The following is a 121896-nucleotide window of genomic DNA, read 5'->3' on the forward strand; positions in this document are numbered from 1 at the left end:
TTTCACCAATGGACAGATCATCCAAAATGAAAATAAATAAGGAAACACAAGCTTTAAATGACACATTAAACAGGATGGACTTAATTGATATTTATAGGACATTCCATCCAAAAACAACAGAATACACTTTCTTCTCAAGTGCTCATGGAACATTCTCCAGGATAGATCATATCTTGGGTCACAAATCAAGCCTTGGTAAATTTAAGAAAATTGAAATTGTATCAAGTATCTTTTCCAACCACAACGCTCTGAGACTAGATATCAACTGACGGAAAAAAACTGTAAAAAATACAAACACATGGAGCCTAAACAATACACGACTAAATAACCAAGAGATCACTGAAGAAAACAAAGAGGAAATCAAAAAATACCTAGAAACAAATGACAATGAAAACACAACGACCCAAAACCTATGGGATGCAGCGAAAGCAGTTCTAAGAGGGAAGTTTATAGCAGTACAATCCTACCTCAAGAAACTAGAAAAATCTCAAATAAACAACCTAACCTTACAACTAAAGCGATTAGAGAAAGAACAAAATGAAAAACCCAAAGTTAGCAGAAGGAAAGAAATCAAAGATCAGATCAGAAATAAATGAAAAAGAAATGAAGGAAATGATAGCAAAGATCAATAAAACTAAAAGCTGGTTCTTTGAGAAGATAAACAAGATTGATAAACCATTAGACAGACTCATCAAGAAAAAAGGGAGAAGACTCAAATCAATAGAATTAGAAATGCAAAACAAGAAGTAACAACTGACATTGCAGAAATACAAAGGATCACGAGAGATTACTACAAGCAACTATAATGCCAATAAAATGGACAACCTGTTAGAAATGGGCAAATTCTTAGAAAAGCACAACGTTCCGAGACTGAACCAGGAAGAAACAGAAAATATAAACAGACCAATCACAAGCACTGTAATTGAAACTGTGATTAAAAATCTTCCAGGGCTTCCCTGGTGGCGCAGTGGTTGAGAATCTGCCTGCCAATGCAGGGGACATGGGTTCGAGCCCTGGTCTGGGAAGATCCCACATGCCGCGGAGCAACTGGGCCCGTGAGCCACAATTACTGAGCCTGCGCGTCTGGAGCCTGTGCTCCACAACAAGAGAGGCCGCGATGGTGAGAGGCCCGCGCACTGCGATGAACAGTGGTCCCCACTTGCCGCAACTAGAGAAAGCCCTCGCACAGAAACGAAGACTCAACACAGTCATAAATAAATAAATAAATAAATAAATAAAAGAACGTGAATTTCTAAAAAAAAAAAATCTTCCAACAAACAAAAGTCCAGGACCAGATGGCTTCACAGGCGAATTCTATCAAACATTTAGAGAAGAGCTAACACCTATCCTTCTCATACTCTTCCAAAATATAGCAGAGGGAGGAACACTCCCAAACTCACTCTATGAGGCCACCATCACCCTGATACCAAAACCAGACAAAGATGTCATACACAAAAAAAAACTACAGGGCAATATCACTGATGAACATAGATGCACAAATCCTCAAAAAAATGCTAGCAAACAGAATCCAACAACACATTAAAAGGTTCATACACCATGATCAAGTGGGGTTTATCCCAGGAATGCAAGGATTCATCAGTATATGCAAATCAATCAATGTGATACACCATATTAACAAATTGAAGGATAAAAACAATATGATAACCTCAATAGATGCAGAAAAAGCGTTCGACAAAATTCAACACCCATTTATGATGAAAACTCTCCAGAAAGTAGGCATAGAGGGAACCTACCTCAACATAATAAAGGCCACATAGGACAAACCCATAGCCAACATCGTTCTCAATGGTGAAAAACTGAAACCATTTCCTCTAAGACCAGGAACAAGACAAGGCTGCCCACTCTCAACACTATTATTCAACATAGCTTTGGAAGTGTTAGCCACAGCAATGAGAGAAGAAAAAGAAATAAAAAGAATACAAATCAGAAGAGAAGAAGTAAAACTGTCACTGCTTGCAGATGACATTATACTATATAGAGAGAATCCTAAAGATGCTACCCGAAAACTACTAGAGATAATAAATTAATTTGGTAAAGTAGCAGGATACAAAATTAATGCACAGAAATCTCTTGCATTCCTATACACTAATGATGAAAAATCTGAAAGAGAAATTAAGGAAACACTCCCCTTTACCACTACAACAAAAAGAATAAAATACCTAGGAATAAACCTACCTAAGGAGACAAAAGACCTGTATGCAGAAAACTATAAGACACTGATGAAAGACATTAAAGTTGATACAAACAGATGGAGAAATATACCATGTTCAACATTGTGAAAATGACTATACTACCCAAAGCAATCTACAGATTCAATGCAACCCCTATCAAACTACCACCGGCATTTTTAATAGAACTAGAACAAAAAATTTCACAGTTTGTATGGAAACACAAAAGACTCCGAATAGCCAAAGCAATCTTGAGAAAGAAAAACGGAGTTAGAGGAATCAGGCTCCCTGACTTCAGACTATACTACAAAGCTACAGTAATCAAGACAGTATGGCACTGGCACAAAAACAGAAATATAGATCAATGGAACAGGATAGAAAGCCCAGAGATAAACCCACGCACATATGGTCATCTTATCTTTGATAAAGGAGGCAAGAATATACAGTGGAGAAAAGACAGCCTCTTCAATAAGTGGTGCTGGGAAAACTGGAGAGCTACATGTAAAAGAATGAAATTAGAACACTCCCAAACACCATACACAAAAATAAACTCAAAATGGATTAAAGACCTAAATGTAAGGCCAGACACTATACAACTCTTAGAGGAAAACTCTATGACATAAATCATCGCAAGATCCTTTTTGACCCACCTCCTAGAGAAATGGAATTAAAAACAAAAACAAACAAATGGGACCTAATGAAACTCAAAAGCTTTTGCACAGCAAAGGAAACCATAAACAAGACGAAAAGACAACCCTCAGAATGGGAGAAAATATTTGCAAACAAAACAACTGACAAAGGATTAATCTCCAAAATATACAAGCAGCTCAATATCAAAAAAACAAACAACCCAATACAAAAATGGGCAGAAGATCTAAATAGACATTTCTCCAAAGAAGATATATACAGATTGCCAACAAACACATGAAAGGAGGCTCAACATCACTAATCATTAGAGAAATGCAAATCAAAACTACAATGAGGCATCCCCTCACACCAATCAGAATGGCCATCATCACAAAATCTACAAACAATAAATGCTGGAGAGGGTGTGGAGAAAAGGGAACCCTCTTGCACTGTTGGTGGGAATGTAAACTGATACAGCCACTATGGAGAACAGTATGGAGGTTCCTTAAAAAAGTAAAAATAGAACTACCATACGACACAGCAATCCCACTACTGGGCATATACCCTGAGAAAACTATAATTCAAAAAGAGTCATGTACCACAATGTTCAATGCAGCTCTATTTACAACAGCCAGGACATGGAAGCAACCTAAGTGTCCACTGACAGATGAATGGATAAAGAAGATGTGGCACATATATACAGTGGAATATTACTCAGCCATAAAAAGAAACTAAACTGAGTTATTTGTAGTGAGATGGATGGAGTCTAGAGTCTGTCATACAGAGTGAAGTAAGTCAGAAAAAGAAAAACAAATACTGTATGCTAACACATATATATGGAATCTAGAAAAAAATGGTTATGAAGAACCTAGGGGCAGGACAGGAATAAAGACGCAGACGTAGAGAATGGACTTGAGGACACGGGGAGGGGGAAGGGTAAGCTGGGACGAAGTGAGAGAGTGGCATGGACATATATACACTACCAAATGTAAAAGAGATAGCTAGTGGGAAGCAGCTGCACAGCACAGGGAGATCAGCTCGGTGCTTTGTGATCACCTAGAGGGATGGGATAGGGAGGGTGGGAGGGAGATGCAAGAGGGAGGAGATATGGGGATATATGTATACGTATAGCTGATTCACTTTGTTATACAGCAGAAACTAACACACCATTGTAAAGCAATGATACTCCAATAAAGATGTTTAAATAAATAAATAAATAAATAAATAAATAAATAAATAAATAAATAAATGTTCCCCCTCAAAGCTGGCATGTAATGCAGTGGATGCAGAATTAAGAAAAGTTAATTTTGAATGTCAGTGTAATTCTTGTGGGAGAACACGCTTCTATAACTTACCTTCCCCATCTAATAGTGCTTTGACGGTTTCAGGAATTTAATATTTTAGTCATACCCCACATCTTGCAAACCAATCTGCACGTATTTGCTAATAAAAAGGCTATCTTGACTCAACTATATCAAAGTGCAAGCCAGCTAACTCCCCCCCCCCCACGCTCATATACAAAATACAAAAATGATGTTAGCTAAGCCCTTGATTAAAAATGGCCTCATCTGGAGGGGACTTTTCATAAAGTCATAGCTTGTTAAATAAGGGCTAATTGGAAAAATGAGCTGACAGGGATGAGGGTGGGGAAGCCAGGGGCAATAGAAAGACAGAGAGACACCGTGGCAGTCCAGTGGTTAGGACACGGTGCTTTCACTGCTGGGGTCCTGGGTTCAATCCCTGGTTGGAGAACTATGATCCTGCAGGCTGTGTGGCTCAGCCAAAAAAAAAAAGAGAGAATTTAGTGTAAAGTTCAGAGAGAAATGGAGAGAAAAGCAGAGAGAGACAGACAAACGAGTGAGACACAGGCAGACAAAGAGAGATATATGAAGACAAAGAGAGAAAAATGGAGATTGAGAGGCAGAGACAGAAAGACAAAGAACTGACAGAAATAGAGTAAGAGGGGAAGAGAGAGGTGGGTGCTGGCTTCCCTTCAACTTTAAAGCCCACACCACATCATCATCATCATCAGAGTAACAAACCATGAACACCCTGTCACCTGGGTTCAGGGTGTCCACCAAGGTCGGAAGCAAGGTCAAAATGAAGTGGGTTGTTAGGATCCCAGGCAAGACAGGGAGAGAATGACCAACACAGCTCTCTGGCAGAAGGTTAGACTCCCAGGATTCTGAGCCTTGGAGGTGGAGGCAGAGTCTTCTGGTGCTTTCTAGGCAAGCTGGTCCCCAAAGCATCCATCTTCTGCCTCCTGCCCAGACAGTGCTAACAGGGAATAAGAGTGAAGTTTCACACAGCTCTGAAGCCTTCATTTTATAATGAAACCAAAGCTTTTTTGTCCCCCAGACTTCATTGGTCTTCACAACAATGGAATTTGGCCTAGATTTGCTCTATCAGCTGATAATTTATACAGTAAAGAAAAAAAGGATAATGATAATATCAGCAAGCATTTTTTAATATTTATTTATTTATTTTGGCTGCACCAGGTTTTAGTTGCGGCACACGGGATCTTCGTTGCAGCATGCGGACTCTTAGTTGAGGCATGCGGGCTTCCTAGTTGCAGCATGCAGACTCAGTTGTGGCATGCACGTGGGATCTAGTTCCCCGACCAGGGATCGAACCCAGGCCCCCTGCATTGGGAGTGCAGAGTTTTACCTACTGGACCACCGGGGAAGTCCCAGCAAGCATTTTTTGACCACTGATTGTGTGGCAGGCATTGGGCAAAACTTTACAAGAATTATGTCATTTCATGCTCACCACAAAACTCTTTGCATTTTAGTAACAGTATTTTTTAGGTAAGATAATTGTAGCTCAGAGAAGTTGTGTTTTGTCTAAGAGCACACTGCTAATGGTTCAGAGAGACAAGATTTGGACCCATTTCCCAGCTCTTCACCACAGTGCCTCTCTTCCAGGTCTCTGCTGTGAAGGTTCATTTAGTTAAAGAATGTAGTTCCAAGTGGCCAAAGAAATGGTTTCTGAAATCCCCCATGCTCCCTTCCTCAGCAGGGCTTTGCATATGCTGTTCCCTCTACCCAAATGCTTTTCCTTTTCCTCTGTCCCCTCTTCTAAGTCTGCTCACTTTTTAGATATCAGTTCAATTGTCTTTTTTTTCAGGGGAACCTTCTCTCATTTCCTTGACCAGGTCAAATTCCTCTATTATGCTCTCTTGGAGTATGATGTACCTTTCCTGGGTTCACTAACTGCAGTTGCAATTTCACATATTTTTGTGTGATTGTTTGATTAATCACAAAACCTCTGCTAGTGAAAAATTCCATAAAGGAGGGATTGCATCTGTTCTTTGCTCATCCCTCCATCCCCAGCACCCAGCAGAGCCCTTGGCCCATAGTAGGCATTCTTCTGTACATATATTTAATTAATAAATTACTTAATTACTGAGTGAGAGAGTGAACGAAATAACTAGAAACATACGTTAAAATCAAGATTAGAGGGTTTCCCTCATGGCGCAGTGGTTAAGAATCCACCTGCCAATGCAGGGGACACAGGTTTGAGCCCTGGTCTGGGAAGATCCCACATGCTGTGGAGCAACTAAGCCCATGCTCCACAACTACTGAGCCTGCGCTCTAGAGCCTGTGAGCCACAACTACTGAGCCCGCGTGCCACAGCTACTGAAGTCCGTGTGCCTAGAGCCCATGCTCCGCAACAAGAGAAGCCACAGCAATAAGCCCGCTCACCACAACTAGAGAAAAGCCCCCATGCAGCAACAAAGACCCAATGCAGCCAAAAATAAATTAAATAAAATTAATTAATTAATTTTTTAAAAAATCAAGATTAGAACTATGAAGATGGGAAAATGCTGTAAGAAACAGCTGGGGGGAGCTTCCCTGGTGGCGCAGTGGTTGAGAGTCTGCCTGCCAATGCGGGGGACGCGGGTTCGAGCCCTGGTCTGGGAAGATCCCACATGCCGCGGAGCGGCTAGGCCCGTGAGCCACAACTACTGAGCCTGCGCGTCTGGAGCCTGTGCTCCGCAACGGGAGAGGCCGTGACGGTGACAGGCCCGCGCACCGCGATGAGGAGTGGCCCCCGCTCGCCGCAACTGTAGAGAGCCCTCGCACAGAAACGAAGACCCAACACAGCCAAAGTAAATAAATAAATAAATAAATAAATAAATAAATAAAAAAAGAAACAGCTGGGGGTTGGATACCTAGTAGGAAAAGATTATTTTCAATTGTTTAGAAAAGGAAAACAAGAACGCAAAGTCTTAAAGCAAAACTGAGGGATAAATTGTATTGGTTCCCATTTATGGTGAAGTTTTAGTTTTAGCTTTTAAAAAGAAAAATAACATCTTAAAAATATAAAAAAGAAACAGCTAGGGGAGTTGAAAATAGTTGCCTCAAGGGATGGACTAGGAGAGAAGTAGGAAACTAATATTTTGTTATAAATATGTTATAATCTGACTTTTAAACTATGTATATGTATTATGTCAATACAATTAAATCATAAAAACTAAAAGTAATGACTTTACTGGAATTTTTTTAAATATAAGAAGAAAGATGAAAGGGAAGGAGAGGAGTTTTTCAAAGGGGAAGAAAATGGAGTTGGGAGGGTGAGGGGAGGATGTCAGTGAGGAGGCATCCCGGAGAGCAATCCATGCAGTTCAAAGGATCTGGGTACCCACAGTCTAATGCTGAGAATTAGGAGTCAGTGCTGACCTTGAACTACACAGTGTAATAGAAAGAGACCCTCTATGAAACTGTATACAAAATAAAGTATGTGTGAATTTCCCAGGTTCTATGGCTTTGGTCAGATCATCAAAGGAAGCTATGATGAAAGGTTAGAAACTAGTAAATAAACAAGGTAAATTTTTTTATATTTTTAAAAATTGAAAGATTTCATGAAAAAATCTAGATTTCCAACTTCTGTCCCCCAAAATACAGTAACACTAACGCTGTAATGCCTCGTGGTAATGATTGCCCAGAGCTGAGTTGCAGCTGCTCCCTGTGCAATACAGAAGACCAAATCTGACTCAATACTGGATCTATTTCTTTTACTTTAACCTTTGTATTCTATTGCTTTTGCTACTAATTAAGAATGCTGCCTAGAGCCTGAAATACAGGATAGGCCATTCTCAAGGCTCTGACCTTTAAAGGTGTAACAAATTTTCCTTCAAATGGAGATAAAAAGTTGCACAACAGAGAATAACATTGGTCTTGTTGGAGGTTTACAGGAATATGGTGACCTGATCTAATCGGACAGCTGGAAGAACAAAGGATTCCCACACCAAGAAGTTTGCAGCAACCAGCCACACCCTCTTTTAGCATAAAAGAAGCCTGAATTCTAACTCAGGAAAGATGGGTTTTGTTTTTTGGTTTTTGGTTTTTTCCCTAGGAAAAATTTTATTGTCAAGTAATTCCCTTAGGGAACAAAGTCTTCTGAGAACTCTGAAGTACACTCTCTCTCCCCTTTCCTTCTGTGATTTAAGATGGTTCTTTGGGACACTAGACCACCATCTTCTCGGTCTGCTGGCTTTCCGAATAAAGTCTCTATTCCTTGCCCCAACAACTCATCTCTCGATTTATTGGCCTATCGTGCAGGGAGCAGTATGAGCTTGGACTCGGTAACACCTACAGATGGAGCATATGTTCTCCAACTCACCACATCCTACCACTCTTGTATTTTCCTGGCCCAGCCTGCTTCAATTGTTGACATTTCATGCCTGAACCCTGTAAGCAGTCGAGTGTGCAACTCCTGTCAGAAAGTGGCTAGTTCAGACTAAAATGTGAGTGGCTGATATGTTTTCATGCTTTTGTGTTTTTTTGTTTTTTTTTTTAATAGGAGCTTATTGAACCCATCAAAATCCCTAATGATGGAATTTATAGGAGACATATTTCTGAGTCCCACTCAGACAATGTTTATACTCCTCACTCTCTCTCCCATTCAGGCTGGACCAAAAGAACAGAAATCCAGTTCCAAGCATTCTCCCTCTAAAAGACTTCTGTAGACCTTCCCAGATTTCTCTGCATTCTATTTTTGTTGTTAATTTAGTTTGCATTGGCTGGTTTTTGTTTGTTTGATTTTGGAGTCTTTTGTTTTATTTTTGGATTGGTGGGTTGTTTTTTGTTTTTTGTGGAGGTTTTTTGGTTTGGTTTTTGCTTTTCTAAGACAAACTGTTAGCTGCTGGCAATCATAATTTTGCCTGTCAAAAGAATCTTGGCCTCCAAGAAAACGGGGAATCAGTAGCTCCCTTTGATTGACACATACATTTGAAAGCTTTTGTTTTCCTCCCTAGCTCTGAGGTAACAATCACAGACAACCACTATTGCTGGGGTCACGCTGAGAAAAACCCTGTTACCTTTCCATAATAAAATGCTGTGCAGTTTGAAATCATCTCATGCTGGGCCCATTTTCCTAACTGCTTGGCACCTGCAAAGGGACAAAATGACTTTGAATTGAGGGGTGGCAGTGAGAAAAACAAAGGCGACCAAGCCAGAGTCTGTGATGTTCTTTATACTACAAGCTTGAGAACAGTGACTTCCACTGCAACCGAAAGGGAGAGAGCGATTCCTTGCCTGAGGCTGGTGCCTAAGAGACTGAATCTCTACTTTACTTGAGTCAATTACATTTGATTCAGTACTTCCGGAGCATCATTATGTGAAATGCAGTATGCCTGACTTGTGGAGATGCAAAGATGAGGAAGACACAGCCACAGTTCTCAAGGAACTTGAAGTCTAGTAGGAGAGATCAGACAAAAACCCAGAGACTGATAACAAATATGGTTTCCAACTACATAATCTTTCTGATCTTTCCTGACAAATGTTTATTCCCACTTTTTTTGGTAAACACCACTATGTTCCCAATCTCAAGCTATCTGGCCCAGGTTAGACCCTCACCCCCCCCCCCACTTCCCTATTGCTTCCTGAGAGAGAGATCAAGTTCCAATTACACTGCTTGAGCCCCTAGATCAAGTCATACCGAAAATCTTCCCCCTTAGTATTTTCTGAGCCTTCAAGCTGTAAAGTCCCTGTTTGTTTTGCCTAAGCAGGTTTAAGTTATCTTTTTTAACTGAAAAAGTCCTGACTAATAAAAATATATGCAAATACTCTTACTTATATTACCTCATTTCATCTTCAAAACAATTCTGTAAGATTTACAAGAAGGAATTGCTCAGGGACCTGAAGAGGGTAAGACCGGTGTGAACACTGCCAGTTCTATTATGTAATGTAACCAAACCTTCCTAAAGAAAATGCTTCCTCCACTGAATTATCTGGGGCCAGACCTGAGCTTTAGGGTGTTAAAGGCAAGAAATGCAACTATAACATCAAAAGAAGATTGTGAACCTGGAGACAAGAAGACCTATCAGGAAGGAGGCTAATATAACTTGTCCAGGCAAAAAGGCCTAGACAGAGCAGTGCGCTTCTCAAACTTTAGTATGTATATGGATCAGCTAGGGATCTCATTAAAATCCAGAGTCTAATTCAGTAGGTCTGGGGTGGCGCCTGGGATTCAGCATTTATAACCAGCTCCCAAGAGATGCTGATGCTAATGCTCCTAGACCAGGACCACACTTTGAATAGACAGGGTTCAAATCAGAGCAGTGAACAGCTGGAAGTGTTTAGGACAGAAGTGGCCATTGAACATGTTTTATTTGGCTCATACAGTATTTTTAAAAATTAAAAAATGTTACTATACCAGTTTATTTTTGTGTATGTTTGAAATTTTTCATTATAAAAAGTGTTTTTAAGTTTAAATTAATTGTCAAAATATAAAGGTGATTTTACATAACTGTCCCAAGTTCTAGCTTCTCAAGAAATCAGATGATCTGGCCACTCTGGGCCCATAATCCTGCCTGGCAACGTGAGGCTCTCTGGTGGGGCTCCAGTTGGCCCCACAGTCCATTGGCTCAGCACAGCACAGTGGTTAAGAGCCTGGAATCTGGACCCATCCTGCCCATCCGGTCCTGACTTGGTACTTCCTACCCATGTGATTGTGGTCAAGTGACTTTCAGCAGTTTTCCTATCTGTGAAATGGGAGTGACATACAGTGAGAATTAAGTAAATGAATATGTGTAAAGCTCTCCAGACAGTGCCTGGTTCCCAGCTGGGACCAAGTAAGGGTTGGTATCATTATTTATCTCCTGGTCCTTGTATGCACCCAAGTTTGCAATCCCTGGTTTATAAGGTGAAATTAAAAGAACACTGTCAATGGGCAAGGCCAGGAAGCACCCCTCTTACTATGAAAACCACCATCCCTGGGGTAAGAAGTGAAGATGGGGGTAAAAATCTGATACACACGGGCAGATGCCCACTGTCTCTTAAGCGTCCAGATATCAGCACTTTCTGCATCTCCCCTCTTCCTATCCCTTAGAAAGACCCTTGACCAAGGCCTAAGGAGGGAGAGGTATCCCAGCTGATGCCAGGCAACCCCTAGGACCGCTGAAGAAGGCTCACATCCAACACGCGTGGCTACCCGGACCAGGTGTTAACCCCCTGCCCATCTGGGAAAGAATGACACCACTGGAGGCACCGCCGCTGCGCCCCAGGCACCGCTCGCGCTGGCGACCACCTGTTTTCCGCGCCTGGGCGCTGCCACTAGCACACCCTTTCAGGGACCCGCCCCCCAAATTCCGGTCGGGTCCCGCCAGTCCTGAGCCTTCTCCCCGCCGTCCAACTCCGTCGTCGCCCCAACCCTCAGTTTTAGCGCATCCTCCAGCTACAGCAGCCCCATACCCCGGGACATCGTCCTGCGTCCCCCCGCTTCCCGCCCCCAGATAACGCCACCACGACCTCCGACCCAGCGCGGGCTGCAGCTCCGGGAGGCAGGGCCTGCGGTGGCCCGCCCCCCTTCCCGCAGCCCCCGCCCTGCCCACCTTACCCGCCCGCAGCGACTGTGGGCCCGCCGTCCCTCGTCCTCCGCCTCCAGCCTTGTCGCCTCTGCGACCGCCGCCACCACCACCGCGGCAGAGCCACCTGCGCGTGACCCTCGATCATCAACTCCCTCCCCCGCCCCCCCCCACACGTACACACCCGCGTGCGTGCTCTGACCATAGATGTGGGAGCAGTGGACGAGGGGAAGCTCATAAAGGGTAAGCTCAAAGATCGAGACCACCTCCCTCCCCCTCCACCACCGCCTGTGCAAGAAAAGTTGTCTCTGCAGTTGGGTTTCTCGGCTGGCAGAACCCATTCACCTACTCCTCCCTCTTCCACTCAGTCATTCACTCATTTTCCTGATCCCCAAATACACAGTGGTCTTCGGCCCCTGGCAGAAGGGGGGGATCGCCACTTGCTGTCCCTCTACTAGGAGCACTTTCCTCCCCTCCTAAGGGTCCTCAAAGGGAAAATCAGGAAAGGTGGGGTTGGACAGAGGTGAGGGGGGGGTTCAACTGTCATCTCTAGTCTCAAAAGGAACTGCTGGCTGGAATGAGCAAGATTTTTAATCAGTGACTTACACAGTACCTAAAGTGGACTTTCAGCCAGTTTATTTAACCTCTTTGACCAAATGAAATAGAGTTGATGTTGGAAGTATTAAATGCATTGTTTTATGTAACAGGCTTAGAAAAGTGTCTGGCACACAGTAGGCACTCAATCATGGCAGCTATTATTATTGCCCGCTTGCATTCAGCAAGACACCCATCCCCAAAGGTGGAATGGAAAAGAACATCTTGCCAGTGTGGAAATCATCTCATTCTCTTCCTGTTTAAGGCAAGTGATGTAAACCAGAAGACTGTGGCCAAGGGTGGCCTGCAGAATATGTTCTGTTTGGTTTAGTCAGTGTTTTAAGTGAATTAATTGCCAACACTTAAAACTGAGAGAGCACATAAATATGGGGATTTTCAGTACCTCTTTGATAAACAGAAAGTTTAGGCCCTACTAAGCCCACTTTCCTGGAGGCAGGAAGCTCAGGAGCTGTGGGTCCTTTAAACAGGTGTTTCTTCTGACTGGTCAGTTTCCACTAGGCCCACTTCGCTCGTTTACAAGGTCTTCTTGGAGCCTGTGGATCTTTTGAGTTCCGCCTAAGGTCTAATGCTGAGTTTTCTCCAGTTTCCCCAAGAAGTAATTTTCACTATCCCAGGAAAGTGAGGATCAGAAAGGTCTAGTGAATCGTCCAAGGTCACACAGCTAATAAACAGAAAAACTGAAATTAGAACCCAGTTTTCATATCCCAGATGCCTGAGGGGTAAGGGGAAGCATAAAGGGGAAAAAGTGCTTTAAACCAAACCATCTTTTTGAAAGGAGCATTTTTATTGACAGCCTGCTTGAACGCCAGTTTGGGGGGATTGTTTAATAAGAATTTAAATTTTTACCTTCATCTGAATTGGCAGTGCCCTTTCCCACACTCACTCCACCTCCTTTTTCTTTCCCATTTAGGCACTTTGGAAAATTTCTAAAGGTTTAACTAAGAACGAAAATATTTCTTATTTCATCCATCCCTAATTACTGGCAACCATAAGTGTTCTTTCCTTTTTTTTTTTTTTTTGGTTTCTTTATTTATATTTTACTCTGTAGTTTATAAATTTTCAAAATCAGAGTGTCTTTCCTGTTAAGTTTTCAATTAGGGTTGTGCGGTCTTTTAGCTCAATAAACACACATATAAGAAAAAATGTGTGCTGTGCACATACCAGCCTATCTATATACACTCCCATTCCTCCTAGCAGGCTCTTGGTGTCTCTCCAGGTATCACTGCCTGCCCCCAAATATATTTATAGCTCTTAAAATTAAACACCAAAGTCACTAAGAGTTTTTTTAATAAGCATAATTTTATCTTTCACATGAAAGTTTTAGAGTTTGGTTGCAACCATTGGCCCTAAAAAAATGATCCTATGGGCTTCCCTGGTGGCGCAGTGGTTAGGAATCCGCCTGCCAATGCAGGGGACACAGGTTTGTGCCCCGGTCCGGGAAGATCCCACATGCCGCGGAGCAGCTACGCCCGTGAGCCACAACTACTGAGCCTGCGCGTCTGGAGCCTGTGCTCCGCAACAAGAGAGGCCGAGACAGTGAAAGGCCCGCGCACCGCGATGAAGAGTGGCCCCCGCTCACCGCAACTGGAGAAAGCCCTTGCACAGAAACGAAGACCCAACACAGCCAAAAATAAATAAATAAATAAATAAATTTATTTTAAAAAAAAATGATCCTATATTTACTGTCATTTGTGCATGTTGATAACTAATTCAGAAGAATCTTAAACACAGTGGAGGCAACCCCCTTCCCCCAAAAAAGAGACACATATCCAGGCCAGATTCAGCTGGTTTATGCCTTCTGTTCTTGACTTTTAGGGCACTCCTTAAGGTGTGTCTACCCCTATGAGGTCAGTTGGAAAGCTCTTCTCCTTAGGCCTTGGACCACTTTGATCCTCTATAGGTTGACAATGTGGGCTGTCAATCATTCCATTCTGTCCAATTACTCCGCAGCGTGGGATGGGTGGTTGGACAGAGGAGGAGGGAAGGGCTTCAGAGACTACAAATTGGAAAAAAGGGAGGAGTAAGAGGTCCTCACTGTGGTCTACCTTCACCCTCAAGCATCTTTAAGGTGTAACTGAAAGTGTGGTCCCCAGACCAGCAGCATCAGCATCACATGGGAGCTTGTTAGAAATGCAGATTCCTGGGCTCTTCCCTAGAGCTACTGAGTCAAACACTCGGGGTGAGGCTCCCAGGGAATCTATGGTTAACATGTCCTCCAGGTGATTCTCATGAATACTAAAGTTTGAGGTTAACCTCGTCCTGAGACCCTGCACTGGGTCTCCATTGCTGCGCGTGGGCTTTCTCTAGTTGTGGCCAGCAGGGGCTACTCTTTGTTGCAGTGCATGGGCTTCTCATTGCGGTGGCTTCTCTTGTTGCAGAGCACAGGCTCTAGGTGTGCAGGCCTCAGTAGTTGTGGCACACGGGCTCGGTAGTTGTGGCTCGCGGGCTCTAGAGCGCAGGCTCAGTAGTTGTGGCACACAGGCTTCTTCTCGGACCAGGGCTCAAATCCGTGTCCCCTGCATTGGCAGGCGGATTCTTTACCACTGCGCCACCAGGGAAGTCCCAAGAGTGATTAATCTGAAGTGCCCGTCTGGCCCCGCTGTGCCCAGGAGGGAATGGCTAACACCAAGAGAAACAGAGGGGTGTCTCTGGTTGGCTTCCAGTCCATCTTAGTGCGGAGCCTGTGCTCTCTCTGTTCCCACTGCAGCTTAGAGGCAGTTCAGCAGTGCAGACACTTTTCCCACATCAAATAAATTCAAATGCCCAGTAACTGGGAAGCAAGCTCCCTGGCTCAATGCAATTACCAAGCACTCCTCACTCTGCCCTTTGAACCAGCCCGACAACCCTGGGATAGAGATTCTGTAGGGAGCGAAGCCGCCATCCTTCCGGGGTTGCCTGGGGACTCTCACCAGCCACATACAGGCACCTGTGCTGCAGTCTCTAACGCGGCTTTCCTAATTGGAGTCAGGATCATCAGAGCTGTGTTCCTGAGCCTTTTGGCCAGAGAAGAAAGCCACAGGCTTGGGGACTCCAGCACATCAGATCCATTTCTGACCGCAAAAGCGGAGCTGCCACGTCTCACAACTCTAAGGGGTGCCACTCGTGTAGAATAAATACCATGTAAATGGCGTCCCCGGAACTGGGCAACACAGCGGCCCCTCATGAGACATGGAACTAGGCACCAGCAGCAAAGGTCTCTGGCATTAGCTGGAATAATCCCCATGAGGGATCATTCTTCTCTTCACAGGCCTTTTTTCTTTTTTTAATAAAATTCATCTAGCATAAAATTAACCATTTTAAAGGGTTCAAGTCAATGACGTTCACAATGTTATGCAACCATCTCCACTATCTAGTTCCAAAACTCTTTCATCACCCCAAAAGGAAACCTCTACCCAGTGAGCAGTCACTCTCCATTCCTTTTTCTCCTCCTAGCCCCTAGCAACCACTCATCTACTTTCTGTCTTGATGGATTTGCCTATTCTGGACATCTCATATAAATGGGATCATACAATATGTGGTCTTTCATGACTGACTTCTTTCACTTAGCATGTTTTCAAGATGCATCCATGTTGTAGCACAAATCAATATTTCATTCCTTGTTATGGCTGAATAATATTCCATTGTATAGATAGATAACACTTTCTCTTGATCCAGTCGTAAGTTAGTGAACAACTGGGTGTTTGCAGGTCTTTTTACAGCCCTTATCTTAGTCCTTGGAGGTGAATAGGACTGTGAGTTCCTTGGAGGACAAATCCATGCCTTTTGAATTCCTGCTCTAACAGAATACCATAGACTAGGCTGCTTAAACAACAAACGCTTATTTCTCACAGTGCTGGAGGCTGGAAGTCTGAGTTCAGGGTGCCAGCATGGTGGAGTTCTTGATGAGGACCCTCTCCCTGCTTCTGTCCTCCCATGGCCTTTCCTGGGTGTGTGCACAGAGAGAGACCTCTTATCTCTCCCTCTCCTTATAAGGACACTAATCCTGTCACGAGGGCCCCACTAACCTAATCACCTCCCAAAGGCCCCACCTCCAAATACCGTCACATCTTGGATTAGGATTTCAACATACAAATTTTGGGAGGACACAGCATTCAGGCTGGTAGGTGGCAGTTTTAACAAGCAAGGGAACTTACTTCCGAGGGCATGTCTTGGGGAAGATCTCCACACCTGCCTGCCAGAGTCTGAAACGTTTATATAGAGGCCACAACTGGGCTCAGTTATATATACTGTCCAGACCGGTCTCAATCACACCTACTCTCTCAAGGCTGGGCTGTCCTTGAGAATGGCTCTCACTGCAGGAACAGTGGGCAGAATGTACACTGCAAGGTCGGGGAAGGGGGTGAGGAGCCTCTGATTGCCTGGGACCACCAACCAGTGGTCACGTCCTCTCAATGACCTCCTCCAACAGCTGACCCTGACACAAAAACGTGAGTGCAAATAAATTACTTGGGGAGGTGGCACTGGGAGAAGCACTGGGAGAGGAGAGGGGAAGGCAATGGAAGGAAGCAAATAAAAGTGCATCACTGAGCAGACTGCCATTGGGGTAACAGAGCTCAAATCCCCACTCAATGTATCCTCAACCAAGGAGCAAGGGATCTGGGATCTTATTGTTATCCCCCAACTATCACCAGTTGTGGGTTGATACATGCTCCAGGAGAAGGGAGGGGTGCTAACTCCTGGCACTTCTAGCCTGCCCTGTAAATAGCCACAAGAAGCCCTCACCTACGAATCTTAGGTGCGGCTGTTGGAAGCTCTCAGGTCTGCATGCCCAAAAATGGAGTGTGCCAAGCGGATATGAGCAGGGCACCCACAACATCTGCTACAGGGACTCACTGAAGGATTTTAAGCAGAGTGAGTTTCAAAGCTCACTCTGGTCTTTGGGAGGAGAAGAGGCTGTAGGCGATGGGAGTGGAAGCACAAGTGCAGCTCGGATCCTGCTGGCAGTGGTTCCAGCAGGAGATGGCCATAGTTTGGACCAGGATGGTGGCAATGGGGGTGGAGAGAGTGGAAGGTTTGAGATATATTCAGAAGTAGGAACTGCAGGGTTTGGTGATGGATTGGATATGGGGAAGAGAGAGAGAGGGCCATCAAGGATAGCTCCTAAGTTTCTGGCTTTGTCAACTAGGTGAATGAAGATGCTATTCTCTGAGAGGGAACTGGAGAAGAGAATGTTGGTATTATTGTGGAATTGGATTAAATTAAGGAGACTGCATCTAACCTGGGGCTTTCCCTATGCTAGGCACTCGGTATGGTTCTGTGTTTTTCCTCCCACTCCCATGTTCTTTGAAGACAAGATCAAAGCCTGCTGTGGCCCACAATGAGTGAAACATTTAATCTCTGGGAAATAACAGATAATAGAAACAAACCTCACAGCTCACCTTGGCAGGTTACTGGAATTCCATGTGACATCCCAACCCCATTCTGGAAGCAGATTCCAGAAATTACCTTTGGTCCTACTATACCAGGGGCAGATCTTTTTCCTGATTGGCAGCAATTATGGCATAATCTGAGTGTCAGAGCAATGCGGTCATTTTCAGCTGGCAATGTGCTTTTAATTCAGTATTTTCAAATGGCTCAGAGTTTTCTTCTTAACACATGGTCCAAAAATAACCATGGGAGAGCAAACATTTGGGATTTGTTCCAGAAGATTTGAATCAGTCACTCACATATTCAACAAACATTAGCATCGATTTCAAGGGAACTGGGAGAGAAAGAAGAGCTTTCTCAAGAGCTAAATCATATGGGCGGAGATGAAACTGTTCAAAACAAAGAAAGAAACTGCACTGAGGGGGTCAGAAAAAGCGGTGATTATGTCCACAAGTGGCTTTACAGGGAATACAGGGCCATGGAATGATGCAATAGACTTAGAGATGGAGAGACATGCAGAGTTACCTGAACAGGAGTGCAAACTGGTACAACCAGTTTGGAAAACTGTTTGGCAATATCTATTAGGACTAAACATACATATACACTGTAATCTAGCAGTTCCATTCCTAGGCATATTCCAAAGAGAAACGCATCCATTTGTTCACTAAAAGACATGTGCTAGAGTGTTCAAGGTTGTGCTATTCATAATAACAAAAAATCAAAACAAAGAAACTGGAAACAACCCAAACGCCCACCAATAGCAGTATGAATGAACAAACTGTGGTATATTTACACAATGGAATATCGTACTGTACAGCAATGTAAATGAATAGTTTACAACAACATGCAATAACATGGATGCTTCCCATACAGTCATGATTCTAATAATAATACTTTGCATTTGGACATACTGTTAAATAATTTCAAGAAATACTGAGTAGTATTCCCAGAACAGACACTGTCCTAGGTACTGGAGATACAGACAGTAAACAGGACCTTGAAAAACCCTTGCCTTCATGGATCTTACATTCTAGTGGGGGGAAGAGACAGCAAATAAGTAGTATATCCGAAATCTCCAAACATGTTTTAGTTTGCGTTTGGCTTTTTAATGGAATTAAATAACTTAATGGCCAGGATTGATCTAAATGAACATGATGCTCTAAACGGGGAGGTGACGGACCTTGGTGTTGGGGGGTGACCCTTGATGGACATCAAGGGACCAACGAGTCTCCTAGAATTATATGTAAAATGTTGTGTGTCTGGGGATTTTTCTGGGGAGATGGTCCAAGGCATACTCAGTTTCTTAAAAAGGTCGCTGACACAAAGGGAGTTCAGAATCTCCAAATTCTCCCCAGTGTTGTTTAGGGAGCATACAAACATTCTCAGAGCACTTGCCTATAATCATGGGATCAACTGTATTTTGCTCCATTTGCTCAACATTATTTCTCTGAACCAGCAAATGTACATACAGCCACAGCCTATGTGTCATTCGTAAATGCTACAAAAGATCACGCTGCTTTACACTCTGATTGCTTAGCGGAACCACTCCCCGAACATCAGGCATGGGGTTGTTTCTCCTTTCTTACCATTCCATAAAGGCTGCTGTGAGAGCTTTGGAAAGATTGTTTGTTCCTTCTAAAGTGTTGTCTTGGAGTGTTTTTGAAAACTGCAAGAAGTGGGTCAAATGGTATCAATGGTTTAATACTCCAGGATGGCTATTGACCACGTTTTCAATATAGCAAGAACAGCTATTAAAAATCACCTACAGGATATGACAAAGGGATCGTTTTAGCTTTAATTCATCACTGATCTTCCTCTCCCCTGCACAATAGCAGTCATTTATCCGTGATGAAATAGGAGAATGAAACATACTTATTACAATAATGGAAAAATACCTATTTTCTGGCAAGATATTTCACGCTTCTATGCCCTTGGAAGTGAAGTTCCTCTCAAATTTTTTTCCTATCATTCACCATAACCAATGTGTCAGTTTCAGGGTAAACAGGCAAGATGGGGGTGGGGCGGGGGGTGGGGTTAAAGGGTGGAATGTTGCCATGGTAACAAAGGATTTCAGTGATGAGTATCCATGGTGATTGTTGCTAAATTCTGAGAGGTTTTAAATGCTTTATTTAAAATACATAACAACTGTGCAGCTGCTGAGGATGTTATGAGGGGAAGAGAAGAATGGGCTGTTTATGCATTTATGGATACATGCTTGGTGTGGTTCAGAAGGAAAAAGATAAGGCAGTTCAAGGACAGACGTGCTCCCTGTGTGATGCCTTTTAGCAGCTATCAAGGACTGCTATCCCTCTAACACAGAATGCTCTCACACCCCCGGGTCCCAATTTTACCTCGATCGCCTACTCAACAGGGTGACATCTAAGATAGACTCAGGCAGGAACCAGTCCCCACCCTGCTCCTTCCCTGGGTACCCTGCCCACATCACTGCCTCAGAATAGAAATACCCGGCACTTCTGAGCAGAACTGAGAGTTCCCAAGGGGTGAAGCCCATTGGAAGCTTAAAATGAAAGCTGAGGATTGTAAAGTAGAGCCTATTTTTTCACCCCCAAATTTGCATGGAATACGAATTGGAGAAATTGGGACTAGAATCCAGGTCGTCTAGTTAGTAATCCAGAGTTCACTCGTTCTCCTTTTGTATTAGAATGAACTTTGACTATGAACAGCAAAGACCCAACGTAACAGGAACTTTAACAAGATGGAAGCTCATTTCTCTTTTACAAATCAATCAATTAATCAAGCACTAAATCCAGAGGCTCAAGAGGCCAGGCTCACCTTGTTGCTCCACTAGACTCCACTCTCATGGTCACTTCATTGTCCATTATGGCTGCCTAATTCCAGCCATCACAACCAAATTCCAACCAACGGGAAAAAGGAAAAGATGAAGAAATAAAAGCAAAGGGTCCAAATGGTTGTCTTTTTAAGAAGGTTCCTGAAAGCTTCTACCTGATGCTTCCCCTTATACCTCATCTACTGTTACCGAACGCAAGTTAGTGTGCCTGACAACCAGTGAGGCCAAACAATACCAAAACGTTGGAGTTTAGAGCAGAGAAATGTTTATTTCAGGGCCATGCAAGGAGATGGGTGGCTCATGCCTTAAAAACCCCGAACTCCCTGAAAGCTTTAAGCAAAGCCCTTTTATAGGAAAGGTAAGGGAGGGGCGTGGTTAGTTGCTACAAACTTTTTGGTGTCAGACCCTTTGTTCTTGAGATCAGGGCATGGTCAGGTCACGATCTTCCTGTAAACCCCCACCAAAACAAAAGTTATTCTCTGTTCTGACAAGAGAGGGCAAGGTCCCGAGGCTCAACTTTTGCCCTCTGAGGTCCAGGCCCTGGCTAAGAGGAGGGGGTCCCTGCACCAGCCGGTTACCCTGCCGGGGAGCATTATTAGTCCAGCACCCAGTCTCAGTCTTCCTGCCAGTGCCCAGGCTCAGCTGAAGAGACAGATCTCAGCTGCTGGCGCCCTCAGGGGCAGGTCCCCAGATCCTGCCCAGCCGTTATCACTGAGGGAGCCAGGCGCCCAGGACCCAGCTGGCCCTCAGGCTTTTCATTTAAACTGAATAGAGTCATTTGTATAGGATCAATAGGAATACATGTTGTAGCAAATACCAGCTGGGTTATTTCCCAGCTCACCCCAATTGCCCTTCTCTGAGAATAGCCCCAACTGTTAGAGGAACCACTGACCAAAACTGCCCACCCTGGCCAGTCCTGATAGTAACCACTTGCATGAGTTATCTTACAACAGGGGGTCCCGGTGAGGAACATGGAACCAACAAGCTACCACCAAGTGGAAGAATTCGGGAAAGGTCAAAAGGAAGGAGGAGACGCCAGTCCATATGTCCTACCAACCTCCCAGAATCCTTCTCGCTGGAATCCATACTGGCTGAGCGATGTGCGCACCACCAGGAAGGACCCTGAGTCAGAATGATTGGCCAGAGACGACCCGGAAACTAACCCCATCACCATTAAACCCGAGACTGCGAGCCACGTGGCAGAGCAGTTCTCCTGGGTTCCCTCACCCTGCTGCTCTGTGCCTGGGCGCCTCTTCCCAATAAAGTCTCTTGCTTTGTCAGCACACGTGTCTCCTCAGACAATTCATTTCCGAGTGTTAGACAAGAGCCCACTCTCCGGCCCTGCAAGGGGTCCCCCTTCCTGCAACACAACCACAGAGGAGGACCTGAAGTAATGATGTGCAATGTCCTTGCAACTTAACCCTGACCTCTGGCCACCTCCTAGGGGTAGACAACTGATCTAAGCTGGACCAGTTTTTGAAATTTGAACGGAGAGACTGAAGCTGGTTGAAGCTGTTACCTTAATGGCAGTGTCCGTATACTCCGGTTCCTGAGGCCTCCACAGACTGCGCCCCATGGAGACCGCTGCCGCCGCCATTAGGTTGCAGAGGCGGGGATGGCGGAGAGGTCCACTGCTGCCTCAAGGCCTGAGCCCAGCCAAAGGGCGGCCGTGGCGAGGGCTCTGAAGCTCTGCTGGACACAGCCCTCAGCCTTTCCCGGGGTCCCCAGCTCACCCGCCAGCCCTGAGGCCGGAGAGCCTGAAGGACCCTGGGGAGAAGGCCGCCATCTGCCTCTTACCGCACTCTACCGCGCGAGAACCACCACCGGCCAGGACGACCGTTGGCGGAGGGAGACCTCTAACCGCTACTCTGCGGCTCTCGTGCCAGAGGTCTCGCGGTAATAGTCATGGTCTCGCGGTAATGGTCATGGTCTCGCGGTAACCGTGGCAAGCTAACGGCTGAGTGCCCACCTTGTCCCTATTACAACATCTGCTACTGGGCCTCATCTCAATGCAAAGCGGGGAGAGAAAGAAGGAAAGAGAGAGAAGCTCTCACATCCAGATTCATCTAAAGTGAGAACTGTGGTGGTGCTTGAGATGATTTTACATGGTACATAATCACCTTGGCAGAAATTCATCCCTTTTCCATTCCCTTCCAATCCTGAGCCTGACAAGGAGGAAGTCTCGGGTTGGTACCACAGGTTCTGTACGCCACTCTCACACTTGCTATTGCCTCTTTTTAACAAAGAGAGGGGGAGTCTCAGCCCAGAGTTCTCAGGAGCCCCAAACATCCCTAAATACTAAACCTGATGGGCAGAGCAGATGCCGACTTTTGTTTTACATGAGTTGCTGTCGTATCAATCACAGTTGCCTTACTAGAGCTTTATAACATGATTTTGCTTGTCTTGTTTTAATTGTCATTTATTTTCTATTTTTTTGAGTAATAAGATTTTCCATTTACACTTGCGCAGTGATTTCCTTTTAAATAAACACCTTTACATTTTTTAAAGTGAATTGATTTAAAGGGAAAAACATTAAGTGAAAATAGTATAGAGAGTACATGGATATGTTAAAAATGTGACTGAAGTGTGGAACACACAATCTTAGTGGAAAATACAACTACTGAGGCTGGAAGGGGCTTGCATTCTAATCCCATTTCTGCCACTGATTTGCTGTGTGGCCTTTGACAAGTCCCTTCACCTCTCTGAGCCTCCATTTCCTTACATGTAAAATGAAGAAAACTGGACTCAGCGGTTGCTAAGATCCGTGCTCTGGGGTCTACAGAGGACCCCAAAATATAACTTCCGGGGCCCCCAGACATCATTCCTCTAGCGATACCAGCTTTGCCTCGGTGAGCATTTGAGAGTACATAAAGCAGCAAACGCTTAGCTTAGCGCTGGAGATTAAACTATATTCAGAACATTGCAAATAAATAAAGATTTTTAAGCCAGTGGAGAGCCATCTCCCAAACATGCAAAATTAGACTTAATTATTTTTAAAACAATACATCTCTTAATTTGCAAATGAGCAGAACGGCATGCTAAGTATGGTCTTATGTTGGATGCTAACTACAGTAGCTTTTTCAATTGAAGATTTACATACTCTCTCTTCACACTTCCCCTCAACTGTTATTAATAACTCTGCCTTTTCCTTGGGTTTAAATTATCCCTAAATATTAAAGCCGGTGTGCAGAGCAGATGCTAACTTTTGTTTTACATAAGTCACTTGTCTTATTATAACCCAAAACAAAGACCCATTTCCCATTTTATCAAGAAATCCCGGGAACAGTTCTCAGAGATTTCTGAGATGCTCTTCCCAGGTTATGATCCTCTAATTTGGCTTAAATAAGATTTTCCATTTCTTTCTTAAAAAAAAAAAAAGAAATCCCGAGAGATGGTCTACTTTGGAGGTCTGGACTTGACCGAGGTGGGGGACACAGCTCCATTGTTCCTCAGACATGTTGACACCTGAGTTCACAGGCATATCAAGAAATGCACAGGGAAACCACAGTGAGATACTATTTTATACCCAAGCATTGGAGAAAACTGAAATGTCTGACTATAGCAAGTATTGGCAAGGATGTGGAATTCTTACAGACAGGAAGCCAGTCTAGGGAAGCAGTATGTGTGGTGGACAGAATGATAGCTTTGGAGTCGTTCATTCAACAAATATTTATTGAGCACCTACTGTGTGACAGACACTGTTCTTGACGCTGGGGAGGCAGCAGAGAGCATGACGGACAAAACACCTTGCTTTCATGGAGCTGACGTTTTAGAGGGGAAGGGTGAACAACAGACAAAAATAAGTAAGAGATAGAGTGTGTTAGATAATGAGAACTGCCAGGAAGAAAAATAAGGAAAGAGGGAGAAATCAGGGGTAGTGGGGAAAAAATTGCAATTTTTAAAGGGTTGTCAGAGAAAGGTCAGTGAGGTGACTTTTGAGCACAGACTTGAAATGAGCCTAGGTGGCTCTTTGAGGAAGAGTATTCTAGGCAGAGGGAACAGCCTGTGCAAAGGCTCTGAGGTAGGAGTGTGCCTGGTATGATTAAGGAAGAGCAAGGGGGCCTGTGTGATTGAAGTACAATGAACAAAGGGATAAAGAGCAGGAGATGAGGACAAAGAAGGAACGTAGGGGGCTTGTCAGCCAGGGTGAGGCTTTGGGCTTTTACTGTGGTAAGATGGGAGCCATAGAAGAGTTTTGAGCAGAGGAGGACTTAGTGTCCCTGGGGCTGCTGTGATGAGAACAGACTGGAGGGTAGAAGGTGGTGGGGAGGACATAATCAGGAAGACCAGGGCAGAGGCTACTGAGATGTAATAGTGGCTGGACCAGGTGACAGCAGTGGGGTTGGGGAAAAGTGTGCAGGTATTTATTTTGAAAGTAGAGCCAACAGATTATGCTGAATCCAGATAGAGCTGAGTTCAAATCCCAGCTCACCCACTCTCTTAGGCATATCACTTATCCTCTCTGAGCCTCAGTTTCCGCATCTGTAAAATGGGGATAATCATTCCCATGGGGGGCTGTGGTGGGAAGTCAGTGAGGGAGCTGGTGCACAGTAACTCAAAGCTATTATTATCATCTACTCCAGCCAGTGTCCATCTCCTCGTGACTACACTGACCGCCCCAGAAAGACTTAGAGACCCCTGGGGTGAGGGGGTGGGGTCACAGAGCCATGTTCTGATATGGAAAAGGGAAATGGGTCTGACCAGAATGGACCCTAAGAAGCTGATGTCACCGGCAGCCTAGAAACATGGGTCACAAGCATAGGAGGGAGGGGACTGACCAGCACATGACCCATCTGTCCTCAGCGAGAGGCCAGGAAATACTTTTTCTGGGCTCCACCTCTCTCTCTGCCCCTGCCAATCTCCTCTCCTCCCTCCATTAACTGCAGCCTCTTATTCTCGATGGAGAAGTTTCTGGCTGCCTCTGATGGCCTTTCTGCACACTGAAGATGTGGGGAAAACAAAATAATTAAGCCCTGCCTTTCTTGGTATCTTTCAGCTGGGAACCCAAAGTGCTTTTCCAACATTAATGAGACTGTCGAGGCTCCCAGCAGCTGAGCATGGAGGGCAGGTCACAGACAGAGCATGGACCGGGCTGTCAGGGTCTCTCTTTCTGCTGCTTTAAGAGCCCTCCAGGAGGAATATGAGCTAATTCAGAGAAATGTCCATGCCATTCTAAAAGGATGGATGAATCTGCCCTTTGGGTCACTTCTTTAAAAAATGGTAAAATTCAGCACAGAAAAAGGAAGCCAAAAAACCGTAAAATGTTTATGGAAGAAATCTTATGTAATTCTCACAGATTACCAACAATCAGTTTATCGGGCTTCCCTGGTGGCTCAGTGGTTAAGAATCCGTCTGCCAATGCAGGGGACACGGGTTTGAGCCCTGGTCCGGGAAGATCCCACATGCCGCGGAGCAACTAAGCCCGTGCGCCACAACTACTGAGCCTGCGCTCTAGAGACCACAAGCCACAACTACTGAAGCCCACGTGCCTAGAGTCCGTGCTCTGCAACAAGAGAAGCCACCACAATGAGAAGCCCACCCACCACAACAAAGAGAAGCCCCCGGTCTCCGCAACTAGAGAAAGCCTGCACGCAGCAACGAAGACCCAATGCAGCCAAAAATAAATAAATAAATTAAAAAAGAAAAAAACCAATCAGCTTATCTACTTCTGCCATAATCAAGCTGGAAATCAGCATAATGTCATTAAGTCAATCAACAAACATTCTGTCATTTCACATGTCGCTCAGACATGTTTTTTTCTGATCTCTGTATTTAAAATAGCATCCCGCTGCCCCCCCCCACTGTTTCCTTTATTTTTTGTTCCTTTATCCTATTTTATTTGTCTTCTTGCTCCTATTACTATATGAAATTATGATTATCTATTTCCTTATTTACTATTTTCTCCTCCACCTGCAAATAAACCTCATGTCTGCCTTATTTGTTGCTCTGTCCCAGCACCTATCACAGTGACTGGCACATAATAGGCCCTCAATAAATACTGAATGAGTGGGTGAATGAATGAATGAGGGAACAACCCTTCGAGGTAGGTGGGACTGGTGTATCTTTGCCATTTAACAGATGAAGAAACTGAGGCTTATCCAGATTAAAGCTAATAGCTCAAGAAGGGGAAGGGAAAGGGACCAACATGGGTGCCTACTATGTTCCAAGGAATGGGCTAGGTGTGCTCTCATCTGAACCCTTTCGCAGCCCATGAAGGAGGCAAAATTATCCCCATTTTACAGATGACCAGCAAAGTGCAGATACCACCTTGTGATATGCAGAAAAATAGACCCCCTAAAATGTCCACATCCTAATCCCTGGAACCTGTGAATATGTTACTTCACATGACAAGGGAATTAAAGTTACAGACGGAATTAAGTTTGCAAACCAGCTGACCTTAAAATAAAGAGATTCTCCTCGATTATCTGGGGGCACCCAATGTAATCACAAGGGTCCTTTACATGTGGAAGAAGAGGGCAGGAGAGTCAGTGTCAGTGATGTGACATGAGAAAGACTCAACCAGCCACCACTGGCTTTGAAGCCAGAGGAAGGAGCCATGAGCCAGGGAATGCAGTTGTCCTCCAAAAAGCTGGAAAAGGCAAGGAAATGGATTGAGCTCCAGAAAGGAACACAGCCCTGCTGACACTTTGATTGTAGCCCATTTTGGACTTTTGGCCTCCAGCACTGTGAAATAATAAATCTGTGTTTTTTAAGCCACTAAGTTTCTGATCATTTGTTACAGCTGCAAAAAGAAACTAATACATACCTCCTGATCATTCAGGAGTAAATCCTTGCAATAGATCCACAAATCATTACTGCCCTCAAGGGAACTTGCCCAGCTCTCAGACAGACTCTTCTGTCCCTAGCTGAGTGGGCAGTGGGGACATGACCCCTCCCCAGCTGTGGCTGATTGGACCAAGCAAGGGACAACTGAACCAAAATAGGTCAAATAGAGTCTCTCCCTCCTAGGGATTGGACTGGAGACAAAAGCCCCAAATTAGTTTCTGTTTAGAGCAGCTTCAGGCCAAATCTGGTTTGTGAATGGGATTTATTGGGCCTGCACTGTGCTTTATTTATTTATTTTTAAAACATCTTTATTGGAGTATAATTGCTTTACAATGGTGTGTTAGTTTCTGCTTTATAACAAAGTGAATCAGCTATACATGTACATATATCCCCATATCTCCTGCACTATGCTTTAAAATCTTTTTTAAAATTAGTTGCCAATGCATTTAAATCTTTAAATGTCATATCTTCAAAATCTGGATTACCTGCTGCTGTCAAAACTCAGAGCACCTGGCAATACTAGCCCACACCCTTGAGGGTGATAATTGGCCAGAGCTGGGTTGCAGCTCCCATCTTCAAAAGGGGTCTGCACACTCCCCTTTGCCCCACATCCCACCCCCCCCCATTGTTTCCCAGCACTAAGAGCACGAAGCCATCAACATCCACCATCATGTCTAGGTTACTGTTTGTACTCACATGTGTCACACTCCAGAGGCTGAGCCTGTGGGTGGCACCAATGGGCTCCTGTGCCCTCTGGATTTCAGTTGGGTGTGGCCAATGGGAGGTGCCAACAGGAGATCAGAAGGCAGAAAGAGCATGTGATTGTATTATTTATTTTACTGGCTCTCTCCCTGTGGGGTCACTAGGACTGACTGTAACCCTCCTCTGAAGGCCACAACTCCTGCCCATGTGGTCCTCTCCATCCCGGATTCCAGAACCACTCCCTCCCCAGTCTTTTGGATGCAGGAGTGGTTACAGCTCTGCTATACTAGCCCTGATGTTCTGTGCTATCCATCCTGGCTTCCTACAGCCTGCCCGAACCTTTATAAATAGTCCCTTTATTAAACCCTTATCCTGATGAGGGTCTGCCAGCTGTTTCCTGATGGGACCCTGACTGGTCAAGAGTGAGGACACGAAAGGTGGACCAAGAAGGCCATTGCTTCCACTGACATCACCTGCCTGGGCCAAGGGAAAGCTGTGTGTTGGGGGTAGAAAACAGAGCTTGGATGCATGGACTGGGCATCTACCCGAGGCCCCTTGGGGTATGGGACAGAGCCAAAGTTTAGTAGAGAAGGGAGAGTGGGCAATGAGCTCTTCCTGAGTCATCACGTTCTGGCGCATGACTCTCAGGAATCCAAGATTCTAAATTCAAACCCATATATGTGCCAAGGTATAAAGATAGCTCATATTTTATTAAGTTTATTTGCCTGATGTATAATTTTCAAATACAAATAAATGATATATGGGCCACCCTTTGCACTCTTGCCTTGGGGCCTGCAAATGTTAGGGATGCCTCCATCACCCCAAGCCAAGAAGTGAGCATGGAACCCATGCTGAGCTGACTGGATGTCCCTGCTCCCACAGTCTACATCCTGAGCTTTCTGATTAATGCCTTTGACTTAATTGAGCCCGAGTTGGTTTCTGTTGTTTACAACCAAAGAACCTGGACAGATATACACCAGCTATGCCCAACCCCAAATTCATTGTTCCTTCCATTAGAATAGGAGGTAAATACTCACCAGGTCTGCATCCACAGAAGACATAGAAGATACAGAGAGGGAAGAAGGGGAGGGTAGGAGGGAACCCTCAGGTACATCTCACAAGAGGTATCCAGAGACTGAGATGGATCCTCCAACCCCAATTTCCCCACTCCCCACCAACTGACTCAGGGCAAATAGTGCGTTAAGATCCACTGAGTCTCATACAAAGGTTATGCCTTCTGCTGCAGCCTCCACCCTCAAATGTATCAAACAAAACAAAGCAAAACCATTTTTTTTTCATTTTTTGCTAGAAATCATCAAAGCTTCCACACTTGATTCTCTGTCTTTTGTAAATATTTCTATCACATCCCTAAAAAGTGATCTCACTGAATGGATGAATAATAATCTAGACAGAGGACAGGAGGAAATTTACATCATTTAAATGAGAGCCTCTATTATGCAAAATTATTATTCAAATCATGTAAATATCATCCTCTCAACTGGATGAACTTGCTGGGGGGGCAGGGGCAGGCCACTCTGTGGAGCAGCAGGAGCGAGGAAGCAAGATAATCAGGACCCTAGAAGAGCAGCTAGAGGGAACTAAAGCTTGGAATGGTCCACAGTGGGATGGGCCTTTGTACATTAGGTTTGCTTGTGCATTACTCTCTCCTAAAAATATGCAAAAATCTGAGTCATTCCCCTGCAAATCACAGGAAATGCACCCCTCAGATGTGGGATTTCCCTCCCAGCAGGGTGCCTTGTAAAAATGAGACAACCTGAAAAAAAGTTAGCTTTCAGGATAAATGGGGAAAGGACAAAATGTTTGATACAACAGAGACCAAGCTCCATTATTATTACTGTGGATGCCAATACCCTTAATAAGAACCCCATTCCTTTGCCTGAGAGGCAAAGGGTCTCCTTTCCTTCTTTCTTTCCTCCTTTCTTCCTTCCTTTCTTTCTTCCTTTCTTTCTTTCCTCCTTCCTTCCTTTTCTTTCTTTCTTTCCTCCTTTCTTTCTTTTTCTTTCTTTCTTTCTTTCTTTCTTTCTTTCTTTCTTTCTTTCTTCCTTCCTTCCTTTCTCTCTCTCTCTCTTTCTCTTTCTTTCTTTCTTTCTTTCTTTCTTTCTTTCTTTCTTTCTTTCTTTCTTTCCTTCTTTCTTTCTTTCTTTCTTTCTCTCTATTTCTTTCCCTCCCTCCCTCCCTTCCTTCCTTCCTTCCTTTCTTGATGATGTTCAAAGTTGGGTCTAGATGGCCAGGCCTTCATATTCCACCTTGAGCTGTGGGCTGGACCGGGAAGGGAAAAGAGCAAGGTGGCTCTGCAGCTGAGGGATCCTTGAAGGGATTAACAGCTAAGGGCCATCGGCTGTCAGCACCCCCCAGCAGTGAGGGCAACAAGCCCTCCATTGAATGGGGATCTGGGTGGCACATGGAACTGAGGCTTGATGAGGTTATGGAACCTGTCCAACGTCTCATAGGTAAAACACAGACAAATAGCAGAGCCAAGATTTGAACCCAGATCTGTCTGATGCCAACATTTCCCCACTGCCATGCACTTTTTTTTTTAAAACTGCTAGTCTATACTGCTCAGTAAAAAGCAAAAAGCAAAGGAGTTCATAATGACTTGGATAAAGGGAATAAAAGAGAAAAGATTAAAAGACCAGTCTGAGGTTTGACAGCCTGGGAGCCTGAGTATACGATGGCATCCCTCACAAATGGGAAAGTTGGGGTGTGGCACCAAAGGAGGGAGGCGAGGTGACAGGTTCTGATCTGACCAAGCTGCCTGTGGCAGAGGCAGCTAGAATGAAAAATTTTCATTCAGGGATAGATGACAAAATCACCATTTTTTGAACTCTCTGAGTTGGCAAAGGGCCAAGAAGATAAGCCAGCGTTTGTTTGGAGCATTGCATCATGGGAAATGCCGTTAACACTTGGAAAAGATGAAATGCAGCTGAAGAGATTAAATAACAACACTGCACTTTCTTCCAGGGACTGTGAGGACTTGGGCTTGTCCCCAGAGAGAGGCAGCAAATGAAGACAGTTTCACAGATGATGACAAAATGGAACAAGCACACCATGAGGAAGCAGGAGACCTGAGGTTCAGCTCCAGAATTGCGTTGACAAACATACTGTGTGTCCTTGAGCAAGCTGCTTGCCCTCTCTGAGCCTCGATGTGAGTTACAGTGAGTACAGTGAGTGAGTTCTGCCTTACGGACATAATATAGAACAAAATCAGATAGGTTTGTTTCCTAACGATGTCTTAGATAGTATTCTTTTGCCACAGTCACACATCGTTTGCACATTAAAGCTTTAAGAAGAGCATTATTTCCACAAAGAAAAATGTTCATTCTTCATCTGCTTCTAAGACAAGGACCTCTCGATCTGCCTTTTGTTCTTCCCCTCTCGAAGGGGCATTAGGTAAAAGAAATATTTTAGTTTCCTCTTTACTGTAACAGCATATATGTGCTGATACATGGCAATTAATGACACTCCATCTGCAAGTTTGAGAGGCAATAGGAAGTGATCTAGGATGTGCCAGGAAGGCAGGAGGAGGAAGAGATCCGGGTGCTTCCTTCTGGCCCCTCCCTGCTCTGACAACCACCCCCACCCCTACCTCCTGCTTCTATCAGCGACCCCTCCTCCACAGCGCCACCTGTCGCTGGGTCCTCCCAACTGCACTCCCTCCCTTTGCCTGAGAGGTGGTAACACTCCTCTCTCTGCCAGCCCTTCAGTGCCTCAATATGCCCTTTAATTCCCTTGACCACACCCACATCATTGTACAGTCTTTTTACCAGACTCTGCTCAATTACCCAGTTAAAGTGTGCCTTCTCTTTCCTGCTGAAACCCTAGCTGATATAGTAGGTGCTCAATAAATACAGGAGAAAAAAATAAATGAACGAGTAAGTGAATAAATGAGTGGATGAAAATGGTAACTGTGTGAGGTGATGAATGCATTAATTAACTTGATTTTGGTCATCATTTCATAATGTATATGTATATCAAGTCATCACGGTGTAGACCTTAAATATATGCAACTTCTATTTGTCAATTATACCTGAGTAAATCTGGAAAGGGAATGAGCCGATAAACGAGCAGATACAGGGGAGAAGCGGAGGATTCAGGTTGAGGTTAGTTAGAGTAAGGTCAGTGTTAGGGTTTGTTTGCAAAACAGACGGAGATGGGACTTCCCCGGTGGCGCAGTGGTTAAAAATCCGCCTGCAAATGCAGGGAACACGGGTTCGATCCCTGGTCCGGGAAGATCTCACATGCCACAGAGCAATTAAGGCCCGGGCACCACAACTACTGAGCCTGTGCTCTAGAGCCCGTGAGCCACAGCTACTGAGCCCACGTGCTGCAACTACTGAAGTCAGCGCGCCTAGAGCCGGTGCTCCACAATAAGAGAAGCCACCGCAATGAGAAGCCCGCGCACGAAGAGCAGCCCCCGCTCGCTGCAGCTAAAGCCCGCGCAGCAATGAAAGACCCAATCAGCCAAATAAATAAATAACTAAATGTCTTTAAAAAAACAAACAAACAAAAAAAACAGAGGGAGATGGGATGACATAGAAGGTGAGGAGCGCTGCCCACAGCTGTCTCTGGTGCTGTGTGCAGACCCCTCCATCCCATCTCTGCCACCCAAGAGGACGTGAGATGACTGTACTGTGCAAAAAAACCCATTAATTACTTTGGCCGAAGGTCAGCCGGCACACCCCACACTCATTCCACAGACAGTACATTGAACCAGCTGCCACATGATGGTCCTTCCAGAGGCGGCCGGCACCTCCACGAAAGGACGCTAGATCTCAGCCTCGAGCAAGGTCGCATTGAAGGAGTCCGGCACGCCTGACGCCCTTAGTGGATGCCACCAGGCTCCGTGGCTATGAAAGGAAGACATTTCTCATTTTCTACAAGCAATTTTGTGAGCTACCACTGCTGTGGCTTAGAATATACTCAGGAGGCCCCATCTGGCTTCTTCCCTGATGCAGGCATTTTCCTCGTTTACAGAATTCTAGGTTTCTAGAGTGTTCAGCGTTTCCCAAGTTTCAGTTATGCAAAGCCACGGTCACAATTTTACTGTGTCCTTGTCATGCTTGCTTTATTATCTATTTTATATAATTGACTCTCACCTCCCCCCCCCCTTTTTTTTTTGGTACATACGTTTTAAAAGGAAACATTATGTCATGCATCAGCAAAGTAGAATGGTTAAGAGCACAGGCTCCGGAGGCGGAGTTCCTGGGTTCAAATTCCCCCTCTGATATGTACTAGCTGTGTGACCTTGGGCAAGTGCTTCAACCTCTCTGTGATTTGATTTTCTCTTTTCTAAAGTGGGGAATACTAATAATAACTTATCTCTTAAGAGAATTGAATGAGTTATGCATGTAAAATCTATAGAAAAGTTCCTGGAATTAGTAGGCACTATGTTAGTGGTGGTGGTTGCTAGTGTTATAAATAAATGGAAAACTAGTTCTCACTGGCTACATAGACAAAGGGAAAAGGAAAACACAAATACTATATATATATATATATTATATATATATATAATATATATATATTATATATATATAATATATATATATATTCACACAATGGAATACTACTCAGCCATAAAAAAGAATGAAATTTTGCCATTTGTGACAACAGGGATAGTCTCGAAGGGTATTGTGCTCAGTAAAATAAGTCAGACAGAGAAAAACAAATATTGTATGATATCACTTATATGTGGAATCTAAAAAATACAACAAATTAGTGAATATGACAAAAAAGAAACAGACTCAGAGATATAGAGAACAAACTAGTGGTCACCAGTGGGGAGAGGGAAGGGGGGAAGGGCAATATAGGGGTAGGGGATTAAGAGGTACAAACTACTATGTATAAAATATGTATAAAATAAATAAGCTACAGGGGTATGTTATAAAGCACTGGGAAGATAGCCAATGTTTTATAATAATTATAAATGGAGTACAGCCTTTAAAAATTGTGAATCACTATTTTTTTTTTTATAAATTTATTTCATTTATTTATTTATTTTTGGCTGCATTGCGTCTTCGTTGCTGTACATGGGCTTTCTCTAGTTGCGGCGAGCAGAGGCAACTCTTTGTTGCAGTGCACGGGCTTCTCATTGAGGTGGCTTCTCTTTGTTGTGGAGCATGGGCTCTAGGCACGCAGGCCTCAGTAGTTGTGGCACGTGGGCTCAGTAGTTGTGGCTCACGGGGTCTAGAGCACAGGCTTAGTAGTTGTGGCTCATGGGCTTAGTTGCTCCGAGGCGTGTGGGATCTTCCCGGACCAGGGATCAAACCTGTGTCTCCTGCATTGGCAGGGGGGTATTTTGTACACCTGAAACTTATATAATATTGTAAATCAACTATACCTCAATTTAAAAAGATAAAATTTTTAAAAAGAAAAAAACAGCAATGTTATTAAATTTTATTTTTTTGAAAGAGAGACTAGCCAATGCCAGGCATTAAAACTATATTAGCACCAAGCTGGATGTTTCTTCATGGAAAAGACTGAAATAGAATTGAACAAGGAAGGGAATTCCCTGGCGATCCAGTGGTTAGGACTCCACGCTTCCACTGATCGAATTCCACGGGTTCAAGCCCTGGTCAGGGAACTAAGATCCTGTAAGCCCTGGGGCACAGCCCAAAATGAAAAAAAAAAAATCGAACAAGGTAGAACACCTTAACCAGGTGATCCGGTGATATTTAAAGCTCCAAACTTGTATCATCTAAAATTATCCTTCGTATCATACCCACTATTCCAATGACAGGGGAGAACAGAGGTCATGAGGATGGCCTGCCCAAGGGCACAGGCAAATTAATACAGATGTCATTCCCAGCCAAGCTGGAGGTTCTTTGGACATAAGGATGACTGGAATCTCTCCTAGACGTGCAGAACCAAGAGCCCCAGTTCAGCTCTGTTAAGTGGGTTCATATCTTCAGGCGCTGGACATGGAAAGCCCTGAAATGTAAAAGAAGGCTTTTATAAAATTTCATAAAAACTTGAGAAGCAGTCAATGGCCGTTACACAAAATGATTTGCAGTAGCTTCAACTATTTTCATTTTCTCCAAACTGCCCTTATGAAAAAGACAGCCATAAACGTGAAGATTTTAGCAACCCTCTCAGGGCTTCTGAACACTGGTAGATTGCAATCAGTGTCGCAGTTAGCCTCAGGAAATGCAACTCTTTTCGCCACTGAAAATGCCTGCAATGTTCTCCTTTGGTTTTCAAAATAAATTCAAATGAGCATCCCTCAAGACAAAGGGAAAGTAACAAATAAAATAAAAATAAAAACATCAGGCTTGGGGGAGTGAAACCAGGAGACAGAGTTTGTTGCTGTGGGAGGTGAACCAATTATTTTCTGTCTTACAGGGTCTGTGCTCCTCACCTGAAAAAACAGGGAACTGAAACTAATGGTCTCTACATAGAGAACAGACTTGTGGTTGCCAAGGGCCGGGGACGGGGCAGAGGGAGAGGGATGGACTGAGAATTTGGGGTTAATAGATGCAAACTATCACATTTAGAATGGATAAACAGCAAGGTCCTACCATATAGTGCAGGGAACTATATCCAATCTTCTGGGATAAACAGTAAAGGAAAAGAATTTTTAAAAAGAATGTCTATATGTATATAACTGAATCACTTTGCTGTCCCGCAGAAATTAGCACAACCTTGTAAATCAACTATACTTCAATTAAAAAAGAAAACTAATGGCCTCTAATGACTGCCACTTACACCTCACACACACACACACACACACACACACACGTGCGCACGCACACGCGCACGAGCTCTAACAGGGCAAACTAGCTGCTCCTCCTACCACCCAGCCCTTCCCCACATTGTTCTTACTTGAAGGTTGTCCATCCTCCCAGGAACCCAGACTCCAGACTCGAGGCCTCCAAGTACCTTATCTCCACCCCATCCATCCACATAGCACACCAAATCTTGCTGACTCTCATTTTGTTATTTCTTTTTGCTTTTATTTATACAATGCTTATTACCTTCCAGAAAAATGGGCTAGGGGTGCTTCAAATATGATCTCTTTAAATCCTTACAACAATCAGTAATGAGCACTGTTTTTTTGCTGCCCAGCACCCACACCCTTTCTTCTGGTAATGGCACCCCGTTTTCTTTTGAGGACCACCCCCACTCTCAGTCCATGAGGCTTAGGAAAGGCCAACACACACCCCCTTCCAATGACCCAGGTCTGACCAGTGAGTGTGTGTATTCCATCCGCCTGGCCATAAGGATTCACTCAGGAATGGGTATCTGAGCTGTGGTGATCCAATTAAAGTCAACCTCATAATTTTTATAAGAACTATTAGGAAAGAGGTACTCTCTTTTCATAGGATTTGCTGAGGGAGTATGATGTAGGCTTGGAAATATTGGCAGCTATCTTGCCACCATGAGGAAAGAAACAGCCTGAATAGAGCCAACAATGAGTCAAGAGATAAATCTCCAGTGACTTTACTAGAGCCTCTGGATCCAGCCATACCAGAAATTAAGCCAGTCTCTAGTGAGCATACAACACAAGTAGTTACCTTAGTGGGAGAATGAAAGCAGAATATCTCAGGTAGAACAGTGACGCATATGCAACGGCCCTGAGGCAGAAGTACTTTTGTGAAACAGAAAGAAAACCATTGTGGCTGGGGTGCAGAGACCAGGGACAGGCAAGAGTGGAATAAAATAAGTTCTGAGTGAAAGGTAAGGACCAGACCATCCAGCGTAGGCCAGAGTAAGTATTTAGATATTTATTCTAAAGACAATAGGCAAAGTTTAAAGAAGGAGAGGGTTAATAATCTGATTTGAATTTTGAGAAGTTCACTGGGGCTGCTTGAAGGAGAATGGACTGGGGTAAGGAAGAGAGCAGGGCAGATGTTGGAGGGACCATTTGGGGACCACTGTAATCATCAGGGGAGAGAAAGGGTGGCCTGGAACACGGTGGCACGTGTCCAAACAGCTGCCCTTAGAAAGGCCATAGAGAGGAAGGGTGGCCGGCCACGTGCTCTATCTTTCTAGCTACATGAAGTGAAAACGAATGCAACGGCCAAGGCAAGATTTGCCGCCCCCAGCAGCCCTCCTGAATTGTGTAAAGCTAACACAGTCAATAAATCCCCAGCTGCTGGGCGAGGGTGCTGCTGTGCATGTAGTCACGAAGCAAGGAGCCGGGAGCTCTGCACCAGTTACATTCAGTTACGCCTGAGCCTGCAAGAACTTGGAAGCTGGGCAAACTGTCTGCCAGACAGGACCCCTTGTACCTGTTTGTCTTTTCCTGTTTACACTCTTCAGTGATTTCTTCTACTGAATGATATTTCCCTTGAGTTAAAAAATGGCAGATGTTCATTATGAAGGGGAAAGATTCCTTTTCAGGGGAGAAATTAGACAATATCACCTTGGCCAAGTGATCAAGGTTAACATCATCAATAACAGGACAAATGACACCATGTGCCTCTTAATGGGACACACCGAGAAGGACACAACGTTGCCCACGTCGTTTTTGCCAGAAATCTTTAACCCCAATCTAATCACAAGAAACAATCAAACAAATCCAAATCGACAGACTTTGTACAAGACAAATGGCTTGTGCTTTTCAAATACCAATGTTGTGAAAGACAGAAAGAGGGAAGGGAACTGTTCTAAATTCCGGGAGACTGAATCAAAAGGACTGCTAAATGCCATGCGTGACCTTTCATTGCATCCTGCTTCCCAAAAAAGCAAGACATTTGGGGGACAATTGAGGAAATTAAAATACTGACTGTATGTTAGACAATGGTGTTGTGTCAATGTTAAATTTCCTGAGGGTGAACACGGTACTGTAATTACGAAGAAAGTTGAGGATGTTTTTAGGACGTGGGCGCCGCAGCGCCGAAGGATGAAGTGTCATGATGTCTGCACCTGATTCTTAGGAAAAATAATGATAGAGATAGACATAAAGATAGGTAGGTAAATAGGTAGATAGATATAGGTGGGTAGGTAGATAGATAAGATAGGTAGGTAGGTACGTAGGTAGGTAGGTGACAGATAGATGGCATAAATGTGGCACCATGTCAAAAATGGCTCTATCAGGGTGACAATTATGTGAGTGTTCATTGTACTAATGTATCATTCTTGCATTTCTTTTGCACGCTTGAAATCTTCAAATTAGAAATTGTGGGAAAAATCAGTAGCACTCACACATATAGGACATGGCCGGTGTCCTGCTGTCACTGTGATAGTCATCTCCCTGATGGGGAACGCTGGGATCACCATGCACCCTGGTTTGCCCAGGACAGACATCATTATTAACAGCACCCCCTGAAAAAATGCTCACCCTAGTTATGTCCAAGATGGTTGCCCAAAGTGGAGAGAAAACATTGCCATCATCTGACTTTTGAGATATCAGTGTGTATCACTCATTCATCCACCAAATGTGTACTGAGCACTTGACGGTGTGCTGAGTACAATGCTGAATAAAGTCAGGAAGTTTCCTGCCCTCATGAAACTGATGGTCTACAGCCGAGTTTGGCAAATTACAGCCCACGAGCCACATCCAGCCTGCTGCCTGTTTTTTAATAACTCGTGAGTGAAGAAAAATTTTACATTCTAAAATGGTTGGAGAAAGTCAAAAGGAAAAGGAAATTTTATGACACATGGAAATTAAATGAAATTCAAACTTCGGTGTCTACCAATAAAATTTTATTGACACATAGCCCCAGTCATTCATTTACACATTATCTCTGGCTGCTGTCGTACACCAGCTGCAGAGTCGTGACAGAGATGGCATGGCCCACAAAGCATAAAATATTTACTCTCTGGCCCTTTGCAGAAGAAGTTTGCCGACCCCTGGTCAAAGTTGTGTTTTCAGTGGAGTTCCCAGGGTTGCCAAAAGATGAAGTAAGATAACGCAAGTGTAACAGTACAGGACCTGGCACTTAATAAGTTCTCAGTCGATGTGTGTTGGCTAACTGCCTCGATTTACTCATCTGTCAAATGAAGATAATAACTGCACCTATGGGGTGTGGTGGTGTGTGGATGTAGTCAGAGAATGCAGGTCAAGTCATTGGCACGGTGCCTGCATCTGGCAATCACTCAACAAACAGCAGCTACTGGCTGTTACACATGCTGACTTGAGCAATGCTCTATTCACAAGGTGCTTGTCACATTTATTAGCATAATCTTTTTAATGTTTCATCCTGAAATATTTCAAATGTTCAAAAGAATATATGGGACATATAATATAAACATATTATAAAATGTTATAAAATCCATAAAAAATGTGGAACATATAATCTTATAGTGTAAATACATTATAAAATGTCATAAAATCCGAAAGTATACGGAACATATGCTCTTATAATGTAAACAGGTTATATAATAAGACATACAAATTAATAACATGAAAAAACAGCTCAAATAAGCATCTTGGAAGCCATTGGAACCCCACTTGCCCCTCTCTGTTCTCATCCAGCCTCATCCCTTTCCAACGCCAAAGCAACAACTATCCAGAGAGTGGGGGGTTATCGTTCCCATATTTTCCTTCAGAGTTTGACTACAAATGATTTTCTTCTCCACACATTGTATTATTTGTTTTTGCATGTGGCTGAGCATGCAAAATAAATGATCTCATCCCGTTCATCTTCTCCCACGATTTGCTTGTCCCTTTGTTACGATTCGTCCATGTTGACATGATCCACTCCTTTCCTCTTCTTTCCCTACACATCAATCAGTGCATGGAAAACACCACAATCGATCCCATCCATTCTTCTGTAGAGGGGCATTTGAGGGTCTTCCATTGTTTTGCTCCTACAAACAATCATTCTTGTATATGTCTGTTAGCTCATTTTATCTGCACAGGCAGTATATTATGATTGTCACCCCATTCTCAGTGAGGTTCTGAAAGCTTAAGTTACTTGCCAAAGTCACGTGTGCAAAACGCATGACCTGGTCTTTACTGTCAGCCAGTCCCCATTCTCAGCTCTTTCAGATCAACCTCCTTCCCAAACTGAAGCAATTTCCCACTTACTGACTAATAAAAGTAAAAGGTTTTTGCTCAACCATTACCTCTTGGAAGGGCTGTGTGAACTCTAATGCAACCCATGAATTTCGTTCACATCATCCCTGCTACGTGCCATCAGCTGGTAAATTCATATAACACAGGAACAGGCTATGTCAAGGGCCTGCAAGACATTCCCAAGCCCTATAGGAAGAACATAGATGTTTATTGAGCACCTACTATGTGCCAGGTCACCCACTGCCATTAAACTCCTCAACAACCCTTCACAACAAGGTAGATTTCCTAAAGAGGAATCTATGGATCAAAGGCTTGAACTGACTTGTCTTAAGATCCTATAGCCAGGAGGTGACAAAAAACCAGGAAACAAACTCAAGACTGTGGGATTCCAAAGCCCTGATTTTTCCCACTAAATCAACATGCCTGGAATAGAATGTTCCATCTCCTCCTGGAGCCTAAAACTCAAACATAATTAACACCTTGTATCAAAACATATATTTTAACTTACCCTTAGCAGAAACTTGATGGTTTATTCTTATATCTAAAGAGAGGAATTAGGACTTCTATGATGGTCCAGTGGTTAAGAATCCGTGCCTCCACTGCAGAGGGCATGGGTTTGATCCCTGGTCAGGGAACTAAGATCCCACAGGCCGTGTAGTGCGGCCAAAAAAATAAATAAATAAAAAATAAAGAGAGGAATTATGTGGTCCCAAACAAGGATCTTAGTCCATTCTCAAAAGTGGAAAAGGTACTAAACGCAGTAAATCAATTCACAATAGGCCACTGCTAGAGGCTCATTTGTATGGCCGAAGCTCAGGAGTCTTTTCTGTCCATAACTCAAACCTTTGTTAGATATTTTCTAAAGCCTTCATACAAACTAACATTTGAGAGAATCCACCTTTAGAAAGAAGGAAATTGATTTTCGTATGAGAAAAAAAAAAAAAAATAACGGTAATAGGGGAAGCAACCATCAAACATGTATGAATGAAGATGAAAACAACTACTTTTTACAAGTCGAGAAATCTGGACCCAGACATCTGTCACCTCCCAAACAGACTTTAATTTTAGAGTTTGCTTCCTTTACATTTTTTTTCCCCTTCTCTTCCCATAGTTAGATGGATTTAACATATGCTTGGGATTTCACAGACTCGGTTTTGGTAGGTGCGATGTCTAAGAATATCTGAAGCTGTTTTCAAGACCTTATGGGATGACGTTTGTCTTGTTCTTTGAGAGCCAGTCTTTGGATTTTTCTTACTCTTCATGGCTACTCTTGTGATATCAAGTGATTCCCAAATCTCTGTCTGCAGACGTGAACTGACCCAAGCACGGGTATAATTTCCAACGACCTTTCTCTCCACATGGAAATCCTCCAGCGCAGCTCATCTCAAACATGCCCACGTGTCCCCTGCTGATCTTGTAAAAAAAAATACAGGTTCTGAGTCAGTAGGGCTGAAGGGGAACCTGAGACTCTGCATTTCCAGCAGTTCCAGGAATACTGTTGCCCTGTCTCCTTGACCTTCAGAAACAGCAGTGGCTTGACTAGGATGGCAGTAGTAAAGGTAGGGAGATGCAACAGGCCAGGCATAGATATGCTTTAGGAGAGTGGCCAGAACTGTCTGCTGGGTTGGACACGCAGTGGGGGAGGGGTCAGGGACGATCCCTAGGTTTCTGGCCAAAATAACAGGGTGGTGGCCACGCCAGGTCCTGCACCAGTGGAGTAGATGCTGAGACTGCCCGCCCAGATCTTAAAGCGGCAGGTGCAGCCTTCCCCTGGTGCCAGGCGTGACTGCTCAGAGCTCACAGCTGCCCCCAGGGAATCAGAGTGAAGCTACCCCCACCTGCGACCAAGTCCTGCTTTCCCCACCCTCCCCTGCCTCCCTCTCTCCCCTTCTCCGGAGGGCGTTCCTTCTGCAAATCGCTTGCCCAGGGGTTCCTGTTGCAGGCTCCACTTCTCGAGAACATGACCTAAGACAGATGGGGAAGGTCTCCCTGAAATCTTATGATTTAACCCAAAATTTTTGATTAAAAAGGCTTTGGGGGGTTTTTGCCTAGGTATAAGAGGGCTGGGGGCGCTGGGGAGTGACAGCTGAAGGGAACAGGGTTTCTTTTGGGGGTGATGCAAATGTTCTAAAATTGACTGTGGGGCTGGTTGTATATACCTGTGAATATACTAAAAACTGTTGAATGGTACAGTTTACACAGGTGAACTGTATGGAATGTGAATTACATCTCAATTTTTAAAAAGCAGTTTTAAAAAAATAGTTGTCCATCTTCTGCCCAAAACAAAAAACAAAAAAGGCCACCCTTCTTGGTCGAGGCCCCAGGTTGCCTTTCCAACCTTACCTCCCATTCCCGCCTCCAGGTATGGGCTCCAGCCAAGTTGAGCCCTCCCCCTCCCCCACCCCCAACCATGTGCTCTTCTGTTCTGTGGCTTTGCCTGCCCGCCATACCTCCAGGAATGCTCCACTGGGTCCCACCTCCAGCTAAGTGTGAAGCCCTCAGTCTCTCCCGGGATTCCTCAAGGGCCAGTGTGGTGAAAAGGAGGGGGCATGGACTTTGGAGTCAGACCCACCTGGGCTCAACAAATCCTAGCTCCCCACTTACTGAGTGGGACCTCAGATAAGTCAATTCGTGTCCCTGAACCTCAGTTTACTCATCTGTAAAATAGGGATCAGCCATTCATCCTACAAATACTGAGCTACCCAGGCACCATGCTAGGCACTGGGAACATGGCTGCGAGCAAAACAGATGGGGGAGGGTACCTGCCTTGCAGGTTTTGAAATCATCTCTGGTAGTGTTTGGCACATTTAACTGTCATTTAGTAAATGAAGGGTATTATCATCATTTCCTTTTACTCTTTTAGTCTTGATCCAGGGCTCATCCATAGCTGTTTTATTTTCCATCTTGTATTCAGCCTGTGTGTGTCTCCTTTCCCTAAATGGGCCATCAAGTCCTTTAAGACAGGGATCAAGACAGATACTTGTTTTTTATTCCTCACAGCACCTAGTCAATGGCTCACTGTACTCATTAAAAAGTGGTTGAGGGGCCTTCCCTGGTGGTGCAGTGGTTAAGAATCCACCTGTCAATGCAGGGGTCACGGGTTTGAGCCCTGGTCCAGGAAGATCACACATGCCGTGGAGCAACTAAGCCCATGCGCCACAACTACTGAGCCCGTGTGCCACGACTACTGAAGCCCGCGCGCCTAGAGCCCATGCTCCACAAGAGAAGCCACTGCAATAAGACGCCCGCGCACTGCAACGAAGAGTAGCCCCCACTCGCCACAACTAGAGAAAGCCCGTGTGCAGCAACAAAGACCCAACGCACCCAAAAATTAAAAAAAAAAAAAGTGGTTGAATGGATGCACGCATGCATTATTGTTTGGCACTTTTGAATCTGAAAGAAAACCTGAAGTAATTCTCAACTCACTGGCCCAGATAATTAAGACCAGTCTCACATGGTAGCTGGTATAGAGCTTTAGCATCCTGGTGATGGCAAGAATGCTTTCGCTCATCCCCACTGAGAATGACAATCACAGCAAGGCCCAAACCAAAATGCACAGACAGGTGTATCCCATATGCACCTAAGGAACGTTTTATAGAAATTGATCCTGGTGACTCAGTAATTTCAGTCGTCAGTCAGTCATAGAGAATTAAGTAACTTTATTCCTAAACACAAAACAAGACAGACCCAGAACTCGAAAGAAAAAAAAAAGGCAAGTGACCTAAAGAGTTCACAGAAAAGCATACACAAAGCATTTGAAAAGATGCTTGGCCTCCTTCTTAAGAGAGATGCAAATTTAGTTACACTGAACTATCTTTGTTCACCTATCAGACAGATGAGGGCTAAAGTCTGAAAGGTAGTTTGATAAAGGTGTGAGGAAAGAAGCTGGTAGGGCTATAACTAGGGTCAGCCTCACTGGGGGACAATTCAACATTCTACATCCAAGTAACAAATGTAAACCCTGGGAACCAGCACTTACAGTGGGGCATATGTTCAAAGTTGCTCTCGGTCCTTGGGGATAATGAGAAAGACTGTTCACGGGAGACAGGTGTGGAGGAGATTTCCCACTGTATGCTCTTCTGAACCTTTTACACTTTGTTCTAAGTGAACATATTACCTACTCAAAGAAAATACACACAATTTTTAAGTTCAGAAGAGCTTTAAGCCTAAGGGGGGGGAAATTTTTTTAAGCAGACATATTGGTTAATGGGTACAGAATTTCAGTTGTGATGATGAAAACAGTTCTGGCAACGGATCGTGGTTTAATGTTGCACAATAATGTGAATTCCCTGCACTGTATACTTAAAAGTGGTTTAAATGGCCAATTTTGTGTTACCCATATTTTACAATTAAAAAAATTTTTTAAACAAAGTAAAGACAAACACACGAGACCTCATGAATCATGAGGCCACATTCAAATACCATCACCGGGAATTCCCTGGCGGTCCAGTGGTTAGGACTTTGCGCTTTCACTGCCGAGGGCCCAGGTTCGATCCCTGGTCCGGGAACTAAGATCCTTCAAGCCACGTGGTGTGGGAAAAAAAAAAAAAAAATACCATCACTTGGAAGACCTAGATCACCTGAGTTATCTAGGGTAATCCTGAATGAACAGATGTTATCTTTCTTAATAAAGGATGATTCATTAATTGTAAAACTAAATTACAATGTAACTTTATTGACTTTGTAAATTTATATGAAAACATTTACAATGCAGGAAAAAAAATCCTTTGCCTTATGACATGAACTTGATATTTCCCTTGAAAAATGTTATCTCAATAATGATTACATTCAGAACGAAATGGCTCATTCCAAACCATAATTTATACTCTATACTAGGAAGTCCTAGCAAAACTGGCCTAGATTATCCAAAACAGTGAATTTATATTTCATCAAGAACTGAATGGTTAAAAATGCAGTAAATAGGTGCATGGACAGAGAATAAAGACACTCATAAAATATGTACTATATTTTGTTGCAAAATGTGTCCAAAAGAGTGCTAGAACTGCCATTGGTATAGCTCATGACAGAGAGAGTTATTCTTTGTTCAGAGATGAATGGAGAAGCAAGAGCTGAACAGAGAAATAGCTATTTGCCTTGCATGTTCATTTCTAAAAAGAGATCCAAAGAAACTGGCCTTGACTGAACCCATAAGAAAATGAAAGGACAGTTTCCCTCTTTCTCTGTACACACACACACACACACACACACACACACACACACACAAGGTTCCCCACTGGTCAAGAATAAGCTTAAGTGACCCTCACCATTGAATCCTAACTCCCTGTAATTCACTCCTCTATGTAACCATCAATTTCAGTTAATACCCTTATTGTTTACTCTAATCAAATTATAACTACCTGTATAACTGTTTTATTCATCCATTTCCCAGTCCCTAGCCTCTAGTGGGGATTTAATCTTTGCTGAATGGAAGAGAATTTGTACCCAAAACGGTCTATGGCCTTACCAGGTAGAGACGCGACATCAAGTCTGAGCAACACATGAATTTCTTTGTCCATAAACCACCCACAGATTCTTTTTTTATATATAATATTTATTTATTTATTTACTTATTTGGCTACGGGTCTTGGTTGTGGCATGTGGGATCTTTAATTGCGGCATGCTGGCTCTTAGTTGTGGCATGCGGGATCTAGTTCCCTGACCAGGGATCGAACGTGAGCCCCCTGCATTGGGAGCGTGGAGTCTTAACCACTGGACCATCAGGGAAGTCTAATCGTGTCCTGTATACGTTATACAGACATACTTTTTACTCGCTATTTACTCATAAGTTCTTCCAAATAAAATTCCCTGTCTCCCAAAGCTACTCATAAAATAGGCACTCAATAAATGCTTGAGGAACTGATTCATTCATTCTGAATTCCAGGTTCCCTTCTAGATAAGAGCTGCAAAATGTCAGCATTTGGCTAGTGTAAGAGGTTGAGGGACCTGTAATCCCAGTTTTTCCTGGACATTTCAGATGAAGTAAATGACAAATACCATAATATAAGAAAATGGTTTTATTCCTAATTTTTAGTTCCCATACAGTTTACAAATACACTTTTACTCTGATAATACTGCTTTGCAACTAGCAAAGCAGTTGAACTAACACCCATAAATACAGGTGGGGAGACAATTAACATCCACTAATGTTTCTCTACATAAACTATTCTTTTAATGTCACTTTTTTTTAAAACAATTGCAAATAGACTACATAATATACGTGGGCAAAAAGGCAATTAAGTGAATCTCTTGAAACACTAATGTATAATAAACAGTGCATATTATCAACATTTACATGATTCACATCAAAATGATGACATCCTAAAACGTATTCCTTTTAAAGGAGAGATTTATCAATAAAATATTACATATCTTTTAATACTCTGGTACAATACTTCATATACTGCAGGAAAATTAACTGTAGATCTAGTCATCGACTTAATAAAGGATCCTTTTCCATTAGCTTTTATTAATAAAAGAATCACAATTAGGTCATAAATAAACAGGCAAATTATTAATTACATAATTTGAGGTTTAGGATGAAAACTTGTAAAAATTAGTTTGATATACAGCAAAGTTATACAACACACTAAAACCAACTGTTTAATATTTTTGCCTTATGTGAACTGCCCATAGTAAAAAAGGAACAAACTTTTTAAGGATGGAAGATATAATAAACTATATTTTGGAACTTATTTTTCAAGAGGAAGAGGAAAAAAGATTTTAACGAAATTAAGGGCTAATACAGATCCTAATAAAGGCATATTGAAATCAGGGAGGCCATGTGCTTACGACGTAAAACTTTATTCCCCCAACAACATAAAAAAACAAAAACTGCACTGGGTTTGTACTTACGTCTACAGTCTAAGTTTCCCTTACGGATTAACAAGCTACAACAGAACACTTCACAATTGCATACCTTTTTCCACATTCCTCTGAACTAGAAATAACCCAGGACATTATATTAGTTCTTAAAAACCCTAGTAACCCCTTAATAACCCCTAAAAATAATCTTGATGATTTTCTTGGCTGTTCCAAAGCAACTGGGCTCCGTAAAGAATGCACGAACACCAAGAAAGTAGTACATGTATTTTCTCATCCTCATTTAGCTACATTTGTAAAGTTACCGATTTCAAAGGGAGAGATGATCAGAATTTTCAGGAGGGCCACACACTGGATACAAGGTGTCTTTTTGTCTTGTTTTGCTTTTTTTAAAAAAAAAAAACAGGCTATTAAGACTCTGAAATTTGGCTTTTTAAAAAAAACCCCAATACCACATGCCAGATAATTTCTTCACCCCAAATATAAAATCCTATGCTTGTAATTTTAAAATACTTAGCCAGCTATGGAAATATTGTGCAAATTTAATGTCTACCAGCAACCCAGAAGCAGACTGCAGACATGTAGCTATCACACCTATTTTCCAGGTAACCTGATTCAACTATTACTGACTGCTGTGGTCCCAGGCCCTCTGACTTCCTCAGAAACCACCTCTTTGGAACTTCCATTTCCACTGTTTTTTCACACCCGCACCTCGAGCTCACCTCCCCCTCCCCCATCTTCACAGCCCCTCCACCTGAATCCATCCTGTGTAATCTTACCGGAGAACCTGCAATCACCTTTACCAAACACACGACAAACCTTAGCAACCTAGGGACTATTAATCTTGTCTTGGCATCAGTTTACACCACATAATAGTTGCCGACTTCGTGGAGGGAAATCTAAATGAAATCAATGTCCTATTACAAACGAAGCTGGCCAAGATCAGGTGTTTCCAAGTGCAAAAACAACTGATCTTAAGCTACAGGCAGAGACGTTAATGCAGCAGATATATTGTACGATCAAACCCTTGTATGCTGGTGAAAGACCTTGCCCCCAAAGTCCAGAGTCAAAACATTATCGCAAAAAGGAGAACCATTCAATGTGACAATGCAATACAAATAACAGGATTCAAGATCCTTGTTGCAAGTACTGAACTGGAATCTCTTTACAGGCTTGACAAGAAGACAGCAGTCATTTACATTCCTCTTAGAAGGTAATTACCTTCAACAATTCTAAGTTCAATGGATGGATGGGGGGAGCGGTGGGGGGGGGAAGTCATGTAATTTTGTCTGTGAAAATGGCAGCCAGGCTCTCCCCAAACAACCTCAGGGTTTCAAAGGAGGTAAAGACCTCAGAAAGGAGCTACTAACAGGGTTGGATCTAGTCCTTCCTTTTCTGGAGACAAAGCAAGAAGAATCCAATTAAGAAGATCATGACTTAATGGCAAAGCTGCCATGGCATTTTATTATCTTTACAAAGTCCACCAATGATGCTTTAATTGAAATACACTCATTGAATGATGATTCAACACACAGGGCAAAGAGGGATGTCTTTGGAGAAGGCACTTCAGGTAGAACATTAGCAAATCCTACTGCTTGGTTAAAACAAAAATGAGCTACTGCTAATTCAGTCTGATGAGTGGCCTCACGAGGACTGCTCCTCCTCACTGCAGCCTTGGCTGCGTGCATGGGTGCGGGGCCCAACCGAAACCAGGGGCGTGAAGAAAGCACCCCATTCACCTTCCTCTGCAGCGGCCAGGGCAATGAGGTGGTTCTGCTTTCAAATGCTCTGCCCTTCCGAACACACCCATCCTTAAGAGACCAGTTTCCCAAAGCGGTGGTTCAGAGCATACGCTAAGAGCCAGCAGAACTGGTTCAGGAAGCTCGCTGAAGGCCCTCTGTTTCTGCCTGACTTCCAGCTTACACCAGCTATCATAACCAGCTTCAGCTTCCCAAGGTCACTAGCAGCTTCTACTTTTGCTAACCTCTTTTTTTAGCTGTTTTTCCATGGCACTGGTTCTGACAGTCTGTTACACTGGGGGCCTCCAAGGAACCTCACCTCCACTTCATGCCCTCGTGCGGTCCCCTCTTCCCAAATCGGGGCTGGGCCTGGGACTGACTTTAATCAATAGAAGGCAGTAGAAGTGATGCTGTGATACTTCTGGGTTTAAGTCTTAAACCTGGCCACTACTGCTTTATACCCTTGGGACCTCTGAGCTGTCATAAATGTGGTCCAGCTACTCTGCGGGCGAGGCCACATGGAGAAGGTGAGACCTGAGGACCGCATGCAGACGGAGAGGCCCAGCCATCCTGCCAACCACGAGTGACACCAGCAAGACAAGGAGAGGAACCGCTCAGCTGAGTCCAGCCCAGTTTGAAGAGATGGGGAAAAGCAAGTTGTTGTTTTAAGCCACTCAGTTTTCAGGTGGTTTGTCAGCAACAAGTGATAACCCAAAACTGGTTATCCATAGATGCATTTTTTTCCTAAATACAAGACAATTACTCAAATGAAAAGAAAAGATGACAAACGTTTTCCCACCACGAGTTTCTCAGTCAACAGGCTGAATGGTAATTGGTCAACTGCTAAGAAGAAACCATGCCTTTTATCCTAAGTTCCCATGATTCCCGCCCCCATGATTTTTTAATGGCAATGCAAGGGGAGACAGTCTGGGGCACTGGCTTAATTATTATTTAGCCAAAATAAGAGGCCATCAAAATGAATTATCCACTACTGGATAAGTGATGATAAATGAAATTGTTCTCACTTCTATAGGGTGCTGTTACTTAATTATCCCCAATCATGTTTCCTCTTACAAGTGCCCTATCATCCCCCACAAAGCAGGGGGGAAACTAAATTTGTTGAGGTTATCAAAAGAAAAAAAGGCCAATAACTAGAATTTGAATCACCATCATCTGGAAAATATAGAGCACAATTTAACTGCTTCCTCAATTTAAAATAAAATTCCATAAAATATAACACTGTCTACATCATAGAGATGATTTCTTCTTATCTGAGGACACGAGTAATTGGAAATCAGGTATTGTTGAGTTAGAATACAGTGGTCTTTAAATGGTTTCAAATTTTGCTTATCAGAAGGTAGTCAACCACAATGCAAGCCTTCCAAATTCAAATTCATTCTTCATGTAAACTTTCTTGCATCATTCTTGATCTTTTCAGGGAGAGGGTGAAAGTCCACATCTGGCAAAGAAATAAGTTAGAATTCTTAAGGAGCATACATCTAAAAGTTTGGCAAGGCAGTAAACCATTTTAAAGTAGATTTAGAGCTTTTAAATATACTATTCATTGAAATGGGAATTTCGACTTGAAACGCTAAAAACTTACCTTTTAAACATACATCACACAATTGGGTCCCTGTCTAAAAAGGTGATTGGAAGGAAGGAGACATACAAGGGAGTCGAATTCCCAGCATCAGAGCTGGAAGGGATGTGGAGCTGAGCCAGTCAGAGGCCCAGGAAGTCCAGTGCCCTGTGTCATACAGCCAGCCAGTCAGAGGCCCACTGGGGTGAAAACTCAGGCATCCTGACTCTGACCATCCAGTGCCATGTCCCCACAGTCCCTAGATCCCTAAAGATCATCTCCCAGCACAGCGTGGGTTAACCTACTTTAATAAAAATTGCAGGAATGATGATACCTGCTCTTCATCACCAGTATCACCATTTTTCTGTAAGTGCTAACCCTGCCCTTCACAGAATTAATTCTGTATTTGATTTCAATGTTTAATGAATCCAGCCTGGAAAAAGAAATACAGGCAGAAGAAAAAAGAGGCTGGTTTTTAAAATTCAATTATGGTTCACTTTGTTAAAACAGTCACAAATTATTTGCCTGCTTCACAGTGCCACAAATGATATAAACAATTAACCAGTAGAGCACTTCTGTTGAAATACCTATTTCTGTGCTTGAAGTCTTGGCGGGTCTTCTCATCTGAAACTTTTCTGCTGCTGCATCAGACCCACATTTTCATAGACTCTAGCATTATCTTCTCTCATTCTGAAAAGAATAAAAAGAAGACGACACTAATAAAAACGCAGACATACTGTTGAACCTTACATGATAGTTATAATGCACATACTCTATTCTCTGGGGACCGTATGCGGCACAGACATAGCTCCTGCCCCCGGGAGCTGACATTACAGGAGAGGATATTGTACAGAAACACACAGCAAAATAATTCTGAAGTAAGAGCCTCGAGTCCCTGTGCTCCCGGGGTTTGGCGGAAGGAGAGTTGTTTTCCAGGAGGGTGGAGCGAGGCAGGCCTGTACGATGAGGCATTGGGTTAGACCTTGAAGGAAGGTGGGACATGTGCATAGAGAAAGGAATGGTATTCACTGTGGGCAGAAGGATCTGAATCGGCCAGAGCAATGTAAAGGCAAAGCGTAGGAACGGTCAGGCAGGGACTACAGATCCATTCAGCCCCCAATCGGTGACATGAAGGTGAACATGAAGCTGACCGGCAGTTTAGGGCCCCAGGGTGGAGGGTCAATGCATCGGAGCCCAGACTCTGTTTTGCTGAGCAGAGTGGAGACCAGAACAGTCCAGGGGGACGAGGAACCTAGCAGCTCTGGGCTGGTCAGAGAGGAACAAGCTGAAACAAGCAGCAGGGGCCAGGGTCTCCTGGGTCTGCACCCTACAAGGGGGACAACGGGAACAGAGAGGCAGAGAACCTATTAGTTAGTCACAGGCAGGCCACTGGTAAAAAGGGAGTCGTCAGAGCTAATTCTGTTGAGCCAACATGTGGGGAAAGCTTTCTGGCAAGGACTCGGAGCCCTGACATGCTGGTTCCACTGCAAATCACTGCAGATAGCAATTTAAAATCAACTTTCCCCATCGGTCCACTGGGAAAGAAAAAAGCAGGCAGAAGGAAGAGGCAGCTTGGTGGAGAGCATACTTTTGCTATATAATTTCATTTCAACGTTAAATAGAAAGCAAATGTAAATACGAGCCTCATATATGTTATCAAAAATGTTTATATAGAGTATTAAGGCCAACAGGGGTTTAAAAATCCACATCAGAAGCAAACAGGGATAAGACTCTTAGGGGAAAATAAAAAGTAAATGTTATACCAGAGAGTGACTTTAGGATATACAGAAAAATAATAACTTACAATTGTTATTCACATAATCGATTTAACAAATATTTTCTTATCACATGTTTTAGTTTAAACATGGAGTTGGCAAAGTTTTTCTGTACAGGACCAGACCGAAAATAATGTAGTCTCTGTGGGCCATACACAGTCTCTGTCATGTATTATTCTTTGTGTGTGTGTTTTTTTAATAACCCTTTAAGAACCATCCATGAGCTGTACAAAAGCAGGCCATGGCCCAGATTTGGCCTGGGGGCTGTAGTTTGCTAACCTGGTTTAAATACCCACAGTAGATTTCTGCTGACTGTGGAAAATTAGACCATGATTGTGTTGACACATTGATGGTCAATTTACTTACTTTTACATAGCAAAGAGTCTTGACTCGTCAAAAAGGGTGTTACCTACCTCTGCAACAATCCACACCCCATCAAAAGAAAAATTAGATTCTTGGGACTTCCCTGGTGGCGCAGTGGTTAAGACTCCACGCTCCCAATGCAGGGGTCCAGGGTTCGATCCCTGGTCAGGGAACTAGATCCCACATGCCGCAACTAAGAGTTTGCATGCCACAACCGAGGAGCCGGCAAGCTGCAACTAAGGAGCCCGCCTGCCGCAACTAAGACCCAGAGCAACCAAATAAATAAATAAATAAAATATTTTTAAAAAATTAGATTCTCCTTGGAGAACCAGCACTTGATATACGTACAGTCCCGTAGACTCCTAGCCAGTGTGGCAAGCAGCCTTCAGTTTAGGTCAACTAAAATTTAGTTTAGCTAGCCACTGGCACACTCAAGAACCAGTTAGGCAACAACAATGTGCACCAAGGAAAGGCATGTGCTGCAAAGACGTATCATTTTTTTAAGCTTTTCTATAGGATTATGTTCACGTAAAAAGATTTTCCTTCATTTCTACTTACTCTGCACAGGACGGCGTTGGGGTACAAGGCGGGAGGGGACTCTGATCTCCACTTGCCTGGTCCGTCAGGGAATACTTAATATTTGTGTATTCGTGCCCTTTCCTCTTGCTTTTCTGAAAAGTGAAGATTGCATATATGAAGAACTGTGACTTTTTTGAGGGAATGAAGAAGTCAAAAAGGCATTTCATTAAAAAGAAAAAAAGAGAGAGAGAGAGAGAGTTTGACAGACAGACAAGTTGGACCCTGAATACTGGTATGTTGACCAAATGTCAGGGAATTCATCTCCTTCATGTAAATACATCATATGGGTGAAAAGGACCTTTGAACCATACAATTCAAAAGCAGAGAGTCATGCATTAACAACTTACTGTATTAAACGAAATGTACCTGTTTCTGAACTAAGAGAGAATTCACACGTTCTTTGCCACATTAGCATCTAATCATTTCATAGTTCACTTGCAACACATTTAATGATTTTCAAGTAAACAGGTGGGAAAAGAGTTTCAGAAATAAATGCACTCCAAGTAAAAACTGCACACAGGTACAAAAGATGGCAGCACTCTTAGCAGAATAATACACTTTATCATATCGTCCCCACCCCACGCCCACTCCAGAAAAAACCCTAGCACATTTAAAACTTTATTTTCAGCCCATTGATACTCTGGGGGAAAAAAGGCAGAGAAAACCAGTAAAATGTAATCTCATCTCAGATACAGAATGAACTGCATTAGGTAGGACTCTTAGTTAGATGATTTATCACTCTTTCCTCCTAAATTCACCCAGAAACAACCAATTCCGAAAATCTAATCCATCAAGTTATCTTCATTATATAATGCTTATAATGCTGCCTTCATTACAGGATTATTCAAGAAACGGTAAATGTTAGAAAAAGTATCCATATCAAATACTGACATACAGCAGTGACTTTCATTCACTGTTGTTGAGAGGGTGAACTGGTGCCATCACTTTGGTACACAATTAGTCAGAACTGATAGTACTAACTAGTTAGTATCTGGTAATGATGAAAAGGCACATATATTTTACAACCTTGAACGTTTATTTCTTGAGAAACTCACGCACCCAAGCCTAGAAAGAGCTGACAAGGATGTCCAGTGACGTGCTATTCCTAACAATGTTCGCCAAGAGAACACTGAATACCTCATAATGAATACCTCACATTCGTATCACGAAATAACATGCAACAGTGAAGAGGAAAAGTGTGTGTGTGTGTGTGTGTGTGTGTGTGTATGTGTGTATAAAACAGATTACATACACAATGTTAGGTGGAAAAACACAAATTGCAAAACAATGAAACAGTATATCATCTTGCTAAACATTCTAAACATAAAAACAATGTCATATATTGTATACAGATATTTGTATTAAAAAATTTTTAAATACAAAAAGAGACTGCAAGGCTAGTTACTGCCTTGGGGTTCCGAGGGTGAAGATGAGGGATGGTCCTGGGGGTGGGTGTCAAACGGAATCTCAGCCATATAGCTGTTACACTTGATTGCTTTTAAAAAGAAAAAAGATTTGAAAGAAATGTGACAAAAGGAAATGGTCTATTATTGGTGTGGTACTGAATGTTTTAAATTTTTCAAAATAAAATGTAAAGCATAAAAGAAATTTAAATCCACCAGGGGAATTTCTTTTTCCTCAAACTTTTTGCTCAAAACTCACCAAAAACAACAGTTAAATAAAAAATGGGAAATCTTACTACACATAAAACAAGGGAATGCTACAACTCCAATCTACAAACTATAAAGTGTCTCTGATATAGTACTGTGAAAAGTGGACCAAAATAAGAAGGAAGCTGAGAAGCAACACATACCCCTCAGGTGGTAGCAGGAAAAAGAAACCCCTGAATGTCGCTATCCCAGGAGTGAAAGGCCTGGGGCTGAGCCATGGCAGGCCACAGGAGAAGTGGGGGAAGCCTTGTCAAGAGCCAGTTCAACACAGTAGAAAGGCCCACAGTCTGAAGAGCCCTTTCTGCCGTCCACTGCCACCCTCCCAGCTGAGGTGGCCTAGAGGAGAGGCAGGGTAGGAGGAAGCATTATTAACCCCTCTGACTCTACAGGCATTGCAAAGAGTCAGAATGACCCCCTGAACACCAACACATGGATGTGCTCCCAGGGCAAAGGTAACAGGGCACTGAGACAACAAACCCAAGCAAAGCTGTGGACCTCCTCAGCCACCTTGCCTCCCCTCACTATGGACTATCCGAAAATGAAGGGGTCAGCACAGAACCTATATAAAGAAGGGGGGAAGGTACAAAAAGGAAAAAAGGGAGCAAAGAGCAAAAGGCAGATGGAGAAAACACATCAAAAAAGAACCTAAACAAAGAAAGAAGAAAAGATGAACACAAATAGTTCTGCCTTAATATCATAGACTTTAGAGACATGAGCTTTCTTAAAAAAGAGCGTAAATAAGAGATTATATTACAACAGAGGAGATGAAAAGCAAGCGGGCGAAGCAACGAAAGGAAATAAAAGAAGAAAGACATGAAATACAGTAAGTTCAAGTCTAATTAGAGGTAGCAAAAAATTAAATAACTAAAAACATAGAAAGGGACATTGTAAACAGTCTAGAGGAAAACATATTTTTTAAACTATTAATTAAATACATAAAAGTGATGGAGAAAGCTATTAAGAGATTTGATATATATTATGGAATTCCTGAAGATGGGAACAAATAAAACAGAAAAAAGTATTCTAGAACATAATGCAAGTAAATATTCCTGAAATCTCAAAGGAAAAAAAAAAAATCTGAATCTGCATTTTAAAAGGAAAAACTTCACAATCAATCTCCCAAACATCAACGATAAAGAATATGCCTGGATTGGATCTCCAGGCAGAAAAAGTCAGTCACATATAAGGGGGGATAATCAAATTGACTTTAGACTCCAACACAGCCACGTAATTCCAAAAAATCCTGTGGGGAAAAAAACCCCCAAGAATCTTATACCCTGCTAAGTTACCCTTTAGATATAAAACCAATGTTTGGACATTTTTAAGCATGCAAAAACTTAGAATGCAATTATCTTAAAAAAAAAAAAAACAGCTAGTAATGAAATCTAGCCAACAGAGATAAATCAAAATCAAAACAAAGAATTCAGAGAAACAGAAACCATGATAAAAGGACTTGAGTTTTGATCTAAATACAGCACTAACACTGAACAACTGTCATAATTATGATATAAATGTCATAAACAATGACAAAAATCAGGAGACAAAAGAAAAATATGCTAATTCTCTTTCACAGAGTTAAATATCAATTATTATTACAGTAAAAACAGTTAAAATTTTCTAAGCACTGGCTTTGTGTCAGGCACTATTTGAATATATTACTCATTTTAATCCTCATAACAACCTTTTGAAACAGATACTATTATTAGCCCTATTTATTATTTATGTTATTTATTTATTTTTTTTGGCCACGCCACACGGCACGGCAGATCTTGGTTCCCCTACCAGGGATCGAACCCACGCCCCCTGCAGCGGAAGCGTGGAGTCTTGACCACTGGACCGCCAGGGAAGGCCCAGCCCTTTTTAACAGATGAGGAAGTGGTGTGCAATTTCTAGTCATAACCTTAAAACAGGGGTTGGCAAACTAATGGCCTACGGGACAAATCTAGCCCAGACCTTTGGCAAGGCTTGTAAGAATAGTTACTTCATCACAAGTTTAATAGTTTTTAAAGGGTTGTAAAAAAAGAGAGAGAGTATGCAACAGAGACCATATGCAACTGGGAAGCCTAAGAGACTCACCGTCTGACCCTCGACAGAGAAAGTCTGACTCCTACGTTAACAGGCAGCTGCTTGCCCTCCACTTCCTCCTACTCTCTGCAACCAGGTGGAAAAGGAAACGTCCTAAAGGACAGTAGAGGGACAAGACCGAATGTACCTGGGTCCCTGGATGAACCTAGGTCCCCACCCTATACCCTCTGATCCCCAAATTGCCTGCCAGCTTGGACTTTTCTATAGAGAAATAAGCTTCTCTCTTGTTTAAGGCACTATTATTTAGCCTCTGTTAAAGCAGCCAAACCAATTTATTATAAATTGCAGTCATTACAGAACTTATAGTCTAGGGAAGAAGTTGCAAAAAAGAAATCCGAGGAGAAAATGTTTCACTGAGTCTATATAGTATTTGAATTTTTTGAACTGGTTTTAAAAATTTAAAGCCCTTGTGAATAATCACCTCTGAATAGCTGTCACACACTTTTTAGCACTGAAATGCTGACTTACATAAGAAATAATTTTTTTAAAGATACAATATAATTTAAAATTAAATATTAGCTGGAAGAATTGACAGAGAACATCACTTATTTAAAAGTTTTAAAATCCTAACTCATTTTTTTAAATAAAAAATTGTAATATACAATAAATAAACTGAAGCATAAAGATGCTTTCTACTCAACACTTTTTTTAAAATTGTGGTTTAAAATAAAACACATGAGAGATATCCTCTTAACAAAACGTTATGTGTACAGTATAATATTGTTAACCACCTGCTATTGGTGTACAGCAGATCTCTAGAACCTCTTCATCTTGCATGACTGAAACTCCATCCCCCCATTTCTTTCTCCCTACTACACACTTTCTTGAAAATCAAAATCAATATTTCTACATGAAGTGATGACAAAAGAATTTTCCAATGAGGAATAATAAATGCAAATGGAACAGGAATTATTTTTAAAAATCATAGCAGCTTGAGGAATAACATAAAAATGCTGGAGCTTTTTAGCTTATTTTGGAAAAACAAGAAATAAAACTGATTCACAAGTCAGATGGGTTTGTTTCTTGGAACCATGACAGCCCAGGCTGTCTTATAGATCAAGAAAAATTCTCAGGGGGTAGGGGCTGTTTTGTTTCATTTTGTTTTGTTTTGCTTTGGGGAGTGGAGGGAAATTTATTTCAGAGGAGGTCTAAAAAATGATCTGAAATTGATCTATCCTCCACTGGAATTCAATGACATAGCATGGTTACCAAGTCTCTTGCAATGTTTATAACAAATCTTACGGTCTTGTCAACTGACACACAGCCAAGGTTGAAAGGAGGAACCAACCATGAGGCTCTAAAATCATCTGGTATTAACTATCTTTCCACGTGAGTAACCCCAGTTACATTCTTAAACCTTAAATTACAAAAAAGCCCAAAAGCCAAGAGCAGGGAGAGAGTAAAATGAAAACGCTCTTGTCTAAGTTATGGAGCAACACGATGATGCATCCAGGGTGCTCTGGGCTCAAATGTCAGGATTACAAACACCCTGGCTCCTTCCACATCTAATCACAGAATCTTACTGGTTCTACTCTCCCTGGGCTCACTATCAGCCCCTGCTATCCCGTCCAAACCACCATCGGTTCTCACTGACGCTGGTCCCCCTGCAGCTGCTCAAGCCTCGTGCCCACCCAGTCTTCCCTCTCAAGCCAGGGCCCTCTTTTTAAAATGACGATCTCTTTTTTTCATAAATGTATTTATTTTTTATTTATTTATTTTTGGCTGCGTTGGGTCTTCGTTGCTGCACACGAGCTTTCTCTAGTTGTGGCGAGCGGGGGCTACTCTTCGTTGCGCTGCACAGGCTTCTCATTGCGGCGGCTTCTCTTGTTGCGGAGCACGGACTCTAGGTGCGTGGGTTTCAGTAACTGCGGCACGCGGGCTCAGTAGTTGTGGCTCGAGGTCTCTAGAGTGCAGCGTCAGTAGTTGTGGCACACGGGCTTAGCTGCTCCGCAGCATGTGGGATCTTCCCGGAGCAGGGATCGAACCTATGTCCCCTGCACTGGCAGGGGGATTCTTAACCACTGTGCCACCAGGGAAGACCCGAGGATCTTTTTATGTCACTCCCCTGCTTCAAAATCCTCAGTGATTTCCCATTTTCCTTAGGATAAAGTTTTAAATCCTCAATATGGCCTGCAAGACCCGCCCCCTCGAAATCTGGCCTCTGCTGACTTTTCTAATCTCACCCAACACGCCCCATGCTCTCCCTCTAACTCCTTCTACTCCATCATACGGATTTATTTCCATTTCAGGAACATGACTACTTATATTTCCGGGATCTGGCACAGTGCCTGGCACATAATACAACTGACTTTAATTAATGCAGGAATGAATAAACAAATGAACAAATGTGAAAACACCTTTTTATTCAACCAAGGAGATTATGGAAGATATGTGAAGAAGCACAAGGCTAGGGAAACAAATAAAACAGTCAGGACAAATGGAGACATGGCCTCATGCATATATGTATGTATACACACACACACACACACACACACACACACATATGTGTGAGAGAGAGAGAGAGAGGGATTATATAGAGAGAGCTGGACAAGAGGAGTAATTAATTTGCTAATTAGCAATTCAAAGAATATTATACCAGTACAAACAAACATACCCAGTATCCACATCTTGGCTTTGAAATACCACTCTTCAATAAGAAGAATCAGGGCTCCTTAGAAAAATGGCTGGGAAAGTACAAGATGAACCTAGATCATCTTGTGGTGTCAAAAAGAGTAAGGAAGTAATCAAAAATGGGAACATATCAAAAAAACACAGGAACCAACTCGAAAAGGTTCCCACTAGGCAAATTTGGGACAGTTTAAGCAACAGAATAAGTAACAGTAATGGACTATCACCCCCTCTGGCATAAATAAATAAATAAATAAATAAATGAGTAAATAAATAAGGGAGATGGGAAAGCTATTCCTTATAGGAGGCTTCCAACTAATAAATGAAAAGGGAATGGTGGAAAGAGAAAATCACCATTGGGCAAACGTCACAGTGGTAATTTTTCCTGGCAAGAATCGTGAATGAATGTAAAACTGGTAGGCAAAAAGTATGATGAAAAATTGTTCATTTATATAGTTTCTTGTATCTACCTACAAGATATTACCTAAAAAGGGAAAGACAGCAACTTAACAGTGGAGAAATCAGACAGACAACACCTTAATCAAGTGATCAAAGTTAACACCGCCAGGAGCGAAACAAACCAAGAGGGAGCTCATGATGTGATGCACCAGGAAGGACACAGCATCACTTCTGCGACCGTCCTGTCAAAAATGCATGACCTGAATCTCATCAAGAGAACACATCATACAAATCCAAACTGAGGAGCATTCTACCAAGTAACTGGTCTGAACTCTTCAAAAATGTCAAGGTCATGAAAGATAAAGATTGAATACTGCTCCAGATTAAAGGAGACTAAAAATACATGACAACTAAATGCACCATGTGACCCTGAACCACACGAAGGATATTAGTAGGACAAACTGGCAAAATCTGAACATGGTCTATAGATTTGAAAATAGCTACTATATCAGTGCTGATTTCCTGATTTTGATAATTTTACTATACTTATGTAAGAGAATGTCCTTATTTCTAGGAAATACACATCAGAGTATTTGGAGGCAAAGGGACATTAATGTTTGCAACCTACAAACATTTCATTTAAAAAATTATATAGGTATATATAAAGTTATTTATATATGTGTGTGTGTATATATACATATGGAGAGAGAGAATATGAATCAGTGATAAAGTAAATGTGTTAAAATGTTAACAGTCAGGAAAGGTGGGTGAAGGGAATTCCATTATATTGTTTCTGCAAATAAAAAAAAAAATTGTTTTAATTCTGAAATGGAAGTTAACAAAAGAAATCTACTTCCAAGTAAACAGCAGAGTGTGAGAAGATCCATTTATAAAGAGCTGAGAATTTTCTCAGTCTTGCTCATTTGCATTTCCTCTAGATTCCCACCTCTGTTTCTGCATTTCCTCCTTCCAATGCTGTCTGTTTCTCTACTGCCTTTTCTTTTTTTCATTTATCCCTCTGTAGCAATTCTTCCACTCCCAAAGGTCCTTAATGCTTCATAATTTTGGAAATGACTGTATTTCAAAATAATTAATTATCCTAAATGAGTTTTGTTCTTTTGCTTAATTTAAAAATCAGGTGGTTTTAATGTTAAGTCTGCCACTTAAACCTTCTGCTAAAATAAAGTACTTCTTACTTTACCACTAAATCAAGTAGCAAATTCCTACACTGAATCAAACAATACAATGCAGAAAACAACATATCACGGGATCTAATTTTTAAAAATAAATATAATCTAAGCCTACATATATTTAGGCTACATAAATCCAAAGGCTCATATACCAAATAGTAGTTCATGTGCTGACACATATTGGCACCAAAAAAGTATTGGCTGAGTGGATGAATGCATGCATGCATTCTAGTACTCTTGGGATGGGATTACCAGGGACATTCAGTTTCTATAGTCTACATTCTGTAGACTATATTCTGTCTACATTCTACCTCTCCTACCCCTCACCTCCAATAAAAGAGCAGCAACAAAGGTTTTTTTTTTTTTTTTTAAGTAGTTCCTAAATCCAAATTACAACTTCAAATTCAGGGTCAGAGGGACCACATATGGTAATGGGAAGATCTGAAGTGCCAGAAAAGCTGGGAGGGAAAGTCCCTAAATTCTCCAAAACAAGAAGAAAAACCAAAGCTTCTGAGTGAAATAGAGAGCTTTCCCCCCAGCTTTTCTGAACAAGACTACATTATGTTCTTCAAGATATTCCCGAATAACTTCCCATTTGTACCAACTGTACTATACTCTCTTGTATTTATTAGGAGTCCTTCTCTTTGGGCAACTTTATGCTTTAAGTATTCCTGGCCCAAATTAATATAACTGGAAGACAAATATAAAATAGCCTACAGTAACCATCTAAACAGTTCATAGCACTTAAAATCACACAAAGTCAGACTTAAAGCAGTAAAGTTCAAAACCAGTAGCTTGTTAACTATTTGACGGTACCTTTCTATACACACACTGCTTCTGAAGATGTTTTTGTACAAGGAAACAATCTAGTGAGTATTTCTTTGTGGACTGAGAACCTACTAAACTAACTAACTAACTTTGGCTAACCACGCTTTGGTAACGCGGCTGCTATGCTGCTAGGCTAGAAATCTTTCAATCAGGTGGCAGGTCCAATTTTGAGAAGCTGAGTTTTCTGGAAGGTAATAAACAGGGTAAAGCAGGCAAATACTGTTGGTGTTTAGACACTATGCAGTCTGCAGCACAGCGACGGGGCTGGGGCTGGGGATGGGGCTGGGGCTGGGGCTGGGGAGGGAGATAAGCCTACGCTCCCAAAAGAGCAGCCTCCTCAATCCTCTTTAACTCAGCTTTGTGTCTGTTACGAAGAGCTTCCAATGGAAAGGCACCAATGCCACATTGTTCTTCATTATGCATGGCTTATTAAAATTGAAATTTTACTGTTTCCAACTCGACCAAATTGGTGGTTCAAACCCCCATGTGCTATTAAGAGTGAGGCGTTCATTTAAGAGATGGAATCAGGATGAATATCGCCTGGACCAAAAGTGGAACAGGCTGGAAACTTTGAGGCTTTGCGTTCTAAGCTTGCCACGTGAGCCTGGGAAAATCCCAATTTTTCTGTGGCTGTTTCCCCAATCTGTCAGGCCTGGTGCCCCTTCCTGAGCTACTCCATACTGAAAAATCAGAGCTGTGAAGTAGGGAATAATTCGTTTCCAGAGAGGCCCTTCCTGGTTGGGAACTTGTTTCTCCCTTTCAAAGAAAGACAGTTATCTATCAGAGCCTGTCCTTTTGCATGGAAGGAGAGTATAACCAAGCTGCGCAGAAAAAACCACTGAAAATACACACGCCAGCCTTCTAGGCTTGGTACCTGCTCTTCTTCAATCCTGCGCTGTAGTGTTTCAATATAATGCTGGACGGCCATATAGATGAATCGGTACTGTGCTTCTGTCTGGACCATCCCTGACCTCTGAGACCGCACCATCTGAATGGTTTTGGGAACGTCAATGTCACAGTCGACACCTACAAAGCAAACACCATGGAGTATCAGGATAAACTGCAGAGACAATGTGAAGTGGTTTAATGCACAACTGTTAGCAGACTCAGAGATAAAGCAAATTTAGTCTTTAATGTTCTAACCGAACATGTTCCAAGGGCTACAGCACTGGCCTTCTGACCAATACCAAGGATCCTAGAAATTTACAGGGTAAAGGGTCAGCAGTGAGGGGGTCCCTCACGTTCCAACAGCACCGTCCCATACCATCAGCAAGGATTAGGCAGCTGCATGTTCAACAAAAGACCAGAGCAGTGGCACTCACAGCTCCTAGGCTTTGTTTTATGCCAAAAGCTCAAACAGCATCACTTCTGTTCTCTGGCAAACATACTGAAAGCTGAAGTCTCCGGCCTAGATTTTTGTGAAAATATTTTAACATTCAATTCTCTTCTACAGGCTATTTTCACTAGCACTTTCCTTCCATAAACTGAAAACAGGAACCATAGCTTCTTGTCCTCCAGATGACCTACCTTTCTCTCTGATGATGTCAATAAGAATATCAATCACAATGAACGTCCCTGTTCGGCCAATTCCAGCACTGTGGGCAGAAGGATGAAGAGCGAGGACAACTGAGTCATTCATGAGGGTTTTATAACCAAAACCAAGCTATTAATATTAACAGAAACAATGTCTGCTCTTGGGAGTGTTTATAAGATTGTCTATTTATATTTGCAAATATATTAGCAAAGAGCACAGGGCTTTGGACTCAGTCCATCCTACACTTGGAGCCCAGCTTCTCCAGCACAATGTGCCTGAGGCAACTCCCTTAACCTCTCTGACCCTCAGTTTCTTCATCTATGAAATGGGTTGTTGTGAGGATCAAATATGAGTAACAGATGAAAAGCACTGAGCTCAGATGCTGGTACAGAGCAAGTGCTCAATAAAAGGGAGCTTTTAAAGAACTGAATAAATAACGTTTCACACACATCTACTTGCATATGAAAGAGATTTCGGAAACCAGACTTTCCCCAGTATAATCATGAAACCTAAGCTTGGGTACCAGCAGCCTGTGAACTCTGGTACAGAGGCCATGGGCCTGGCTTCTAGAAGCCTGGATGGGGAGCAGTCCGAATCTTCTGAAGCAAACAAGTATATTGTCAGGGGAAAAAGTATACCTTATTTCCGTGGAAAAAGAGAACAGAAGCACAATCAAAGAGATGAATCCTAAATTACTATATTAACAAAGAAAACCAAGCAAACATTACCAGACTAAGGGCTCCTTGAGAATAAGGACTGTGTTTACCACCCTCTGCCCCACCACCCCCAGGTACACGATGGTCCCGTAGGATCTAGAAGAAATGTACTTTGGGTCAAAGTGGTCCCTTAATGCCTCAAACAGAGATTAAATTTTTCCCTCAGTTAAAGAGCTGGGGATGGGCAGGTAAAAACAAGCCCCCTGGGCGTCAGGACACGGGACAGGCAGCGTCCTAGAGGTGGAAGGGTTGGTCACCTGCAGTGAACCACCACAGGCCCCGCGTCCATGATGCTCTCCTGCTTATGGTGGACCTCCTCCAGGAAGTCCAGCACGCCCCCGGGGTCACTGGGCACTCCGTGGTCCGGCCAGGTCCGAAAGTGGTATTGCCAGACCGTCCTCTCCGTATTCCCCTGGAGTAGAGCCAAGAAAAACCAGAAAAGAATTAAATAAATCAAGGGGTTGAGGAATCGTCTGGTCCCCATCTTTCCCAGATCCTACGTGAGCCAGGGGACCGGGCCCGCACAGAGCCTCCTCACACACTGTTTACAGGTCCCCTTCACGAGTTTCCCAGATCTCTCCTCCTTTTGGGTCTGGCTGAGCAATCCTGGAGGCAACCTTTGGCCTCTGTCATAAGAACCAAGATGTCTCGTACGGCTATTTGTTCTTCAGGAAACTACAGCCTGAACCAGTCTCTGAATCCTCAGCCAGGGGCAGACGAGGTCCCTGATCCTCTTCATCCAAGTGCAGCTCTACCTGGGAGGCAACTGAGGCCTCTGGGACTCAGGGCTCTCCTCCCACCGGATGAGAAAATGGGTATTCCCTCAAGCACTTGTTCCTCTTTGTCTTTTTGTACCTGGCCCTCCTCCCCTCCCCCAACACACACTTTTATTATAATATATTTAAACCTCTGTTTGGTGCAAAGCAGATAAGAAGATAGGCTTTGCAATCAGATGGGTGGATTTAGGCCCAAATCTCAGGATTCACACTCACTGCGGCCCCTGGGCATCTCTAAGCCTCAACTTCTTCATTTGCCGGTGGAGATAAGAATCTCTCAGTCAGGACACCATCGTGAGGAATAAACAACCTCAATTAAACACACAGCCACTGCGCAGCAGACAGTTAAGAGACTCAGCACACCAGTGCTCTTCTGAGGACTGACATTAATAAAGGTCAACAAGGGTACCAAGACCACAAAAAACCAAAACGCATCGTGTTCTGGGTCTCCCCAGATTGGATCACTGTAACAGCACTATTCGTCACTACATCTTCTTCCTACATATCTGGAGACAATCCAAGCTAAGTAACATTTTTAAAGGGGATTTAAAAAAAGAGAGAAAGAGTAACTAGACCAGTGTCCACCACCAGTAACCTTCAGAACATCCAGGGAATCTGAACCACAATCAAGATCCTTTCTTGAATTATGTGCATTTAATCTGCTGAGTCAGAAAAAGATTTTTCTGTATGTTACCAGTGAGCTAAAAATCAGGGGGCTACCAGGGTCAAAGAAAGGACAGGGAACGAGAGAGATCCAGCACCCGGAGCACCCTTGCTCCTCCTCCTTCGTAAATGGCCACTGAGGTCTCTGCTCCCACCCCTCCTTCCCAGGCAATTAGGAGGCTTAAATGAGATCATGTGATAGCACTTTAGAAAACATGGAACGAGCTCTACAAAAAAGCAGATAATCTGTGACCAGCAATTCCGGAGAAATGATCGGTCCCACGTCAGCACCTGCATCCGAGGGTGCAAAACACAAACCCTAACGCCAACATTTCCCGTACCTGCTCCTCCCAAATCTCCGATAACAAGAAGATGGATGGTTTATCACTAAAACTGAAGAAAAATCCACCTGCTACTGAGAAACACCTGATGATGAGAAGATGGGTAGTTTATCACTAAACCTGAAGAAAAACCTATCTGGAATCTTTGTCTGATGTCCTCTAAATCTCTGTCTCATTTCTGCTTGACGACTCCTCTCTCAGTCTCTGCAATCGATTGAACCTCCACCCTCTCCCCACAACTGCACCCCTGCTGACATCAGAAGGTTGACATCCCACCCTGGACCACAACTGCCGAGGCTTCCAGCTCACTTCAGTCCCCCGACCACCTCCTGGAACTCACCAGACCACTGAGCCCCTCCTCCACCCTCCGCCTGCCTCCTCCCGCCCTCGCTGGCGGCGTGCCCAGCTCAGATTCCACGCAATCTCCTGACAGCCACTCTCCATCACAGACGTCCACTCCCTCCACCCTCTCTCCATCCACTGCACACACAAACACACACACCCCGCCCCGCCCCAGCGAAGCCCCAAGCCTGGACGAACCAAACCACCCACTTTCCCTGTTTTGTACCCAAAGAACAGAGTGTCCTTGGAGAAAACTCACACCAGGTGACTGGTATCACTGAATGTTCATCTTCACCACCTCAATGGGCACTCAGCACTGCCCAGAAATTTACTGGATTTCTTGCCTTGCTACACAATGACTATTTCATCCTTTCCTCAGTTTCCTCAAACATTTCGCCTCTTCTTATTCCCTTTGAATGTCAAAGGATGGCCTTGCCTCAGGTCTGATAGAGAACTTAGAGCAAATCCCTGTCAGCTCCCCTCCCTGTATCTGTGGCCACTTTCTCCTCTTTCCCTCCTGTGGCCAAGAAGTACTATCCCCATCGATCAAAACCAACCCATCCATGATGCTCTAGATCCCATCCGCCTCCTCGTCCAGCCTCCACCCTTGCCTCCCTGGCATCCTCGCCTTGACGTCTGAAAGGCGTCTCAAACTTTACATGTCCAGCAGGTTGCGCTTCCTCCTCCCTCCCTCCTCACATCTGCTGCAGCCCTCGCCCCTCATTCACGCCATCATCAAATTCCTTCACATTTACATCCACAATTATCTCCAGTCGGTCCCCTTCTTTCCATTGCCCCTACCATCTTTTACCCAAACGATTCAAGCCCTACCATCCTGTACATCTTCCAGCTTTTCAGACCTCTGCCACAGTGCCACCGTCCACTCAGACTCAAAACCTCACGATGTCTGATTCCTCCTCCTCCTCCAATAGCCAAACTATCCCTACACACCCTGCAGACTTCACCCCCCCCAAGGGGTCTGTCACATCCCTCGTGTCTCTATTCTAGAGTTTATTCTGGCATTTTATATCATATTCATTTCCAAAGGAAGGAAAAAGAAGCAAAACGTGGAGAGAGGCCATCAGACCTAGACCTCTGCAGAGCCCTCCTGGTTACAGGCGTCCTGGCCACTGGAGTCACCCCATCCCACTCCTCCCTCGGGGGGCTGTAGGACACCTTCCTGGCACCTGTCTCCACATATGTGTCCATTTGGCATAAGAACCGTCACGGGTCCTACACCAGCCAATGAATAAAATTTACATTTCTTTTTTTTTTTTTTGGCCATGCCTGTGGCATGTGGGATCTTAGTTCCCCAACCAGGGATCGAACCCAGGCCCTCTACAATGGAAGCACAGGGTCCTAACCACTGGACCAAAAGGGAAGTCCCTAAAATTTACATTTCTTCATATGAGAGTTAAGGCTCTTCCCAAATTGGTCCCAACCTCTCTCAACCCAAGTTTACTCCCTCAATTCCCCACTTGCCTTCATTCCCTGTAAACCCCACTTCCTTGACGGTGGCACTTCAGAACCCTGGCTGACAACGACACTTCATCTGGGAGGCCCTCCCTCCACCATCTTCTCTCACAGAGACCCCGCCCTAAAGGCCCACCCTCTTCTGAGACGGTCTCCCTGATGCCCCAGCCGAAAGGAAGCCCAGCCTCAGCAGAACCCCAGCACCTTAGACGGGTGTGACAGCCGGTGTCTGCTCGACAGCACAGGACTTTGTATACGTGGCTTCTCTCGGCTACACGACTGCAATTCCCTGAGGACAAAGGCTATTTCGCTTACCTTTCTGTCCCCAGAGGACCTTGAGAAAGTAAGCCCCTCTCACCATGAAATTAAAATGAATCAAAATCTTGTTGGATTCCAAGTTAGTCACCCCAGGGACAAACCTGAACTACAAGCAAGTAAAAGCTGATGCCATGGAATCTGGTCACTAAATAGGCCCCAGGGCCTTTGCACCGGCTGCTCCCTCTGCTTAGAACACTCCCCTCCTGACCCCCGGATGCTGCTCCACCTTCAGGTCTCAGCTTGCGTGGCACCCCCTCAGACAGGCCCTCCCTCTTTACTTCATCTCGGGTACCCAGTCACTCTCTAACACGCCATCCTGTGGCTTTCACAGCTGGAGCACAGTCGGAAAGCTTCGTTGGTTATTTACTCCTTAACCTTCCACCTCCCCAGGCTCTGTGGGGGCAGGGACTGTGCCGGTCTGGTTTGCGATGTATCAGTAGTACCTTGACGGTGCCTGGCACGTAGAAGGCGCCTGATAGATGGATGTTATTCAGTGCGTGAATGAAGGCCTGAAGGTATGCAGACAGGAGTAACCGCACAACCCTGGATTAGTGTACACCACGCGCAGTTACCGAAGTCTCTAAAGTACGACAATATACTTACTTGTCCAACCTTCGAAAGTTTAAGTTCTCTTAACGTATAGTCATGAGCAGCACTTTCTTTGACGTTCCGAACGCGCATGACCCCGTATTCTTTTAGCGCATACTCATCAGGCCAGTATTTGACACATTTACTCTGGAAGGGATCAGAGAAAAGACAGTTAATCTCTGTGAAGTCTGACATGAAAGCCGAAACCAAAAGAAAACCAACGTTCAAGTCTTCCTTGATGATCACTAACATGGAAAATGGCCTGTCTGGTATCTAACTGTTGGGTTGTGAAAGAAGGAAAGAAGAATTCAAAAAGAAAAGCAGGTGTGTGGAGAACCAGGGAGAAGTGGGAAGAGAAAGCCGCTGCTGCAAAATTGTCTAATTTAAGCCACAGGTCCAAGGAGAGTCAGTGTTTGTTTATTTCTCTCTAAGGAACCAAAGAGGCAGAAAGAAGGGGACTACCCTGTGTGAAGGTGCTGTCTAGCATGCGCTCAGTCCTGAATTCCGGAGATCTGCCAGTCACTCTGCAGGGAAGGCAAGCAGGGGCTCTGGAGGTGGATGGGCTGCCCAATGAGCCAGACTGTCTGGTTCATTTCCGTGCCGGTGTAGGAGGTCTCCCCGCCTTACCTAACCCAAGTGTGAATAACTCCAGCACAGAAAGGCAGCTGATGGGGTTTTGAACCAGCTGCTTTTTCTATATCCAGATCCATCTGATACCTGCTACACACGTCACCTTCGCTTAACTGGGTGCCTGGGAACGCCAAGCCTGCAATAGCTGCTGGCTTCAGAGCAGGCAGATTGGAGAATATGGCACCAAGGGAATCATTCTGGCTGCCAAAGAGGAAGATATTTTGCTCAATGAGAGATGAGTCTGCCCATATTTGGTGATGTGTCCTGGGCGGAGAATGCCTTTGTGTCTTGTTTTTTCCTGGGAGCAGTCACCCACACCACTCACTTTCAACAACAACCAAGACACGAATATCACAAGAGAAATCTACCTTGTACATTAGGAAGACAGAGAAATTCACTGTTATAAAACAAGAAATCAAAAAAAACAAAAAACAAAAAACAAAAAAAACAAGAAATCAGAGAGCAGCTGCAGACATCCCCAAAGTCAATGACTGAGGGAAAGAAAAAAAACATGGCAGGAGGAAAGGTCAACAGAAGAATTAATGGACAGTGTTTACTTTTCTGCTTGGCATGGCTTATGTGGTCTTTTATGTATTATTCTGAATTCAGCTTTCCCTCCACGATTCTGTAGATCCAAAAACCTCTTTGACAGATTTGACACAATTTTTATTATCCCCAAATAAACACTTTGACTATTAAATGTATGCAATGCTGTCACTCTCCAATCAATTCTGAGGACTGCTGGTCGCTCAAAAGAAGACAAATTAAATCACAACTCCTAACATTGTAGCTGACTCTGCATATCTGCAATCTACTGTGCCCTCCTCCCAGTTTCCCAAACTCTGATGTAAACCTTGGCAAACAAATTCTAAAATGTGAGTGCTAATACTTTAGCTCTTAAATTAAAGCCCAGGAGTCAAAGGGAATTCAGAGTCTGGTTTTTCTTCTGTGCACTGGAGGGGATAACAAGCGAACAAGTTACCAGAAACGCTCGCAAGGAGACTGAAAGCCCATCATGTCCTCCTCTCCAGCAGCAGAGTACAGAGGAAGAATGAGAAAACAGACAAAGGCCGGGAGAAGGAGGTAAGGAGAGGGGGGCAGAGTGACTTGGCCCAACATCTGTCTATTCTAGGAGTTTCTGGCAGCTCTTCTGAGAGGGACCAATCCTGATCCCTCTGAAGTGACCCGAGAACCCTCTCTTCACAGCTCCCAAGTCCTCTGAGAACAGGCGGCCTCCTACAACTGCAATCAGGCAACAGGCAGGACGGAGGGCTCAGTTTTCCTTTCCATACTTAGAGCAGGTGACACTCACCTGAAGCAGAAACTATGAAGACATTTTAACTTGTCCGTTAATTCAAGAACATCTACTGTTACTGCAGGCAGCTGCTAGCAGAAGCCTTTGTTTCACAATGACCAGACCTGGCCTCAAAGGTATTCAGAAGTGTAACAACTAGCAGTACAACAACGAAAATCTTACAAAATCATACTGCCCTTCACAACTGGTATGAAAATTACGTTAGAAGGGCTAAAATCCAAAATCACCCATCTGTCTTTTTATAGGGTATGACTGCTACATTCCATGCAACTTTTACATAAACCAGTTAAAGTATATCTAAAAAAAAGAACTTTGACTAGAACACAAACAAAAACAGAGAACCTTTCCATATTAAAAAATCCACAATGGATGGGTTCACTTTGGGATAACACATACAGCTGTCACTCAGTGAGATTTGTCTGCTTCTCTATAGGTGTGGGATGTTATAATTTTTAAAAACCTGAAGTGTCATGAAGAGTGCAGGGAGATGGGTACTAGGCATATGCTGCTTGGGGGGAGTGTACACTGGGACAACCACTCTAGAGGGTAGTTGGCAGAATTTATTAAAATTTGCAATATGCAAAAGCAAAAACAATAAATAAACAAGAAAAAATAAACAAAAAAATTTCAAAAACAGAAAAAAGATAGGAGAAAAAAAGAAAAATAAAATTAAAAAAAATTTTTTTTAAATTTATGACATGCATATCCCCTATGACCTAGCAATTCTTCTTGACATCTAACCTAGAGAAACACTTGCCACATACAAAAGCAAGAACAAGATTGTTCACTTCAGCACTGTTTATAAGAGCAAAAACTGAAACATTTAAATGCCTAATATGACGGTTAAACAAATGGTGGTACATCCATACCATGGAATACCATGCGATTACTAAAAAGAATGAGATAGGCCAATATGTACTAACAGAAGAAGTTAGAACATATATTTACTGGGGGGAAAAAAAACCAAGATACACAATAAAGTTACTGTATGACAGCACTTTTTCATACAGTACTTGTCAGAAAATAGCACTATATACTTCTATAGGTGCATGTATGTATGTAAATACATGTACATGTGCAAATGTAGGTATATAATGCCTATTATACACATGCATATGCAAATGCCAAGAAGACAGTGTCGAAGAATACACATCAAACTGATAAGAGGGTTTATGTTGGAGGAGGGAACAACTGGGTGGACGAGGGATGGTGACAAAGGTAATTTTAATTGTAAGGAGTTTGAATGTTTATCTGAATATATTGTCTGGATAGTTCAAATTAATTTTTTAAATGCTTAGAAGTCCTGAGTATAGTTCACATGACAAGTGAAATCAGTGTTTATTGATTAGTCCTCTAATCCCCTGAAGGTACCAGACAGGCCTTCTTACACTCCCTTTATGACCTCTGCTTCCGGACACAATGGGGTAACAGAGACTGGATTTACTCTCCTACCTTAAACCACTAAAATGGAAAAATGAAATGACATATATAATAGGATTAGTAACAAGGACATTTAAAAAGTTATTATAAATATATTTCATATGTTCAAAAGGTACAGTAAATGATGGACATGTTAAGAAGAGAGACATAGAATATATTAAAAAGACTCAAATAAAACCTAAATGAAAAGGACAATGTCTACTGTGAAAATTACACTGGATAGGATGAACAGCAGGCTCTACACTGCAGAAGAAAAGATTAACTGAAACACATAGCGCAAAAGAAACTTATCTAACTCATCCCAGACACAGAGGGAAAAAAGTGAACTGAAAAAAAATGAAGAAAGTCTCGGGACAACTTCAAACAGCCTAATATGTGTGTAATTGGTATCCCAGGACAGGGTGGGTTGGCAGTTCATATGTGAAGAAATAGTAAACATTGTTCAAATTTGAAGAAAACTATAAACCCACAGACCCAAGAAGCTCCATGAACCCTAAGAAGAAGAAACATAAAGAAAACTACACCAAAGTACGTCATAATCAAATTTCTCCTACTCCCTTTTTCCCAGAGGGTCAGAGTAAGCTTACTGTGTTTACTCAGTTTTTTTTTTTTTTAATAAATTTATTTATTTATTTATATTTTATTTTTGGTTGTGTTGGGTCTTCGTTGCTACCCACGGGCTTTCTCTAGTTGCGGTGAGCGGGGACTACTCTTCATTGCAGTGCGCAGGCTTCTCATTGTGGTGGCTTCTCTCGTTGTGGAGCACGGGCTCTAGGCGCGCGGGCTTCAGTAGTTGCAGCACATGGGCTCCACAACGCAGGCTCAGTAGTTGTGGCGCACGGGCTTAGTTGCTCTGCGGCATGTGGGATCTTCTGGGACCAGGGCTCGAACCCGTGTGCCCTGCATTGGCAGGCGGATTCTTAACCACTGCGCCACCAGGGAAGTCCCTATTCAGTTCTTAACATGTTCAACCTGACATGTCCAATACTTCAAAAAAGTAGAGTATATAGCATACCTTTCCTCTCTCCACTTCTTTTGTTGTCATGACAATCACTCGGGAGTTCTCTTGAAACACCATCCGCCAAAAGTCATTCACGGTGTTTTGCAGGCAGCCTTGTGTGGCAATGTAACTCTTTTTGGGCTTTGAGTTGTTGCACTTGGTTTCAAATTCAGGCTAGAAATTTAGGAAGAAAATACTTCAAACATTTGAAAACTGCTTTCAGGCCATGAGGAAGGATTTAAAATACAAAAACTGGCTAGCAATATACAGTCAGAAAACACCACAAGAAACAAAGTTTACCATGATAATGTTTGCATTGATGTAATCTGAAACAGGCTCATTGGGATCACCATCATGTAGGACAACCCTGGTGTGATCAACTGGAAGAAAAAGAGACCACGGTCACAAAGGTACTGAGACCTCTTCAGGACAAATCAGTTCAAATCAGTTCATCCTCAACGAGTCCAAGTTTTGTTCATTTCATGATAAAACAACATTAAAAACTAAATCCTAAACAATAATCTGAATATGATGCCTCATAATGCTTTCTTTAAGAGAATAAAGTAGCAATGTCAATTCCCTGGTTTTGATAATGTACTATGGATATATAGAATATTATCATTGCGAGAAGCTGGGTAAAGGGTACATGGGAACCCTCTACATATTTCTGTAACTTCTTGTGAGTCTAAAATTATTTCGAAACAAAAGGTATTTTTGTTTTTTTGGGTTTTTTTTAGAGGAAGAGTAAACTACAGGTAAATGACATGATGTCTGAGATTTGCTTCAAAATAATTCGGGGAGAGAAGAGAAGTGTATCAGAATATAGATGAATCAAGATTGGGCAGGAGTTGACAATTGTTGGAGCTGGGTGATAGGTACGTGTGGGTTCTTTATACTATTCTGTCTACTTTTGAATATATTTTAAACTTTCTGTAATAAAAAGGGTTTTCTTTTTAATGAATTAAATTAAATAGAATTAAATACAGTATCTAGACAACAGGATTCTGATGATAGTATCTACTGACCAAATTTTATACAAAAGTACGTTACTGGTTTTAAAAAAATCTGAGTGTTCTACCTAAGCAACACATTTTATACTGAGAAATAGTAATAAAGTTGTATGTCTTACTAGAATAATGTTCTTTTGCTTCAGACTCCCCATCTTTAAAGAATATGATGTTAATCAGAAGAAACATCTGATTGGGATCTTTAAGGGAGGAAAGGGCAATAATATTCTATTTATCAATAGATACTTCATACCACTGTTCCCTTCATCTTTTCCTACATCCCCACATCTTACTAATGAGTACCATTTAGACCTCCTGAGCAGAAATGAAAACTTAAGACATAAAGAGGGCAATGCTTCCCCAATGTCATTAGGACCATGCTGTGGCTCAAAATGATTCTCTACAAATTCCTCATTGTCTCTCCTCAGTATTAGAAACGCCTCCACTTTCTCCCATCCTCACCTGCACACATTACAAATATCTATATGGATGTGATATACATATACACTGTGTGTGCGCACCTATGTATACAGAAAGACTATGCCACACACACACACACACATGGGATGGGTTTACAGTATCTGACAAAATAGCTCTGACCTGAGGAGACATTAGAGCAGTGCTCTCCAATCTGATCATGCTCCCCAATAAACTTCAATAATAAAGTTTTTGAACACTGAAATATATATACAATTATAGATACACACAAGCCTTATTTTTTTTTTTTTTTTAAAGAGCAGGTGATATACAAGCTGGCTTTTTATTTTTATTTTTTTTTATTTATTTAAACACTATTTTATTTATTTATGGCTGTGTTGGGTCCCCGTCTCTGTGCGAGGGCCTTCTCTAGCTGTGGCAAGCGGGGGCCACTCTTCATCGCGGTGCGCGGGGCCTCTCACTATCGCGGCCTCTCCAGACGCGCAGGCTCAGTAATTGTGGCTCACGGGCCCAGTTGCTCCGCGGCATGTGGGATCCTCCCAGACCAGGGCTCGAACCCGTGTCCCCTGCATTGGCAGGCAGACTCTCAACCACTGCGCCACCAGGGAAGCCCAAGCCTTATTTTTAAATTGGGTAAAAACATTATGCACGCTCTGCCATCAGGCTGCACATCAGATTTAAAATTTTCTTTCTTTCTTTTTTTTTTTTTTTTTTTTTTAGATAAAGGATGTAAATCAAGAGACGTTCTAAATGTTCCTTCCCTGTCCCATAGCAGACTGTCTTACCCAGCCCACTCTGGAGACCCTGCATGAGAGCCCAGGGCTAAGAGCAGTGACTTTGGGGGCTCCAGTACCAGTTCTCCCACTCACTCCCACTTGTGACCTTGCTAAAATGGTCCCTAAAATGGGGATAATAAGAACTCCTGCTTTGTGTGCATGGGATATGGATTAAGTGAGACATGGACTCAGAGTCTGGCACAGAGACAGCACTCAGGGGAGGTGAGCTATGACAACCGTGTGCTGCCATTTCTGGGATCCTCACCCAAGGCCTACATCCTTCTGGGCCTCTTTTTCACTACAGTTCAACTCAGGCTCTACCTGGTAGCATCTGGGTGTTAAAGGAGGTACTGCTTTATGAATATCACAAGGTCTGCTTCTGAGCAAAGCATAGGCATGCACCTGAATCTCCAGTAACTCGAGCTCAAGGGATGAGGGATGTCGGAAAAGATGAAGGGAACAGTTGGAAGAACCCCCAGGAGGAGCTCGTCTGTTCCCCAGATGAGGGAACAGAGCCCCAGAGAGGAGGCATGCCGTCCCCAAGACCCAAGGGCTGGGCACTGCAAAGCAAGGACACAAGCCTGGGACCCTTGAGGCTGATGGTGAGACCCTGGGAGATGGCAAGCCTTGAGATGATCTCTCCTACGCAGACAAAATTAATTAACAGAAGGAAACAACCACACACTAAGCCTCCCAGTGGCAATTTTACTCCGTAATCAACATCACAGGAACTCAGTGAACGAGGCCATCCATCCCCAAAACAGCTGATTATTTTGGAAACTACTTACAATTAAAAGAAGCTAAGGCCTTGGATCCGCTGAGAAAGCACATGGCCCCCAGAAAAGTTACTGAGACACTGGGAATCAAAACCTCCAAGAGTGACTATTATGGAGAAATATATTGATACTTACAGGGCAGGATGTTTTTATATCTATTTTTGTTTTTATTCTCTTGCCTCTGACCCTCTTTTCGGCTGTAGAGAAGTTTGCACTCCTGTTGTTGTAGTGTCTAGAGAGAAACAAAAGTAAATATTATTATGCACCAAAAGCTTCAAAAAAAAAAGCTTGACCCAGCACTTCCACTTTAGGGAATTTATCCTAGGAAATGTTCAAGAGTCGTGGGCAATAGCTACAAGAAAGCTCACCTTAATGCGATATCAAGAGTGGCAGAAACACTGGACACAACATAAATGTCCAACCAGAAAGGGCTGCCTAAATAAACACTTTCGGTCATTCATACAAAAGATGTTCTACAGACATTTAAAAGATATCCTAGGAGAATATTTAATGCCTTGGAATGATGATCAGAGTAAGTATTAACTGAAAAGCAGGTCAAACTTCCAAAACAGTGTCTTACATAAGCCCATATGTCTGCATGCACCTGTGTATATAAGAAATGGCAGAAGGATATACACCAAAAAAGTAACGGGGATTATTTTTTTCAGAGCAGTGGGATTATGCTTTTTCTTTTTCTTTTCTTTCTTTTTTTTTTTAACTGTTTTTTGCCTAAATTTGCTATAATAAATAAATATTTATAAGAAGAGAAACCTTTTAAAATAACAATTATTAAGAACGAAAGCCAGTGAGCATTGGTATACAGCATCCAAATAATACATGTGATCCATGTTCTTGAGGATGTTATGATCTGCCTTTTACCACTGATTAATTCAGAGCAAGCTGAAAGTCAGTTCTCGAATTTGGATCCTTGGGGACAGTAGAAGTAGTTCTGGTACCACTGGATCATGGGCATGCAAGCTTTGTTAGCAAGGCTTTAGAGTCCTCCTATGCCTCAAACCCGTGTCAGCGCCCTGGGCAGCCAGCCTGCGTCTGCACAGACACCCGCTCCCCTATGCTCTGAGGGGAGGGGGCCCCTATCCTCTCCGCAGCCAGCGGCGGAGGAGGAGAACTCTCGGGCTCCCAAAGCGAGGGGTCAGGAAGGACACCTCTGCAGGGAAAGGAGGTGGGGAACGCGATCAGGGCAAGAGCCTAAGCCAGGCGGCCACAGCGGAGCTGGCCCCAGGGGAAGAGAGGACGTGGGGACGTGGTGAGAAGCACCAGCTGCAGAAGCAGACAGGAAGGTGGACAAGCCAGGCTGAAGCATTTTCAAGGAGTAGGTTTCATTTTCAAAATTACCAGAAGTGCCTCTTCAGGGGACCCTTGGTTTCAAACAAGCCTAATTTGAATGGGAAATCACAAATGGGGCAAATCAAGAAAGTGAAAGGAAGACTAAAAAGGGGGGGAAAAAGTGTTATATATATTTTTAATATATTTATATATGCTAAAATGATTTTCCCTTAGAGATTTCTCTACAAGGAGAGGCAGAGTCAGTATTTCATAACACAGCAGCCCTGTTATACTTCCATTTCATTTATCTGAATTTCACAGACAGGTACGAAAGTCAGGAGTTTAAATTGTTAGTTTTGACTCTCAGTTTCAAAATGCAATATTTGGCCTTGACACACAGCTCATAACCAAAGTGTTTAGCCAGTGGAAACCTGGACAGAAATAAAATACAATGTATGCAGAACTCTGACAATCAAACAGTCACTCAAAATTCTTAAATGAGTTCACTTTAAGTAATTACAGCCATTTGCCTCCTTGGAGCTGGCATTTCCTCTGAACTGTGAGCCAGCCTTACGGTGCAATATTGCTGTGTTAGGAAGAAGTTTGATCTTGATTATTAGACATTAAGGTGAGGTTCAAACACTATGAACTGAATCAGTCACTTAAACATCAACCAAGTGAAGAGAAACAACATCAACAAAAGCTACAACGGGGTGGGGGGAGGGCGGGACACATGCTAGGAAATAACTAGGTGCTTGATTCAAAACAAACTTGACAGCAAAGCATTCAAGTGTTCACTTATGAAACAAACTTTAAATGATGCTTCACTTGTGGAGGGCACACTGCCAGAGCATTCTCTAGAAAAGGCAAATTTCACCCAGTCCCACACTGTTTAATCACCTTCAATTTCTCCTTCTGCCTTCAAGATCAAATGCACGCTTTTCAGAACAACTCAGGAAACCTTCTGTGAGCTAATGGAGGCCTGCCTCTAACCTCAGCTGCTGCTTCACCAAGTTACTATCCTGTCCGTGCCTCAGTGTTCTCAAGTGTAAAGTGGGGCTAATCCTAATTACCTACCCCATAGGGTTGGTGTTAAGAGTTAAGGTGCACTGTCTACACTCTAGCCACACCAAATATACACAAGGGTCTTGAACTCACCATATTTCTTCAGGCCTTCATGTTCTTATTCATGCCATCCCCTCTGCCTAGAATTCCCTTTCTCTGCCTTGAGTACCTATGAATGGTTACATTTTACTTACTCATTAGGACCCACTGCAAATACCTCCTCCTCTGGGAAGCTCTCCTGACCCGCTCAGCACGACCTCCCTGTGGCTCAAGATACCAGTGCAAGGGCTGCAGCACCTCCCTCCGTGAGTACACTCATCACACTGAATCCCAGCTACGTCTTTACAATCTGCCTCTTCTATTAGAGAGCATGGACCACCCTTGTTTGCCTGCAAACAGCACAGCATCGAGCACAAAGTAGGCACTCAAAATGTATCCGCTGAATGAACAAATAAATACAGAAGGGGGTGGAGGGAGACATACAAACCATAGACCATCGTGGCGATGGCCTCGGCACTACAGGGCCCACACTCAGCATCCTATGCTGACACTGTCGGCCTGGCCTTCAACGTAAAGGAAAACCACGTAGGCAAAATATTAAAACCGCATTTCCCGATCTTCAGTCATTTGAAAAGCATCTTCAAGATGCTGTGCCATCTCAGCACATCACCTGTTATATCAGTTGTTTTCTTAAATTAACAGTCTCTTTTTTCCCCTTCAGAAAATGTATTTCAAAAAGAAACTGCATGTTACTAGCACACATGAAAACCAGTATCACTCACCATTTATGCAAGGTAACCAGAAAAAGGAATATAATAAAAACAAAATGTTGTCAAATTCTACCTGGATACTGTAGCATGCCTGAGACTCTGTAAAGAAAAAGGGACACTGGCAGGTGTTAGAGGTAGGTGTTAGAGGCATACTAAAACTGTACTCAGACCTTCTCCTAAGCCACGTCAAAAGGAATGGGTAAGGGTTAAAAAGAGAAAAACCTTCCTCATTCGCTAATTCGATCTTACTGTAATGGGGTGCCACCGAAGATCATCTCACACACCAAGAACACTTTTCTAGAATAATCCAGAGTTCCAGGCCAGGGAAATCCTCACCAATACCCATAGCATGTTGGCTGGACCATCTACTCAGCTCAGCCTCTGGCTTCCCTCATCCTGCATTAAGTTACCAATTGCTTCTTCCATGCGGATTTGAGGTTTGAACAGCACACAAGTTGAAACAGTTTGGGCCCTGGAGTGTTCCAGAAAGGACAGGCCCAGAGGCACCGTGTCCCGGGCGCAGTAGGGTGCTAACTGCCGGCGGCTGGCAGCTGTCACGTATTAGTAATGACTAACAGTGTGCCTCTCCCCCTCCAGCCCCACTCCTTCCTCAGTGCCCATTAGCCCATTCTCATCTGCGCCTGGGGCCCAAGTCGCCTGAACACATTTCATTTCCCACAGTGGAAGGCTGCCATCCATCTCGAGTGAGACTGAAAATAAAAAGAACTCAGAAGTTGTCACTTTCCATGTTCTGCCTGCAGAGGCTCCCCGACTGCACCCGAGATAATCAGCTACCGCCTGCTAAGGGGCGCTTCCTCCCCAGCAGCAGGCTGATGGCCGGAAGAGAAAGGAGAATAGCCAACAAGCCCTGCCCCCAGGAGGTTACAATCCCTTCAAGGTTGATCTTCCACAGCCTCCCTCTCAGCTGCCCCCAGGGCACCAAAAGCTGTGAATGACCTGCAGCTGAATGTCACTGTCTCCATCCCCATTCTCCACTGGGCCTGGCAGGATGCCAGCGATAAGGCGTGGGACAGGCAACTAGAAAGCTGGGGCACAGGCTGCAAGATACCCCATTTTCCCAAGTAAAACAACCAAAGGGTTTGCAACCAAGGATGAACCCTCAAAAAGGACCTGATTACATGAATCAACGGTGATCAACAAATGGATTACATCAAACTTTTAAGCCTTTATAAAAGGCATGAAGAGAAAGGCAATCCCCAATCCACATTGTACATTAGGCGTGCCCAGCAGCATGACCAAGCGTGGATGGAACAGGTGTTCACAATGCAGGACGGTCCCTCACATCTATGGCTGTTGAACATCTGTGCTCCCCACACCTGGACCTCTGCCAGCCTCCAGCCTAAATGCCAGTAGCGGCATCCCCAGTCACCGTGATGACCGAAAGAGACCCTCACAGGCTTCCAAAGTCCTCTGATTAAAGACCACTGGAACTGGCTCTTGACCAGAATGTCACGAATGCAAGTGGAGAAACAGGATCAAAGAAAGACAGACAAACAACAAATGAATGGGTAGAGCCAGGCAGGCCCATGTGCCAGGACAGTGGCCTGAGAACCATTTGCCTGCACTGCTCTGAGCAACGGGGACAAATTGCTAAAGGAAAAAAAAATAACGCCACTAACCATTAAGGCCAGACCAAACTGTACAGTATTTTTAAAAACAAAGCTACAGGGACTTCCCTGGCGGTCCAGTGGTTAAGACTCCACGCTTCCACTGCAGGCAGCACGGGTTTGATCCCTGGCCGGGGAGCTAAGATCCCACATGCTGCGCGGGGTGGCCACAAACAACAACAAAACAAAAAAACAAAGCTACAAGGGGAGGAGACAAGATTAACAAAATACTGATAAGTGTTACAGCTGAGTGTTGGGAAAAAGAAGGTTCATTGTCCTATTTTCTTGACTTCGGCGTGTGTGAAAACTTCAATAATAAAAGGTTTTTATAAATTACAAAAAATAAAAATGTAAAAGCTCCTATTAACTCTCCCCCTACCTGACTCATGGCTGGTCACCTGAAGGAGAGAAAGGCGCTGAGGATGGCTGTCAGGCAGATGGCCTCTCTGGTGTGGGGGCCACAAATAATAAGACAGCAGTAACCACGTAGGCAGGTGCCAGACCGGGCCTTCTTCCCGGTCTGAATGAACTCCTGTCTCCCTTTGGCATCTGCCCTCCGCACAGAGGAACACTGGAATTCTCGCTCCGTCCTCTTTACTGCAAACTCTGTGGTGTCACCAGGCACCACCGGCGGGTGAAAGCCCCCACTTCCAGATGCCACGCTGCACGGCCTGTCACCACTTCCCCACGGTGGAGTTGGGGAGGCTCGTCCCCAGTGAGTCCGTGGCATCATCCAGGAGTGAAAGGGCAGCTGGAGATTCTCATCACCAGAGAAGGTCCCAACTGATGGACAAGCACTTACAAAGCACCGTGAGGGACAAAACCAATCCAAGATTTGGTTCCTTTCCAGGTGCTTGTTTGAAGTTAAGTCACCTCCTTCCTCCAACAAGGTGAAGTAGAAAAACAAATCTAGAAGACATGGTCCCCAGAGGAGAACAGGTTCTGATATAGGCAACAGCAGCAAACAGTACAAGACATATCTATCATTAATAATCTATGATTAAGTGTGTAATTAATTATGTGGTGTGGAATTTAGGGAGTGAGATCCATGAAAACTAAGTGAAGCAGGTTTCTGGGAGGAGGTGAGGCTTGAGGCAAGTGAGGGGCTAAGATGGGTGCAAGGAAGAAAGGAAAACATCCCAGCAAGTTAGGGACATAAGCAAAGGTGGCTAAGAGGCCAGAGTTAGTGGCCTCAGAGTTAGGGTGAAGGAAACTGGTCAAAGAGTCTGGAAGCTGTGTTCTGTCAGTGGTGGGAAATGAGGTGAGGTGGGGAGATGGGGGGCCTTGAGAACTGGGCAAGAGATCTTCAACGGCTGAGAAGCACAGCATGGTAGACGTAGAGTCAGAAGTTCTGGAAGTTCCAAGCGCAGCCAACTACTTGCTAGCCACATCCTTGGGGACAACTTTCTCCCTTCTTCTGGGCTTCAGTGTCTTCATCTTCAAAATGAAAATGCTATGCCTCTGGTGGGAAATCGGGAGCCACTGAAGGTTCTTGAGCAGAAGAGTGACAGGAGAAATGCGGAGAGTAGATTAGCACGAAGGGTGAATGGAAGGGCAGAGGCTGAGAGTAAAAGAGCAGCTGGTGTCCTGTGAGGCGATGAGAGCCTGCACCCCTGGCAGCAGGCGAGACTCCTGTCTCTGCTGCTGCCCACCTGGGCAGTCCTGGGCAGGTGCCTTGATCTCTCAGAGCACCCGGGGACACAAGATCTACCTACCGCATAAGATCTGGGGATGCAATGAGATGATTTCCCTAGCCCAAAATGCAGCATCAAGCAGACAATAAATGCTAGTTTCTTTCCTTCCTCTAAGACCACAAAGACAACTAGGAAAGAAAAATCAACCGGACCTGGTGAATGGCAAGGTATGGGAGAAAGAACAGAAAGATGCATTAAGGGATGCTCTGAGAATTCCAGCCTACAGGGTCAGAGAAAACACAGGACAACCACCAGAGATGAGAAGTAAAAGGGGATACGTGGTCTGAAGGGGAAAATAACAAAATAACAGGTCTGGTTGTTCAAACTCAAATGCTTGAGTTTGAAGAGATATGACAGCCAAGAAGAAGCATGGAAGGCACAATTCAAAAGGTAGAACCAGAGCCTGGAAGCAACACAAACTTAGTGGTAATCAGACTAGGGTGAAAATGGATGTGCTCCTCAGGGAAGAAGAGCAAGTTTAAAGCAAGACAAGCAGAGGGCCCAGACCACGTCTTGGAGAACCACCAGAGTTAACTGGTTGGGAGAAGAAAAAGCAACGAACAGCAAGAAGAGCACAAGGGAGGGGAGGAAGGAATAAACCAGGCACATGCTGCTGCAGGTCAGAGAAACAAGAAAATGGTGGCAATGAGGAGCTGGACAGCTGTCTCAAGAGCAGCTCATGGAAGAAAGGGGCCAGAGAAAAGACTATTTTTTAATCTTAATAAGAAAGCCACTGGTGTCTTCTCAAAGTGTTACTTCAGTATACTGGGGGCTGTCACATTCCAAGGTTAAAGAAGAAAGAGGCTAAGAAGAAATGGAGGCTGCAGCACAGGCCCGCAGTGCGGAAAGCAGCAACGTTGTTCAAAGGCAAAGGGGAAGGTACAGCAGAGATGTGAAAGCACCTGGAAGCACCTTCGGTTCTTCAATTCTCTGTAAAGATGTCAAGCATCTCCAGCAAATGAAAACAACTCTAAAGAGAAAAACCTGACACTGGAGGGGCACAGAACAAAAGCAAGGGGGGAGTTGGGGGGGGAGTGGGCTGAAAGAGAAATAGTTCAAAGGAAACAAAGGAATTTCTCCAGAATGGAGCTTGTGGAATAAAACCCCTTAGCCACTGTGATGCTCTGCCCACCGGAAGGTGGCAGTCCTTCTATTAAGCAGCTGGGAGCGCAGGCCTGGATGGAAAAGCCTGGTGACAGCTCAAGGCTGCCCTCCCGGAGCATTTTCAATCATGAGGCTGGAGCCCTGGTTGGGGTGGTTGTTCAATGTGGCTTTGCTTAGTCACCAAGCAGAAGATTTCCGCTAGAGAGCACCAGCAAGAATTATTTTTTGAGTCACAGCTTTGGGGTGCAGTTAAAGCCTTGTCTCCATACAACCTAACCATCTCCAAGTAGAATTTGTGGGTTTGAAGAAAGGCACTAGCTCCTCTGTCGGCTGGCAGAGCTGCTGGTGGAATCCAGGACATCTGTGTGGCTGTCAGAGAAATGCCTGCGATGCCCGTGCAAACGGAGCACAGCTTCAGACCACGACAGGGAAGAGAGGCTTGTATAACAGAAGGAGGCTGGGCTTTAAAAAAAAACCCAATTACTAAGGAAGACAAGCTTTAAAGAGGTGAGAAAATAGAACCCCAGTTAAAAAGGTGTTGTGGAAGGTTTGTCTGTGTGTATTGTGTTTCTTTCTAAATCAGAAACAGAGGGTTCAAAACTAAAATCTGCTTGAAATTCATTACTGAGACCCTGAATGACATCCTTTTAAGCAAGTGTGTAGAGGGGTCTCAGAGACTAAAATGTGCATTCACCAAGCCTCAAACCTGGGCTCCAAGTGAAAACTGCATGAGAATAAAGAGGAACATCTCAAAGCAAAGCCTGGAACATTCCTCCACACTTTTTAAGCATCAGAAAGCTGTTCCCTATTGAATATAAGCAAAGGGTCTGAAGCCAATACAGGTCTCTCTTGCTACGGAAAACAGCTCAGATTCAAAACAACACAAATACTTATTTTGTGCCTACTGTGTGCCAGGCTCTCTGCTGGATTCTGGGGCTACAGTGAACAAAACAGGACTATCTGTCCTTGCGAGGCCCACAGACTGACCCGGACTATTTTTTTAGATAATATGCACACAGCAGACATAAAACAGCAGGATCAAAGTTTGTCTCTTTATTTTTTCACCAACAGTTTCATTTGAACAAGTCCTCTTCTTATTCCAACAGACCTCATAACGCCATCTGCTTCTATGGATTCACAGTGACAAGAAACAAACATTAAACCAATAACTACACAAATTATTCATGAATTCCAAGGATGGTAAACTCTACAAAGGAAAGGATCTGCTGCTATGTGCACATATAACAGGAAGAATCAACCCAGGCATAGGGACAGGGATCAAGGTTTCCCTGAGAAAATGACAAATGACCCTGATGCTGGAAACTGAAGAGTGAAGAGATGTTAGCGAGGTGAAGTGAGGAAGGAAGAACATTCTAGTACAATCCAACCTGTAACACAATTGAATTAGCTGAAGAATCGTATTCCCATTAGGTATGTAATAGGCAGTTCAAACTTTAACATGTCTAAAATGGAAGTTGATCACCTGCCCCAAAACCCATCCCTCCCAGTTTCCCCCAAAACTCATCCCTCCGAGTCTCCCCCAAACCCATTCCTTCCATTCTTCCTCATCTAAGCAAATGGTAACTCCATCCTACTAATTAATTGCTCAAGCCAAAAACTTTCACCTTATCCTGCCTCACCTCTGTCTTAACCATACAATCTGTCAACTCTACCTTCAAATACTGACAATTCTACCTTCAAAAAAGTCTCAAGTTCTCAAGCACCTCCGCTGCTGCTGCCCTGGTCAAAGCCAACATCATTTCTCTGTTCAAATTATTGCAATTTGCCTCCCTGCCCATCTCCCTGCTTTTATCCTTCCCCTTGCAGACTGTCCTCCGTGTGGCAACCTGAGTGATCACCTCACTCCTGTGCTCAAAACTCTCCTTAGATTTTCCATCTTACTCCAAGTAAAAGCCAACGGCTTTACCCTGACCACGGGGCCCCGTAGGATCTGACCCCTCCATTATGGCTCCACCTACACTTCCCTCTTGCTCACTCTTCTCTGATGGTACTGGCCTGTCTGCTGATGGTGCACCACGTGCATTAAGCACATTCCCACTTCAGGGCCTTTGCACTTGCTGTTCCCTTTGCCTGGAATGTTCTTCCTGAGGTTATCTGCATGCCTTGCTCCATTATTTCCGTCAGGTCTCCACTCAAATGCCACTCTGTCAGAGAGATCTATGTAAAATGGTGATGTCCCCATCAGCACACCCTTTTTATCTTCCCCTACTTTATTTACTTCACAACATTTATCACCATCTCACATAATGAATACTTACCTGCTTCTTTGTTTACTGTCTCTCCCAATTGACTCCACAAGGATAAAGACTATGACTTGTTCTCTGCTACATCCCCAGAACCTAGAACAGAGACTCCAGCATAGAGTCTGTGCTTAATAAATATTTGTTAAATGAATGAACAAATTAATCACTGCCACCACCAATGGCTACTGTTTGGGGGAGATATTTTGGGGGTGTCTGCCCAACTCCCTGTAACCTTCATCTGAGAACTATTTTTCCCCAAACACAGTGGTCTACGAAGATGTCTTTGTTCTATGTGATGGTGTCCTTGGACCAGAGATGGATGGCGTCTGAGCCAGTGAAAATCGCTGAGACTTTGATACAATGACTGAAAGTTGCTAGTTTCAATATCTGAAAGGGGTAAGAAGTAAAGTTTGTAAGTCAAGAAGCAAAGAAACCTTCTGCAGGGAAAGAAGAACGAAGCAGGTGTGTGGAGAGCTGGGGTTCTGGATACAGAGGGGGCAGTGAGATGGAAGAGGAGGGTGAAGGCAAAGACTGGCAGCTGAAGAACTATCAACAGCAAGATTTCCATCCTCAACTTGGGTCCTGCAGTCAGATGATGTCCAGGCTCAGCTCACAGGGCCCCCTGGCAACTCAGGTCTAGAGACTCAAAAGGGAAGAACAGGCACAGAGAGGGCGAAGACCCTATAAATGTAGCCATGCGATACACCTCTCACAGTGACACACAAGGGCTGAATTCAGGTTTCAGGTAACTTGCACATCGCAGGGACAAAATTGCAGGATCAAAACCTGCCTGGGGGGCTTCCCTGGTGGTGCAGTGGTTGAGAATCTTCCTGCTAATGCAGGGGACACGGGTTCGAGCCCTGGTCTGGGAAGATCCCACATGCCGCGGAGCAACTGGGCCCGTGAGCCACAATTACTGAGCCTGCGCGTCTGGAGCCTGTGCTCCGCAACAAAAGAAGCCACGATAGTGAGAGGCCCGCGCACCGCGATGAAGAGTGGCCCCCGCTTGCCACAACTAGAGAAAGCCCTCACACAGAAACGAAGACCCAACACAGCCATAAATAAAAAAAAAAAAACAAAAAACCTGCCTGATCGGGGGCTTCCCTGGTGGCGGAGCGGTTGAGAGTCTGCCTGCCAATGTGGGGGACACGGGTTCGAACCCTGCTCTGGGAAGATCCCACAGGCCGCGGAGCGGCTGGGCCCGTGAGCCATAATTACTGAGCCTGCGCGTCTGGAGCCTGTGCTCCGCAACAAGAGAGACCACGATAGTGAGAGGCCCGCGCACCGCGATGAAGAGTGGCCCCCGCTCGCCGCAACCAGAGAAAGCCCTCGCACAGAAACGAAGACCCAACACAGCCATAAATAAATAAATAAAAATTAAAAAAAAAAAAAGATATCTTATTCCATAATTTAAAAAAAAAACAAAAAAACCGGCCTGATCATTTATTTAGTGTCCATCTCATTTTGACAGAACTTCATTTCAACAAACCTAGAAATACTTTCCACTTCTTTACAGTCATGGCAGAGATATGCAGGAGACAAAAGATGTTTACAGAAAAGGACAATCTCATTTTACCACAGTAAAAAAAAATGGGGAAAGAAAGGAAAAAAAATGGGGACTCTACAGGAAAAATTAAAAACTTGGGTTTGCAATGTTTTGACCATACCACATATCCTAGAAGAAAACCACCAACCTGAATTTATTTCAGGAGCAAAGGAGAAAAGAACCAAAGAGCTTCACAAGAGACTTTGTATTTTAAGATGCAGCAAAATCGGAAGTAATTTATAAGTGTCTTCTAGGGAAGAATTACCCAAAAGAACACAAAGAGTTTCACAGAAAACCAGAAGCCGGGCATACAGACAAACAAAACATAGCTATCAGAGTTAAATTATCAGTGGCATTGCAATTTAGAGCTTTAGTTCACTTTAAAGACCATCAGAACACACAGTAAGAAGGAACTGATCCCAAATTTATCACCTTCTGGGAAACAACTAAGGTACAACCACTAAAATAATAATGCCTTGCTGTTGGATCAAACTTCAGCTTCAGAGGATTCAGATTTTAATGAGTCTCTGCTTCCACATACCTAAGTTCTTCTATAATGGTTCATTCTGTTCTCAGCCTTATTCCCCTGGCCCCAACCTTAAAGGGCAATTTTTTGAAAACTGACTGGATTTAAGAAGCAGGTACATAAGAGATCTAGAAAGCAGGCCATCAGCTACTTGGATCTAGCTTCAGTTTAAATGAAACGTTAATGCCCTGATTTAGTGCCTGACAATTTATCACCCCAGCCTGACCTCTACAGAGGACTTAGTAGAGTACAGATGTGATCTTGTTTTTTTCCATTTCCCCTGAAAGCCAACTCAGTTTTCCCCCATTTTGTTGCTAATAATGTATAAAAGATGAACTGAATTTCAGATGTCACAGACTGAAACCATCAGGTCAGCGTTTAGAATCAACCTTTTTCCATGGCCAGAAAAGTCAGGCTAGGATTTCCTTCTAAGTTCTATCCTGACCCCGCCAAAGGGATCATAAAAAACTCCCTACTGCCACAAGCTGTAGGAAGGTTTGACTTTGTTCCTCTAAGCATTGCCTAAGTGAACTTAAAGAATCCACCACTGCACCAGATACCCAATTTGCTGCTGTAATTTTCTTAAAGTTCATAGTCACTTTATAGGAAAAGTGGTCTGTGCAAATGATGGCCTCAGCTATTTTGAAGTGTAACATAAAAATGGGACTAGATTACAAAATAGCTCACTGGGACTTCCCTGGTGGCGCAGTGGTTAAGAATCTGCCTGCCAGTGCAGGGGACACAGGTTCGAGCCCTGGTCCAGGAAGATCCCACATGCTGCCGAGCAACTAAGCCTGTGCGTCACAACTACTGAGCCTGTGCTCTAGAGCCCGCGAGCCACAACTACTGAAGCCCGTGCGCCTAGAGCTTGTGCTCTGCAACAAGAGAAGCCACTGCAATGAGAAGCCCGTGCACCGCAATGAAGAGTAGCCCCCGCTCGTCGCAACTAGAGAAAGCCCGCGCGCAACAACAAACACCCAACGCAGCCAAAAATAAACAAATAAATAATAATTTAAAAAAACAAAACAAAATAGCTCACTTCTTATATTTAGCAAAAAGGTTTGATATCTTTTAATTTTAATTAAAAATACTTTTCAGACTTTAAATATGCTAACCAAAATCATGTAGGATATATAATAAAAATTAAAGATGAGTAGGGGGGTTCCCTGGTGGTGTAGTTGGTTAGGTTTCTGTGCTTTCACTGCTGTGGCCTGGGTTCAATCCCTGATCGGGAACTGAGATCCCGCGAGCCACATGGCCCGGCCAAAAAAAAAAAAAAAATTAAAGATGAGTAACAATCATCACTTTTTTTAACACAGAATATCAAAAAAATGTTAATATTAACAATAATCAGCAAAAAGAGAAAAATATACATGCACAAGGCTATCCATTGTATCTTCTTTGTAATATATTTGGAAACTATCCAAATGCTCATCAATAGGTTGAATAAACTATGGTACATCCACACAGTGGAGTACTGTGCAGTAAAAATGAATGAAGACTATCTGTAGATAATACTGTGGAGTGATCTCCAATGTAATAAAAAAAAGAAGTTGGAAAAAAGTATGTAAAATTATGCTACTATTTATCCATGAAAGGATGGGTTATGAAATTACAGATATATATTTGCTTATACTTTTTGAAAGGTAATGATGAACTACAACTTTTTTTTAAATGGCTATAAATATAAGGAGGAAAAGACAGGGATAGAAGATAAACTTCTTTGAATGTACTTTTTATATTTGACTTTAGAATCAAAGGCAATATTTTATATAATTGTAAATAAAATTTTATAGAAAGAAATTTCTGAAATCCAAACATAAAATGAAACAAATAACCTAGTTGTATATCCAGTTCGTACATAACCACATAGATAAGACTATTACAAATGAGTTGGAAGCACAGTAATTTGAGTATACATCTCTGAAGGATCTACCCTAAGGATTAAAAAATAAAAGCTGGAAAATAAATTAAACTGTTTTCAGTAATGATATTATTGGGGGTAGCGGAAGTCTTATTAGTCTGAGTCCTAAATTTGAATTGGAAGTACCATTTGGACTCATAATTTATTTCAAGAAAACAATTTTTTCTAGCTTCACCCATTGAGAAGGAAATAACCAACCTGACAACAATAAACACTTCTGGCTCCCAGACTGTAGTCTCTAAATACCACTTCCCAGGAAAGGAAGAAAGAGAAGGAAGGAAGAAAGGGAGGAAAATGAGAGAAAAGCTAACTCACTCCTTGGAGAAATGACTGATTCCAGTTCTGACATGGGAAATGTATTACACTGTAACAACTTATTACACCAGAAAGTAAGGAGTCTAGCAAAAACTACTAGAGTTGTATAGGAAGGAGTAGAAGCCAGCTTGCAGAAGCTCCCACTGGTCAAAGCTAAAATAATTTGAGCAACAGAAATGATAATAAATGCCATAGATAGAAGCACACTAAATATGTTTAAAAAATCCATGAGTACATATAGATAAAAAAAATTTTTTTTGGAGAATGCTATTTTGAAAACTACTTAGTAAACAGGAAAGAATCAGGCATATATCCTGCCTTGGTGACAAAAAGCTTATCTTTATAGAAATATTCCAGCTAATAATGACGAATGATAAAGTTAAGAATACCACGATCTTACACACCTTATAAGTGAATGGATCTAGGCAATAATTACCAGTTGCTGCTTAGAAAATAAAAAGAGAAGCAACAGGGGCTTTCCTGGTGGCGCAGTGGTTGAGAATCTGCCTGCCAATGCAGGGGACACGGGTTCGAGCCCTGGTCTGGGAAGATCCCACATGCCGCGGAGCAACTAGGCCCGTGAGCCACAACTGCTGAGCCTGCGCGTCTGGAGCCTGTGCTCCGCAACAAGAGAGGCCATGATAGTGAGAGGCCCGCGCACCGCGATGAAGAGTGGCCCCCGCTTGCCGCAACTAGAGAAAGCCCTCGCACAGAAACGAAGACCCAACACAGCCAAAAATAAAAATAAATAAAATTAAAAAAAAGAGAGAAGCAACAGGACATAAGCACCTCCTGACACACCATCTCATATGCAGTCTTGCCAAAGAAAAACTGGATCTAACAAAGTGTCTAGATAGATCAACTTACAAGAAATACAGGGGAGAAAGGTGTTAAAATCCACCACAGAGACACACTCAGAAAAATCCAGATCGTAAGTCACTCTCTGGACAAAGGACCAGCTTTCTCCAATAACAAAAACAGTAACAAAAAACAGGGTCCTATGGTCTGAATGTTTGTGTCCCCCCAAAATTCCTATGTTGAAATCCTAATGCCCATGGTGATGGTTATTAGAAGGTGAGGCCTTTGGGAAGTGATTAGGTCATGAGCGTGGAGCCCTCATGAATGGGATTAGTGCCCTCATACAGAAGGCCCACAGAGCTCCCTCACCTCTTCTGCCGGGAGGGAATACAATGAGAAGTTGCCAATCTGGAAGAGGACCCTCACCAGACCATACTGGCACCATGATCTCAGATCCAGCCTCCAGAACTCCAGAATTCTGAGAATCCTGAGAAATATATTTCAGTTGTGTATAAGCCACCCAGTCTATGGTATTTTGTTATATCAGCTGAATGGACTAATACAGAGAGAGAAGAAAAGGGAGTGGAAGAGAAAGGAAGGGAGGGGGAAAGGATGGAATAGAGAGGCTGAAAGGGGAGTAAGAATATAAAGAGGCTTAAGATTTTAAAAACAGTGGGAATTCCCTGGCGGTCTTGTGGTTAGGACTCTGCACTTTCACTGCCAAGGGCCCAGGTTCGATCCCTGACTGGGGAACTAAGATCCCACAAGCCTCACGGCAAAACAAAACAAAACGATACAAAAAAAACAGAGTCTAAAAACAGAGATCCATGGGGAACTTATTTGAAAAGTGATCCAACAACAAACAAATTAAAAAAAAAAAGACAACTAGCTTAATTGGAACAATGACTAGCTATTTGATGAACTTTTATTATCTTTTTTTAGATGTGGTAGTAGTGTTTTGGTTAATTTTTTAAGAATTCCATGAATACTGAAATATTTATGATATTTCATGTGATATCTGGGGTAACTGGTGAAACTGATAATGGTACATGGGGGTTCTTTATACAAATCTATTTTATATTCAAATTTTTTTCATAATCAAGTGGGGAAAAAACACTTCCCAATTCAAACAATCTGCAAGTGTGTGTGTGTGTGTGTGTGTGTGTGTGTGTGTATATCAAGAAAATGTGAACAGTGACTGATATGTGTTAATACTAAGAAATTATTGTTAATAGTTTTAAGAGTGATAATGATATTCTGGTTATAATTATTTTTAATGAAATAGTTACAGATGAAATAAAATCTGGGATTTGCTTCAAGATAAGCCAGGGCTGGGGGAGTTAAGTGGGGTGTAGTTTAAAAAGACTGGCCAGGGGCTTCCCTGGTGGCGCAGTGGTTAAGAATCTGCCTGCCAATGCAGGGGACACAGGTGCGATCCCTGGTCCAGGAAGATCCCATATGCTGCGGAGCAACTAAGCCCATGTACCACAACTTCTGAACCTGTGCTCTAGAGCCCTCCTCCTCAACAAGAGAAGCCACCGCAACGAGAAGCCCGCGCACCGCAACAAAGAGTAGCCCCTGCTCGCCACAACTAGAGAAAGCCCACGCACAGCAACGAAGACCCAACGCAGCCAAAAATAAATTAATTAATTTAATTAATTTATTAATAAATAAAAAGACTGGCCAGATATCAACAATTGTTAATGCTGAGTGATAGGTATATATTGCTATAATTATACAATTTGCTCTGCTTCTGTATATATTTGAAATTTTGCATAATAAAAAGTTTTTAAAAATAGGCTTTTCATTCAAATTTTGATGTAAGATTTCTAAAATTTCTGTACTTATCCCTCTCTCAACTCAAAGCTCCTTAAAGACGAAACCCTGTCCATCTTGTTCACCATGGTGTCCTTGGTGACTAACCCAATGCTGGTATAAAAGAATAAATGTGAGGTCAAGTCCCTGGTTAGCAATGTTCAGCAATGACCATGACTGTTCTATTCTGTACACATCCTCAGTGCTGCAATTCAATCAATATTCGTGGTACAGAAGTTGGACAATTTATTTAACCTCCCTGAGTCTGAGGCTCCTCGTCTGTAAAATGGAAATAATATCTCACCAAGTTGATCTGACATACTGTGGTTAAAAGGACTTCATGTGGCCATTCATTTGTTCATTCATTCCACAAATATTTATGAATTCTAAAGTCCTACAAAAAGTATGGAATAATCATTCCCATAAACAGAGTAGTATTAATAAAATAACATAAATATTAGCTAAATGTAAATACTCATTCAACAAACATTTATGGAGTTTCTGCTGTGTACCAGGCACTGTGCGACATGCTAAGAATAACTATGAAGGTAAATATGGCACACACACACAAAAAATTGTTTTTGACGAAGTTTTCTGTCACAGAGATGATAACGGAGAGAATAAAATTACAATGAGTTGGCAGGTGACAAACTTCAGTGCAACAGGAACACAGCCCACTCCCACTGGAGACATTCTCCTACCCAAGCTGGTTTCAGGAAAGAAATCAGTTCACTTAACCTCTCAAAGTTATAAATTTCAACTCCCAGTTTAAAGCCACCATGAGATAACTGTCTTTCACTTATTCACTGCAGTAAAGCTATAGATTCTTTCTAAAGACCCCAGCCAATGCTGGAAATCTTCCGAAGAATTAGATTCTTTTCTTTTTCTGGGGTTTTGCCAGCAGTCCAAACCAAAAGACCCAAATGGAGCTATTGGCTCATCCATTTAATATTAACTGCCAACTCCCTTCTCCCAGAACATAACGCCACTCTATGTGAAAAAGCCCCCTCAGCAACTTGTTCCATGTCAATCAATGGCCAAATTAAGAAAGGACGCAGATCCGAGTCTTTCAGATCCAATCCCAAACATGAAACCAACTTCTCTTCCATTAAGAACAGGATTTAATAAATCATGTAAAAAAAATTTTTTTAATAACTTACCTCAAATTCTTCCCAAAAGCCTTGTTTGACTTTATCTGTGGTCTCAGCTAATTTGCTTAGTTCTCGAACCCGACTTTCTATTTCAGCAGCATTGATACGAGTTGTGTTGAGGGGCTAATCAAATTCAGCAGTTGGTGTGAAATGAAGAAAGTATTACAGAAAAAAGTGTTAATGCAAAAAAAAAAAAAAAAAGACTTCTATGTTGGTGTTCATAGAGGCAAGGACAGGAAGTTCACAGTAAAAGTTTTCAAATAGAGTTTCACACTTTCCTTTCTGTTCTTTCAGGAAATATATCTTTCTTCAATCTCCACACACTTTGCTGATATAAATTCAAACCTATTTTTCTTTATAAATAGACCACAATGTTAGAGATGGTATCATTTGCCACTAAGTAATAAGTGTGAGCTTTGAAACAGCAATAACTCCAAAATGTAAAGGTATGATCACCTAAAGGTAACCAAAGGGGCATCTACAATGAAAATTTGATAAAAACTTTGCTTTAAAAACTCCATAAGGCCTTTTAGAATTACATATGGAGATAATCATGAAAATGATGTAATATCTAGAATTTGTTTCCAAATACTACAAGAAGAAGGTAGTGAGTGGAGTAATAAATGAAACAAGATTTGATGAGTTGATCGTAATTGAAGCTGGGTGATGGGTACATGGAGGTTCACGATGCTATTCTACTTCTGTCTGTTTGGAATATTCTATGTTCGGACTTAAACTCTATAAGGAGGGGGAGTTTAGCTTTCCAAAATGCTTACCTGCTTGAGTTGCAGTACTGTGCCCAATGTTTCTACCATAGGATTCTTCTTGTAATGCTCCACGAGATCTGTCAAAGAGTCAAACCGTTCTCCTCCACCAACATCATATTTCAGTTCCTTTCAAGACAAAAAAAAAAAATTATGTTCATGACCTTTATGTTAAATTACTGTTTTTCCCAACTCAAGTACAGAGACTAACTCTCCCCCAATAATGGAAAGATTGAAGAGCTGTAAGAGCACAAAGAAAGGGAAGCAACAAAGATGATGAAAATGGAGAAGCAGATTCAATGTAAAAGAGTTCATTGTGAGGTGTGAGAAGCTCTAAGTAAGTATCCAACACTAACTAGGCCACAAAGAAGTTTCTCCCTCATAGGTTAACTAAATAGCTAGAAAAAAAAAAAGAAAAACCATGTTTACTATTTACTTATACTCTAGGCTAAGTGACTATACACAAGGCTGCTGAACAGAAGATAAATAACTACTTCTCTCTGAAACACAACAAACTCTAAGGCTGGTGAGGCAGCATTGAAGCCCAATATACAAGCCTTTACTTTCATCTTCTAATGAAAACTTAAAAGGGAAATTATAAACAGAGACCAGGAAATTTTTTCTGACAAGGAGACCAGAATAGGCTGTTTCAGGAAAACAACAGGAAAATGGTTAAACTTAGAAAATACAAAACCCTAGAAATGATATATGAAGATATTTGGGTATGACCTTTTATTTAAAAATAAATCGAGCGAGCGGGGAAGAAGCACTTTCAGAATGACAGAGTAAGGACCTCTGAAAATCTGCTCTTTCACAAAAGTAACAAGAACCCTGGCAAAAATTGTCATCAACTTTTTCAGAACTCTGAAAGTTAACCAATAAAGTTCAAGGAGCATTTATTCAAGAAAAAGATTGAACCTTGATAATAACAACAAATTGTTGCCTTTTAACTTGCCCTATTCCCACCTACCTCTCCCCAGCTTCTTGGTAGCCTTGAAAACCAATAGTCTCATAACCACAGTAGCTGTGAAAACAAAGCAGCTTAGCATAACCGGGGTAGATAGATGGATTTGGAGCTCTTTCCAGACCTATCCCTAGACAATTATCACTATCTCATCTGTTTAGCAGATCCCTGGGAAAGCCTTATTTTCAGAGCTTGTCTTTATTTGATTGCCTTACAGCTTACTCAGCCTGCCTTCAGGGGATCTCCCAAAAACAATTAGCAGCAATTGTTTAATACCACAGCGGCCTAAGGCAGCAATACCAGTCAAGGCAAATAAGAGATTGATCAAAAACTTAAAAGGAAAATCCAGGCAACGTCCACAGCGGGCTCTGAAAACCTCCAACATATCCTTGAGAATCTAGAAGGACATGTGCATGTGCATGTACATGGCTGTGTGAAGTCCAGCAAAGATCCAAAAAGGCCCTAATCTTTACCTCTAGCTGATCCTGAGGTTCTGTGCAAGCAGGAAGTGAAGGCTAAGGCAGAGTTTTAAGGTGCCAGAGCACTGAAAGCAGTCGTGCCCCAACACACACACACACACACACACACACACACACACAGCCTCCCTGGCAAAGGCTGGGAGATTTAATGTTTCAAGGCATTTAAGGAAATCTCTGTTCAATCATTAACTGATCACTAAGCTACCCAAGCAAAGACTTCAGTGGCCACAAAAGACAAAGACAGGAAAGTCACTGAACACACAAACAGCAACAACAACTACAGGAACAATAAAAAGTAGCAACAACAAATAATACTGGCTCAGAAAGGAGGGCAAAGGATTTATATTATATTATTGAAAATGCCTAGTTTCCAACAAAAACTTATGAGACATGCAAAGAAACAAGAAAATATGATCCATACTTGGGGGTGGGGGTGGGGGGGGGTGGGAAGCATTCAACAGAAACTGTCCTTGAGAAAGCCCAGACAAAGACTTTAAACCAGCTAGTATACATATATTCAAAGAACTAAAGGAAACTATAAATTAAAAGAAAATATGAACATGATATCTCATCAAATAGAGAATATCACAAAATGATAAATACATAAATGTACATAATGTTCATAGCAGCATTATTCATAATAATTAATGGGCCAAAACGCCCATTAATCTTTTAATGGATAAACAAAATGTGGTATATATCCATACAACAAAATGTTTGCCAATAGTTTACTGACACATGCTATAACATGGATAAACCCTGAAAAACATGCTAAGTAAAAGAAGTCAGTCACAAAAGGCCACATATTACATGATTCCATCTATATAAAATATACAAAATAGGCAAATCCATTGAAACAAAGAGGTTAGTGGTTGCCAAGAGCTGGGGTGAGGGGGAAAAACGGGAAGGGACTGGTAATGAACCCAGGGTTTCTTTTTGGGGTGATGAAAATGTTCTGGAATTAATGTTGTTGGCTGCATAATTTGTGAATATACTAAAAACCACCAAATTGTCCACTTTAGAAGGGTGAATTGTATGGTGTGTGAATTGTATCTCAATAAAGCTGGGTTTTTTGGGGTTTTTTTTTTATCTTATTGAAAAACTGAAGAAATAAGTGAATAGACAGTTGCTATTTAGGAAACTATGTCAAAACAAACTTTGATGTAGTTGACCAAGAACCAACCTCCTTGGTCCAGCCATCACATTAAAAACAAGAAATGGTGAGTTCAGTTCTCCCAGCCTTAACCAGAATTCTATAATATGAAAGTACATGTAGTCACAGGCTAGACTGTGCTGACCCAAGGGAGAAGCTGAGGCCATCGCTTTAGAAATTGAGACAGAGGCAGACTCCAGCTGTAACCAAGCACAGATTGAGATACTGCAGGGCTGGGAATTCCCTGGAGGTCCAGTGGTTAGGACTCTGTGCTTTCACTGCCGAGGGTTTGGGTTCAATCCCTGGTCGGGGAACTAAGATCCTATAAGCTGCGTGATGCAGCCAAAGGAAAAAAAAAAATACTGCAGGGCAGAAGGTGATGTACTGAGGCATGACTTAATCTGCCAGAGATAGAGAGGAAATAAGTAATTTAATAAAGTTCTGAAATGATGAAACAGTTATAATTAACAAGGTACTAAAAGTGTAGAAGCCCTTAACTAAATGACTTTGGAAGTAATGGTGTCGGTCTTCTCCCAGCAGAAAAACCACCCAAAGATGACATTTCGCCAGACCCACAGTTCAATCCGGGCTTTACCTGACAGCGGATCATAACGTGGGTCACTTTAGACTTGCCGTCATTGCTCTCCCCTTTGTCATCTCCGGTTCGGACAGAGAGAACAAAATCTCCAGGGTGGCTCTGGCTCTCCCGCACAAGAAAGCTACCGTGTTTCCCTTTCTCGGTTAACAATTTCTCTGCTTCTTTCCCAGACAGATGTCCATGAAACCACCTAAATTTTTTTAAATGAAAAATCAATTGAGTTCTGCCATGGGCTCACAACATTCTTTCACAAAACTACCATACATAGTCACCTCTACTCAACACAATTAAAAACAGGCACGTTCCTCCAAGAGATTGATCCATTCCACATAAGCCAGAATTTGCATCCCAAGCAGGCAGGAAAAAAATGACAAAGATATTAAGAGTGACCATTAGGGGAGTTCCCTGGTGGCCTAGTGGTTAGGATTCTGGGCTTTCACTGGCATGGCCCAGGTTCAGTCCCTGGTCAGGGAACTAAAATCCCACAAATCACGTGGTGTGGCCAAAAAAAAAAAAAAAAAAAAAAATGACCATTAAACTCCTTAAATGAGCCCACAGTCATTTGGAGGCAAATATCCTCAATCTTTCCTATTTTCTTTTAAATCCCCCATCTTTTAAAAAGGCAGTTTGTCATTTCTCCACTGCCAAACCCTAAAAGAACCAACTATTTAATCACAGTCATTTAAAGAAGTTATAATAGAGAGTTATGGTAGCGACAGAGAATCACTTGAATGTTTGCCCTTGCTTTGGCATGCAAACACTACATTAAAAAGGATCTTCGTTATAAATTAGTTCAAGCATTCCAAGCTTTTCCAGATTTCCAATCTATACTTCAATAGCCTCCAAGTTTGCTGTCAACATCTTTGGACTATCTACTGGGTTATCATTTCAAATTTTAATGCACATAAGACTTGGAGTAGAGGCAAGGGATTTTGCTAAATATGTGAATTCCCATGCCTCACAATCAGAGATACCAATACACTAAGTCTGAATGGGGCCCAGCAATCTGCATTTTTAACCAGCACAGCAGAGTCCTAATGTAGGCCGTCTGAGGTCAAACTTTGAGACAATGCTACTCTAAGCTACTACAGAAAACATCTTAACATAGTCATATTAATAATGTGGCTTTTTCCCTCAGGATCTTGGTGAGGAAACAAGCATGATCATAGCACATAGTGCTAATGGCTCAACACTAAAGGAATATACTTCAAGGTATTTTTCATCTACCCTCAACTGAACAGAATAAAATTAAATAAACTGCACAGAGTTGGCTGACAGCCTTTTGCTTAATAATTTGGCTGGAAAACTATTATCAGCATAAAATACCAGTGACACAAAGGTATAAGTAGAAGAAACCTACTTGAAGACAGAAAATATTCAAACCTAATTAAGAGACCCTGATTTGGTACTGAGTCAGAGAGAAGAGACTGGGAATGCAGAAAACCAATAAAATCAATGCAAGTTAAGTCAAGCCCCAGCTTTTATCAGCTTAGTTCCAACACTGGGGAAAGATCTCTGAAATAATACAATTCCCTCTAATTAGGGTCATTCTCACACATTTGTGGATATAACATAAAAGAACTGATGAAAAATCTGACCGAGTTCTCTGCTTTCCCACTTCTGAGCTTAAACTGACATCTGTTGGTGGCATTGCTGAATAGCTGGTCAGAAGCTACTACAGGGAACTGCTATTTTGGTGTTCCTATTATCATTTGTTTTCCTCTCCTAACGCTCAAAGTTCAATAACGCTCAAGTTCAATAATCTTAAAATTACTGCATGTATCAAGTATATACAGGAATAGTCTGAGACTTCTGTAGAACGAGTGTAAGTAACACTGACTGAAGCTTTTGCAAGAAAAGGCCACTCAGAATAATCTGATTCTATTACTCTTACTTTAGTAACACTTTTAAGATTACAGTATGAGAAACAGAAGTCAAACCCCCATAATGCATTCACCTCACACCTATGGCACGGGAGAGATGCAGACTCTGCAGTTACGAAAATGTAACTGACCTTTCAGAGGTAGGATCTGCACAGTTCAGAGGATATTTGAGCTCAATAACATCTCCATTCTTCTCTTTTAATTGCCCATGATGTTCCATGTAATACTGGACCAGTTCAGCCAAAGTGGCAAACTTCTCCCCTCCATACAAGTCGTAGTAATCACCAGTGTTCTGAATCTTGATGTGGGTGACAGCTCCATTTCTTCTAAAATAGTCCATTAGAAAAGTGGGGGGAAAAGACAAATAAAGAGCTATACTAGTAAAAATGGATCTCATATTCATTATCAGATTTCACCTAAACATTGAAACAAACCCAAGGAATGTACAAGTTTACGCTTTTCCTAAACAAATGCAGTGAGTGAAATAACCACACAGTCAACCACTTCAACACAAAGGGCTCTGCGTATATTAAGTGACAATCATTTTTCTCATCATTAATTAATCAAGACAAATATCACTAAAATTAAACGTACATTTACCTTATAATCCAGTAAACCCACTCCTAGTATTTTGCCCCAAAGGAATGAAACTGCATGGCTACCAAAAGCCTTGTACAAGAATATTCATTGCAGCCTTTTTGTAGTAGAAAAAATTGAAAGGTCAAATATTTATGGCCAAAATGGATACACAAATACTCATACAATGAAATATCACACAGGAATTTAAATAAAAGAGAGAGAGGACCATTGATATATACAATCAACTTAGGTGAAGCTCAAAAACATTACGTTAAGAGAAAGAAGCCAGACACAAAAGAATATATACTGTATGACTTCATTTATATGACATTGTAGAATAAGCTAGTCAATGGGGATAGAAAAGAGAAGAGTGGTTGCCTCCTAGGGGGAGGGAGAATAGAAACCGGCACCAAGAAACTTTCTAGGGTGATAGAAATACTCAAGATTTTGATTGGAGTTTTGGTTGCATTGATAAACACATTTGTCAAAATTCATCTCACTATACACTTAAGATACTATACATAATCGTATCTTTAAAAATCATTTTAAAGACATATAATTAACGGAGTTTCCAAAGTGAGATAGCTAGTATGTCAACCCAATGAATTGACAACACTGGCCAAAAGTTTCTAAAACTTGGTATTTTAGTTAGCCTAGGCACTTTGATGATTTCCATTTGGTTTTCTGTACTACTAAGTACATCTCAAGGACACCCATAATCATCTTTGTGGACCCAAGGGGTCTGGCAACCCCAAAATGGTAATCACTGACCTATATTTATTTTTTAGTCTGACCCTATAGTGTTATTGATGAAGCCTCTGTTAAATATAAACACACTTCTACTAAAGATAAAGGAAAATGGAAACGAAGGAAAGTAAGAAAAATTGTCCTACAATGTTAATAACAATATCTACTTCTAATTTTTGGTTACAGTCTTTTCCAGTGGGTAAAAAAGGCACTTCGGGTCTCTCTCCTCCAGCTACACCTGATTCTATTTTAACACCTCAGCTTTCTATCTCTAACCTTGACTTAACATATCACAAAAACAGATATTTCAGGTATGGACTATAAAGCAAAATAGATGGATCTCAAAAACATGATACTGGGAATTCCCTGGCAGTCCAGTGGTTAGGACTCGGCGCTTTCACTGCAGGGGCCCAAGTTCAATCCCTGGTTGAGGAACTAAGATCCCGTAAGCCATACAGCGCAGCCAAAATAAAACATGATATTGCATGAAAGAAGCACAATGCAGAATGATATGCTCAGCATGTACCATTTATGAAAATTTCAGAACGCACACAAGTAATATTATACATTATTCATGACACAGACATACATATATATTCTATTTTATTATTATATTACTTTTATGTTATATTACTTATTATATTATATGCACTTTTTTTTAACGAACTAGAAAGAAATACACCAAACTCAGAAAGTAGCTGTCTCTGTGGCAAAGAGAAGAACAGCAGGAAGGGTGGTGAAAAATGGAAATTTTGCTTTTTTTTACATTTTATTTTGAAGAAAAAAATGACTGGCAATAAATACAATATGGGTAATTGGACATAATTTTTTGTATTTTTCTGTATTTTTTTTCCTCAAAATTAAAAAAAGGGGCTCTTCCTTGACTAACTAAGGCAACTTAAATCATCAAATTTTCAGCATGGGCACATAACAAAAAGATTAGATCACCTGTAGAAAACTAGAACAATAAACTTGTCATTTATGCATGCACACACACACACATGCATCTCAGTGTCTATAATATACATCATATACATAAGAAAACATATATAAAGTGAAACTTGGCAGTTTAAGAGTTGTTAAAAGCACTGGTTCTAAGACAGTTCAACAAAAAGATATACAAATGACCTTTAACCTTATTAAAAGATGTTCAGCTTCAATCATAAGAGAAATTAAAATTCATTGAGATACCATTTCTCACCTATCAGGTTGACGAAAGTGAAAAGCTTGACAACACTCAGCTGGAAGCTGTGGAAAAATAGGGACCCTCAGACACTGCTGGTGAGAATGCAAAATGGTACAATCACTGTGGAGGGGAATTTGGAAAAACTATACCAATATATATTGACTCTCTGCCCCAGTCATCTCACTCCCGGGAATTCACCTCTGAAGATACATTTCCAAAAGCACAAAACATATGCAAAATGTTATCATATTAAATGCAGTATTATTTATCATTGTAAAATATTGGAAATAACTAAATTCCCATTTTTAGGAAATTGTATAAAGTTACATGCTATGCAGTTAATTTAAAAAATGAGAGAGATCACTAAAAGATTTCTGTAAGTGAAAAAAGTAAACTACAAAGAAATAGATTTAGTATTCCACTTCATGTGTGAAAAGAAACGCAGAAAGATAAACCATAAATTAATAAAACTGGTTACCTACAGGGATGGAAATAAGGTACACGGGGTAGGGATAAGAATAAGATTTGTCAGAATATACCTTTTTATACAGTTTGACTTTTAAATCTTGTAAATGTTTCACATATTCAAAAAATAAAATCAACAAGGATCAAAAAAATGAGTACAAAACCAAAAAACTGAATACAGAAAGAAAGAAATGACTCTAACTTTGCAGTAAGTTCATAACTACACAGAAAATTAATTCCTGTAGCTTTCGAACACAGTACAGATTGTACACCCTTAGTGGGATATATGCTGTGAACAGAAACACTCCAGATAAATCATGAACTTTACTTAATGGGTTTGTAATTAGAAATGATAATGGTATAGTAATTCTGAAACTATCTTTGTATTATAAGACTGGGCAAATGCGGTCACACATTGATGCTGCTGTGAAACACGGTTCTCTCTACAGAAGGGAAACACAAATACGGAATGGGAAAAGGTAAGGAAACTGGGCTGAACTGGAGCTATCAAACTTGTTTGATATACATTTATATATTTATTGATACTGATATATTTAAAATTTGGTTTTAAATATATAAGTATTTCCCAGCTCTGTCTACTATAAGGGCCTAGAAGCAATGATACTCCAGAAGACGGGGCAAACAGATATTATGTGCTTCCTGATGTGAAATAAAGGGATGGCTTCAAAATCCACTATTGAAATGATGAGAGAAATTTGAATATGGACTGTGTGTTAGATAACATTATGGAATCACTTAAAATTTCTCAAATATAATAATGATACTGTAGTTATACAGGATGTCCTTGTTCATAGGACATGCACACTGAGGTACGCAGAGGTAAAAATAAGCATCCTGACATCTGCAACTAATTTTCAAAAGGTTGGGGGAGGGGAGAGTATATACATACACACAAACACACACTCAGAGAAAAAGGGGAAACATGGCAAAATGTTAACAGGTAAAGGGAATGTGGGTATTCACTGTACTCATCTTTTGACTTTCCTATAGGTCTGAAATTTCTCAAGATAAAAAGTTGAGGAAAAAAAAAAAAAAAAACCTCACCAGTTCTGTAGTCCCAGCTCTGCCACTTACTAGCTATGAAACCAGCTTTGTAAATTAACCTCTGTGCTTCAGCTTACTCACCCCTAAGATGAAGATAATAGTGGTATTTATTCATAGGTTGTTGGAGAGATTAAATAAAATATGTGCAGCGTGCTTAGCAAGATGGCCTGGAATATGTCAAGCCCTCAGTAACGTTTGTTATCATCCTCCTCCTCCTCCTCAACATCATTGTTGTTATTATTATATAATCTCCATCCAAACTCTTACAGGTCAAATGTCACTCAACTGTAGGTTAGAAGTCTGTGCTAGGATAAGCCTGGAAAAATTCATGAAGGCTTCTGCCCTCTCCTTGTAGCAAAACAGAAGTAAAAGCCAACAATGTGAGCTCCTTGAGAAACTAATCGATACCAAAAAGGGACTTCCCAAATCCCGAAGGGGTCCTAAATAAATCCTCAGAACATCTTTTCCTTACTTCTTTATTTAAAAAAAATAATAATAAAAGCAAATTCATAGAGCAGTTCAGTTCTGGCTCCTGGAATGAGCTAGAGTACGGAGAATAAGTATATAAGAGAAAGTCAATTTCTAGAAAAACTCTCCCACATGTGTCCAAAGAGACATGTAACAGATGTCGGCAATACTGTTCAAAACAATTTTAAACAAACTAAAAACAACTCAGTGTCCAACAATAGAGGATGGGATAAACTGTGGTATATGCACACCTTCGAATATTATATAGCCATTAAAGTTAATAATTAGATCTATATGTATCAGCACAGAACTCAAAAAAAATTTAAAGGTAGTCTCAGCCATGGATATGAATTCTAAAAACACACAAACCAACCTCATATCATTCACACATAGTACAAATGCAGTACAAGTATAAAAACATGTTCAGGAAGGAGATATACCAACCTCTTGATGGTGGTTTCCTCTGAGGAAAGAGGGAGGGGAATGGGACTGGGCAGGGGAACAAACGGGACCACAACTTCCTCAGTGATGTTTTATTTCTTGAAAAAGAAAAGTGATCTGAAGAAACTCTTCTCCTTCTTTCTTTCTTTCTTTCTTTCTTTTTTTTAATTAAAGTATAATTGATTTACAATGTTGTGTTAGTTTCAGGTGTACAGCAAAGTGATTCAGTTATATACTTTTTCAGATTCTTTTCCCTTATAGGCTATTACAGGATATTGAGTATAGTTCCCTGAGCTATACAGTAGGCCTTTGTTGTTTATCTATTTTATATATAGTAGTGTGTATCTGTTCATCCCAAACTCCCAATTTATCCCCCGCCCCACCTTCCCCTTTGGTAACCATAAGCTTGTTTTCTACATCTGTGAGGCTGTTTGAAGAAACTCTTAGGAAGTATTTTTCCCATTCAGTAATCAACAGACGGGAAAGGAAAAGTGCAGGGAACAAGGACTGAGCCTTGCTTTGGATTGAACCAGGATCGACCCAGGCCTTAAGAACTTATGTTATGCTCCAGCTCATCCTCAGTGGTCTCTCAAGAGAGAAAAGCCCCCCTTCAGGCCCCTTCTGCTGACTCCCCGAGCCTATCACTCCCAGGAGGCCACGTCCTGAACCCCACAGCAGGCCTGAATAACACCTGATCTGTGGGCCAGGGCACTGGCAAGGCCTCACCCACAGGGCAGCAGGCAGACCTTCAGACTCTAAATGAGGGTCGCAAGTTGTCCACATGTGGTCTTAACATTTCCCCCCTGGAAAACACTCTCAGGATTCTCTTTTTTTCTTCCAACTTACCTAACAGAAAGTGTAAAGTCTCCAGGGTTACTTTTACTGGGCCTTGCCAAAAAACTGCCATCAACTCCTCTTGTCAACAGTAGGTTTTCTGCCTCCACGCCAGTGATATTTGGGTGAAACCATCTTGAGAGAGAGAGAAATAGACCAATGAAAAACAAAGGACTCTGTCAGCACTACTTCCCACACCGTCACGGCTAAAATGCTTATTAGTAGAGTAGCAAATAAGAACACCAACACAACCCCTTTCCCTTCCTCTCTTTGGTCACCGCCTCCTCCTTGTCTTCCCCATGGTAGGGGCTTGGGATCCTGCTAGCACAGTAGAGGGGGCTGGGGGCATGGTCAGTGGGATTGGGGCTGAGGTGGATGCTATTTATATAGGGTGGTGGGGAGGGCCTTAGCAATAAGGTAACATTTGATCAGACCTGGAAGAAATGAGGCAGCAACACGCAGCCATATAGGAAAGGAACATATCAGGCAGAGGGAGGAACAAGATCAAGGGCACGGGGGCAGACCGTATTTGACATGCTCAAGCACTCAAGAGGCCAGTATGCTTGGAGCAGAACAGGCAAGGGACAGAGCGGTAGATGAGGCCAGAGAGGTAATGAAAAGCCGGATGATGCAGGGCCTCAGAGGACACTGTAAAAACTTCAGCTTTTATTTTTTGTGAAATGAGAAAGGACTAGAGGGTTTTAGACAGAGGAGCAACGTGATCTGACTTATATTTTTAAATCACCTTCAAGCTATCGTGCAAGGGTAGAAGCACACAGATCAGTTAAATAAGCTATTGTGATAATCCAGGCAAGAGATGATGGGACCAAGGACCAAGGTGGTGGAAGGAGTAGTGATAAACAGTCCAACTGGGAATATTTTAAGGGTAGCCAACAGGATTTCCTAATTTATTACATATGAGATGGGAAAGAAAGAAAGGAGTAAGAACAACTCCTAGGTATCATGTCTGGGCAAGTGGAAGGTTGACGGTACCGTGTACGAGATGTGGAAAAAGGGTGGGGAGAGGAAAAATCAAGTGTTAGATTTGGTACATGTTAAATCTTTTTTTTTTTAATTTATTTATTTTTAAATTTTTATTTATTTTTGGCTGCATTGGGTCTTGTTGCTACGCGCGGGCTTTCTCTAGCTGCAGCGAGTGGGGGCTACTCTTCGTTGTGGTGTGCGGGCTTCTCATTACAGTGGCTTCTCTTGTTGTGGAGCACAGGCTCTAGGTGTGCAGGCTCAGTAGTTGTGGCGCACGGGGTTAGTTGCTCCGCGGCATGTGGGATCTTCCTGGACCAGGGCTCAAACCCATGTCTCCTGCATTGGCAGGCGGATTCTTAACTACTGCGCCACCAGGGAAGGAAGCCCTGGTACATGTTAAATAAGAGATGCTTAATCATCTGAGTGTCTGGTACATATTAAGCACTAATGGTTAGATATTACTGACAATCATAACAATAACTATAAGATTGTTCTGACAAGAAATAATCAGAAAAGGCAAGAATCTAGACATAGTCTATCAACATTCCTGTTGTTTACATTAACTGAAATTTATTTTCTTTTTAATTTTTCCTATAGCATCTTACTAGCATTTTGGGGAAAATCTAAACATCATTCTGATTATCCTAGAGAAAAATCACAGGGTTCAGATCAAAAGGAAAACATATTAGTTTGCTTTTTACTCCCTCTGAGAGCCTGTCAGAAGATCGAGGCAGAATTTTGCCCAGGGAAAACTCAACCTGAATTTATAAGATACCTATCATTCCAGCATCCAATACTTTTGCATACAGTATGATTACTAAACTACCCTTTTTTTTTTTTTTTTAAATCTTGTCCACAGCTTCTTTAATCTATGGTTCCCACCTGAGTCCCCGCAGCCCTAAGGAATCAAAAAGCAATAACGGAAGGCTTCCAGTTACTTTTAACTTTTCAAAAAGTATAGTGAAAATCTTACATTAATCTTCAATTTGTCTATCTGTATAAGCTAGTTAAAATGTCAAATCTCTCTTGCTTTTGGCTACAAAACAATTATGTTACTTGGTGTGGTAGTCTGAAGCAGAGTGGCATATATGTTTTCTTCTACAACAAAAAGGGAAAACTAATTATTATATGATGAATACAGGTTAGGAAACAATTCTCTTTAGAATACTGGGTTTATGGTTTAAAAAAAAAAAAGAGGAGACCCCAGAAGTGAAAAAGCTGAGAATCGCTGGCATGTGGTGGCAAAGCTTTATGGGTAGGAGCACGGACTCTGGAACCAGACTACTTTGGTTCAGATCTCAGCTCTGTGTGACCCCAGGCTAGTTATTTAAACTGTTAACTCATCTATAAAGTGGGAATAGCAACAGCACTGTGTCATAGGGTGTTGAGAGGATAAAATGAATTAATATTTATAAAGTGCCTATAACAGTGCCTGGACTTCAGGGTAGCCAAGGACAATGATGACTGCCTAAATTCACACCTTCCCACATATCCTTCAAAAACAATACGGGGGACTTCCCTGGCAGTCCAGTGGTTAAGACTCTATGCTTCCAATGCAGGGGGCGCGGGTTCAATCCCCATGCCACACAGTGTGGCCAGAATAAATAAATAAATAAATAAATAATTTTTAAAAATTAAAAACTAAGGGGAAATTTTTTTTAAATATGGAATTTTTAAAAAAGAACAAGTAAAACCACACAATAACCTAACCATGCCCTCAACATAAGTAGAGACAGAGAATGCCCAAACTTCCAAATTACCTGTAAGTAAAAAAAGAAGACATACCAGATCTCAGTAGTGATCTCTCATCTTCTTACTGCAACCCTCTGTGCCAAGCCAAGGGCATTCTGAGAAAAACTGCATGTCAGAGAGAACAGGGGAGCTAGTGGCAGGCCTAAAATTGCTGTAAAACCACCTCCAGAAAGAGAAAGTCCACCTTAAGTGTGAAAATACTGAAAAAGTTTTCTTGTAAATCAGAGCCCTATTTATAGGAAAGGGGAATGATTTAAGGTGTAGTGTTAGAAATGCATGGTCTCTGGGGAAGAAAAAGGCAAAAAAGAGACAGGATCCATTTGGCAATTAGGTGACAAAAAGGAAAGGAAGTAGAAGGGGGAAATTTATTTACCTGCAAACAAACAAACAAAAAACCCAGAGGACAAATAACCTGTCCCCTACCACAAACACAAATACATACACAAATCCACGAAAAAAAAAAAAACCCTGGATTTTTCTAAACTGACAGAAGAAGAGGCCATTGAATTAGGAACCTTTAAAATATTTAAAAGCCACAAAATAAATAGGAAAAAAGTGAATAAGTCTATACAAAGTTACTACAAAAAAGAAGAGTCACACATCAGTCAGCTTTTGAAAATTACCCCAGACAAACACCCATGATGCAGAAGAAAACTATAAGACAACACTCCAATCTGAATTAAATATACTCAAACAAGATTTGGGGATATGAAAAAACACTCTGAATAAGAAATTTAAAAGTTAAAAACAGAAATGGAAAAAAAGTAGGAAAAAATGAAGAGGGAGCTGATCAAACTCAGAAAGAAAAAGGAAAATAAAATCATCTCAGAAATGAAAACTAAATTACTAGGCACCCAAAGGAGAATAAGTTCAAATGAAAATCTAATAAGTGGCATTAAAGAAAGGTAGGAAAACAATGAAGAGAATAAAATATGATGAAGAAAGAAGTAAAAGAGATCACAAAGAAAATGGTTAATATGAAAGACAAGCGAAGAAGAAACAACATACATATAATTGGGGGAAGGGGGAGGGGGAAATGCAATGGAACAGAACTAATATTTAAACCTAAATTGAGAAAACAAATAAAATAAGATGTGAATCTATACATTGGAAGGGTCCACCAGGTACTTGGGAAAATTAGCCCAGAATAATCGCTGACACTTATTCTAATGAAACTATTACGCTTTAAAGACAAATGGAAAAAAATCAAGGCCTCCACGAAAAACAAATAACTTACTATAACAAATTAGATTAGCATCTGACTTTTCAAAGCCAACATATAAAGCAAGTTGATACATGAACAAGCATTTTTTAAAAACTCAATGAAAGAAAAGGGTAAACCAAGAATTTTATATCTAGCTAAGTTATCCTTCAACTATCAGAGCTACAGAAAAAACAAGTTTCAACATACAACAACTAAGGGAATGCTGTACTTATCAGTCTTTCCTGATGAATCTACTAGAGGATAAACTTTATCTAACCAAATGGTAACAAGCAACATTGACAAAATAACCGATGGTGAGCATTTAATAATCTATAAATGTCATGTAAGACTAAAACAAAGATGGGAATGAGAGTAGAAAACTAATGTACAACAGTTATATACTGTGACACAGTAGAACTACTACAACTAGAAAATGGGAAAAGGAAAACAGAAAAAACCTCATTGTTGTACAGGCAATAGGCAATAGATGGGTGTTTAAGGATAATGAAAAAAATCTGATAAGCCTGATAATAAAAGTTAAATAACAAAACAGAGGACTAAGGACATTCAAAAAGGTGTAAGTACTAGATTAAAAAAAATACAAACCTTCCTAAATACCCCCTCAAAAAACTGTTTTCAACAAAAAATTTTTAAATATACATCTTAGAAAAAAATTATATATGTATATACACATACATACGTACATACACACACACATCTCGTGAGAAACAATGCAAGGAAACACTACAGTTGACCCACGAAAAACATGGGCTTTAGAGGCACCGATCCTTGCGCAATTGAAAATTCATATATAACTTTATAGTCAGCCCTCTATATCCACAGTTCTGCTTCCAACTGCATGGTTTCAACCAATGGCAGATTGTGTCATACTGTACTACATATTTATTGAAAAAAATCCGTGCATAAGTGGACCCTTGCAGTTCAAACTTGCGTTGTTCAAGGGTCAACTGTAAGTATAAAACATTAAGATAGAGGACTTCCGGGCTTCCCTGGTGGCGCAGTGGTTGAGAATCTGCCTGCCAATGCAGGGGACACGGGTTCGAGCCCTGGTCTGGGAAGATCCCACATGCCGCGGAGCAACTGGGCCCGTGAGCCACAACTACTGAGCCTGAGCGTCTGGAGCCTCTGCTCCGCAACAAGAGAGGCCGCGATAGTGACAGGCCCGCGCACCGCGATGAAGAGTGGCCCCCACTCGCCGCAACTGGAGAAAGCCCTCACACAGAAACGAAGACCCAACACAGCCAAAAATAAACATAATAAATAAATAATAAATAAAAATTAAAAAAAAAAAAAAAAAAAAGATAGAGGACTTCCCTGGTGGTGCAGTGGTTAAGAATCCGCCTGCCAACGCAGGGAACATGGGTTCAAGCCCTGGTCCGGGAAGATCCCACATGCTGTGCAGCAACTAAGTCCATGCGCCACAACTATTGAGCCTGCACTCCAGAGCCCGCGAGCCACAACTACTGAAGTCCGCACGCCTAGGGCCCGTGCTCCGCAACAAGAGAAGTCACCGCAATGAGAAGCCCACGCGCTGCAACGAAGAGCAGCCCCCGCTCGCCAGAACTAGAGAAAGCCCGCGCATAGCAATGAAGACCCAACGCAGCTAATAAATAAATAAATAAATAAATAAGCAAAAATCAAAGAAAAAGAAAACAAAAAAGTAGTAGATCTAATTATAAAAATCCTGCTTTTTAAAATTAACAAAATAGACAAACCACTAGTTAACTTATTCAGGAGTACAAAAACAAGAAAAAAATCACAAATACACAAAACAAGAAATGACAAGGGGGAAATAAGCATTGAAACAGAAGAAAAAAAATTTTTTAAAGAAACTACTTTGCAGACTGCTGTGCAAATAAATTATAAAATCTAGATGAAGTGAATAATTATCTAGGGAAATACAGACTGCCAAAACTGAGTCCATTAGAGAGAAAACTTAGGCAAACCAATTTCTATATAAAAATAGAGAAAGCAATTTTAAAACTACCCCACAGAAAAGCACCAGGCCCAGATGGTTTCAAAATGGAATTCTATCAAACTTTCAAAGACCAGACCATCCCACTGCTCTATAAATTATTCCAGACAGTCAAAAGGAAAGGAAAACGTACCACTTCCTTTCATGAAGCAAATATAACACCGATACCCATACCAGATAAAGACAGCTACTTCAGTGATACAGAAGGCAGACACCTTGCTCCTAATTCTAATAAGATCCTAATTATTTTAAAATTATAGTAATGGTTATACTGCAGTATTTAAAAAAAAAAAGTCCTTAAACCTACAATTATCAGGTTAATGAAGTGAACGAAGGGAAAAACCATTCTGTCTCCCCTCTACAGCTCTCTCCCAGCATCTTCCTCCATTATTGGTCTTCATTAAATGAAATACTGCGGGCTCAGAGGTTGCTTCATTTTTAAATACCGGTCATCCAGCCTGGGCCGCCACCACCTATGGGGGATCTGTTCCCTTACTGTCACCACTGTTATCCCCTCTTTCTTTTTTAAAATTGATTCTAGAAGAATTTCTCAGGTTTGTCCTCAACCTCACCACTCGGAGGGCTGCCTCAAGGGCATTCTTTACTGCTTCTAGCAAGATCTTCTTATTTATCTTCCTGTTTTTCTATCCTGTTTCATCTTTCCTTATCTCAGCCAACTACTTCAGGCAGCTCTAATTTTTTATAGACTCAATGTCCTTTAGAATCTTGTTGAGAACACAAACATAAACTTTCTAAAACCTTTTAAAATTCATTTACTAAAACAGCACAGATAGGTATGAAATTCAGAGAAAAAGCCCCAAGTTTCCCTTGCATCGTCAGAAGTCACTACAGTTAGCAGTTTCCTAATCTTTGAGAAATGTCTCGTGCATATACATACATATACTTACTTACCTACGTGTGCATGTGTGCAAACACACTACTCTCTCTATGCCAGCCTGTGTGGAACACACACATACACAAATGCAATCCTGATCTACACCCCAATTTTTTCACTTACTACAACGCAAAGATCTTTCCGTGCGAGCGTTCTTTTTAATGGCTATACACTATTCCATTGTAAGAATGTATCGTCCATAATTTAATCCCTATTAGAGGACATTTATATTATTCATAGATTTTTGTCATTACAAATAATGCACATATCACACCCTTTATAATCATCTTTATACACTTTTACAAGTATATCTGTAAATTAAAATTTTAGAAATAAAACTGCTTTGACAAGAGTTTCTTTTTTTTACTCTGACAAATTTGCCAAACCACACTCAAAAGAAGGTACCAGTTTTGACTCCCACGAATTAAGCGTGAAAGCCCGTTTTCTCCCAGTTTTGCCAGTACTACGTATATTACCAAACTTTTTCATCTGAGTCATGGAAAATGGTACCATTCTAGTTTGCATTTCTATGTGAGACTAGCACTTTTTCATGTTTTCAGACCACTTTTTTTTTTCCTTTTCTGTGAGTTGTCAGCTTGTCATTGTTCGTTTTCTATTGGATTTTTTTTTCTTACTGATTTAAAGGGGCTCTTCTTGATAGAACCAGAAAATGATCCTTTATTATACATGTGACAATATTTGTCTTAGCTTTTTTCCATTTTTACTTGCTTGTGGTTATTTTTTTTCCCCAAAGAAATTCATCTTGGCATGGTTAAATTTATCAGCTTTTTCCTTTATGGCTTCTGGGTTTCTTGCTATGTTTAGAAAAACTTAACCCACAGCACTGTTGTGAAATGGAAATAAATTAATACACATAAAATGCTTAGCACAGAAAAAAACTCCAAGGAGTTTCACCTTTGGAACTAGGAATTTAGTTTTAGGTCAGAATAAAACACAATAAAGGCACAGATTTTAACAGGACCCTGCAATAGGTACTAAAAAGCGGGGATGACTGGGAGAAGAAAGTAAATAAGACAGAGATGAGAATTTACATCAAGAAAGAGTATGGAGACAAAGAGAAGACAGAATTATTATTTACTACTAATAATATTTTATATTTAATAAAAATTTATAAATTATAAAATAGAAAAGACTTCTCCATGCTTGTATTATTACATATACTTTTTTCCCCTCAATTATCAACCAGCTCTGATAGCAAGGAAAAAAATAATTTACTGGCCATTATATATTATGGCTGGTTAAAATTGTAGCTACATTTACTGTTTGCCATGTGCCAGTGTGCAAAGTAGACTCCAGAAGTCAAACTTTTAACCATTACACTCTGCTATTTATTTCTAAAAATTTCTAAAGCAGAACTCTGACTGTAGATGGTCTTCATTCACAACCATGTGTTCTCACCTTTGTATATTTTACAAAAATAACACTTATGTAGAGTATCCTGCTGATGCTGAGGGACATTATAAAAGTGACTTCCACTGCTGAAGGTGACGCTGGGTAACTACAACCAGCACCCATCAGGTAGATTGGCAGAGGAGATAAGGCAGGTGGTCTCTTTAGCCCTTTATTAAATAAACCATTATTATTTCATTTCCAACTTCTAATTATACCTATCATGTTATTAAGAGTGAACATACAGACACACACACACACACACACAGAAGAGTGAACACAGGAGAGTGATGTTTACAGGGGAAACTTAGTAACCAGCATTTAGCACAAAGGCTACACAGAGTAAGGGCTTAATAAACATTTGTTATCGCTGTTGTTGTCATTTTTATTATTGGTGGAAGATATGCGGAAAGATTCTTCTCCTGCATAATAATGTTAGTTTCGCACAGACCATTTTGAGATATGAATCATTTATGTTACACTGCCTTTTCAAAAACTGAACTTCACAGCTCAGGGGCTGTCCCTACATTATCTCAAACAGTATATAATTAGAAATTGAAAGTTCTATTCCATAACCCACCCACTTGAGTTTTGATATACTGTAAACTCTCCTTCCTTGGTTATTTTTTTCAAAAAGCCTTTGTATTTACCAAAAAAGTCTTTCCCAATTACATGTTTAATATTTGTAGTGCAATTACTGGCAGTTTTGTGATTTGCAACATGCTTATCGCTAACACAGAGCAGTTAGAGTTCATTCAACCCCTGAGATCTTAGTGAGAGACGGTAAGGAAGAATAGTAGAGTTAATAGGACTAATATGATATTATAGAGCTGGCCTCAAGGAATATTACACTGGTGATGTTAGGTACTGAGGCTGTACATCTCTAAACCCTGCCCCCATCTCCCACCTAGTGTGAATTCAAATAGCAGAGGTTAGTCTCCCCAAAAAGTAATGTAAATGTATCTGTATTATCTAAAAGGAGGGGAAAAGGGCAAATTAGTATATCTACATTTGGGTCTGTCAACAAGGTGGGTCCATACAGGATGAGAAAAAACAGATAAATTTCTAGTCTTCCTCATGTATACAGTGGGCACTTGGTGAACGACTGCTGCCTGAATTAACTTCGGGGAATGAAGAAAAACCAGGGAGGAGAAAAGAGAGAGGAAGGGCATAGCGAAAAAGTCACACAGGGAAGGGGGGGAAGAGCATTCTCCTCTTGCACATTCTAACTCCTGCAAACCTGCCAGAGCTTGACAATCCCTTCTAATCGGTCATCCTCTGGCACTGTCTATTATTTATTAAGACTCTCAGGTCATAACATGGTCCAGGTCGGTACCACCCATCTCACAGAACGAGCTTGAAAACACATACACACACACACACAACACCAACACTTGTGAAAAAGAGCCTCAAATCAATGTCTAAAACAAATCAGTTCTGTGCTGAGTGGGCCTGAAGAAAGGAAAAACAGAATCCCTGCCTCCAAGAGTTTACAAACCCAAACTATCTGCCCAGAAATCCTACCAGAAATCTAAATCCCTCATTAGTGAATACAGATTCTGCAAAGGCTTAGCTCACTGAGGCCAGGACCTTATTTATGTCAAGTGAGTTTAAAAAAAAAAAAAAAATGCTGATGAACCAAAAAGAAAATACAATGATGCTGAATATTTTATCTATGTCCCCTTCCCCCAGTGATGTGGGGAAACAGTCAAGCAGGCCAATAATATCAGGAACTTATTCTCAAGGCTGCTATGCTAAGAAGGGAATTTAAACTAGGGATCCGAAGTCTTATTTCAGTTTCTTGCCTAAATATAAAGTGATACTGGGTATAGCTTTCTTACCCGCTGCTCCAGAAAAATCATTCTCTCTGTCCTTGGGGAGAAAGTTTAGAGTTTGGTACTTTCTGCAGATTACAAGAATATTCCTCTTTTCCAATTAAATTTTAATTTTCTATGGGAAAAGGATGAGTCACAAGGGAGGGGCAGTCGATGGGGACAAGCATTCTAGGTAACAGAGGCTAGAAAAAAAGTTAAAGCAGCTAGCTTTCTAATGGTAGTGGATAGCTATGTCTTTATAAATCATTATCTTTTCATAGAGTTTCACTGGTCAGCATCTCTGCTCTGATGACAAGACAATAAATGGAAACTGCCTCCAAAAGTCTTTCCATAAATGGCTTCTACCCTGTTCAAAGCCTCTCTCTCTCTTGTCTGCTCTCCCTGGGTCCACTCCAGCCTCCTACAATTCTCCCTTCACAGCAGCTAGAGGGATATTTTTAAATAGATCAGCTCATGCCACTCCCCTGATCACATCCTTCTATAGTTTTGCATTGCTCTTAAAATACAACCCAAACTCCTCTCCATGGTCCACGTGACAGTGAGGACCTTAAAAATCCCTGTGTGGTCTAGTCCCCACCTACAGCCCCAGTCTCAGCTCCGCCACGTGCTCCCTTCTGTCCTTCAAGCACTCCAAGAACTCCCTACCTCAGCACTCTCGCACTTGCTGTTTCCTTAAAACCTGGAACACCCAATGCCTAGCACAGTGCCCCCCGCACTTAGTAATCCCACGATAAATAAGTTAAATCACAAGTTCTTGAATGAATGGGTCAGTGTTTCATTAGAGTGGGTCAATGGAATGACACAGACTTGGATCTACAGTCTACTATTTTTAAAATAAACGTATTGCGTGTGTGTATATGTATGTGCGTATAGACAGATATATATACAGTGTGCATGAATGTGTATATCAGTATACAAGTACGTATGTATTCTAAACAGTATGCTCTATACTGGCAAATTTCAGTTTCAGTTTGCTACTACGTTCATCAAACTCATTTGATGCTGGCCTACAAGTCTGTCTCCCTCTCTAAATTCAATGCTCCTTGTGAACATGAATCGTATCTTTCATATTTCAGTGCTGCCAAGGACCACAGCATATACTAGCTTGCTAAATGCACACAACCCTCCAAAACTCAGTAATGAACTGGGCTGCATTTTAGGGTGTTTGAATCCATTTCGGGGAGGGTCTCAAACTGTTGGTTGCAGGCCACAACTGCCACAGAACCTGCCAAACATCAGTATTTGCCTTCCCCTTCCTTCAAAAGGTCAGCATTGGAGGGCAAGTGCTGTCTGTGTTTCCCAAAGGGAAAGAGGAATAAGCACAGTATCTTCTATTGTTCCATAGCTGCCTAACAAAGTACACCAAGGCCCGCTAGTAACAATTACAAACAAGGGTTGGCTCTGCTTTTCCAGCTCTTGTGCGACTCTCTAACATTCGCCATATTGACCACGTGCAAGAAGGGTAAGTGATCTTAGCAGTGGCCCCTGCATTTGAGCAGCTCTGGACAAAAACCTGAGCTTACATCGGGGCAGGACATTAATAAAGACAACCCAGTTTCAACTGGAAAGACGTAGAACTGTTATTTTTCAGTAAGGCAAGTTTATTTACTCCCACAGGATAGAAACAAACAGGGCCACTAAGGAGAGCCTGGGACAAATGTACCTGACCTGCATCAGATAAATCAAAAGCCTAGAGTCTGAGAACAAGCTAAATTTTCTGCCCTCTCAGTTCAAGCCCTCAGACACTACCTTCCAGAGGAACAAAAGCAAATGCAAAAGATGTACCAGATGCTGAAGAATACAGCCAGTTTTGTCAGCTAAACAAGGCAGAGTAGGGCAGCCAAGCAATCTCAAAATCTAAACTCAGCACTAGCTTTGCTATATTACCTGGGTGGGAGGGAGAATCATATAATTGCTCATACCTTCCTTTCCTTACCTGTGATGTTGAGATGTATCAGCATACTGAATATATGACACTGTAATTATTAAATGCATACAAACTCTAAACCCTAAACCCATGAACCAAAAAGAATTACTTTGATAATTAAACAACACAAAATTCAGAATATTAGTCATTCAGGAGTCAGCTCATATGATCACCTCCTCAGAGACTTTTCCTAAACCCATTATCAAAACTAGCCACGTTTTCCACATTCGGTTTATTTTTTTCCCTCCCAGCAGTTATTACTACCTGAAATAGTCTCATTTATTCATGTGTTTGTCCACTTTCTCTCTCAGCCATAAGAACAATGATTTTTCCCTATTCTACAGCTTCATCCTGCCTGGTTCAATAACTACTTGTTGAATGAATTAATTCTGAGGTTAAAAATCATTTGAAAAAGAACACAGTTCGAAGACTAACACTATCTGGTTTCAAGACTTGTTATAAAGCTACAATGATCAAGATCATGTGGTATTGGCATAAGGAAAGACAAATAGATCAATGGAACAGAAGAGAGTCTAGAAATAGGCCCACATATAAATGGACAACTGATTTTCAACAAAGGTACAAGTTCAATAAAGATGGACAGTCTTTTCAACAAATGGTGCTAGAACAACTGGACACCCATATGCAAAAAAGAGAAGATACAGCCACACCTCATACCGCATACAAAAGTTAACTCAAAGTGGATCATAAACCTAAAGCTATAAAACTTATAGAAAACAAGAGAAAACATTTGAGACATTTTGGATTAAGCAAAAATTTCTTAGGAATGACACCACAAGCATGATCCTTTTTTTTTTTAATTGATAAACTGGACTTCAGCAAAATTAAAAACCTCTGTTTAAGACACTTTAAAAAATGAAAAGACAAGCCACAGACTAAAAGAAAATATTTGCAATTCTGATCAAAGACTTGTATCCAGAACAAGAAACTCTCAAATTTCAATAAGAAAACAAACAAGTAAATTTTATTTTTTTAACAAGTAAATTTTAAAAGAGAAAATATTTAATCAAATAGACGTGTCACCAAAGAAGATATACAGATGGCAAATAAGCACATGAAAAGATGATCAACATTATTAGTCACCAGGGAAGACACAAATTAAAACTACAATGAATAAATATCAAATCATTATGCTGTATACCTGAAACTAATATAATGTTCTATGTCAATTATACCTCCATTAAAATATTAAGTAAGTAAAATTAAAATTAAAAAATTAAAAAGTGCTGATATGGGGGAAAAAACTACAATGAGATACAATGACACACCCTTTAAATGGCTAAAATTTAAAAACTGACCATTCCAAGTGTTGGCCAGGATGTGGAGGAACCGTAACTCTAATACGCTGCCAGTGGGAATGTAAATGGTATAACCACTTTGAAAAAGTTTGGCAATTGCTGAAAAAGTTAAATATACATCTGCTATGTGATCCAACCATACCACTGATAGGTATTTACCAAAGAGGAATGAAAGTATACATCCACACAAACACTTGTACACGAACATTCAGAGCAGCTTTATTTGTGAAGCCAAACTCTGAAACAACCCAAACATCCATCAACAGGTGGATGGGTAAATAAATGGTGGTACATTCATAAAATGGAATATTACTAATCAATAAAAAGTAAGGAACTATATGACACACACTACAACATGGATGAATTTCAACATAATTTTGCTGAGCATAAGAAGCCACACATAAAAGTCCATTTACATAAAATTCTAGGAAATGCAAACTAATGTATAGTAACAGAAAGCAGAAGAGTGTTTGCCTGGCAACAAGGAAGGGATTATAAAGGGCACGAGGAGCCATCAAAAGGGGTGATGGATATGTTCATTATCTTGATTGTGGTGATGGTTTCACGAGTGTATACACGTGTCAAAACTTATCAAATTGTACACTTAAATATATGCAATTTGTTGCATGCCATTTATACCTCAATAAAGCTGGGTTAAAATAATAAAATAGACCTATGATCTGAAAAATAATAAATAATCCCCAATTATGTGTGTTACATTCATAATCTGCTTTTTAGGTGGCACACATTTCTTTTCCATTAATAGGTAAGGGAGGGCTGGAGGAGAGGAGGAATTACTCCATTTCAAACTGTCATCTTTACCACTTGCTGCTTTGGCTATACCCACACTTCCTGGCTTCTAAACTAACAAGCTGGACAATGTAGGGTCTATTACTACCCAGCCCCTACCCCACTCCCAGCCCCTAGTCTTTGTCTCCTAAAAGAAGCAGATCCTTACTTGTCTGGAAGAGCAGACACAAGGAACAAAAGGCTCAATGACTATTTGACAGATTAAATAGACAACTGTTTTATTTAAAAGCTCCCTAAGGAATTAGAACATTTGAGGCTATACACTGTTCTGCTGAAATGCAATTATATATTACCCAGATCTGTAAGCACTTGCCAACAGACCTGTCCAAATCACTCACTTCCTAAGTTTTCAGTTTTCTTCTTTCTCTCTCTTTTCATTCCATGAATGAATAATGTGCAGGTGTATTTCTGAGAAGACATTCCTAATATTTCGAAAAGTCTCTCATTCAAATAACTCCAACAGCTTGAAACAGTTCCTCAAATGTCTAAGACAGTGACCATAACAGGACAATGAAGTCTAAACAATGGGTCTTATATAGGAATCATATATAAAGAGTGGAAATACAAAATAGCAGGATCATTATCTGAAAACAGTAGATCACACTACTGTTTAACAACAAAATTAAGGCTTACAAATTATTGGCAATACTTATAAAATAATAGTAACCTGGTAATTAACAGAGGGGTTCTGGCTCCGTCATTTATTGATTGAGTGACCTTAGGCAAGTTGCCTAACTTATTTTTTTTTAATTTATTTATTTTATTTATTTATTTTTGGCTGCATTGGGTCTTCGTTGCTGCGCACGGGCTTTCTCTAGTTGCGGGGACCTGGGACTACTCTTTGCTGTGGTGCGTGGGCTTCTCTTGTTGCAGAGCACGGGCTCTAGGCGTGCGGGCTTCAGTAGTTGTGGCTCATGGGCTCAGTAGTTGTGCCTCGCGGGCTCTAGAGCACAGCGCGGGCTCTAGAGCACAAGCTCAGTAGTTGTGGTGCAAGGGCTTAGTTGCTCCGGGTCATGTGGGATCTTCCCCAACCAGAGCTCGAACCCCGAACCCGTGTCCCCTGCATTGGCAGGTGGATTCTTAACCACTGTGTCACCAGGGAAGCCCAGGTTGCCTAACTTCTGAAACTCACTTTACTCATCTTTAGAAGGGGGATAACAATACCTACCTCATAGACTTATAGTAAGGATTAAACTTGTTTGGCATACAGTAAGACCTAAATAAATGTTAGCTATTAGTAGTATGATTACCCTGAGCTTTCACCGGATCTCATTAATTCACTAACCTTCCTTCTGACTCTTAGGTTCAAATCCTATCATTTACTAGCATGTTTCTTCTGAGCCTCAGTTTCCACATCCGTAAAACGGGGGTGATTAATGTTACCTGACTTTTAAGGTTGTGAAGGATTAAATAACTAGAGATACAGCTCCCTTCCCTCCCATCTCCCAAAGCGAAGATCGCAGAGGAAGGAAATACTTCTAATAGCTGCAGATACAGTCAGTTTTTCCATTTCTGGCACGTGAGGGGTGGGGGGGAAAGGAGATGCAAAGAGGCATATAAAGGGGTCAGGGATCCTGAGTAAAGCCCGCAAATGCGCGCAAGAGGCAGAGGGACCCAGAGCGGCTCGACCGTCGGGGGCCTGGCCCCGCGCAACTGGCCCCTACTCTCCCCTCCCGCGTCCGAGGCCGAGGAGCCTCCCCAAGTGAGCGGGGTTATTTCGGAATCACCATGAGGCAATTCTCATGAGGCAATGGGTCAGGAATGCGGCGCCGAGCCGGGCCGCTGGCGTCCGCGGTTCCCCGGGCGGTTCTACCTGACCCGTCCAGACGGGCATCCCCAGGGCTGCGGGAGCCGGAACTCGGGGAGGCAGGAAATGAATGGGGACCCGAGGGGTGGGGGCGCGGTGGGGCCGGACCCCCGGGCCCGGGAGGGCTAGGGGGTTGGGACGGAGCCTGCCCCCGCGACCCCGGGCGGGAGTCCGAAGCCCAGCCGGGCCGCCCCCTCCCGGGCGGGGCTGAACGAAAGCGGCGGGGGCCGGGCCGAGGCCCGGGCCGGGCCCTCGGGGCTCCTCACCTCCGCGATGTCATGTTCCTCCCGCCCTCCGGCTCCGCGACGGACCCGCTCCTAGCTCAGGCTCCGCTGGGCCCGGTCACATCGGGCTGGCCCGAGGGAGGCCCGCTCCGGACCGGACGGGGGGCAGAGCCAGCCGGCCGCGCGCAGACCCCCCTCCAGGCCTGGGGATCCCAGAGACTGTGCAGCCGCCCCCCAAGCCCGGTTCGCTCCTCCTCCTCCCCCGCCCTTCGCTGCCGGCGCCACTGTGACGTCATCCCATGCGACGCCCGCCGCTACTTCCTGCTTCCATGCCGCCGTGGACTGAGCGGCGGCTGGTGACGGCAGTTCGGTGGCTCACTGGAGCCTTCTCCGCGCTGTTTCCAAAGCACCCTCTCATCCTCTTTTAGATCTTGGCGTCAGGCGGTGCATTGCGCGCTCAAGTTGCACGCAGTCTCGTGAATTGATCGCATCCGCTCCCACCGTGTCAATTTCCATTCCTGCGCCAAGTCGAATTTCATTCATTTCATT

General features: G+C 42.2%; 1 protein-coding gene across 4 annotated transcripts; it reads right to left on the reverse strand.

Annotated features, from left to right (window-relative positions):
- Positions 1-48124: 48124 nt before the first annotated feature.
- PTPN11 (protein tyrosine phosphatase non-receptor type 11) lies at positions 48125-121609 on the reverse strand. 4 transcript variants are annotated; one of them, XM_059893881.1, is made up of 16 exons: positions 121390-121609; positions 105197-105319; positions 99531-99722; positions 97514-97706; positions 94335-94451; positions 93568-93681; positions 75807-75903; positions 72975-73054; positions 72690-72848; positions 68305-68436; positions 64046-64200; positions 63066-63133; positions 62413-62564; positions 52718-52830; positions 50609-50711; positions 48125-49901 (listed from the first exon to the last, which is right to left on the reverse strand). In XM_059893881.1, exons 1-15 carry the CDS (start codon positions 121401-121403, stop codon positions 50642-50644), a joined length of 1779 nt encoding a protein of 592 aa, XP_059749864.1. In that variant the 5' UTR covers positions 121404-121609; the 3' UTR covers positions 48125-49901; positions 50609-50641. The 4 variants fall into 4 exon arrangements, with proteins under 4 accessions (XP_059749864.1, XP_059749862.1, XP_059749863.1 ...); XM_059893879.1 differs by having other exon boundaries at positions 64046-64211; positions 68304-68436; XM_059893880.1 differs by having other exon boundaries at positions 99531-99725.
- Positions 121610-121896: the final 287 nt, after the last annotated feature.

The sequence above is a fragment of the Balaenoptera ricei genome, chromosome 14 (assembly GCF_028023285.1).
Source record: "Balaenoptera ricei isolate mBalRic1 chromosome 14, mBalRic1.hap2, whole genome shotgun sequence".
Classification (NCBI taxonomy): Eukaryota; Metazoa; Chordata; class Mammalia; order Artiodactyla; family Balaenopteridae; genus Balaenoptera; species Balaenoptera ricei.

Bases quoted from the DNA above. Each gene is read 5' to 3' on its own strand.
- PTPN11 (XM_059893878.1), bottom strand. The intron at 97,707-99,530 runs GTCAGTTACATT...AAAAAAATTTAG, and splicing joins GCAGATCCTACCTCTGAAAG to GTGGTTTCATGGACATCTGT. The intron at 72,849-72,974 runs GTAAACTTTGTT...CTAAATTTCTAG, and splicing joins TCAATGCAAACATTATCATG to CCTGAATTTGAAACCAAGTG.